The 135,624-nt window shown below is 42.4% G+C and overlaps 1 protein-coding gene and 1 long non-coding RNA gene across 2 annotated transcripts; one reads left to right on the top strand and one right to left on the bottom strand.

Moving 5' to 3' along the window:
* Positions 1–19,221: 19,221 nt before the first annotated feature.
* LOC132883514 (uncharacterized) lies at positions 19,222–93,892 on the bottom strand. The gene is made up of 4 exons (XM_060917227.1): positions 93,503–93,892; positions 19,900–20,016; positions 19,745–19,815; positions 19,222–19,595 (listed from the first exon to the last, which is right to left on the bottom strand). The coding sequence occupies exons 1-4, from the start codon at positions 93,873–93,875 to the stop codon at positions 19,518–19,520; spliced, it is 639 nt and encodes a 212-aa protein (XP_060773210.1). The 5' UTR covers positions 93,876–93,892; the 3' UTR covers positions 19,222–19,517.
* An 8,943-nt stretch (positions 93,893–102,835) lies between these two features.
* Positions 102,836–108,070, top strand: LOC132883518 (uncharacterized). The gene is made up of 2 exons (XR_009654350.1): positions 102,836–106,487; positions 107,907–108,070. It is a non-coding gene; the product is annotated as an uncharacterized LOC132883518 (long non-coding RNA).
* Positions 108,071–135,624: the final 27,554 nt, after the last annotated feature.

Here is a 135,624-nt window from a genome sequence, read left to right on the forward strand (position 1 = left end):
ATATAGTAATTTTTATGATTAAAGTGATTCATATAGGTAGTGGTGTGAGTGAATGACCTTGACGTCCATGATGTCACAGCAGGAAGTCTATCGGTCTCATCGCTATTTCCGCTATACTAAAACACAGGGCTGCCTGCAACTCCGATCCTCCATTTTGAGCTAATTTATCACCATGCCACGTAGATGTGTTGCTGGCCAGTGCAGCAACGCGACAGAAGGTGGATTTACATTGCATTCATGGCCCAAGAATGTTCAAACTGCAAAGATTTGGACACGTTTTGCGAGAGGTTCACAGGCACATTGGGCAGCTATGAAGTGGTCTCTCCTCTGCTCTGCACATTTTACTGAAGACTCGTACAAGACCTCTGATCTGTTGAGGAGCATTGGCTATAAGCCCGTATTGAAAGAGGGTGCAGTATCAACAATTAAAGGAAAAGAAAACTACATGAAAAAGAGTTTGTTTATTTATTTATTTATTTTTAAAGCAAAGTTCAGTTGCACCAGTCCTCCCAGAGTGAGCCGAGGGTTGTTGCTAAAACCCGGGATGGAACAGGATGTGACATATTGCTCGGGCAGTGACCTCCCCCCGCGGTTGTTGCTAAAACTGGTGACGTCCCGTTCCGTCCCAGGTTTTAGTAATTGCCTGAGCCGAGCAGTAATGGCGGAGTACTCCGTATGGAGAAAATAGAGAATGAGTGAAGCAGCCATCTCATTTCTCTACTGGATATCGCTGCCATCTCGCCCTTACGTGGAAGAAGCGAATGAACAGAGAACTGAACAAACAACTGAAAGTCAGATTGTTTCAAAACAATCGGCCACAAGATCGGCCTTCAAGAAGCGAGAACACAGACGGGTAAGCGCCGAGACTCATTTGGACAAAAAAACAACAAAAACAACACGTTGTTTAGATTAATACATGTAACTTGTATTGTGTGTTTAAGTTACCGGTATAAGATTATTTAATTTGCTTCACATTGTGATTGTCTCAGTTCATCTGATTATTTCATTAGCCTTTTACGTTTTATCAGTGAAAATGCATGAATGTACATGTTGCATCAGTTATAACACCTATCCTGTTTTAATGAGGGTCAACCCACAATCAATGAAGTCAAATCAGTCTTAGTTGAGCAAGTTGGTAACAGTGTTTCTTACTGTGGCAGCGGGGGCGTGGTCAAGCATTGGTCTGTGACTGGAGGGCAGAGTCAGGGAAGGTAAGTGGCAGAATCACTGCACCTGATGTCAGTTAGCCTGTGTTTGTGTGTCTTCCCCAGTGACTGCGCCCTATATAACGAGAGAGAGCGCAGAGGAAGGGAGCTCTCTCCCCAACCAGACGACTGATGTGTGCGCGCGTGCGCGTGTCTGTGTGACTGGGAAGAGTGAAAAAGCTGATAAGCTGAAAATAGTTTTTTTGAAACTCAGTTCTGGCCTGCCGTACTTCTGTGCTCCACCCACCCACTCAAAGTCCTACAGTGGTGCCGAAACCTAGGAGGAGCACAGAGGAGAACAGCCCCATGGAGTCCTCCCCCTTCGCGGACCTGATCCACGCCCTTGCCACGGCCCAACAGAGCCAGCACCAGGCGCTGGTCGCCCTCTGAAAGGAGCAAGCGCAAAGGTTCGAGACCCTGGTGCTGGCGCAACAGGAAGCTCGTCAGGCGTTCCGGCACCTCCTCGCGTCGGCGGGGTCCACCACCTCCACCACCGCGGGCCCTCACCACCTCACCCTAACGAAGATGGGCCCACATAACGACCCTGAGGCCTTCCGAGCGCTCTTTGAGCAAGCAGCAGAGGCCTGGGGCTGGCCGGTGGAACAGCGCACAGCACGCCTCCTCCCCCTGCTAATGGGCGAGGCGCAGCTGGCTGCGCTACAGCTCCCCGACGACAGCCGGCTGGTCTACGCAGACCTGTGCCAGGCTGTCCTCCAGCGTGTGGGGCGCACCCCTGAACAACAACGCCAGCGCTTCCGCGCTCTACGCCTAGAGGAGGTCGGCCGGCCATTCGCATTTGGCCAGCAACTCCTGGACGCCTGACGGTGGTGGCTGAGGGCTGACGATCGCAGATCTCCTCCTCCTCCTCCTCCTCTCTCTCTCTCTCTCTCTCTCCCCCCTTCTGTGTCTCGTCCTCGCCCCGTTCCCCCACCGCAGAGGCGGGGGCTGGCTCCACCCCAGCCGGCCCGCCGCACCCGCAGTGCCCTCCCGTTTCCTGCTTCTGTGTCTGTCCCCCCCACCCCCCACCCCCCACCAGGTGAGTGAGCCCCAGAGCACCGGTGCAGAGAGAAAGCCCGGGCCGGTTTGCTGGCGCTGCAGGGAGCCAGGGCATCTCCAGCATCAGTGCTCGGCAATGGAGGTGGGCGCGGTGGTCCAGATCCCCGACGCGCCAGGGACCACCCTCGATCGGGCCGGAGCGTATCGCAAACCAGTGAGTGTCCAAGGGGATACGTATCAGGCTTTGGTGGACTCCGGCTGTAATCAGACCTCAATCCACCAAAGCCTGGTGCAAGACAAGGCATTGGGGGGAGCACAATTAGTGAAGGTGTTGTATGTGCACGGGGATGTTCACAACTACCCTTTAGTGTTGGTCCACATTGTATTTCGAGGGGAGAAATTTAGTGTAAAGGTGGCAGTTAATCCTCGCCTTACCCACTCGATAATTTGGGGGACTGATTGGCCAGGATTTCGGGAGTTAATGACTCATTTAGTGAAGAGTGGGTCCTGCCGTAGTTCAGCAGGGGGAGGTCCCGGTGTGGCATTGGCGGGAGCAGCTGTCACAGAGCCGTCTATGTCTTCTCCGCGTCAGAGTGAGGAGCAGCAGGCTCCTCCTCCCTCTCTCAGGGAATCCCTCGTGGATTTCCCATTAGAGTGGTCGCGAGACGAGACTCTGTGGCATGCGTTTGACCAAGTGAGAGTAATCTGGCCAAACGCTACCCTGTCCTTCCCCTATTTCTCCATTATGAAGGATAGATTATACCGAGTGATGCAGGACACTCAGACTAAGGAGCCGATCACACAACTTTTGATCCCAAAGAGCCGCCGGGAATTGATATTCCAGGCAGCTCACTTTAATCCCATGGCTGGACACTTGGGGCAGGATAAGATAATGGTCCAGTTCTATTGGCCAGGGATTCGCGGCGATGTCCGTAGGTGGTGTATGGCATGCCGCAAATGCCAGTTAGTAAATCCAGCGGCCATTCCAAAAGCGCCTTTGCGAGACCCCATTCGAAAGAATTGGGATGGATCTCGTCCAGCCATTAGATCAGTCAACATGAGGGTATCGCTTTATTTTAGTTCTGGTGGACTATGCAACGCGATACCCGGAAGCAGTGCCTCTTCGCAGTATCTCAGCACGTAGTATTGCGGAAGCACTCTTCCACGTCATCTCCCGAGTCGGAATCCCCAAAGAGATTCTGACTGATCAAGGCACTTCGTTTATGTCACACACACTGCGTGAACTGTATGGGTTACTGGGAATTAAGCCGATCCGCACCAGCATTTATCACCCACAAATGGACGGTTTAGTCGAATGGTTCAATCGCACCCTCAAGAACATAATTAAAAAGTTTGTACGCAAGGACGCACACAATTGGGATAAATGGCTCAAACCCCTGTTATTCGCAGTGCGGGAGGTCCCACAAGCCTCCATGGGGTTCTCCCCGTTCGAATTATTATATGGGCATAAGCCGCGCGGCATCCTAGATGTACTGCGGGAAAATTGGGAGGAGGGACCTTCACCGAGCGAAAATGAAATTCAATACGTTATCGATCTGCGCGCAAAACTCCACACACTCACACACCTAACCCAGGAGAATTTGCGGCAGGCCCAAGAACGGCAAATCCACCTGTATGACAGGGGTATGCACCTTAGGGAGTTCGCACCGGGAGATAAAGTACTCATACTGTTGCCCACGTCGAGCTCCAAATTGATTGCCAAGTGGCAAGGACCCTTTGAGGTCACATGGTGAGTCGGGGACATTGACTATGAGGTGAGGCGAACGGACAGGGCTGGGGTGCTACAGATTTACCACCTCAATCTGCTCAAGCTCTGGAACGAGGAGGTCCCCGTGGTGTTGGTGTCGTTGGTTCTGGAGAAGGCGGAGCTGGGGCCAGAGGTTCAAAAGGGAACAATGACATCGCTTACCTCTCCGGTCCCCTGTGGAGACCACCTCTCCCCGACCCAACTCACAGAGGTTGCCCAGTTGCAGACCGACATTTCGGATGTGCCCGGCCACACCCGCCTCATAGAACACCACATTGAGACGCCCCCAGGGGTGGTAGTGCGCAGCCACCCTTACAGGCTACCCGAACACAAGAAAAAGGTGGCTCGGGAAGAACTCGAGGCCATGCTCAACATGGGCATCATCGAGGAGTCCCACAGTGACTGGAGCAGCCCCACAGTGACTGGAGCAGCCCGGTGGTCTTGGTTCCCAAGGCTGACGGGTCAGTCCGGTTCTGTGTGGACTATAGAAAAGTCAGTGCGGTGTCTAAATTCGATGCATACCCAATGCCTCATATTGATGAGTTGCTGGATCGACTAGGCACAGCTCGCTTTTATTCGACACTGGATTTGACAAAGGGTTATTGGCAGATCCCCTTGACTCCACTCTCACAAGAAAAAACGGCCTATTCCACACCATTTGGCTTACACCAACTTGTCACACTTCCTTCTGGGCTGTTTGGGGCGCCCGCTACATTCCAGTGGCTTATGGATAGGGTCCTCTGCCCCCATGCCACCTATGCAGCCGCATACTTAGACAACATTATAATCTATAGTAATGACTGGCCGCAGCATCTGCAAAACCTGAGGGCCGTCCTCAAGTTGCTGAGGCAAGCGGGTCTCACGGCCAACCTGAAGAAGTGTGCGATTGGGTGGGTGGAAGTACGGTATCTGGGCTTCCACTTGGGCAATGGGCAGGTGCATCCCCAAATTAATAAGACAGCAGCGATTGCGGCCTGCCCGAGGCCCAAGACCAAAAAGGGGGTGAGACAGTTCCTGGGGCTGGCTGGCTACTATCGTAGGTTTATACCTAATTATTTGGACGTCACCAGCCCGCTGACTGATCTCACTAAAAAGGGGGCACCAGATCCGGTCCAGTGGATGGAGCAATGCCAGTGGGCTTTCTCTGAGGTGAAGGCTGCACTGTGTGGGGGGCCACTGTTACACTCCCCTGACTTTTCTCTCCCCTTTATGTTGCAGACGGACGCGTCGGACAGTGGGCTGGGGGGCTGTTCTGTCCCAGGAGGTGGAGGGGGAGGATCGCCCCGTGCTGTACATCAGCAGAAAGCTGTCGGTACGTGAGGGGCGCTACAGCACGATAGAGTGCCTAGCCATCAAGTGGGTCATCCTCGCCCTCCGCTACTACCTGCTGGGACGCCCTTTCACCGTCTGTTCAGACCATGCGCCCCTCCAGTGGCTCCACCGCATGAAGGATGCCAACACCCTGACAGACTACAGTATGTTCAGAACTCAGCTGCCAGAGTCCTAACCCGCACTAAGTTGTGGCAACACATCACCCCTGCACTCAAACAGCTTCACTGGCTCCCAGTCAAATCACGTATCTCATACAAAATTCTGCTCCTCACCTACAAATCCCTCCATGTACTTGCCCCACAGTACCTCTCTGACCTTCGCCACCCCCAGTCTAGGTCCCTGCGGTCCTCTGCCAAGGACCAGCTCTCCATCCCCCATACCAGGCTGCGGACCATAGGGGATAGAGCCTTCTGTGTCGCTGCCCCCACTCTCTGGAACAGTCTATCACTCCACATACGCCATGCCCCCACACTGATGTCTTTCAAAAAGCATCTTAAAACACACATGTTCACTGAGGCCTTTGGTCTCTAACTGACACCCCCCCCCCCCCCCCCATTTCCTCCTGTAAAGCAACCTTGGGTATCTTGAAAGGCGCTATACAAAACTTTGTTGTTGTTATTATTATTATTAACGTGTGGATCACCCGTTGGTATCTTGCACTCCAGCCCTTTGACTTCAAGGTGATCCACAGGCCGGGGGCACAGATGGTCGTGGCGGACTTCCTCTCCCGTCAGGGGGGGAGTCGGCTGTAGGCCGGACGGCTCCCTGGCCTGAGTCGGGCGGTGGGGGTATGTGGCAGCGGGGGTGTGGTCAAGCGTCGGTCTGTGACCGGAGGGCGGGGTCAGGGAAGGTAAGTGGCAGAATCACTGCACCTGATGTCAGTTAACCTGTGTTTGTGTGTCTTCCTCAGTGACCGTGCCCTATATAACGAGAGAGAGAGAGAGCAGAGGAAGGGAGCTCTCTCCCCAACCAGATGACTGATGTGTGCGCGCGTGTCTGTGTGACTGGGAAGAGTGAAAAGGCTGAAAATAAAGAGTTTTTTTGAAACTCAGCTCTGGCCTGCCGTACTTCTGTGCTCCGCCCACCCGCTCAAAGTCCTACACTTACTTTCACCATAAATTTTTATTTATATGACTGGTCTATAGCTGTCAAAGACACGCACTCAGGGCTGGCTGGCTCAGCAGGACAGCTCGAATGGCAACTTTGCGGTCGATTTTTAACTTTCAAAAATATATATTTTTAAATTCCCATTTATGCAGCATACAAGAGTCGAGGATGGAGATACTATCCACTCAGAAATTTATTTAAAAATAAAGGTTCTGCGTATCTTCTTTAAAGAAATCACTTCAAATGTATTACTTTTAAAAAATAATATAAAAAGAAATTTTGTGTATCAGAAAGGTTTTCCTCCAAAATGGAAGACACATTAAGTTTTGCACAACAGCTAGAATAACATTGCCATTTTATTCAAATTCACATGTTTTTGGTTGTCACTTTAAGGTGTAATTAATGGATATTTTCAGATGCTGAGAATAAGTCCAGATAAACTTATACTGGAATGAAGGGATTCTGTAAATGTGGATTTAAGAAGATAAGTGTTCAGGGCTTTCTGTGACTGATAGCTAGACATCAAGCTGTGCATCAAACTCCAATTTGCATCTTTCAACAAAATCTTGTTGTGAGAAATCATTTGCATTTAAAATACACTGGTTATGAGGTTAGGCATGGTGGTGTGGTGGTTAGCGCTGTTGCTTCACAGCAAGAAGGTCCTGGGTTCGAGCCCAGCAGCCGACGAGGGCCTTTCTGTTTGGAGTTTGCATGTTCTCCCCGTGTCTGCGTGGGTTTCCCTCACAGTCCAAAGGCATGCAGGTCAGGCTAATTGGTGGCTCTAAATTGACTGTAGGTGTGAATGTGAGTGTGAATGGTTGTTTGTCTCTGTGTCAGCCCTGCAATGACCTGGTGACTTGTCCAGGGTGTACCCCGCCTCTCGCCCATAGTCAGCTGGGATAGGCTCCAGCTTGCCTGCGACCCTGTACAGGATAAGCGGCTACAGATAATGGATATACACATCTCCATTATGAATGGATGGTTATGAGTTTCCTGTGTTTGAATGGAAAACTGGGAAGAGTTCTGATTATTCCAGGACTTTATGCTGTGTGTGTGTTAGATCAAACACTGATGAGAAAAATAATAAGACCACCAGTGAAGTGTCACCTAAATGTCTGTTTTTATCCTGCCGACTGTATTTCCTGGACTAAACTGTTGTCATGAAGACCTTGAAATAAAAAGAATCCAGAAGAGCTCTGACCCAGATAAAACATACCACAGAGATGAAAAGATTAAAATAAGCATGTTTGAGGTTTTCCTGTATAGTTCATTTAAACAATGTGAGAATCCTTTATCAAATCAATCAGCAATAACTGAGATTGTTTGAACTTGTTCATAATGCACTGAGCAAACAGAAGGTTTTTTGGTTTTATTTTTGTTTTTAATTTAATTTGTCACATAGATCACATAGTTTGTGACAGGGCAAGGCCCCAGTTGATTTTCAACCCCTTTGCTTTGGAATAGATTTTTTACACTGGATGCCCTTCCAGATGCAGCTCGCCCCAATCTTTCTGGGCTTGGGACCGGCACAAAGTATGCACTAGCTTGTGCAAGCCTAGTGGCTGGGTATTTTTACCTAATCTGCATGTCTTTGAACTGTGGGGAAACCGGAGCACACCCACACAGATACATGGAGAACATGCAAACTCCACACAGAAAGGCCCCTGTCGGCCATGAGGTTCAAACCCGGAACCTTCTTGCTGTGAAGCAATCGTGGTAACGACGACACCACCCACCATGCTGCTGTTTTTATGTGAAACAGCATGTGACGATGTGTATTATATACTTTTTAAATTTGTATTTTTAATAAACGTATGGTATTTTTTTCTGATTTGACTGTCAGTAATTATTGTATCAATCCTGTTGTAGGAAGTTCAACACTGGACTGGACTCCTGTCTCGATCCTGATGTTTGTCCATCCTCAGCTAAACGTTACATTACATGTGGGTAACACGCCAATTTCACTTCACTCTGTATTTATAACCAGAAATATCATGCTTGCAAATACTGAATAAAAAACTTTATGGACTGAATGATGTCATTTTTATATGTGATGTTTTAAAACGAGTGTAATGAGGTTCTAGACAAAAAAATACTCAATGACTCGACTGGTTCTCAATAAACACATTAACACTTGAGCACAATAATCACTTCAGAGGTACTTCCAGAACTTCACAGGGAAAAACAAATGTAAAGTCGATGATTTTTGCTGTCTGGTCGTCCATTACCACTTCCCTTTTACTGTGTGCGTGAGACAGAGAGAAGAACACTGAGAACCAACCACAAACTTCTGCAACAACCATGACAAATGTCACTGTTCTGTTATTTCCTTTCTTTTAGTTGAGTGATTTTGGAGGTTGTGTGTTATAAAGATGGGGCCACTGAAGAGTTGTCAGTATTAATGTTAAACATTGTAGTACCTGATGCTTGTTAAAGGTAAAATCACACCTCAGTTCTGTAGATTTGTGTCTCATCAGCTAAGAATCAGGTGAATTAATTCAACAGTGTCCAGGTCAAATGATGCGTACATTATGACATCAGTATTAAAGCTGGTATTTGATAGAATTTTTATAGAAATGGATAATTATTGGTATTTGGATGTTGTACAGATGAGAAGATTATAAATAGTTTGATGCTTTGGTCAGTAAGAACAGAGAAACAGTGAAAACAACATCAGATGCAGAGAGTAGTTGAGACTTCGCAGGCAATTTTCATTTCCTCTGTGAGTCCTGTATTGTGCTGGAGAACCTAATGCACCATCCCTCCATTTCCCATTATCCACAAATCAATATAATGACCATATCAAATGCTTTTAAGATCTAAAAAGCCTGTGTGACTGGAAGCAATAAAACCCCACTGTGCACCAGAATAGCCGGAGGAACACAAAACTATAGCTGGTGAATATTACCAAGAAAACTAGTTAGCAAAACTAGAGGGCAGATTTAGCTGGGGAAGCCATGGCATAAAGGTTAGAGATAGAACCATGGGCCCAAAGGGTCGCTGGTTCAGTTCCCTGGATCGGCAAGAAAAATCCATGGCTGAATGCGCTTGAGCAAGGCACCTAACCCCCAACTGCTCCCCAGGTTGTGTGTGCGCACATGCGCTCATTGTATGTTACTCTGGATAAGAGCGTCTGCTAAATGCCTGTAATGTAATGTAATGGAGAGAGAATTGTATGGAAGGTGTAGGACTGAAGGGAGTCTTTTAGTGACTCAGGCCCTGAATCTGTATCCTGATGATTTCTGTGAAGATTCTCAATCATCCAGGTCATAGTAAACTGTGGGTGGTAGAAATGGGCAACTGGACTTGCTTGAAGATTCTTGAAAACGTTTCACCTCTCGTCCAAAAGGCTTCCTCAGTTCTGTCTAACTAATAGGGAGTATCAGATATTTATCCTCTCCTGGATCAGAATCAGAATTCTGATTACCAGCTCATCTAAGGTGTCATTGAGGCATCATGTTGGTGTGGGTCACTGGAGGCTGGGTGTGAACGGCGAGTCATTAGGGTGATCAAAGGATTGTCCGTTAGGGTGATCAATAAAAGCGGAGCCACTGCTTAACCATCTTGCGCCAACGTGCGCAGCTGGTATCCAAAGTGTTTTAGTAGACAGAATGTCCAAAATTAAAAGTTAGTTTTCAACTGTTCAGCTAAAAAAAAAGTTATTAAAACGATTGTGTTGTTGAAATTATGTGTTATAATTAAAAACTGATACAGGTGGATGAAAGAGAGATAGTGTGATAAAGTACTATACTAGTACTACTGAGTGATAAGAAGTCCTAGTGAATGCTTGATAAGTAGACAATAATAAATAATTAGGTGTATTTTTCGGCATGTGCTGCGCGCGCACTATGACTCAAAATAATAGTACCGGCAAGAAATAAAAGTTACTTTCACCCCTGCAAGATGACTTGATTGTGAGTCTTTCTTGAGCGTAAGTAAAAATGATTTCTACAATTTGCATAAACTGCTGCTTCAACAACCTATGCCCCCCTCCTGGAACCTATGCCCCTCCTTTGCCACCCTATAAGGAAAAATCTCTGGAGCCGCCACTGCCATTCACACTCACATTCACACCTACGGTCAATTTAGAGTCGCCAGTTAACCTAACCTGCATGTCTTTGGACTGTGGGGGAAAACGGAGCACCCGGAGGAAACCCACGGGGACACGGGGAGAACATGCAAACTCCACACAGCAAGGCCCTTGCCAGCCACGGGGCTCAAACCCGGACCTTCTTGCTGTGAAGCGACAGTGCTAACCACTACACCACCGTGCCGACGGCTTATCTTTTCATTTTTAATGAATTTCAAAAAAGAACCTTTTTTTTTTAAATCCAGCCACATCACCACATGGTTTAGGTTCTAGACAGAAGATCTCAGAGAGAGAGAGAGAGAGCGCATGTCTGAGCAAGCATTTAACTTCAATTAAAAACACTACACTGTTAGTGATGACACAATCCTGCATGACCACGCCCTGTAACATTCTCTCTCTTCATGCAGCAGTATGAGACCCTGAAAATGTATTTAATACCACCGAGAAAGCAATCACAGGTTTACCTCTACCTCAGGTTATCATGTCTGAAAATGATCCAGAAACAGAAATCCCCAGCAGATGTTTGGGGATAATGATGAATGAGTCAGTTACAAATAATAACTGACGCTTTTCACCTGCTTCCTGTTTTCCCAAACAGCCAGCTGGAACATGTTGAGAGATTGTTTCCCACCATCAGTTCCATACTTTCGTTTTTTGTGTCTGGGCTTGTTGCTTTCATATTAGAAGTTAAGAAATGAGTTACATGACCAAACAACTTACCTAAAGATTATAATGAGCCTGGCGGCACGGTGGTGTAGTGGTTAGCACTGTCACCTCACAGCAAGAAGGTCCGGGTTCGAGCCCCGGGGCCGGCGAGGGCCTTTCTGTGTGGAGTTTGCATGTTCTCCCCGTGTCTGTGTGGGTTTCCTCCGGGTGCTCTGGTTTCCCCCACAGCCCAAAGGCATGCAGATTAGGCTAATTGATGGCTCTAAATTGACTGTAGGTGCGAATGTGAGTGTGAATGGTTGTCTGTGTCTATGTGTCAGCCCTGTGATGACCTGTCAACCTGGTGACTTGTCCAGGGTGTACCCCACCTCTCGCCCATAGTCAGCTGGGATAGGCTCCAGCTTGCCTGTGACCCTCTACGGGATAAGCGGCTACAGATAATGGATGGATGGATATAATGAGCCTTGTATAAAACGGGAATAATCGCTTCAAACAAACTCCGACACAAAATCTTTTCGTGCCGAGTGATACCACCCTCTAATGATTCAGCAAACACATCTGACCAGTTTTTGCAGTTGAATGAGGGTAGTGATGTGGTTTTCTCGTCTGTCACTGCTTCCCCAAATGGCCAACAGTTGAACACGATTCTAATCCTCATTTGTATTTGCAAACAAGAAATATTTAAATAGTCTGCTCATTCTCAAAAGCACCATTAAAAACTATAACAATGGTCTGTTTCACATTCTCTCATATAATTATACAGTAACAGGAAGCACGATCAGGAGCTGAAAACCCTCTTCATGATAAAGACTGGATTTTACAGAATTTTCATGTCGTTATTTAAAAAAAAAAAGGCGGGAGAAAGAGAACACTCGCTAAACTAGTTTTCCATGTGGGTGTGAGGAGCTGTTTACAGACATAACATTTTAGCTGCAGGGAATAACCGTGTAACAGAAATGAGAAAGGACCACAGCAGACGTCTTCAGAAACGATAAAACAAGTTCTAAAAAGATGACAAAGTTTCTTGTTTATAAAAAATACACTGAAATTTTATAGAATCTGAAGTTACCCAATTCCCTCCTGAACTTCCTGTACACATCATGCTGAGCCTCTTGTGATGAGAGCTTCTTACATACAAAGTTGCTTTGTTATTGATTTATGGTGCAAAATCACATGGACAAGCTTCAGACTCCATAATGGATCTGTGAAGGTTCTGTTTCAGAGCCAGAATATCAGTTTATCTCATCTCCTGCACTGTAATGTGGATGGCATTCAGACTTAACATCATAAACCACAGAGTGTCAGGAAGAACAAGCTGAAAGCAGAAGATTGCTTTAACAAGATTAATGTAAAACAGAACCTTCAGCTTTATATCGGCCTACACAGAGAACTCCAGGTATACTGACTCCTGTCCTAATGTACAACAGTCTGTTTGATTAGGTGGGGGACGGGAGGGAACAGAGTTCCCTGGAGCCAGTATAAACCGTTTCCGACTGGGTGAACCCTAACACTGATGATGTCCCAGACGTCCTTGAGAAACGACAGCAAACATGGCTGTGCTCTGAGTGGGAGGGGCTTAAGCTCTCTCACCCGTCTATTACAGAGACAGTGGAAAATCATGGCTGTCTGTGAGCTCATGTTTGTGGAAGAAAGCAGATGGCACTTTCCTCTAAATATGTTATGCAGCACCGTGATGCAGCAGAAGTAGCAATTTGAAAGGATGTGCTTGGTTAGCTTCATGTGTCTTGAAGCATGCGTTAGCCTTCACCCTCCTGGTTTGTAGCTGTTGTATGACGAGAGAGCTGACTGGTGGGTGGGAATTGGCATGTGATCAAACTGGGAAGAAAACATTTTCAAAACCCAACACACAATATCTTTGGGGGTAGTAGCTAACCAAGGAATTGAAGTTAAGGCAATCGATTGCATGCTTTCAGTTTGCACAACTTCTCCAGGAACATGACCTAATTACAGAGACGATATACCGGATAACCAGTCGAAAACAACACTTCCATACCATAAGTTATTGCATGAATGGGAAAAAAAACAGTTAAAATATGTTGAAACAACTTTTTTAAAGTGTCACTGCCTCAAGTTGATTATTTTCCTCCAAGCTACTGAAAAACCACAAGGACATAAATGTCTCCTTCCGGAAAAGTTCACCATATTAAAATCTTTCTGATGTCACCAAATGCTTTTAAGTCTGAGTTGTAAAAAAGTAAAATGTTGTTCCTGTGAGTTTAATGTAACATCCATTATATACGATCAGCTCGAGATAAAATTCAGTTCCTAAAAATTACATGTACGTTTTTAAAACAGTGTTTTGCACCTCATCTTTCACATGAAGCTGCAGCTGACAAACACGACTTAGCCATGGTTTAACGCAGCCTTTGGGGATGTTTCAGTGGCACATGTGCAGAACTTCAGAGTAAACAGGAAGTTTCGATGGTCAGCTCGTGTATACATGCTACATATATATATGTGTGTGTGTGTGTGTGTGAGAGAGAGAGAAGTCTAAAGGAAGTGACCGATTGCAGTGATATAACTGAAAATTCACAGATATATATACTTTTATTTCAACAACTATGCACAAGGGCTAATGTCTCTTATTTCCTCAAGCCTTGTACATATTTTATACAGAATTATGATTCTGTTTCAGAATTAAGATTCATATTTATATCTCTGAGTGTTTCGTATTTCCATTTTTTCTTGAAGAATGTTTTCATCTTTTATAATCAGAATCTCACGTAAAAATGTGACTTCGTGCATGACTTGTTTGATATTTTGGGTTGTGGTTTTTCCATTTCCTGTCTCTCTGACTGTAAGACCCTCTTTGTAAACTCTTCGTCTCGTTTCCTGTTGAACAATCACGTGAGTAAGACCCTGAATGTGTGCAGTGTGTTTTGCTTTATGATGTATTATTATTACACTGGAATTAATTTTTTCGACTTCTCAATTTGACAACTTCAAAAATTTGTTATAAGAGCTGTCCAGTTAAATAAAGGATCATGTTGCAGTTTATTTTTTATTGTTGTCTGCTGATCTGTGACCTTAAATAAATAAATAAATGATTGTAATTTATCTGTCTGTACGTCACACATCCTTCCCAGATCACTGCTCTATCTAACCTTTTTAAACTCAGACTCCTTTGAGCTTCTAGAACATGTTTAATGCAGGATGAAGCCCAGATGCCCCACAAACCAGATGTCTGAACTGAACAGCAGTCTGTAGCAGTCTGAACAGTCTGTAATTACTGATCACATAACTGCCTTTTGTTCGTGAACGACTCGGTGTGTTTGTTCTCAGGCCTTCCTTTGTTAATTGTGCCTGTATGTTCATCTGGAGATCAGAATGCATTAAATATTTAATCTAAAGCATTTTAACTGATGCATAGGGACGGCTGTTATGGCAACACGTTACTCAGCAACACGATCTCATCTCATTATCTCTAGCCGCTTTATCCTTCTACAGGGTCGCAGGCAAGCTGGAGCCTATCCCAGCTGACTACGGGCGAAAGGCGGGGTACACCCTGGACAAGTCGCCAGGTCATCACAGGGCTGACACATAGACACAGACAACCATTCACACTCACATTCACACCTACGGTCAATTTAGAGTCACCAGTTAACCTAACCTGCATGTCTTTGGACTGTGGGGGAAACCGGAGCACCCGGAGGAAACCCACGCGGACACGGGGAGAACATGCAAACTCCACACAGAAAGGCCCTCGCCGGCCCCGGGGCTCGAACCCAGGACCTTCTTGCTGTGAGGCGACAGTGCTAACCACTACACCACCGTGCCGCCCCAGCAACACGATAGGAAACATAATTTGAATTGTTTTCTGGAGGTTAGAAATGCTCTGTGTGGTGGTTATGCTTTTTTATGCTAACATACAGCAGACAATTTTATTTCTGTGTGTCTTCACCTCAGTGGTGTGTTAAAGTGATAGTTTGATGCGTGTGGGAAGAAGCAGTCCACACACCATACACACTTTCACCTGAAAAGCGCAAACCGCATTCACACACCAGTAGACTGCCCTACATACAGCTAGCCACAGGTTCTATTATGAGTTGCAGTGAGACAGAGATGCATGAGACCCTGTGCACACAGAGGTTTTCTTTTGAGAACATGCATGCAAAAGTAATGGCACGTTCATTTGTGTCAAACCTTATTTATTACAAATGATTCCAAAACTTTTCCTGTTTGACTTTAGTCTCTGTAGCACTACATCACACTGAGGTGAAGCTCCATCTACACCTCACGCACAGCATTCTACATCATAATCTCCAACAAATGAAAACAAGTGAATGTGAACCTTGTCAGCATCTTTTTACACCTTTTTATTTCTTTCACACATTTGGCCACTTGCTGCTCACCACTTCCTTTAGAGCTGTGACAGAAATACTACTTGAAAAGAGGTTTGTGATCTGGTGTGATTTACCTGAAAGCCGCTTCCACACTGGAAAACCAGATAAACCGCAAGCTCAAGAAGTAAAAATATCTTAGCTACAAAGATTAATGATAGAATAAAAGGTGATGGAAAGTTCATTAATAGGAGTAAACTTTGGTAGGGTCACCGAGGCGAACTGGAACAATGATTCCGACTGGGAATTTGACTCCATCCCAGGCCACACTGCTCACACAAACCTCTAATTTTGTAGGCTAACCATGGGCATCGTTTTGGTTTAAAAAGTGCTGGGATACAGATGGGACTTTACATGATCCTACCCGTCACTGGCCTATTGCAATGTCTGCCTCTCTTGTTATCGTGAACGTAACCTGAATACAAATGCACCCAATTTCACAGGTTACTGGGACTGTGTAGGGCTTTAAAACTAAAACATGATTAAATAAATAAATGGTATATATCTCTGTCAATTCATGGCCAGCAGATGCAGAACTCTGCAGAGAGAAAATATCAAGGTTTTCAAGGTGTGCAATAGCTATTTCTGAGAAACAACATTTTACATGTTATGATCATGCTAATTTGCCAGATTTTAATATTGTGCAAAATGTTTTCTTAAAACTTCAGCCATTCCTTCTTTAGTCTTTATTCTTCTTTGGATCTCCTTAGCTTCCACAAAGTGGTCACTAGTTTTCAGGTCCATACAAAAATAACAACATTTATAAAAAAAAAAAAAAACATGTAAAAATCACACAGTATCAATACAACAAGGAAATGCAATATAAGCCAAATATAAAGATCAGGAAAGAGGTGAAATGACTTCATCTTCATATTATAAATAGGTAGTGTAACAGTAGGCTACATTAATACATTATTGTTTTAACTTATTTTATAGTGTACAGACAGATGGTGCTAATTAGCTTTGTCATTGCTTGTCACACAGGCTACTGCACTACATTCATGGATGGATTATACTTATGCTATTGTCGTCTGTTTTGCTGTTCAGTGTGTGAACTTTCTCGACCTTTTGTGGCATGACAGAGTTCTGGCAAATCCATCATCTAAGTTTACTTTTTTTTTTTTGACTCATTGAAACATATTGCCTTTGATGCCATATGATCTCTAGCCACACTCTTTGCTATGCCTTCTTGGAGACGTAAGATGTGCAAACTGTGTAGCCTATGGGCTGCTGTCACACTGTTATTAGCTACTTAGGTTGCCATGCAAGGTATGTTGTGTGGCCTGGTCCCTTACTGGTGGAAATTTAGCTTATTTTTTTAGCATTTAGCTGTGTCTGTAGCAAGAGCCTCTCTCTTCTTTATTCTCTCAATTTCTGCTTTGCCCTTCCTTTTCTTCCAACTGTCCATCTCACCAGGTGACTTGTGCAAAATATTATCAGTTACAGAAACAGGTAGACGGTCACTTTGTGCATCGCTGAGAGGTGATGACAAAAGGCCACCAGCGTTTCCGTGTTGGGTCCTGGCTCTGTGTTGGACCTGAAAAGAGAAGTCCTGGGGAGACAAGAACTAGTGAGTAACACAAGCATTTGTGTCTTTAGCAGCTGCCATCCACTGGAGTGGGGTATGGACGGTGACCAGGGTGAAAGGACAACCAGACAAATAGTTCCTTAGCTTGGGCACGGCCCTTTTGAGGGCCAAGGCTGCTCTTTCCACAGCTGCACAGTTCTTCTCAGTGGGGAGTAGCTTATGGCTGATGTACAGCACAACATGTTCTTTGCCCTCTATGATGTGTGAGAGCATGGCAACCAGGCACGTCTCCGAGGCATCCATATGGATGATGAAGAGGAGGTCAAAGTCTAGGTTTTGGAGAAGGGGGGCAGTGGTGAGGGCCTTCTTCAGGGCCCACAATGCCTGCTCTGTTTGTTTAGTCCATCTTATCCTGTCTGATTCCCCTTTCTTGGTCAGGTCTGAGGAGAGGCTAGAGAGGAGAAGTGAGGCATGAATCTCTGAAAATAACCAGCTAACCCTAAGAAGGAATGTAGCTGGTCCTTGGAGGTGGGCTGGGGGTACTTCTGCATGACCTCTATCTTTGGTCAGTCCCAGATGGCACATTCAGGGGGTTGCAGTGAGCCCAGCCTCTTGTAGCTCCCTGTGGCAGCAGGGGCGTGGCCAAGCAGCAGTCTGTGAATGGAGGGTGGGATCGGGGAAGGTAAGTGGCTAAGTCATTCCACCTGCTGTCAATTATTGTGTGTGTGTTACAGGGATGGAGCATAAAAGGAGAGAGAGCAGAGAAAGAAAGAAAGCTCAATAAAGTGTGGGTGTGTAAACATCAACTCTTGCCTGCCGTAATTTTGTGCTCCACCCACATCAGGAACTGTTACACTCCCCCAGGATGGATAAATGACTGTAGATTATACACTAATATCCTCAAATGGTCAAAACTTCATGCTATCTTAAAAAGTGATAACTTGAAGAGACTCGCAACACACAGTGTTAAAAAAAACACTTCACCAAAAACAAATCTTCTGACTGAAGAGAAACTTCATACTGTAGAACTGATGATTCTCACGATACACAGACCACAAATAATCACAAAACTGCCCAAAGGCATGATGGTGAAAAGCATGCTGGGAACTACAGAATCGTGCTGAGCACGAACACAACAGAGAACTCAGTCCCAGAGCTACAGGAGGATATTTGAAATAATATGTATAACTGAGGGGCGGCACGGTGGTGTAGTGGTTAGCGCTGTCGCCTCACAGCAAGAAGGTCCTGGGTTCGAGCCCCGGGGCCGGCGAGGGCCTTTCTGTGTGGAGTTTGCATGTTCTCCCCATGTCCGCGTGGGTTTCCTCCGGGTGCTCCGGTTTCCCCCACAGTCCAAAGACATGCAGGTTAGGTTAACTGGTGACTCTAAATTGACCGTAGGTGTGAGTGTGAATGGTTGTCTGTGTCTATGTGTCAGCCCTCTGATGACCTGGCGACTTGTCCAGGGTGTACCCCACCTTTTGCCCGTAGTCAGCTGGGATAGGCTCCAGCTTGCCTGCGACCCTGTAGAAGGATAAAGCGGCTAGAGATAATGAGATGTATAACTGAAGAAAAAGTCAAATGCTGCTTATTAATTCCAGAAACAAATGTATTTAGCTCTGAGGTAAAGCTGTGGAAACTCCCAATGATTCACACAATGAAAAGCTGACAGTCTATCAGTAATAAACACTGACATCTAGTGGTCCTTAAATTACTCTACATTTAGTTTCTTTTATTTTTTGTCGAAATCACGTACAGTATCATGTGCTTTGTCGGCAATGTGTTACTGATCTCATGTACACAGTGCTGATGTATGACCTTTTTGTGTTTAATACTGAACCTAGTTTGTATCTGTATCCATTAATGCTGTCACAAATATTATCATGGGATCGCCATCTAAGTCTTGTTCTTTGGACCCACTACCGTCTACACTCCTAAAGAAATGTATTAGCAAGTTGTCATCTCCCATTACTAAAACTATTAATACGTCACTACAACAAGGAGAATTTCTATCAAGCCTTAAGCATGGACTAATTACTCCACTGTTCAAGAATGATCATCAGGTTTCTAACCGGATGTTTAATTTAATTATTCAATCCCAAACTGGGCAGAAGCAAAACCTTTTAAAAGGCCATTAAAAAAAATAGAAAAAAAAATCACAAAAGCAGGAATTTACATGTTTCCATTTTTATTGCAGGAGAAACTGCAAACACTGCATTCTCTCTGACTGATAATACAAACTCTCTGCAGCTTCGGTCTCTTCCGGTTATAAATACCCTGAAACATTTTCTGATGAGCTTGCCTTTCTGACACTTGGTTTTTAGCTGGTCATGATTATATAATGACAGCATGCAAATATTACACTAATAGACTATTAAACACTGATGCCTGAAGACATGCCCCAACCCTACAGGATTTCTCAGCACAACTCAGTAAAATAATTAAAAGGATATTGTGATGTGATGAATTATATGGATCGCTTCACATGTGAATACACCACTGAGTCAGGCTCTGCTTCAACAGGCGTTATTCTCGAGTTTTCTTCCTGCAGAGACACAACAGTATATTTCAGTATCGGAATCAGGGTGAGACGTCATCACTCCTGTGGAACTAATGTGATTTTTATTTTTAAACCAAATCCTCTAAAGTATTCCACATCATGATCAATTTCAGAAGTTTTATTTAGATATTTACCTCTTTAACTCTCTCTGCACTGTGAGCTGAAATTTTCACATCAGTGTAAGTCAGTTCCTCAGTTTCAGACACTAAAGACACAAATGTGATTTAAATTGTATGAAACACAGCTAATGTAAAAACTGAACACATGAACAGAAAGATGCGTTACTTACCTTTTTGCTTTTTATTTTTCAGCCAAATCCACACAAATGCTAATATTATGATTAATAACCCCAGAAGTCCAGCAGATATCAGGGCAGGAAGCAGTGAACGGGAACGATCAGTTTGTTCTGTGAAGCTAATGATATATTCAATTATATAAATTATTTTCTCGATATGATACAGACATAAGACGATATGGCTGGGCGATATGACAAAAACATCACATCATGTATTCAGTTATCGCAGAGACTCCAACTCTCCCGCCATGGGCGGGAGATCTCCCGCTTTAGGGAACATTTAGAAAATCCTCCTGACCGCCCACTGACAAAATAAAAATCTCCCGCCCGCCCTTACTACACATTAGTAAGGGCGGTTTTGATTAGTTTTAAAAATATATAATTTGATCATGCCGTAGCCAGCTACGAGGCCCCCGAGGCCCGGACCTCGGTCATTTTTAAGAGCTGAAAATAAATTTGTATGCTAAATATTCAACTGCATAAAAAATAAAGAATAACATTAAAACGTCTCCGTAAAACGTGTATTGTTAATTATGTTAAACGTTGATTCTGTCTTCTGTGTCTGTTTCATGTGTGCAGCTCAGGTGGATAAGGCATCATACCATAAGTCCGGGGTCCTGGGTTCGATTCCGACCCGAGGTCGTTTCCCAGTCCCTCCCCCCCTCTCTTTCCCACTCATTTCCTGTCTCTACACTGTCCTATCCAATAAAGGTGAAAAAAGCCCCCAAAAAATCTTTAAAAAACAATAGTGAGATTGGATCATATCACTCAGCCCCACATAAGACTTGAACTAATCCCATGATATTTTGATTCCTGCCTCAAATCCATGAGAAACCTGTAACATGATGCTGCACTTGATTAATATTCCATTGCGTGTATTTTCTATGGTATTGTTATTAACTCCACTGAATGTGTTCATGGAGCAAAGCTCACTGAGACTTTCACACTGAAACATTTAAACTAGTGAATTTCTTTCACCAACCAGACTCACAGACCATCACTAATGAATTTATTTTACATCTTAATCTTCAGGGTCAGTCTATGAAAACGTGCCATTTTGTGTCCCTCACACAAAATCTACCCATATAAGCTGTATTAACAACAAAATATTTAAAAACGTAGTTGGTATGATATGGTAAACAAATAATCTTCATTTTAAATATTCATTAAATATCTCTCATCTCATCTCATTATCTCTAGCTTTATCCTGTTCTACAGGGTCGCAGGCAAACCAGAGCCTATCCCAGCTGACTATGGGCGAAAGGCGGGGTACACCCTGGACAAGTCACCAGGTCATCACAGGGCTGACACATAGACACAGACAACCATTCACACTCACATTCACACCTACGGTCAATTTAGAGTCGCCAGTTAACCTAACCTGCATGTCTTTGAACTGTGGGGGAAACCAGAGCACCCGGAGGAAACCCACGCGGACAACATGCAAACTCCACACAGAAAGGCCCTCGCCGGCCACGGGGCTCAAACCCAGACCTTCTTGCTGTGAGGCGACAGCGCTAACCACTACACCACCATGCCACCCTCATTAAATATTCATACATTTTTTTATTTTAAAGATTTTGTATTGTATATCTGTTAAATATGGTAAAAATGGCTATCCCTTGGTAACATTTCTTATATTGCAACAGGCTTTTAGAGAGGATAAAATCAAATTATCTGAAAAAAACTTTCATGTATGAAAAGCCTCAATTGTTAGTTAACATATGACCCTTTTTTTATTCTTGACCTTTTTGGAATATTGAAGAAAATAACATTTTAGTACTGTCCCTATGTGTTGCGTCAAATGCGTTACTTTGGATAAACGCCCCCAGGGACAATGCACTATTCCAGAAGTGACATAATTTTCAGGATGTGACATCATCTGCCTTTTATCAGGAAGCTGCCAAACAGAGAAGTAAGTGTTCCTCACTTTTAATGAATTTTTATTGAGTTGTGTTTAGTTTGACTGAAGGGGACGGTCATAGTGTGTCAAAATGCGTTACCATAATATCATGTTTTAAAAAGTTAAACATTTTAAATTAAAATGTACATATAAACAATCATTTTAGCATATCTAGAATGTACACCATGTGGTGTCATGGTGTGAACCACATAGCTAGTAATGGCTGCCAAAAGCATATTTCGTCAAACCTATTACTGTCAAACCTGTTACTATTAACCCTTTCCCTGCCATGTCCCCATGTTTATTGTGTGTCCAAACCAGAATTATTTATACAATAAATTATTGATCTTATTTATATTAAGAATAGCATGTTTTGTCCCTAAATGTTTGTAAGCTTATTATAATATGTATATCGCAAATTAATACCGATGTGTATAGACCTAATATAGTACCGTCTTCTTCAAATCATTCAAATATACGTCAAAATATGAAATAACCTAATGTAAACAAGAAAGGTGATTTAATATGCATTTGTATTTTACATGCTTTTGTTAGGATGCCTCTTTCTGCAGCAGAGAAACAGCGCCGATACAGGCAGCGTAGGGATGCTGATCCTGAGAAAAGAAAAAAGCATTTAGAAAAAGAGAGGGAAAGATTGAGGAAGGACAAGGATGCCTCCATGGAGGGTTTTCAAGGTACAATGTGTAATGTTTTCAGTTGTCTGATAACAAAATCAATATTTTCATTCATAAAATCCATGTTTGGCACGGGCGATTGCTCTAAGACAACGAGGGAGGCTCAGCCTCCTCTAAAAATGACGAACATCGTAGTGGATGAATTACGCTAGGCTTATGTTATAGCCGACCTTATAACATTGCTATTTCAGATCCAGAATCATAGAAATATATGTGCTCAACCCAACTACAGTGCGAAATCATCCCGTTATAACTTTCCCCAGTTCGCCTAATGTGTGCGTGAGTTTTTCCCCCTCGTGACAGCGCGATGCAGCCCAGCCTCAGTGGACTTCAATGGCCTTTGGGAGCTATGTGCTTTTCAAAATCAAAATGCAAGACAGTTATTGGACAAATAACTCCCACGGACTCCCAGCCTCACATGGGAGGGACATGGCAAAGCTTTCCGCGAGGAGACTGGTGATTGGTGAAAGCGGCCAGAGATTTTCTTTGATTGACAGCTCGTTTCAAATATAGACAGGCAGCGGTGAATCTCAGTTCAGTCCCATGCGGATTCGCAAGTGCTGTGGTGTATTGTAAGAGATCAGCTTACATTTCGATTTCATTCATTACATACGGTTTCTACCAGCTTTTTTAGTTTGTATATATTTTCATTGTAAATAAAGTGTAAATATAGTGTTGTCAAGTTTGCTATCTTAGTTCCAGAAATTTCGTTTATTTGAGTGACTGAACTTGAGGGGGCTAGTCAGCTAGCAAGAAAGCTGCGCACGGATGCCAAGCATTGCTGATTTAATTTTGATGAAGCCATTTGCCAGTCTTCCTTTCGAGGAAAAAAATTTAAATTAAAGAGCAGGGTAGACCAACGCCTCAAATTGACTTGGTGAAAAAGGTAAGGAATAATACTCGTTCCTTTCAGCTCTCCTGGTACGAGAAAGTGAATTGGCTAACAGCAAGTGACCCACATCAACAACAGTAAATAGGCTACTTTAGTAATATGTCATGGATGGACCAAAAATATAGAATCTATTTAAAATGTTTATGCTGAGTATATTATATTGGAATACATATTTTTCTGGATATGAATTAAACACAGCTACAATTTGGAAAACAATTTTGTTTTTTAAACAAAAACACAGCCGAGAACATTTCACACTACAGACCTGGATTAAAAGTGAAGGGTTATCAAAATTGTCAATAAAACATTTCTCAGTCAAAATAAGTAAAATATAGGGAAAGTGTCATTGAATGAAATGTGTGGCACCCAGCTCTATGGCTCCCCAAGGTCAGTGCTTGTGCCTATTCCAGAACACTCTGCTGTTACTGCTGAGGTTCCTGACAAAGAGCTGCTTTCAATAATGATCAATTTTTAAACAACATGCCACAATTTTAAAATATAAAATGTTAAAATAGGGCGGCACGGTGGTGTAGTGGTTAGCGCTGTTGCCTCACAGCAATAAGGTCCTGGGTTCGAGCCCCGGAGCCGGCGAGGGCCTTTCTGTGCGGAGTTTGCATGTTCTCCCCGTGTCCGCGTGGGTTTCCTCCGGGTGCTCCGGTTTCCCCCACAGTCCAAAGACATGCAGGTTAGGTTAACTGGTGACTCTAAATTGACTGTAGGTGTGAATGTGAGTGTGAATGGTTGTCTGTGTCTATGTGTCAGCCCTGTGATGACCTGGCGACTTGTCCAGGGTGTACCCCGCCTTTCGCCCGTAGTCAGCTGGGATAGGCTCAAGCTTGCCTGCGACCCTGTAGAAGGATAAAGCGGCTAGAGATAATGTGATGTGTGTGTGATGTTAAAATATACCCCCCCTCAACACCACCATCATGTATATTGGACAGTAGGCTAATGGGCCAAAAGAACCTGTTATTTCACAGTTTGTGACCCTGCCAACAATCAGCCAGATCAGAGGCAAGAGTATGGGCAAAATTGATGTGTTTTTTCTTTTTTCTTTTAAAATCTGGAAATATTGTAACCAACCAGCCTCCCTTGTTTGAAAGACTACCAGCCGCCACTGATGTTTGGGTATGTCATTTGTCATTGTAATTACTTTGGAGATCCACTAATGTTAATAAAATAACTGTTTTACATGTATTAAGTGTCAGTGTTCATTTCCATAATTTTCTATGCCAAATCCACTTACATACAGTTTAAAAATGAACACGTCTCCTGAGCACGTATTCTATTGTCAATTGCATTACTTTTAGAATACTCTCTCTATATATATAATAAATAGAAAAAAGGCAAATGTAAATAACCTATTTTAATGTTAAGTAAAATATAACAATACCCCCTTGAGTATATAGGATATGATTTTAATCATATTACTTTTTTCATGATTTTTTTCCTAAAAACTAACATACAGTGGCTTGGCCGATATGCATTTGAGCATATCCATCCAGATAAAACAAATGTATTGCTTGTTATTTTCATTTCTAAACACTCTCAATGTAAACAGGGATGATATATCTTTCATAATATACCAGATTTATTCTGAAGTGTCACTTCAAATACTTATTTAATACAAGTTGGTGTTGCAGGCCCGTAGCCAGCATTGGGGGGGGGGGGGGGGGGGGGGGGGGGGGATCTTTTTTCCCCCAAAAGTGGACTTCATCTGGCCCCCTACTCCCGTACCCCCCAAATACACGAGCACACTTCAAATCTTCTAATTTAGACAATTTTTTATTCGTTATAAGTTCTCTGTTGTCTAACTTATTATTGTTATCTTCCTACCACTGTGCTGTGACTTCATTGTCTGTCTCTGTTGCTCACCTCAGTTGTCTGTTGTTGCTCTCTTTCATTGTCTGTCTCTGTTGTTGCTCTCCTTCATTGTCTGTCTCTGTTGTTGCTCTCCTTCATTGTCTGTCTGTTGTTGCTCTCCCCTCCACTGTCTGTTGTTGCTCTCCTTCATTGTCTGTCTCTGTTGTTGCTCTCCTTCATTGTCTGTCTCTGTTGTTGCTCTCCTTCATTGTCTGTCTCTGTTGTTGCTCTCCTTCATTGTCTGTCTGTTGTTGCTCTCCTTCATTGTCTGTCTGTGTTGTTGCTCTCCTTCATTGTCTGTCTGTGTTGTTGCTCTCCTTCATTGTCTGTCTGTGTTGTTGCTCTCCTTCATTGTCTGTCTGTGTTGTTGCTCTCCTTCATTGTCTGTCTGTTGTTGCTCTCCTTCATTGTCTGTCTGTTGTTGCTCTCCTTCATTGTCTGTCTGTTGTTGCTCTCCTTCATTGTCTGTCTGTTGTTGCTCTCCTTCATTGTCTGTCTGTTGTTGTCTGTCTCTGTTGCTCACTTCAGTTGTTGTTTATGGCATCAGAACACTCCTGATCTGCCCATGCTTTAGCATAAAAAACAACAATAATTTCTAATTGAGATAAATGTTTCAAGTAATCCTGAGATTGAAATAATATCGCACAGCCCTATAGACCCTTTGCAGTCACGTGACCTTCGTAAACGCGACCGCCATTTTGGACATGTAGTGGACTTCGGCTCGAATCAGTTTGAATGCGAGGAAGGCGACAAACGAAAAACATAAAAGAAAAAGGAGCGAGATGCAGAAAACACCTTCACTATCCAGCGACGTAGGGCATTTACAGGGCAAGCAGAGGGAGAGGTATTTGCAAAAATTGAGGTTAGCAGGCTTAGAGAACGACATTTACCTGCTTCCACCAGGATTGTTCACTGACGTACGGAAGTACACCAAGCCCTCGTCTTTACCTGACTTCGGCCCACGTGATCTGTATACCTATGTCATTAAAAACCCATCGCCATACACATACACGCCAACGTCCGAGGTTCCGGAGCGCGCTCCCGCTTGCTCCAGGAGTGCTCCGGCCGAGGTTCCGGAGTGCGCTCCCGCTTGCTCCAGGAGTGCTCCGGCCGAGGTTACGGAGCGCGCTCCCGCTTGCTCCAGGAGTGCTCCGGCCGAGGTTACGGAGCGTGCTCCGGCTTGCTCCGGAGCAAGCCGCTTAATTTGAGGGCAACCTCGGCCGGAGTGTGCTCCGGGAGCAAGCCGGCGCGCGCTGCTTAATTTGAGGGAGAGCAAGCCGGAGCGCGCTCCGGAACCTCGGACGTCGGCTCCGGCAGCTATTTATACTGGATCCGGTGTAAATAGCTGCCGGATCATAATTACAGTAAACTAGTAAATACAGTAAAGGAAAAACTTGAGACTGAAAGGTTTTAAACAGTCATCCAAATGACTGAACGTAAACATTGCTACAGTAACATACCAGCTACTTGTTGACATTAGCTAGTCAACAATAGCTACTACAGAAGAACAAAGAGGTTACAATGGGTTATTTTAGCCTATTTGGTTACACACTCGCCGCCACAGAATGTTAACAGCAATGTAATGCCTTTTCTGGCTAATTTTATTCGTCTTACCTCCAACAAAGTGGTCACTACACAAGCGCTGGTATGCCGAGGGCTGCCAATCTTTCCTGTTTATGGCTGCTATCCATCTTCTCCGTCGGGATCCGATAAAATGATAAACCTTGCCTTGTTTGTTGATGGTTACTACATCCAGGTGCACAACAATATAGTGGCATGATGGAAGTCTTGCTGAAAGTAAAAACTTTCTTTGCTGCCGTTCCTCAATGTTGGCTGTGGTAAACTACTGGTAGTACACGTCCAAAATGGCGGCCACATTTGTCGTGACGTCACGTGAAAAGGGTCCATAAGGACAATTGATTTAAAAATGCCCAAATGCAGCAACAGTGGGTGTTTTCACACACACTGGTCTGAACATTTTCATTTTTCAGCTAGTGCACACGTTTCTTTTCACTCTGATCCAAATGCCAAACCACTGACAGGGCGTCATGTTACCATGACGACTGAAAAACACGTGCTCTTAAAGTCTCGCATTTTACTGTCTTCACACCACACCACAGCTCCGATTTCCCAAGCTGAAGAAAAAATAAAAGCAGCCCCAGGTCCGACGCTACTAGTACCTAGCCATCGAGCCACCTAACTCATCTCTGTGTGTGCGTGCGTGCTGTTTACTGTTGTAAACAAAAGAAAAACAAAGTCCTGCACTCAGCACCTTACCCATTTTGGCCCTTTTTTGGAACATGGCGCCAATATTTTGGGACAAAGTAGCAGCAGATTTCTTGCGTTTTCTGTCTTTATCTTCTTTTATAGAGGGCTACTGCGTGACGTCACCGTACCGCGAGATTGTGCTAGGGCACCATATTGGAAGACCAAGTACATGCATACATACATACAATATAAAACAAAGTACGAGCGAGAGTAAAGTGACACGATGGCTGATAATTCGGGTTATGTGAGTACATTACCAGCTGCAGAAAGGGCACAGTATGTGGAGAAACTGGCTGTGATTGATGGGTTTGACCCATATGATAAGACTCGGGGCAAGGGAGAGTGGATTTTTTTATTTCATAATTTATTTTTAATTTACTACTTATCTGTTTTTATTTATATATATTTGAATTATTTGGACATGGGGAAAAACTATATTTAAAATCCAAAGAGGGATGGAGGGAGGAAAATTAAAACAAAAGAAAGAAATGAAATATAGAGTAGAGAATATCTGATAAAATTAAGGATGTTTTTATTCAGTAAACATTTAAAAAAATGTTCTACAACACTCTAGCCTAGTGACTTACCAGTAACAAAATAGACTTGAAGTATTCAGATCCGCTCTGCATAAAGCAGCTAAATACTCTCTCTGTCTCCTGGCAGAAAGCCCCTTGAACACCCTAACACAGCACAAAAGTTTACCATTGTAGGTTTTTGATGAACCAAGTGCCTCGTGGGTTCACATACCGCACGCTGCCGTTATTTCCCCCTAATCACGAGTTTATGGTCTTCCAATATGGCGCAGGGTTTGTTTACTTCCGGTTTCGGGTGACGTCAGTGAAAGGGGTCTAATGGGGGCATTACCGCCACCCACTGGATTGGGGTGTAAAGCAGTCTGAACAAAACGTGTAAACATAAACATAGGAGAAATGAACCCGTTTTTCTAACTCGTCCTCACTTAGTCTACTTTTCTTTTTTGATTAGTCTGGATTTGATATTGTAAATTTAAATGTGAATCAATTTATATTCATCGGACATGAACAAATGAATAAATCTTGAGTAATCTTGAGGGGGGGTGCGGTGTCGCGGGGGGGGATCGAACGAACCCTCCGATCCCCCCTGGCTACGGGCCAGTGGTAACGCGATTGACAAAACACATGTGCATGTTGATTATTTTAGGGAAATAAATTAATAAATAAGATAGCCTGAGATGGCACCAGTGTTGTTTTTGTCAACGATGACGAAATTATTTTGTTAACGCACCTTTTTTTCATGACTAAAACGAGACAGTGACAAGCTAAACATAACTCTTTGATCATGAAAATATGACGAGACGTATCTGTTTTCATAGACGAGACGAGACGAAAATGTTAGTGGGTTGGCTATAGGGCTATCAAAATGCATGGCGTTTCCTCCAATGGCGCGTGCAACCTGTCTGCCAAATGCTGAAAATATCAGCAATGCATTGCATCCTGTCCTTGTTTGGCCATGCCCACCAGGCACAGTGCACACAGTTCATGGACCATGGCGGCGTCAACGCCAGCACAAGGGCTTGGTGGGCGGAAAAGACGCGATGATTTATGGACATACTTTACATACAGTGGGGCAAAAAAGTATTTAGTCAGCCACCAATTGTGCAAGTTCTCCCACTTAAAAAGATGAGAGAGGCCTGTAATTTTCATCATAGGTACACTTCAACTATGAGAGACAGAATGGGGGAAAGAATCCAGGAAATCACATTGTAGGATTTTTAATGAATTAATTGGTAAATTCCTCAGTAAAATAAATATTTGGTCACCTACAAACAAGCAAGATTTCTGGCTCTCACAGACCTGTAACTTCTTCTTTAAGAGGCTCCTCTGTCCTCCACTCGTTACCTGTATTAATGGCACCTGTTTGAACTCGTTATCAGTGTAAAAGACACCTGTCCACAACCTCAAACAGTCACACTCCAAACTCCACTATGGCCAAGACCAAAGAGCTGTCAAAGGACACCAGAAACAAAATTGTAGACCTGCACCAGGCTGGGAAGACTGAATCTACAATAGGTAAGCAGCTTGGTGTGAAGAAATCAACTGTGGGAGAAATTATTAGAAAATGGAAGACATACAAAACCACTGATAATCTCCCTCAATCTGGGGCTCCACGCAAGATCTCACCCTGTGGGGTCAAAATGATCACAAGAACGGTGAGCAAAAATCCCAGAACCACACGGGGAGACCTAGTGAATGACCTGCAGAGAGCTGGGACCAAAGTAACAAAGGCTACCATCAGTAACACACTACGTCACCAGGGACTCAAATCCTGCAGTGCCAGATGTGTCCCCCTGCTTAAGCCAGTACATGTCCAGGCCCATCTGAAGTTTGCTAGAGAGCATTTGGATGATCCAGAAGAGGATTGGGAGAATGTCATATGGTCAGATGAAACCAAAATAGAACTTTTTGGTAAAAACTCAACTTGTCGTGTTTGGAGGAGAAAGAATGCTGAGTTGCATCCAAAGAATACCATGCCTACTGTGAAGTATGGGGTGGAAACATCATGCTTTGGAGCTGTTTTTCTGCAAAGGGACCAGGACGACTGATCTGTGTAAAGGAAAGAATGAATGGGGCCATGTATCATGAGATTTTGAGTGAAAACCTTCTTCCATCAGCAAGGGCATTGAAGATGAAATGTCGCTGGGTCTTTCAGCATGACAATGATCCCAAACACACCGCCCGGACAATGAAGGAGTGGTTTCGTAAGAAACATTTCAAGGTTCTGGAGTGGCCTAGCCAGTCTCCAGACCTCAACCCCATAGAAAATCTTTGGAGGGAGTTGAAAGTCCATGTTGCCCAGCGACAGCCCCAAAACATCACTGCTCTAGAGGAGATCTGCATGGAGGAATGGGCCAAAATACCAGCAACAGTGTGTGAAAACCTTGTGAAGACTTTAAAGAAAACGTTTGACCTCTGTCATTGCCAACAAAGGGTATATAACAAAGTATTGAGATGAACTTTTGTTATTGACCAAATACTTATTTTCCACCATAATTTGCAAATATATTCTTTAAAAATCAGACAATGTGATTTTCTGGATTTTTTTTTCTCATTTTGTCTTTCATAGTTGAGGTATACCTATGATGAAAATTACAGGCCTCTCTCATCTTTTTAAGTGGGAGAACTTGCACAATTGGTGACTGACTAAATACTTTTTTGCCCCACTGTATAATCCAGCAGAAAATAAAACGGAATGCCTTGTAGTGGGAGACAGAGGTACACGCTGTGGCTATAAAGTATGTGGCAAGAATATGACTGACCTCAAGAGTCATCTAAAGCTCACCATGCTGCTATTTGCTGCACCCAAAGAAGTGTGCGATTGGGCGGTTGGAAGTACGGTATCTGGGTTTCCACTTGGGCAATGGGCAGGTGCGTCCCCAAATTAATAAGACAGCAGTGACTGCGGCCTGCCCAAGGCCCAAGACCAAAAAGGGGGTGAGACAGTTCCTGGGGCTGGCTGGCTACTATCGTAGGTTTATACCTAATTATTCGGACTTCACCAGCCCACTGACTGATCTCACTAAAAAGGACAGAGTGGACGGAGCAATGCTAGTGGGCTTTCTCAGAGGTAAAGGCTGCACTGTGTGGGGGACCACTGTTACACTCCCTTGACTTTTCTCTCCCCTTTATTTTGCAGACGGACGCATTGGACAGAGGGCTGGGGGCAGTTCTGTCTCAGGAGGTGGAGGGGAGGAACGTCCAGTGCTGTACATCAGCCGGAAGCTGTCGGTGCGCGAGGGCAGGTACAGCACGATAGAAAAGGAATGCCTCGCCATCAAGTGGGCGGTCCTCACCCTCCGCTACTACCTGCTGGGGCACCCTTTCACCCTCTGTTCAGACCATGCACCCCTGCAGTGGCTCCACCACATGAAGGATGCCAACGCGCAGATCACCTGTTGGTATCTGGCACTCCAGCCGTTTAAGTTCGAGGTGGTCCACAGGCTGGGGGCGCAGATGGTCGTGGCGGATTTCCTCTCCTGCCAAGGGGGGGAGTCAGCTGCAGGCCGGATGGCTCCCCGGCCTGAGTCGGGCGGTGGGGGTATGTGGCAGTGGGGGTATGTGGCAGTGGGGGTGTGGTTAAGCGTCGGTCTGTGAATGGAGGGCGGAGTCAGGGAAGGTAAGTGGTAGAATCACTGCAGCTGATGGGAATTAACCTGTGTTTGTGTGTCTTCCCCAGTGAACGTGCCCTATAAGAGGAGAGGGAGAGCAGACAAAGGGAGCTCTCTGCCAACCCGAACACTGGTGTGCGTGCGTGTGTGGCTGGGAGAGTGAATGTGGAATGCTGAAAAGAGAGAAAATAAAGAGTTTTATAAGAATTCAGTTCTGGCCTGCCGTGCTTCTGTGCTCCACCCACCTGCTCAGATTTTACATCCCGTTATCCACAAATCAATACAATGACCATATCAGATGCTTTTAGGATCTAAAAACCCTGTGTGACTGGAAGCAATAAAAACCCACCATGCACCAGAATAGCCGGGGGAACACAAAACTCACATCTCATCTCATTATCTCTAGCCGCTTTATCCTGTTCTACAGGGTCGCAGGCAAACTGGAGCCTATCCCAGCTGACTATGGGCGAAAGGCGGGGTTCACCCTGGACAAGTCGCCAGGTCATCACAGGGCTGACACATAGACACAGACAGCCATTCACACTCACACCTATGGTCAATTTAGAGTCACCAGTTAACCTAACCTGCATGTCTTTGGACTGTGGGGGAAACCGGAGCACCCGGAGAAAACCCACGCGGACAACATGCAAACTCCGCACAGAAAGGCCCTCGCCGGCCACGGGGCTCGAATTTGGACCTTCTTGCTGTGAGGCAACAGCGCTAACCACTACACCACCGTGCCGCGGAACACAAAACTATAGTTGGTAAATATTACCAAGAAAACTAGTTAGCAAAACTAGAGGGCAAATTTAGCTGGGGAAGTCATGGGATAAAGGTTAGAGATGGAGCCGTGGGCCCAAACGGTCCCACAAAAGAACAAAAGAAAAATCCATAGCTGAATGCCTTTGAGGAAGGCACCTAACCTCCAACTGCTCCCCAGGCAGAGTGTGTGTGTGTGCTCATTGTATGTTACTCTGGATAAGAGCGTCTGCTAAATGCTTGTAATGTAATGGAGAGAGAATTGTATGGAGGGTGTAGGATTGAAGGAAGTCTTTTAGTGACTCAGGCCCTGAATCTGTATCCTGATGATTCAGTGCTTTAATGATATTTGTTCTACATTTATCCATCTTCCCTTCAAAGACCAAAACTTGCATTGTTTTTTTTCCTAGTTTCTTTTTCCAGCACAAATTTCACTTCTCTGTTTTTTGTGGTTTGTCTTTCATTTTTAATGAATTTCAAAAAGGAACCAATTTTTTTTTTAAATCCAGCCACATCACCACATGGTTTAGGTTCTAGACAGAAGATAAGATCTCAGAGAGAGAGAGAGAGAGAGATCGAGCGCACATGTTTCAGCAAGCGTTTAACTTCAACTGAAAACAGTCCACTGTTAGTGATAACACACTCCTGCATGACCACGCCCTGTAACATTCTCTCTTTTCATGCAGCAGTATGAGACCCTGAAAATTTATTTAATACACCGAAAAAGCAATCACAGGTTTATCTCTACCTCTGTCAGGTTATCATGTCTGAAAATGATCGAGAAACAGAAATCCCCAGCAGGTGTTTGTGGATAATGATGAATGAGTCAGTTACAAATAATAACTGACGCTTTTAACCTGCTTCCTGTTTTCCCAAACAGCCAGCTGGAATGTGTTGAGAGACTGTTTCCCACCATCAGTTCCATATTTTCTGTTTTTGTGTCTGGGCATGTTGCTTTCATATTAGAAGTTAAGAAATGAGTTACATGACCAAAGAACTTACCCAAAGATTATAATGAGCCTGGCAGTATGGTGGTGTAGTGGTTAGCACTGTCACCTCACAACAAGAAGGTCCTGGGTTTGAGCCTGGTGGCTGATGAGGGCCTTTCTGTGTGGAGTTTGCATGTTCTCCCCGTGTCTGCGTGGGTTTCCTCCGGGTGCTCCGGTTTCCCCCACAGTCCAAAGGCATGCATATTAGGCTAATTGGTGGCTCTAAATTGACCGTAGGTGTGAATGTGAGTGTGAATGGTTGTCTGTGTCTATGTGTCGGCCCTGTGATGACCTGGTGACTTGTCCAGGGTGTACCCTACCCCATAGTCAGCTGGGATAGGCTCCAGCTTGCCTGCGACCGTGTACAGGATAAGCAGCTACAGATGATGGATGGATATAATGAGCCTTGTATAAAACGGGACTAATCACTTCAAACAAACTCCGACACAAAATCTTTTCGTGCTAAGTGGGCCCACCCACTAATGATTCAGCAAGCACATCTGAACAGTTTTTGCAGTTGAATGAGGGTAGTGATGTGGTTTTCTTGTCTGTCACTGCTTCCCCAAATAGCCAACAGTTGAACACGATTCTAATCCTCATTTGTATGTGCAAACAAGAAATATTTAAATAGTCTGCTCATTCTCAAAAGCAGACTATTTAAATATTTAAATAGTCTTATCTTGGCAGCACGGTGGTGTAGTGGTTAGTGCTGTCGCCTCACAGCAAGAAGGTCCGGGTTCAAGCCCTGTGGCCGGCGAGGGCCTTTCTGTGCGGAGTTTGCATGTTCTCTCCATGTCCGTGTGGGTTTCCTCCGGGTGCTCCAGTTTCCCCCACAGTCCAAAGACATGCAGGTTAGGTTAACTGGTGACTCTAAATTGACCGTAGGTGTGAATGTGAGTGTGAATGGTTGTCTGTGTCTATGTGTCAGCCCTGTGATGACCTGGCGACTTGTCAGCTGGGATAGGCTCCAGCTTGCCTGCGACCCTGCAGAACAGGATAAAGCAGCTAGAGATAATGAGATGAGATGAGTCTTATCTTATCTTATGTGGGTGTGAAGAGCTGTTTACAGACAACATTTTAGCTGCAGGGAATAACCGTGTAACAGAAATGAGGAAGGACCACAGCAGACATTTTCAGAAACGATAAAACAAGTTCTAAAAAGATGACAAAGTTTCTTGTTTATAAAAAAATACACTGGAATTTTATATAATCTGAAGTTACCCAACTTCCTCCTGAACTTCCTGTACACATCATGCTGAGCCTCTTCTGATGAGCTCTTCTTACATTCAAAGTTGCTTTGTTATTGATTTATGCTGCAAAATCACATGGACAAGCTTCAGACTCCATAATGGATCTGTGAAGGTTCTGTTTCAGAGCCAGAATATCAGTTTATCTCATCTCCTGCGCTGTAAGTAGGGTTGCCACATCTGAGTTGTAAAAAACCGGGACACATCGGTCGGCGGCCGCGCCTGCGCGCACGTACGAGCGCGGGGGTTGAGGGCTGCGGACACGCACATCTACGATGCCTTATGCCTTATGTGAATGTTCACGTTTAAAAATAAAACAGTTCAACTGGTGCAGTTAGGTGTTTAGTTAAAATTAATTTTGTCTTCTTAACCCTTAAATGGGCACTACCACAAATATTATTACAAAAAATAAGTTCATATAGGAATGATCTTATTTGGACGCCAATTTTTTTTTTTTTAGCAAATATTTAATAGTAGGCTAACAGCCCCCTGAAGAGTCTCTCCTCCCATTCCGTTTCCAAATCAAAATAATACAAATATAATCAATATAATTTCTCTCAGTCTGCTTCGTTGTTGTTTTAGCCTTTTCTCTGGAGAACTGAACTTTAAAAGTTAGACTACCGTATCATACCAAATAGCCCTAATCCTTTGTTTTAATCACAAGAGAGAGGTGCTATGTTATTGGGACAACTGATTTATTCATTTCTCACGCCAGTGTTCAGGCATTCTTTTTTGATATATTTAATGATTTATTTAATGATTCATTTATTGATGAAATTGGCCCAGGCTTTAGAACCAGCCTTTATCAGAATCAGAACATAGGAAGTAGACAGCCAGCCTACTCGCGCACCGACCAAGGGAACTCTCACCTACAGGGCCGTAACCAGGATTTTTCAAATACCGAGGTCAAACATTGCGATACATCTTATTTGCCAAAAAAAATGTCTTAATATGGTGACTTTTCATACATTTTGGAAACGAGTCAAAATCACAAGCCCAACAAGATGAACATGTAGGTGAACATGTTTATTTTAACAATTTCAAAACTGCACGATCACAAAAGTCTTTTGTGTGTGTGTGTGCGTGAGTGAGTGAGTGTGTGAGAGTTTGAGTGAGTGATGGAGTGAGAGTGAGTGAGAGAGTGTGTGTGAGTGAGTTAGTGTGAGTGAGAATGAGTGAGTGAGTGAGTGAGAATGAGTGAGTTAGTGTGAGTGAGAGTGACAACGCAATCTAGCCGAGCCTGAATGGACTTCAATTGCTTTTTAAAAAAATATATATATGCCCTTTTCAATAGCAAAATACTAGACGGTTATTGGACAAAACCGACTAAAACGCCACATTGGGAGCCTGAGCCTCACTGGAGATGGGAGTCAATAAGAGGGGCGGGACAAGACTTCCCGAGAGGAGGCTCATCTCCAGCTGCTGATCGGAGGAGGAGCTGTGAACGCGGCTGGGCTCTTCATGATTGACAGAAAGCAGTCAGAGGTGGTACATCATGTTGTAAATAAAATGTGAATATAAGTTTGCTACCCGTTTTCATTTCCGTTCGAAAATACAACCAATGATCAAAACAATAGTGTCTTGTGTTCACGTTAGCCTATAGTCTGGTAAGTTAGCAAAATAGCTCAAGTCTCGTCAGCACCCAATAACTTCATAAACAACAGGTCACGACTGTCCAGCCTTTTCTGATCTGAAACGCACCAAATCAAATCGAGACGAGAGAATAAAAGAGTTTGTGCCGCCTGGAAAACGAAAATCCTATCTAGCTAAGTGGCTTCGACTGTTGTTGCTTGAAATGCTAATTAAAATTGCACTGTTAATGATCATAAGCATTCCGGCACATAACTGTCAGTCACTGGTAAAATTAACTCCCCTTCTTCCCTCTTTCTTTTTCTCGCACTTGTTGACTTTCCAGAGCTGAGTTTGGTTTGTTTTAGTGTACCGTAAAATACCAAATAATAGCCCGGGCTATTATTTGTCTCAATCACGTAAGAGACCCGGCGCGTATTAGAGACTAGGCGGCTATTTGGAACAGGCGATTAATTCCTTCTTCACAAACACCTTCCCCAAAATCTACCTCAAAACGGGGAAAAAATCATTCTCAGATAGGCCTACTTTTAACCAGTATAACTTACAGTTTGTTTAGAGTTAGATTACAGATAGCACGGTGCCGACTTCGGGGAATTTTGAAGACGCAGAATGCATCGTCGCATGACACAGTCGGGGTGGATAAAGGATAAATCACACACCTTTTCCTGTTAATGACTAGTTAAGCGCATGCTTTACAAAATAATCAAGAAACCACACCATTGTCTGTGCGCAGCACTGTGATTTAATTACTCTGCAAAGTTATGGTCACTTGCTATCACCCTCACCCATGCAGCCTCCACCCTTTGCGCTTCGCGATGTCTGTCAATCTGAAATTGCATGGAGGGCGCGACGTTGAAGCAACATAATTAGGGTGCGAAGTGTCAAACCAAAGGGTTTTTTCTTATGCTGAAAAATAAGTGACCTGCAGTGGCTACATACTGTCATCTTGCATCACGTTTCTCTCCAAGACGTCTCCCTATTTGGCCGATATGAGCCTATTCCCCGAGTGAGTTGGTACGGTGGCTCGACCCCGTAGAAAACTTAAAGTTCGGATGAAAGTTAGTTGAATAGGTTACTGACTTGTAGGCCTACATGTTGCCTGCCTGACGCGTGCTTCTGCCCAACTTGCACGACAGATTACTTGTTGAAAAGGCCCCTTGGATTAGATTGGCCGCGAGCAGACTGAAATGCATGTTAGAACGCTCTCACCTTTTTTGTAAAGCGTCTTCCAGATCCGAATGGGTAAGGGCAAGTGAAATGGTATAAGGTCTTTAATAAAACTCAGTGTGTGCTTTGACGCATGCATTCGGCAATTTAGGTCGTAATTGGCTAAGACATCTTTCAAAAGTTACGGAGTTGCATTCCTCAAGAAATATTACGGTAGACCAAGATTATAACATTGAAATGGCATGTTTATTATCACGTAACAAAATGTTGTAAACAGTATTATAGAAATAATTTCATTCATTCATTCATTCATTCATATTGTTTCGGTAGAAAACTATGCAATGCAAAATCATTTAAACACCAGAAAACCAGAAAAGTGCTGGGCCTCAAGATTCTAGATAGAACGTTCGGACGCTTTTTTTTTTTTTTTTTTTAGACCCCGGCGAGTATTCGGAACCGGCCTTTATTTGTCACAACACACGCGTACACCCGGCCGTTAAAGGGAACTCGGCGGTTAATTGGAACTCGGCTATTATTTGGTATTTTACGGTAGTAGACTTCTTCATCTTATGTCAATTTTCAGATTCCACGACTAATTGACAAACTGCCTGGCTGCGGAGTCGGACCTTGATGAGAACACTTCTCAGCTCTTGTATATCCCGTGGTGCTTAGCTGACTATCGCGAGGCTGCCGAATATGAAATGTTTCCAATGCCGGATATTTCAGCTTCGTTTAAAAATGATTATGTGGACTTTATTATTAGACAAACAAATGAGAACAGGGGGATGCAAGCTGAATTTAGAATTTTCCACCGATCAAAGTCAGAACGATTTTCATCATATATTAATTTCACATTTCTGAGTGAAAAAAAAAAATACCGTGGGAAAAAAATGCCGAGGACATGACCTCGGTGTCCTCAATGGTAGTTACGGCCCTGCTCACCTATTGTTTGGTATTACGGCATTCCAGTATTTTTGATTTCGCGCGGCCGCCGTTGTATTGACCACGATCACCTAGCAACGGCGACTGGCTGCGTGCGCAAACATTCGGTGAGGCCACACAAGTAGCTGCCTACAATATGCCCGCTTACGTGAAAACTATTAATATGTTAAGTGGCTGCGAGAAACATTAATGATTTGTGTTTATTTCAATGGGGGATAATGTGAGGAAGTAAAAAACCGGGACAAAACGTGTCCCGGGAAGGTTATTCCATTTTCCTGGACATTTTCCATTTTCCACAAAAAAACCGGGACAATCCCGGAAAAACCTGGACGTGTGGCAACACTAGCTGTAAGGTGGATGGCATTCAGACTTAACATCATAAACCACAGTTTCAGGAAGAACAAGTCGGAACAAGCTGAAAGCAGAAGATTGCTTTAACAAAAGAGTATTAATGTAAAACAGAACCTTCAGCTTTATATCTGCCTACACAGAGAACTCCAGGTATACTGACTCCTGTCCTAATGTACATCAGTCTGTTTGATTAGGTGGGGGAGGGGAGGGAACAGAGTTCCCTGGAGCCAGTATAAATCCTGATGATGTCCCAGACGTCCTTGAGACACGACAGCAAACATGGCTGTGCTCTGAGTGGGAGGGGCTTAAGCTCTCTCACCCGTCTATTACAGAGACAATGGAAAATCATGGCTGTCTGTGAGCTCATGTTTGTGGAAGAGAGCAGATGGCACTTTCCTCCGAGTGTGTTATGCAGCACTATGATGCAGCAGGAGCAGCAGTTTTAAAGGATGTGCTTGAGGAAGCAAGCGTTAGCCTTCACCCTCCTGGTTTGTAGCTGTTGTATGACGAGAGAGCTGACTGGTGGGTGGGAACTGGCACGTGATCAAACTGGGAAGAAAACATTTTCAAAACCCATCACACAATATCTTTGGGGGTATTAGCTAACCAAGGACTTGAAGTTAAGGCAATCGATTGCATGCTTTCAGTTTGCACAACTTCTCCAGGAGCATGACCTAATTGCAAAGAAGATAGACAGGATAACCAGTCGAAAACAACACTTCCATACCACAAGTTATTGCACGAATGATAAAAGAGTGTTAAAATATGTTGAAACAACTTGTTTAGTGTCACTGCCTCAAGTTGATTATTTTCCTCCAATCACCAGAAAAACCGGGCGGCACGGTGGTGTAGTGGTTAGCGCTGTCGCCTCACAGCAAGAAGGTCCGGGTTCAAGCCCCGTGGCCGGCGAGGGCCTTTCCGTGTGGTGTTTGCACGTTCTCCCTGTGTCCGTGTGGGTTTCCTCTGGGTGCTCCGGTTTCCCCCAAAGACATGCAGGTTAGGTTAACTGGTGACTCTAAATTGACCGTAGGTGTGAATGTGAGTGTGAATGGTTGTCTGTGTCTATGTGTCAGCCCTGTGATGACCTGGTGACTTGTCCAGGGTGTACCCCGCCTTTCACCCGTAGTCAGCTGGGATAGGCTCCGGCTTGCCTGCGACCCTGTAGAACAGGATAAAGCGGCTAGAGATAATGAGATGAGATCAGAAAAACCACAAGGACATAAATGTCTCCTTCCAGAAAAGTTCACCATAGTAAAATCTTTCTGATGTCACCAAATATGTTTGAGTTGTGAAAAGTAAAATGCTGTTCCTGTGAGTTTAATGTAACATCCATTATAAACTGTTTAATCACTTATGTGATTTTTAAATGGTTCATTTTTGGATTATGCTTCATTTTTGTGGCTACTGCCTCATAGAGTAAATATATATACATGCTATATTTACTGTATGGACATGGTATAAGAAAACAATTTTATTTATAAGCAGTAGCCACATGTACCCATAAGGTACCTATTTTTATTAATATGTCACAGTGTGTGTGCTACGACAACATTCATCTAAAAGCCACCAGTCGGAGAGCAGCACATGATAACAACAAGCTCACAGGACAAACACAGTGAAACATGCTACTGAACAGAAAACTTGCCTTATTACCTCAAGTTAACCTTGTGTAGTAACCTGAGATGAAGAACACACACTGTTCTTCGTCTCAGAAGTGTTTTAAACTCTGTATTGAAAAACATCCTCATGATTGTACCGATAGACCAGATTATAAAAATAATAGAGTACAGAAAGCATAATAAAGTTAAATGTCTGTGCTTAGATTTCTTTTTAACCTTGCGAATGTGTTTCCTGAACCGCTTTTGTGTCATGAATACCTCGACGTGTAGAAAGACATCTCACACATCCTGACCCCAATAAAACAAACAGCACAGATTAAAAGATTAAAGTAACTAAGGTTTTTCTTTTTAGTTCACATATCACAAGTGAGAAGTAAACATCAACTCAATTTTTAGATTTTAAAGTTGTTATTTTGCACACACCACTGATTTTATCAAATCAAATCAAATCAAGTTTATTTGTATAGCGCTTTTAACAATAAACATTGTCGCAAAGCAGCTTTACAGAATTTGAACGACTTAAAACATGAGCTAATTTTATCCCTAATCTATCCCCAATGAGCAAGCCTGTGGTGATGGTGGCAAGAAAAAACTCCCTCAGACGACATGAGGAAGAAACCTCGAGAGGAACCAGACTCAAAAGGGAACCCATCCTCATTTGGGCAACAACAGACAGCCTGACTGTAATATTAACAGTTTTAACAGGTATAACCCTCAACTGTCCTCATAGGGCCGTCCTTCACAGGAGCGGTGTGATAAAACTCCGACCAGACACAGGGCACCAGGATGGATAAAGCAGGTCCGAGGGGCAGAAGAGGCCAGCATCTCAATCCCAGGATCAACATGTAACTCAGAGGGACAGATTGGGGGGGGGGGGGGGAGAGAGAAAGAAAACACAGGTTGTTAGGTATGCCCTAAAAATGACAAGTATTAAATTTGTGTGGTAGACTCGCAGAGACGAGAGTCTTTACATCAGGCATAACACACAACAATGGCATGTTAATATGGTAAAAAATATCATGACCTGCTCTGGCTGGATGCTTGATTGGGTGATGAGAGCACACTCCTCAGCAATGATGAGATGCAGATGGGACCCTTAGGGCTGGCCAAGACAATTCAGTTACATTTCACCGGGTCTGGGACATGCGACAGAATGTCTGACGGCCGATTCCCTGCAGGCTACGATAGCCAGTCGAGGTCTCCACCCTCTCCACCAAAAGATTTCCTGTTGACTCCATGTAACTCAGAGGGACAGATTTGGGGTGGGGGGGGAGGGAAAGAAAACACAGGTTGTTAGGTATGCCCAATGTCACCTGAATAAGTAGGAGCAGTATACATATTGCACCGAGTACAAGCAGGGACTCCGGCAACTAACTATGACAGCATAACTAAAAGGAGAGAGCCAGAAGGTAACACAGGCATGAGGGAGCCCCGGGACATAAAGCAGCCAGCCACTACACCGTCAACAAACTCGAGTGAGCAAGCGAGTGGGGACTGACAGCATCCGTACATCCCAGTTTACCAAAACACTCTATGTCTGAGGACCCTCCAGATCTACTCCTTTACCTCATAAACACCATTAACAAAAGGCTTGACTAAACAGATGTTTTCAGCCTAGACTTAAATGCTGAGACTGTGTCTGATTCCCGAACACTACTTGGAAGGCTGTTCCATAACTGTGGGGCTTTGTAAGAAAAGGCTCTGACCCCTGATGTAGCCTTCACTATACGAGGTACCAGCAGATAGCCTGCACCTTTTGATCTAAGTAGGCGTGGCGGGTCATAGAGGAGCAGAAGTTCACTCAGGTACTGTGGTGCAAGACCATTTAGTGCTTTAAAGGTCAATAGTAGTATTTTATAATCAATACGAAATTTGATTGGGAGCCAATGCAGTGTGGATAAGACAGGCGTGATGTGGTCATATTTTCTAGTTCTAGTAAAGACTCTTGCTGCTGCATTTTGAACTAACTGGAGCTTGTTTATGCACTTATTGGAACATCCAGACAGTAAGGCATTACAATAATCCAACCTGGAGGTAACGAAAGCATGGACTAGTTTTTCTGCATCATGTAATGACATTAAATTTCTTATCTTTGCAATATTTCTGAGATGAAAGAAAGCTATCCGGGTGATGTTATCAATGTGAGTTTCGAATGAAAGACTGGGGTCAATAATCACTCCGAGGTCTTTTACTGCTGCACGTGAAGAAACAGAAAGGCCATCCAGAGTCACTGTGTAATCAGAAAACTTACCTCTAGCTGTATGTGGTCCTAGCACAAGTACTTCAGTCTTGTCAGAGTTAAGCAGAAGGAAATTAATAAGCATCCAGTGTCTAATGTCCTTAACACATTCCTCAATTCTATTAAGCTGGTGTCTCTCATCAGGTTTTGCAGAGATATACAACTGTGTGTCATCAGCATAACAGTGGAAACTAATACAATGTTTACGAATAATATCACCCAGAGGTAACATGTATAGAGAAAAAAGCAGTGGACCCAAGACAGAACCTTGTAGAACACCAAACTTTACCTCGGTATGTCTAGAAATATCAACATTTATATCAACATACTGATAACGATCAGTTAGATAAGACCTGAGCCAGGAGAGGGCCATTCCCTTAACTCCCACAACATTTTCTAGTCTATCCAGAAGAATGGAATGATCAATGGTATCAAATGCTGCACTAAGGTCAAGCAACACAAGTAGTGAGACACAGCCCTGATCAGACGCCAACAGTAGGTCGTTTACTACTTTAATCAGTGCTGTCTCTGTGCTATGATGAGGTCTAAATCCTGACTGATACATTTCATAGATGTTATTCCTATGTAAATATGAGCATAACTGCTGTGCCACAGCTTTTTCAAGGATCTTGGAGATAAAGGGGAGGTTTGATATTGGCCGATAATTGGACAGCTGACAGGGATCAAGGTCAGGTTTTTTAATCAGGGGTTTGATAACTGCTAGTTTAAAGGATTTGGGTACATAGCCAATCATAAGAGAAGAATTTATTATTTTTAGAAGCGGTTCAATTACTCCAGGCATTATCTGTTTGAATAGATGTGTCGGTAAGGGATCTAGTACGCAAGTTGAGGCTTTTGATGTAGAGATTAATGAAAGTAATTCAGTTTCTTTTAGGGGAGTAAAACATTCTAACTGATGATCTGATACAGTTATATTGTTAACTACAAGGTCACTTTCATTGTCTAACCTCAAACTAGTAGTTTGAATTTTTTGTCGGATATTCTCAATTTTGTCATTAAAAAAATTCATGAAGTCGTTGCTACTACATACTGCAGGTGTGCATGTGTTGATAGTGGACTTATTCCTGGTTAATTTTGCTACAGTATTAAATAGGAATCTAGGATTATTTTTGTTATCTTCTATTAGGGAGGAGAAATATGTTGATCTCGCAGCACTAAGAGCTTTTCTATACTTCAGGAAGCTCTCCTTCCAAGCTAATTTGAACACTACCAATTTTGTTTGACGCCATTTACGTTCCAATTTTCGAGTGGTCTGTTTTAATGTGCGAGTGTCATCATTATACCAGGGTGCTAATTTTTTGTCTCTGACCATTTTCCTTTTTAGAGGAGCTACATTATCTAAAGTATGGCGGAATGTTGACTCTAAGCATTCAGTTGCCTGATCAAGTTCTGCAGGGGCCGACAGTGACCCAATCAAAGTTGACAGCTCTGGGAGATCATTTATAAAGCTCTGTGCAGTAGTTGACGTGAAAGTACGTTTAATACAGTAGCATGGTGAGGTGCATATATTATTACTCAGACATATTTTGAATGAGATGAGACAATGATCTGAGATAACTTCAGACTGTGGAAGTATGACTATATTGTCTACGTTTAATCTGAATGTTAGTATTAGATCAAGGGTGTGACCACCATTATGGGTCGGTCCTATGACATTCTGCTTAATCCCAACTGAATCTAAGATGGACACAAACGCTGTTTTTAAAGGGTCTTCTGGGTTATCGAAGTGAATATTAAAATCTCCGACAACTAAAGCTTTGTCTAAGGAAATAACCAGATCTGAGAGAAAATCTGCAAATTCAGAAAGAAACTCAGAATATGGCCCCGGGGGCCTGTAAATAATAAACAATGGAATTAACTGGGTAGACTTATTTTTCGAGGCTACATACATTATATGAGTATGAAGAACTTCAAATGTATTAAATTTATAACCAGGTTTTTGTGTTAGACCTAGATAATCGTTATAAATAACCGCGACGCCTCCTCCTCTGCCAGTTAGACGAGGCTGGTGTATATAACTGTATCTTAGAGGACTCGCTTCATTTAATGCTATATATTCATTTGGCTTAATCCATGTTTCTGTTAAACACAGTACATTAAACTCCTGATCAATAATGAGTTCATTAACCATTAGCGCTTTAGATGTAAGAGATCTAATATTTAATAGCCCCACCTTTAGATCAAAGGTGCTGGCAGCAGCTGTACAGTCAGTATGATCTAATTTTATATTGATTAGGTTACTGGAACAAACTCTCTGAAAATTTCTACCTTTTTGTTGAGCTCGGGGAACAGACACAGTCTCGATGTAGTGGACCCTGAGTGACGACTCTGTGCAGCTAGCAGACAGTCGGTTTAGCCTGTTCGTCTGCTCCCTGGCCTTGGCTCTGGATTGTCAGAAATTAACTAGGCCTGTTCTGAGACTATGACCTATGCTGCTGGAAATGAGAGCAGCACCTTCCCGAATGGGATGGATACCGTCCCGCCCTAACAGGCCAGCAGTGCCCTCAAAATTAGCCCAATTATCTATAAAGCCCACACTGTTTTCAGAGCACCACCTGGACAGCCAGCAGTTCAGCGACCATAACCTGCTGTAAGCTACATCGCCACGCCACATTGGGATGGGGCCAGAGCATACTACAGCATCGGACATCGCCTTCGCTAATTTAAACACCTCTACAAAGTTACTCTTAGTAACCTCAGACTGACGAAGGCGTATATCATTAGCTCCTGCATGGATAACTATCTTTGAGAACCTGTGCTTGCCTAGGACCCTAAGATTACCTGCTATGTCCGGCGCCCTGGCTCCCAGTATACACCTGACTAAAGCTGCTGGTGCCCCTAATAGGCCGTAAGGTGAACCCCGTTTTCGTTTCATCTCGCTCCGACGTCTCCGAACTACGAAATATTTATTTTAAAACTAAGAATGAGTACTAGAAAGTGTGGCGAAAAAAGTTCTCACCTTATAATCCTGTCAATTCCTCGCACCGAGCGATCGCGTGGCGAAGTATTTTCCTCTAAAAATGACATGTCGGGACATCACGTGACCGGTCTGGACCAATCACGTTGCCGATTTTTGACCACAGATCAGCTGACAGCTTGCGTAATTACAGTCACATTAGTAGAAAAAGTCTCAAACACCCTCCAAAGTGGGTGAAATGTCTTCTAAGTCCTAAATAGTGCTTTAAATACATCACTAAGACAATATTGTATATAGGTGGTATATTGAAGTGTTTATATTATTATTAGAATAAAAATTATTTTTATTATCACCATTATTATAGCACAAAATATGGTGTAATGGTCTATGACTAGGACCATTCATGTATTCATTCTCTTAGGTTATTAACTATAAAGTACTGATCAACCATAAAACAATTTGCTTGAAAAACAGACCTACAATGTTACACAGGCAGTAATGGAATAGAGTATTGACTCGTCATTGTGGGCTATACACACCATGGATTAGCCATAAAATGGCATATATAATATATAGGCAATGCGTGTGATTTCAGATCAAGATTTAAGAAATTGTGCAGGAAGGAGAAGAGTCCATAGGAATAATAATACACAATAATAATACAACCTATATATAATATTGCAGTTCTATTGCTCAGTTCAGAGGCACAATGGCAGGGATTCAAGTATTCACTACCTATGCAGCGGCACAGTAGAGGTAGGTAAACGCACTAGGCAGCACTATGCACCTGCAGCAGCGGCAACAAAGATGATGCAAGACTGAGTCATCATACATCACACAACAGAACTATGTGGCAAATTGCAAACTTTAATAGAAAATGTAAACAACAAAACAGTGATATATACACATTACAAATGCAAATTTATATATACACACACAAAAATTATATATATATATATATATATATATATATATATATATATATATATATATATATATATATATATATATAAGTCCTGTGGCACGGTGCAAAAAGGCAGGGGTCAGCATCCAGGCAATGACCTAGGTGTCAGTGACAGAGAAAGGGGGGGGGGGGGGGGGGGGAAGACACACACACACACACACACACACACACACACACACACACACACACACACACACACACACACACACACAGTGCTGTGACTAATTGTCTTCACATTGAACAGTAGCAAGTAGCATTCTATGGTCATGTATGAGAAGTTAGTACATGGCTTACTTGTCCTTCTCTTGTCTAGCAGGCTCATTCAGAAATCTGGTGTACTGCTGGTAGCAGCTCTTGTGGTACTGCACCTCCAGAGCCACACAGTCTTTGTCCTTAATGTGTACCAGAATACTGTGGTCATCTTTAGTCTCAGCAGCAGTCTGCAACTTGCCTTGCCAAACAGAAAGACATGCTTATTACCACATAGGAATTTAAGTTTGCCAGTAGCATATTCACATAAAGGCACACATATGTTACATGCATACAAACATTGAAACATAACATCCATGCATGCAAACACACTTGCAGAGGGAGATAGCACTGTAGATAGTCATCAGTGATAGTGACCCTTTGTGTGTGGGGGGGCAGGGGGGTTGATCAGTGATTGTGACCCTTTGTGTGTGTGTGTGTGTGTGTGTGTGTGTTTGCTTACCTGCTGTTAAGGTCTCAGCTTTTGAAAGAGCTTCCCTTTGTTGTTTGCCTCCCTTTAAGACGAATTTGAGTTTTTTTTTTTTTTTTACATATAATGCACAGGGCAAGAAGGACGGGACCTGAGCTGGACATAGGCAGTGCTGACCTGGATCTAAGACTCTTAGTGCTGCCCGATGTTGAGGGGCCAGCTTCGGGTGGGGGCCAGCTTCGGGGGGGGGGGGTCTTGCGGCGTCTTGAGTTTCATCTCCCCCTTCTTTCTCACGCACCATACGCTTTCCCGCTCGTTCAATAGCAAGTTTGTCCGTAAACCTGCGGTAACATGCAGGGTGGAAGGCAGCATCCTCGGGTATCTTGTCAAACTCTAAATCTAAACAGTGTTTGTAGTTTTTGGCTAGTCTCCTGTTCTCACCGCTCAACTGCAGCCACTGTCGGATACTGTCCCGGTATGTATTCCACCGTTTGAAGGTAAATTCCTGGGTCACTCCGTGCTTCACAGAAACTATATGCATATAACACTGCTTACGTGCAAGAAGTTTTCTCCTTTTTGCCATTATTTCCAAACTTTCCTCTCCTCCACTGCTGCTAGACGAGGCTGTGGCGGCTGCCATGTTGGTCTCTTGTTTACGAAATGGGGCTACGTCAGCAACCGTGGAACCTGTTCTGTAGCGAAATCTTATTCCGCGGTGCCAAAATATCATTCCGCGCCAATGACATTAGTTCGCTTTTTCAAGCCTTCGTGCGAAAAATTGACAGCATTACAAGGTGAGAACTTTTTGATGACATCATTTCATAATACGTCCATTTTTAAGAATTGGATATTATGTAGTTCGGAGACGTCGGAGCGGAATCTTGTTTCTGAAAGACTTTTCGGGGTTCACCTTACGGCCTATAAAGGCTGAGCTAATTTCACGTGCCGTATGATAGAGTCCCCTATTGAGGTATTTCACCTGACGTCACAGGGTCACGTGACGCCCCGGTGTCCACCATTTTGGACGGCAAGCTAGCTAATGTCAACAACAGTAGCTAGTATGTTACTGTAGCAATATTTACGTTCAGTCATTTGGATGACTGTTAAAACCTTTCAGTCTCAAGTTTTTCCTTTACTGGATTTACTAGTTTACTGAGCTAGCGCGCGATGGCTCCCGGCTTGGCCGGCGAGCGCGCGATGGCTCCTGGCTTGGCCGGCGAGCGCGCGATGGCTCCCGGCTTTCAGGTTTCTCAGTGGGTGCATCGCTAAGGAGAGCAAACCTGTTCGACACGTGACGCGGAGAGGAGTGGTGCTCCCGTGGGCGAGCCTCAGCGGTAGCTTTGGCTCTACGCTTATGCTGCAGAGCCGTCACCCATTCGCCCCGCTGTAAGGGCTCTAATGTCGGTGTAATTTTAGTGTACTATCAGTCATTATTATATTAATCCTCTAGGAAATAAAACACTGGACTGGACTCCCGTCTAGATTTTAGCATAAGTTTGTACACCCTCAGGGAGATGTTACATTCCGTGCCTGTGACATATGATTATGCTTCGTCCTTACATGAAACATTTTACATGTACTTTTATTCTGTAAAAATTAACCTTTAGTTTAGATTGAACACAGTAATCACTTCTGTGGTCCTTTCAAGACCTTGCAGGCCCTGTGTAAAAAAAAATAAAGAATTGATGCTCTCAACACTTCCCCTTTACCATATTTGTGAGACAGCAGGCTGCAAGCTTGACCCAACAACAAACCTCTATAACTACAAGTAATGTCATTTTAGTAGTGTGCATTGCAAACAACAAAGAGTTGTCAGTATTTATGAGGCAGTTTGGTGCTTGTGCACTTGTTATAGGTAAAAGACTCAGTTTTGTAGGTTTGTGTCCCAAATGTGTGTTTATGTCCAATTAGTTCAGCATTGTATAGACTCAATGACAAATCTACATTATCAGGTCAGTATTAAAGCTGCTATATAATGCAGTAGCAAATAGCAATCGATCACAATATTAACAGATTAATACTTTGGTTGGTAAGATGGCCAACAATTTTAACACCTTTAAAGTTCAGCTTTCGCCATCATTGTTTTTCCATGATGTACAGTACAGTGGTGAGAAGAATGTTCTTCTTGTTGAAGAAGACTCTTGTAAATCCTGCCAGATGGTAAGGAGTAAAGGGTCTGTGAGAGGACTGTGTGTGGAGCCATCCACATTGCTGTTGGCCTTCTGAGAGGCACAGTTGATGGTAAGTGGCCCTGTTTGAGGGGAGAAAGACTCTGATAAAGTTCTCACCTATTTTATGGATTTGGGGTTCTCATCTATTGTAGGTTATTATGTTCCAGGATGTTGTGGAACCGTTACCAGAGTGCTCTCACAGTGGGTTCTCCTTTAGAATGTAATGATGGATGAATGAAAGTGTGCTAAGCATCTTCAGAAAACGAAGGTGAGGTGCTGGTCGTCTTTTTGATTGGCAGTGGGATTAAGAATAGAGATGCTTCTGTGATTGAACAGTGATTGCATTTCAGTGTTGCATGATTGCACTGCACTAATGAAAATGAAATGAAATGCACTGGGGAAGAACATTCAGTTCTGATGTGAAATCAGTGTTTCCGTGTGTTTCTTAAAAATTCCACGTGTTTGTTTAATACTGGCAGTGAAGTGATTATAGTTAAAGGCCCAGTTATGGTTCTGTGTGATGTGAACACTGAGGGCTTGGAGTTCTCAACTTTCTCCACAATGGTAATGCTGGACGTGCAGCAGAGTGTAATGATCACAGATCCTCCTTAAGTCAAGTCATCTCTTACATTTTATCCACCTTAAGAGACAACTTGTTGCTCCTACACTAGTTTGTGCTCATGAAGCCCAGCACTGTGATCAGTGAACTTGATCTGGTTTTGAGATCTCAGTCAGGAAGTCCAGGATCCAGTTACAGAGGGACGTGTTCAGACCCAGCAATTTATAGCCACTTATGAACACACAAAATAATCGACAGGAAGTCCTACCTCCTCATAGAGAGGTTCTCATATTAATAATACATATTCAAATTTAAGATCTTAAAATATTTTACATCAATTTTAAGCATGTTAAGATTGTTAGATAACAAGGATCAACCTTGAAATCAACCTCCCTACCATATTCACTTGCTTAACGTAGGCGTGAAGAGTCAAGTCATGTCAAGTTTATTTGTATAGCCCTTTTAACAATAAACATTGTCGCAAAGCAGCTTTACACAATTTGAACGACTTAAAACATGAGCTAATTTTATCCCTAATCTATCCCCAATGAACAAGCCTGTGGCGACGGTGGCAAGGAAAAACTCCCTCAGACGACATGAGGAAGAAACCTCGAGAGGAACCAGACTCAAAAGGGAACCCATCCTCATTTGGGCAACAACAGACAGCATGACTATAATATTAACAGTTTTAACAAGAAGTCAGTTTTGTTGACATTATAAACTCTTCATTGATGGAAACTTGAGTGCAAAACTGTTCATGACAACTGCAGTCCTAAACAGGCCCGGTGCCAGAATTGAAATATTCAGGGGGCGATCAGTTTATCAGAGGGGGCGGTGTTAAAAAAAAAAAAAAAAAAACGTTCCGGATGGGACGTGCCTTTGAGCGTGCATAATGGGTGTGCTCGTATTATTTCATATGCTTGTGTATTTTCAATAGGCTACACCTCTGTAAGAGAGTAAGAGTATACAGAGCAAGTAATAAGAGTATTTTTTTTATTTGAACGTATAGGCCCATGAGCTCCTGTGGACCCAACATTCACTATTCACGTACCGGATAATGATGCAGATGTTCTCGCGCCCTGTTGGATCCTTCGTTCCATCCACCTTGAGTGTAAACCATGCATCCCCAACATCCTGCACAATTTCCTCTGTCACAATCCTAGCCATGAGTTCAATGACTTCATTCTGAATGTCATGCGACACGTATGTAGCGTTTTGGGGGATTGTGCTGTGAATTTTGGCCAGTTCTTTATTCTGTGTTAATGTGTAGTCAAACAAAGCCAGGAACAGTCCACATCCCTTTTTATCTCAGTCATCAGCAGCATCAAGTGTGCCTCGTAAAGGAAGCTCGTTTAAAACTAAGACGACGATAGTGTCCATAATACCACAAATGTACAGTCTATTTCGGGAGAGCTGATCAGTGTTAACAAGAGTCGATATCTCTTTGCCTGACGAAGATCGCAACTCCTTTTCTTTCCACGCAGTAACACAAGCTGTGTTCTTTACTGTTAGCATGCCTGCTAAATCCCTTGGCCTTATCAATGGCATGTCTCCAATTATTGGAGCCCGCTGTAGTGAAAGTACAGTCACTGCTTCCAAATTTTCGACATGCAAAACAGAAAGTAGCATCAGCTTCGACCGAATATTCCAACCAATCTCGTCCTGTGTACCAACTACATAAGAACGACCTGTTGCAGTCATTTTTGTGCAGTTTTTTCTTGGGATATGAAGTGAGCTTTGGTTGGGCTGGGTAATCGTAGCCAAGGTCCCCTGGCTGATACAACTTAATACCACAAGTCGTGCTGCTAGTAGACTGAAGAGACGGTTCAGATGGCTCTGCTGAAGAAGTCTGCAAGGCTGTGTCTGGTGGTGCTGCTGGTGAACAATGTCTCGGATCCCCTGGAGGAGGCTTACTAGATTTAATCCACTTTCATATATCCATCTTTAAACCAAGCACTTGACTAGCTGTCTTGAATGGCATTGACACCATGCAATCGACTCGATATACAATATAATGTAGCCTAGCAACCACATATCCCGCGCAACCCTCAACCTATAAAATTGCTTTGAACAATTGCCATTTCAATTTGTTTTAAAAGTAATTTAGTTTATTTGTTAAATACTTGATATTATTGAATAGTTTAGGCTACTATTTTGCAGTATTTCATTGTTATTATAATTTTTTTTCCAACTCTCGCAACTGAGGGGGCGGGGTGGTTGACTTGAGGGGGCGTCGCCCCCAAACGCCCCCTCGTAGCGCCGGGCTTGGTCCTAAAGTTAGCAAGTCAACTGTAGTCCTCAGCCATAAAAGCATTACTGTAAGAGTCCAGAGCGTCCCCCAAGTGTGACTTTCAACTGTCCTCATGGGGCCGTCCTCCACAGGAGCGATGCAATGAGACTCCAACCAGACACAGGGCACCAGGATGGATCAGGCAGGTCCGAGGAGCAGAAGAGGTCAGCATCTCGATCCCAGGACCAACATGCAACTCAGAAGGACAGATTTGGGGGGGGAGAAAACACAGGTTGTTAGGTATGCCCAATGTCACCTGAATAAGTAGGGACAGTATACATATTGCACTGAATACAAGCAGGGACTCCGGCAACTAACTTTGACAGCATAAAAGGGGAGAGCCAGAAGGTAACACAGGCATGAGGGAGCCCCAGGACATAAAGCAGCCAGCCACTACACCATCAACAAACTCGAGTGAGCAAGCGAGTGGGGACTGACAGCATCCGTACATCCCAGTTTACCAAAACACTGTCTGAGGACCCTCCAGATCTACACCTTTACCTCATAAACACCATTAACAAAAGGCTTGACTAAACAGATGTTTTCAGCCTAGACGTAAACGCTGAGACGGTGTCTGATTCCCGAACACTACTTGGAAGGCTGTTCCACAACTGTGGGGCTTTGTAAGAAAAGGCTCTGCCCCCTGATGTAGCCTTCACTATACGAGGTACCAGCAGATAACCTGCACCTTTTGATCTAAGTAGGCATGGTGGGTTATAGAGGAGCAGAAGTTCACTCCGGTACTGTGGTGCGAGACCATTTAGTGCTTTAAAGGTCAATAGTAGTATTTTATAATCAATACGAAATTTGATTGGGAGCCAATGCAGTGTGGATAAGACAGGCGTGATGTGGTCATATTTTCTAGTTCTAGTAAGGACTCTTGCTGCTGCATTTTGAACTAACTGAAGCTTGTTTATGCACTTATTGGAACATCCAGACAGTAAGGCATTACAATAATCCAACCTGGAGGTAACGAAAGCATGAACTAGATTTTCTGCGTCACATAGTGCCATTAAATTTCTTATCTTAGCAATATTTCTGAGATGAAAGAAAGCTATCCGGGTGATGTTATCAATGCGAGTTTCGAATGAAAGACTGGGGTCAATAATCACTCCAAGGTCTTTTACTGCTGCACGTGAAGAAACAGAAAGGCCATCCAGAGTTACTGTGTAATCAGAAAACTTATAAGTTTAAGTATACTTCTAGCTGCATGTGGTCCTAGTACTTCAGTCTTGTCAGAGTTGAGCAGAAGGAAATTAATAAGCATCCAGTGTCTAATGTCCTTTACATGTTCCTCAAGTCTATTAAGCCGGTGTCTCTCATCAGGTTTTGCAGAAACATACAACTGTGTCAGCAGCATAACAGTGGAAACTAATACAATGTTTACGAATAATATCACCCAGAGGTAACATATATAAAGAAAAAAGCAGTGGACCCAAGACAGAACCTTGTGGAACATCAAACTTTACCTCAGTACGTCTAGAAATATCACCATTTATATCATCATACTGATGACGATCAGTTAAATAAGAGCTGAGCCAGGAGAGGGCCGTTCCCATAACTCCCACAACATTTTCTAGTCTATCCAGAAGAATGGAATGATCAATGGTATCAAATGCTGCACTGAGGTCAAGCAACACAAGTAGTGAGACACGGCCCTGATCAGACGCCAACAGTAGGTCGTTTACTACTTTAACCAGAGCTGTCTCTGTGCTATGATTAGGTCTAAATCCTGACTGATACATTTCATGGATGTTATTCCTATGTAAATATGAGCATAACTGCTGTGCCACAGCTTTTTCAAGGATCTTGGAGATAAAGGGGAGGTTTGATATTGGCTGATAATTGGACAGCTGACAGGGATCAAGGTCAGGTTTTTTAATCAGGGGTTTGATAACTGCTAGTTTAAAGAATTTGGGTACATAGCCAATCGAAAGAGAAGAATTTATTATTTTTAGAAGCGGTTCAATTACTTCAGGTATTTTCTGTTTGAATAGACATGTAGGTAAGGGATCTAGTACACAAGTTGAGGCTTTTGATGCCGAGATTAATGAAAGTAATTCAGTTTCTTTTAGGGGAGTAAAACATTCTAATTGATGATCTGATACAGTTATATTAACTACAGGGTCACTTACATTGTCTGACCTTAAATTAGTAGTTTGAATTTGTCGGATATTCTCAATTTTGTCCTTAAAAGAATTCATGAAATCGTTGCTACTACATACTACAGGTGTGCATGTGTCTATAGTGGACTTATTCCTGGTTAATTTTGCTACAGTATTAAATAGGAATCTAGGATTATTTTTGTCATCTATTAGGGAGGAGAGATATGTTGATCTCGCAGCACTAAGAGCTTTTCTATACTTCAGGAAGCTCTCCTTCCACGCTAATTTGAACATTACCAATTTTGTTTGACGCCATTTACGTTCCAATTTTCGAGTGGTCTGTTTTAATGTGCGAGTGTCATCATTATACCAGGGTGCTAATTTTTTGTCTCTGACCATTTTCCTTTTTAGAGGAGCTACATTATCTAAGGTATGGCGGAATGTTGACTCTAAGCATTCAGTTGCCTGATCAAGTTCTGCAGGGGCTGACAGTGACCCAATCAAAGTTGATAACTCTGGGAGATCATTTATAAAGCTCTGTGCAGTAGTTGACATGAATGTACGTTTAATACAGTAGCGTGGTGAAGTGCATATATTATTACTCATAGTTTGAATGAGATGAGATAATGATCTGAGAACTTCAGACTGTGGAAGTATGACTATTATTGTCTACGTTTAACCCGAATGTTAGTATTAGATCAAGGGTGTGACCACCATTATGGGTCGGTCCTTTGACATTCTGATTAATCCCTACTGAATCTAAAATGGACACAAACACTGTTTTTAAAGGGTCTTCTGGGTTATTGAAGTGAATATTAAAATCTCAGACAACTAAAGCTTTCTCTAAGGAAATAACCAGATCTGAGAGAAAATCTGCAAATTCAGAAAGAAACTCAGAATATGGCCCCAGGGGCCTGTAAATAATAAGTAATGGAATTAACTGGGCAGACTTATTTTTCAAGGCTACATACATTATATGAGTATGAAGAACTTCAAATGTATTAAATTTATAACCAGGTTTTTGTGCTACACGTAGATAATCATTATAAATAACCGCAACGCCTCCTCCCCTGCCAGTTAGACAAGGCTGGTGTATATAACTGTATCCAGGAGGACTTGCTTCATTTAATGCTATATATTCATTTGGCTTAATCCATGTTTCAGTTAAACAAAGTACATTAAACTCCTGATCAGTAATAAGTTCATTAACCATTAGTGCTTTAGATGTAAAAGATCTAATATTTAATAGCCCCACCTTTAGATCAAAGGTGCTGGCAGCAGCTGTACAGTCAGTATGATCTAATTTTATATTGCTTAGGTTACTGGAACAAACTCTGAATATTTCTACCTTTTTGTTTAGCTCGGGGAACAGACACAGTCTCGATGTAGTGGACCCTGATTGGCAACTCTGTGCAGCTAGCAGACAGTCAGTTTAGCCTGTTTGTCTGCTCCCTGGCCTTGGCTCTGGATTGTCAGAAATTAACTAGGCCTGTTCTGAGACTATGACCTATGCTGCAGGAAAAGAGAGCAGCACCTTCCCGAGTGGGATGGATACCGTCTCACCCTAACAGGCCAGCAGTGCCCTCAAAATTAGCCCAATTATCTATAAAGCCCACACTGTTTTCAGAGCACCACCTGGACAGCCAGCAGTTCAGTGACCATAACCTGCTGTAAGCTATATCGCCACGCCACATTGGGATGGGGCCAGAGCATACTACAGCATCGGACATCGCCTTCGCTAATTTAAACACCTCTACAAAGTTACTCTTAGTAACCTCAGACTGATGAAGGCATACATCATTAGCTCCTGCATGGATAACTATCTTTGAGAACCTGTGCTTGACTAGGAGCCTAATGGCCCTTTTCCACTACCCTTTTTCAGCTCACTTCAGCTCACTTCATCCCGACATGGCTCGCGTTTCGACTACCAAAAACCAGCACGACTCAGCTCGTTTCAGCCCTGCTTAGCCCCTAAAACTCGCACCGTTTTGGAGTGGGGCTGAAGCGAGCCAAGCCGTGCCGAGTGAGGCTGGGGGCGTGAGCAGACACTCCCTTGTGCACTGATTGGTGAGGAGGAGTGTCCTCACATGCCCACACACGCCCCGCGAGCGCGCTGGGATCTGTAAACACCGCAAACCCGGAAGGAGAAGAATTACGAATTACGAGAATTTCTGAAGCCTTATGCGCCTCGCCTCATCTATACGCTCTTGCCAGTATCTGTCCGCGTCGTCGGTGACAACAAGCCACAGCACCAAGACCAGCAACACTAACGACTCCATGTCCTCCATGTTTATTGTTTACTATTTGGGTCGTGAGACTACCGCTTAAAAGCTCACTGATGTCACTGTTTGCGCTGCTTAACGACATCACCTGACGTCCACCCACTTTCGCTAACTCCACCCAATGTGTCCACCCACTTCCAGCCAGCACGGTTCAGCGCGGTTGTAGTCGAAATGCAACTCCAACAGCCCCGCTCAGCCCGACTCAGCACGGCACGGCTCAGCCCGACTCAGCCGCGTTTGTAGTGGAAAAGCGGCATAAGATTACCTGCTATGTCTGGCACCCTGGCTCCTGAGTAAAGCTGCTGGAAGACCCTTAGGATTTACAGTATCCTTGACTTGCAAGTGACATCAAAGCAAAATAGAAACCTGGATGTCGGCCCATGTTGGTGGATATACAAATGCAGGGTCCAGCAACATTCCATACAAAACATAGTCATGCGTGTGCAACTCTGTTTTTCCACCACTTTAAGCGTTCTTTTAGCTATGCCACATCTTTGTGCTGTCTGTGGTTGTGGTCACAACAGGACTCGTGACCATGACATGTTCTGATTTTTTAGAATTCCGTCCGTGATTCGGAAAGAGGAAACTCTGAGGCTTGGTACGGAGAGGAAACGAGCACAGCTGAACAACATTGGCAGGGCTGATCTAACAGAGTCTAAAACCAAAACAGCTCATGTTTGCAGTAATTATTTTATCTTAGGTGAGATTTAAAAGCTCTCAATAATATCCTGGAAGAATTTTATATCATGTTGCTAGAATTTTGCTACAAAAGGAGCGTTCTCTTGTCATGGTTCACTCGGTCATTGTTATAATTTTAACACGTGTATTACCATTTCGCTTCTAGGAGCGCCAGCAAAATTATATGATAGAAACAATCCAGACTGGGCACCCACCCGGGAAATGGGCAATGTTTCGTCCAAGGTCAGACTTGATTCTTCGGCAGCCAAACCAGATAGAACGCAATATCTAGCTACTCAATTGTAGGTAGAAGTTTCAAGCTTCAGATTTATTATCCTTTAAAAAAGGAAATTTGTTGTGCAGCAGGTATTCGGAGAACATGAGTTAAGAAAACAGACATGGACCACACAGACACATTCATAAATATATTTACACAAACACATTACTCAAATAGATATACCCTCCAGCCCACCCCCCCACCCAACCCATAACTGTCACTGTTCGTTATTGCCACTAAACAATGACAATAACAGTAACTACAGAAAAAAATAGGAGGGAAAAAATAAATAAAAATTAGGTGTCCCTTAATGAATTAAGGGTCCTAATAGCCACTAAAATAAAAGAATCTCTGGCACGCCGTGTCCTTACAGCAGGAATTCTAAAACGGCGGCCTGAGGGGAGCAAACTAAATTCCCCAAAAAGTAGGTGGTCAGGGTATTTTAGAATTTGTTGTGCCTTACTCATGACCTGTTTTACATACACATCTTGCAGCTGGGTAAGATGAACCCCAGCCACCTTTTGTTGTGTCTACTGCTACAGCCACACCACTAGGTGTCTCCGTGACCTACCTGTTTTAATTGGTATGTGTATACGGTAGAGGAAGTGTAACCATGCAGTTATGAAGAAGACGCTGTACTGTTAAGATGCCATGCATTGAGTTAGATAAAGATATAAAACGTACACCGGTTTCCTGCTGATTTATTACATTGCAGCATAAATTGGCGATGAGCAGGGCTTAATTTGAGCCGGAACATGACGGAACAAGATCCGGAACCTCCCTCGTTGGATCCGGCAGCTATTTTCATTTCATTCGGTGTTCCGGCAGCTATTAAAATGGATCAGATCACCTCCATGACCATCACAAAGAGAAAAAAAAAAACAATAAATTAAATAAGTAAATAAAAATTTGTTTAGTGTTCGGTTTTGATATCTGTTGTTGATTTCTCTCCTATGACATCCACAAAATCTATGCGAAAGGGGGGGGGGGACATGGGGTGTATACTTCCACTCAATAGAACACCGGGTTTTTTGTAGCCGTTAGCTTGCGCTGTGGAAAAAATGGCAAAAAAAACAAGAAAGCTTACTAAATTTTTTCAAAGTCCCAGGACAGCCGGATCCTAAAAGACCTAAAATGGACGACGTTGGACACAGTGACACTGCACCAGCACCTGCTGCAAGTGTACCAGACACACACACACACAGACAGCATCCTGAACCTGCTGACCACCTGCGAAGAATCCCAGTTACATAAATCCTTGACTATGTGAAGGGTGTAGGCGGATCGCTGCCCTGAAAAAAATAATAATAATAATAATAATTACATGCCAACTTGTTATTACTTAAGAAAAGAATTAACCGTGTTACTTGAAAAAGAAAAAATGGTTCACGTCACTTTTTAAAAACCCGTTATTACTTACCCATTACTTGAATCGATTGCACTTATGGCTGCTACTTGAATCCTTGGAATACAGTAAAACTTGAATCCTTAAAATGAATTCTCCAACTTGTTTTGTAAACCCTTTATTTCTTAACTATTACTTGAATTCACAGGCAATTGCTCTAAGACAACGAGGGAGGCTCAGCCTCCTCTAAAAATGACGAACATCGTGTAGGATGAATTGCGCTAGGCTTATGTTATAGCCGACCTTATAACATTGCTATTTCAGATCCAGAATCATAAAAATTGTGCTCAACTCAACTACAGTGCGAAATCATTCCATTATAACTTTCCTCAGTTCGCCTAATGTGTGCGTGAGTTTTTCCCCCTCGTGACAACGCGATGCAGTCCAGCCTCAGTGGACTTCAATGGCATTTGGGAGCTATGCACTTCTCAGTCTCAAAATGCAAGACGATTATTGGACAAATACTGCAAAAATGCCCGCCCACCGGACTCCCAGCCTCAGTGGGCTTCAATGGCATTTGGGAGCTAGGCGCTTTTCAATATCAAAATGCAAGACGGTTATTGGACAAATACTGCAAAAATGCCTGCCCACCGGACTCCCAGCCTCACAGTGGGAGGGACATGGCAAAGCTTTCCGCGAGGAGACTGGTGATCGGTGAAACTGGTGATTGACAGCTCGTTTCAAATAGACAGGCAGCGGTGAATTTCAGTTCAGTCCCATGTGGATTCGCAAGTGCTGTGGTGTATTGTAAGAGATCAGCTTACATTTCGATTTCATTCATTACATACGGTTTCTACCAGCTTTTTTAGTTTGTATATATTTTCATTGTAAATAAAGTGTAAATATAGTGTTGTCAAGTTTGCTATCTTAGTTCCAGAAATTTCATTTATTTGAGTGACTGAACTTGAACTTGAGGGGGCTAGTCAGCTAGCAAGAAAGCTGCGCACAGATGCCAAGCATTGCTGATTTAATTTTGGCAAAGCCATTTGCCAGTCTTCCTTTCGAGGAAAAAAATTAAAGAGCAGGGTAGACCAACGCCTCAAATTGACTTGGTGAAAAAGGTAGGGAATACTAATTCCTTTCAGCTCTCCTGGTACGAGAAAATGAATTGGCTAACAGCAAGTGACGCACATCAACAACAGTAAATAGGCTACTTTAGTAATATGTCATGGATGGACCAAAAATATAGAATCTATTTAAAATGTTTATGCTGAGTATATTATATTGGAATATACATTTTTCTGGATATGAATTAAACACAGCTACAATTTGGAAAACATTTTTTAAACAAAAACACAGCCGAGAACATTTCACACTACAGACCTGGATTAAAGGAACAGTCCACCGTACTTCCATAATGAAATATGTTGTTCTCTGAACTGAGACGACCTGATCCGTACCTCTCCGAGCTTTGTGCGACCTCCCAGTCAGTCAGACGCGCTGTTACTCCTGTTAGCAATGTAGGTAGGCTCAGCATGGCCAATGGTATTTTTTGGGGCTGTAGTTAGATGCGACCAAACTCTTCCATGTTTTTCCTGTTTACATAGGTTTATATGACCAGTGACATGAAACAAAGTTCAGTTACACAAATTGAAACGTGGTGATTTTCTATGCTATGGAAAGTCCACACTATAATGACAGGCGTACTAACACCTTCTGCGCGCTTCGACAGCGCATTGATACCTTCACTCCTGAGTGAAGGGTTATCAAAATTGCCAATAAAACATCTCAGTCAAAATAAGTAAAATATAGGGAAAGTGTCATTGAATGAAATGTGTGGCACCCAGCTCTATGTTTGGCTCCCCAAGGTCAGTGCTTGTGCCTATTCCAGAACACTCTGCTGTTACTGCTGAGGTTCCTGACAAAGAGCTGCTTTCAATAATGATCAATTTTTAAACATGCCACAATTTTAAAATATAAAATGTTAAAATATACCCCCCTCCCCCCAACACCACCATCATGTATATTGGACAGTAGGCTAATGGGCCAAAAGAACCTGTTATTTCACAGTTTGTGACCCTGCCAACAATCAGCCAGATCAGAGGCAAGAGTATGGGCAAAATTGGTGTTTTTTCTTTTAAAATCTGGAAATATCATAACCGACCAGCCTCCCCTGTTTGAAAGGCTACCAGCCGCCACTGCTTGAATTGATTGCACTTATGTTTGCTGGCACTGCTTTTAAACTTGAAATATGCTTGAAATCCTAGGCTATGCTTTTAAATACCCTACTTAAATCCTTAAAACGAGTCATTTAACTCATGTCTTGTGTGATCTGATCTCCAATGGTGAAATAAACCGGTTGTGATACGAGTACAGTCTTATTTTAGAAGATAAATTTAATATACAATTTAATATATAGCCTAATAAAAATATTTTGTAGCATAATATCACGACATTACTGTCTGTAACTGTTCGTCACTAAAGCGTTTTCTAAGATCATAATGTCTGATTTTTTTTTTTTTTTTGCCAAGCGGGGCCACTGCCGGGTCGGTCGACACGTGGTAGGTCTATTGTTCAAATGCGTTCTACAGTCTATGGGGCTGTGTTGTGGGTGCAAGTGCCAGGACCGTTTTATTTATTTACTTTCTTTATAATCTCAGTCAGATACACAAGCAAGATTAAGTCTTTACTCTGCTGTGTTTTATTATGGCCATCAATATATTGTAACCTGTGTTTGATTTGTTAATTTTTGATCCAGTTGTTGCCTTAATGCAGGGGTCTGCAATGGCTCAGGAGCCAGATGTTGCTCTTTTGGTGACTGCATCTGGCTCGCAGATTAATCAGCTCACACTGAGATCAAGAAGTACACCTCCATTTAATGAAAAAGTCAGTTAGCTGTCCGCAAAGCAAAGCCTTTTGACAAAGAACATGGCGAAAAGGGAAAAAGGTGACTGGTAGGCTACCGTGTGTAACAGTGGCACGCAAGTTTAGAAATTTGGTATTTGACCAACTACGCCACCTAGGGTGGGGAAAGGCCCCTAGGAACCTCAATATTACACCAATGTATTATAAAAACAGGACAGTTTCGAAAGACACTCTTAGGCCAGAGATATGTTCACAATCATATTTATTAAAATCACAAGTTATGCAATAATAAAAACACTATCCACACTGGGCTCACGCTAGCCGCTCGCACATCCGCAAATTGCGAAGTTTTATTCCAATTTGCGAAAAGAAAAATCATCTGTATTCACATTTTATGCGAAAGTCATTTAAAGTTTAAGCAAAATCCATCAAACAATTGCGATTTCTCAAGATGAACAGTACCTTTCGTGTCCATCTTCGATGTTTTGATTTATAACCAACGCCCCCGAGTTTCAAAGATTCTTATTGGTTGACTGCAAATTACGTCTTCCAATAGCAGTGCATAGACATATAAACATAGACGCCACCTTCCGCGTAGAATCATACGTCATCCTCGCCGCCATATTGGATGTGGCAAAGTGGAGATTCTTCAGCCGTCTCTGGTATAGCGTCTAGACAGTAGCCGAGAATAAAAGATGCCTCATTCATGTGCTGCGTTTAACTGTACCAACAGGTTTACCGTCCAAACGAGATCACATGGGATTACCTTTCACAGGTGAGACTGGAAAAATACTTTTCAATACTGTTCCTTCAGTCTTCAGTTTCCCAGCTCATCTCCACCGGGTAGGTGTAGAGTTATAAGCAGTGAGAATTAGATAATACAGTGCCACACTATGATGAACGGTTTTGAATGTATGATGAATGTTTTTAACCCTTCTGAATGTGAAGGAATCAGTGATGTATTTTGTTTTGGTATGACGTTAGAACCTGGCCGAACTCAGTTTGGCGGTCATTCAGAATATTGACGGGTATTTCGCACACTATAACCATCACATTAAAAGTTATATATGTTGTTTTGATGCCCGTTTGTTTCCCAAATATATACGTGTGTCTTAATGGGTGAATAAGAGGCATCGAGTTAAATATTATTGTAGAAAGGGGCTTTATGAAGTTCAGTCCATTTACTTGCATTGGTTTACGGGGAAGATTTGCCACATCCAATATGGTGGACACTCTGACGTATCCCAGCAACGGGCCGCCAGCTCAATGCGGCGTCTATGTTTATACGTCTATGTAGCAGCGGACCTTACATATAAAATGATCAATTTCCGAGTTGCGCTGATAATGTCGGCAATTCTCGCTCATTAGTGAACAAGATTATAGCGAGGTTTGTTTAAAATAAATTATCAGACTTTACGTATGACAAACTTATCTAAAAAGTGAGATAACATTAGAATGTTCTGTTAGCTTTCTCAGTTAGGGATAAAAACACGATATAACCATTCTAAAGACATATTTTCTACATAATATCAACCCTGACAGAACTTTGGAAGACCAGGATATATCGACCAAGTGTACCTTGTTTTCAGAGCATTTTGACGCACATGGTTCAAAGTTTTGACTGCAAGTGTTTCATTTGAGAAATTAATGGTGAATATCATTATATTTGGGTTATGAGATTATAAGAAACAACCATTGATTTTAACTCCCTGAGCTCCCTTCATCCTTCCCATAAAGACACCCCCCTCCCCCTAAACACACACACGGATCCCAATTACACACACACACATCTCAATAATGAAAACACGCACACACGAGGCAATACCAGTGGTTGAGATGTTAAAATAGAATTTTGAAAAAAATAAAATAAAAAATAAAGTTAATTTAGCAAGGACAGCCACTGATATTGGTCAAGTCAGACACTGATGTTGGCCAGGCCAACTTGGCCAGTTCAAATTTAAACATGACCCATAGGTGTGATAAATCCCTGATAGAGTTGGAAGCCACTCACCATGCAGTTATGTTACACAGCCAGTCAGTATACTACAGAGGGTGACTAAGGGCTAAAAGGTGCATAGATAGCAAACAATGCAAAGCACATCACACCAGATGTTAGTTATCTCATCTCATTATCTCTAGCCGCTTCATCCTGTTCTACAGGGTCACAGGCAAGCTGGAGCCTATCCCAGCTGACTACGGGCGAAAGGCGGGATACACCCTGGACAAGTCGCCAGGTCATCACAGGGCTGACACATAGACACAGACAACCATTCACACTCTCATTCACACCTATGGTCAATTTAGAGTCACCAGTTAACCTAACCTGCATGTCTTTGGACTGTGGGGGAAACCGGAGCACCCGGAGGAAACGGGGAGAACATGCAAACTCCACACAGAAAGGCCCTCGCCGGCCCCGGGGCTCGAACCCGGACCTTCTTGCTGTGAGGCGACAGCGCTAACCACTACACCACCGTGCCACCACGCTAGATATAATTATAATGAAAAATATGGACTCCGTAAACCAGATTAAGCGGGTTAAATTAAACACAATTTCATTACATATATACAGTTGATGAAATGATCAAAATAAGAGGATTCAAGAATAAATAAGCATGGTATGAACATAAATCAAGAACATGGAAAGACAGGCAGGAAACAAGCTTGCAAACACTATTGAAACACCAACAAACTACAATAACAATTCATTTTTCAATATTATGTCAGTGCAAGAAATATTTAGAAGTATAACATATCTTGGTAAAAAAATTACTTTGCTAAAAAGAAAATTGTTCTTTTAGCATTTCTTGCTAAGCGAAATTGCAAATTGCTAAAGAAAAATTTGAGTCTTTAGCACTTTTTGCCAAAACAATTTGGGTCCTAGAGTGAGCACAGTCACAGTTCACAAAATTGACAACAGGCACAATGTGCAAAATATGCAGATAATAATAATAATAATAGTTTGGTTTTATATAGCGCCTTTCAAAATACCCAAGGTCGCTTAACAAAGTGTCAGTGTAGAAGTGTGTGTGTGTGGGTGCATATAAGTGTGTGCGTGTGTGCTTGTGGAAACTAGGAGCCAAAGGCCTCCATGAAGAGATGGGTTTTAAGGTGTTTTTTAAACGCTGCCAGTGAAGGAGCATTCTGGATGGTGTTGGGTAGCCTGTTCCATAGAGAAGGAGCAGCTGCATGGAATGCTCTATCGCTGGTGGCCTTAAGTCTGGTGCGGGGGATGACCAGCTGGCCCTTGGATGAGGACCGCAGGGATCTTGATGGGGAATAGGGATGGAGGAGATCTTTGAGGTAATGGGGTCCCAGACCATGGAGAGACTTGTAAGTGAGGAGGAGGACTTTGTAGGAAATGCGAGATTTAATGGGCAGCCAGTGGAGCTGTTTGAGAATGGGGGTGATGTGCTGCCAGGGCCTGGTGCCTGTGAGAATCCTGGCAGCTGAATTCTGAACATATTGCAGTCGGTCTGTGATCTTATTCGGCAGACCAAGCAGGATGGCATTGCAATAGTCTAGGCGGGATGATATGAAAGCATGAATAAGAGTCTCTGTAACAGTGTTAGAGAGTGAAGGCCTGATTCTGGAAATGTTGCGGAGGTGGAAGAAAGCAGATTTGGTGACATTTTTGATGTGGGACTGGAAAGACAGTGATGAATCCAAGATAACACCAAGGTTACGGACTTCATGAGATGGGATGAAGGAGCAGCCATCGATGTTCAGATGGAGATCCCCAACCTTCCTGAGCAGTGGCGCCGGTGCCACCACCATGAGCTCGGTTTTACTGCTGTTCAGTTTGAGGAGATTGTCGGTCATCCATGTTTTGATATCACGCAGACAGTGAGTGAGCGGTGTTGGGGGGAGCTGAGCAGAGGGTTTGGTGCAGATATATAGTTGTGTGTCATCAGCGTAGCAGTGGAAGTTGAGACCATGGAAACGGATGATTTGTCCAAGGGGGAGCATGTAGATGGTGAAAAGAAGGGGGCCAAGCACCGAACCTTGCGGAACGCCGTGGCTGATGGTTGCTGTAGTGGAGCGGGAGTCATTGAGTGTGATGAATTGTTTCCGGTTGGATAAGTATGAGTGGAACCAGAGGAGTACTGTGCCAGATAGTCCAGTGAACTCTGAGAGCCGCTTCAGGAGGATGGAGTGAGAGACTGTGTCAAAAGCTGCTGAGAGGTCCAGGAGAATGAGGATGGTGATGAGTCCATTGTCTGCAGCAGTGAGGAGGTCGTTGGTAATTTTGACAAGAGCAGTCTCTGTGCTGTGGTGGGCTCTGAAGCCGGATTGTAGTGGTTCAAAGAGCTCATGGTGGGACATATGCTGCTGAAGTTGGGCTGCCACTGCTCTTTCCAGGATTTTACAAAGGAAAGGAAGGTTGGAGATGGGACGATAGTTGTTGGGATCGTCAGGGTCCAGACCAGGCTTTTTCAAGGTGGGGATGACAGCAGCGGTTTTGAAGGTGGTGGGCACAACTCCAGACTGTAGGGATGTGTTAATGATGGTGGTCATGATGTTGCAGAGGGTGGGAAGACATGATTTGACCAGGGTGGAGGGCATGGGGTCCAGGAGGCAGGATGATGACTTGGCTGTGGAGACTAAATCGGTGACCTGGGCATTGTCCAGTGGTACAAAGCAGGAGAGGTAGTGCTGCGGTGGACAGGCAGCAGGGGTGGAGATGTCCTGCCATGGCTGGTGGATGCCAGGAGGCTTGTCATCATGGGCTTGGTTTGTGGCCGGGGATGTAGATACTAGCTGCTGGTGGATGGTGTTGACTTTTGCGATGAAGAAGTCTTGAAATCTGGAGCACAGTTCAGCAGGATCAGATGGTTGGGGTGAGTGAGGAGGACGGAGAAGGCGATTGATAGTTGAGAAAAGTTTTCTTGGGTGGTGTTGCTGGTTGTTGATGAGGGTGGAGTAGTAGCGTGTCTTGGCTGTGGTGAGGGCCTGCTTGTAGCTCTCCACATGGTCCCTGTAGGCCTCCAGGTGGACAGTAAGGCCAGATTTTTTATAGAGTCGCTCGAGGCGCCGCCCAGATTTTTTCATGAGGCGCAGCTCAGAGGTAAACCAGGGAGCTGGACGGGAGAAAGAGACAGATCGCGTGATGGTAGGAGCCAGAGTATTCAAGCTGGTTGAGAGTGCTGTGTTGTAGTGTTCGACCAGGGTGTCCACTGGGAGGGCAGTATCCGGGGGTGTGAGATGGTTCGTTAAAGTTTGAGAAAGAAGAGGCAGAGGAACATTCTTAATGTTGCGGAAAGTGATGGACCGCAAACGGCGTTGTCTGCGGTGGGGTACCGGGATGGAAAACAGAATTGCCTGATGGTCTGATATGGCCAGGTCAATGCATTGAAGATGTAGTGGAGATGAGCCGGTGCTGCAGACTAGATCGAGGGTGTGTCCTTTGCTGTGGGTAGGGCCATGCACATGCTGAGTGATGTTGAAGCAGTCCAGAAGGGCCATGAAGTCAGCTGCAAAAGAGCAGCTGCTGTTGTCCACATGAATGTTGAAGTCACCCAGCAGGATGGTAGATGGGGACAGGGGACACACTGCAGCAAGTAGTTCAGTGAGCTCAGGGAGGAAGCAGGAGGAGGCTTTAGGTGGTCGATAAATGAGGACCAGTTGCAGCTGAGCAGCGCCAATCACTGAGAGATGGAGGCATTCAAATGATGATGCACTGACGGGGTGTTCTTTAACCAAAAAATCAGAGTGGTGTATGATGGCGAGTCCACCACCGCGGCCGTGGCCACGCGGCTTATGGATGTATGTGTAACCGGGAGGGGTGGCTTGGTTGAGGCTAACAAAGTCCTGCTGACTCTGCCATGTTTCGGTTAAACAAAGGAAGTCCAGTTTTTTCTCTGTTATCATGTCGTGAATAATGATGGCTTTGTTGTTTATTGATCTGATATTCTGTAACATGAAGGAGGCAAACTTGCTGGTGGATGCAGTGCTGTCAGTGCAGACTAGGTTCCGGAGAATGACAGGTGGTGGACGTGGCTTACGTTCAGCACGTCTGTGCTGGGATGCGGAACAGATGACAGGAATAGCCGCAATCTTGGAGTTGTAAACAAACTTCTGGCGAACAGCTCTGTGTACATATGGTGGACGGCGCAGGAGGTGAAGAGATTTGATAACCTCAAGACAGCATGGAGGAGACAGAAAGACAGAGTTGAGTTCAAGGAGTTTGCCTACAGTGTAGTTTATCCGCGCCATGGCGACTGGGGAGCACCGAACAAACACAGGCACCTTGCCGGCTAGCTTGGCTTGCTAACCAATGCTACACCCAAATGGAGGTAGCAGCAGTGCAGGATGCAGACTAGCGAGTTGACAGTCCTGTGATAGAGTGGTAAAGGGCGGCGGAGATGTCAGAAGTATACCCAGTACGCCGAAAGCAAGGAGGTAGGCAATCCAAAAGTTTTTTAACTGCGGGGCACAGAGTAGTCCAAGCACGCGTCGCGTCAGTTGTATCCGACAGCAGAGTTGTAGTCGAGATGGAACAAACACAGCTCAAAATAGACGCGGCTTGAGATAGAGGAAAGGCGCGATCAAATATAAGAGAAACAAAAAGCGAGAAGCGAGATGCGAGAAGCGGCAACAATCATGCCAGCGTCCTCTCGACGTTAGGCGTGTGTGCGTAATGTTCCAGCCTGGGCTGGAACGAAGAACCAGGCTGTCAGGTCAGCTTGGACAGACCCTGAGCCACCATGGGAATCCAATTTAACAACCAATACGATACAATAAACACATCACAAGGACATCAAACAAATATTTATGAGGCTGTGCCATACAGGGGCATCACCATAACACTCCAGGGCGCATATGGCCCATTCAACAAAGGGGAGGGAATGGAAACAGAGGGCCAGGTGACATACGCACGTGGCACACTGGAGACAAGGCTGCTCTCTGCTGTTATATTGCTATTAGAAAGGGGTAAGAAGAATAACGAGCTAGGGTCAGAGTTGGGGCTTACCACAGGCAGCACAGAGGAAAGAAACAGCAGAAACCCTGAAAACACCACACGTGAAAGAATAAACACAAATTAAGCAAATAAGCACTGCAAAAGAACATAAAAAAAAATCACCAACTGTGCACACAGCAAAGGAAACGTGAAAAACTTCCACCACCTGGAGACCGGCTGCTCTGGACAGAGCTCCCAGTACCTGCCCAAAGAAAGAAGAGAGATTGAGCACAGGGTAATAGTCAACGTTGGCTACCAAATCTCCAAACCGAGGGAAAACGAGATACTTATCCTAGGCAGCAGAGAGCTAGCAAAGAGTTAACATGGACATACAGGACCAGCAGAGGAAGGAGTGCAGCCACCCTGGTTGCCACACCTACATACAACCACTCACTACTAATATACTAACCCGCACACTCACACACACACCTCACAGACACTCAAGAACAATTAGCTGGTGCATGCAACACCAGAGGCACTACACAACCCCAGCCACTAATCACCAGACAACAAAAAGTAAATCAAAACACAAGACGTAAGTAAATTAAATCAGAAATACATAATCGCAAACATAGCCCGCGTTAATTGTGAAAACAATAAACATCAACTCAAACAGGGGACTAGACAAAATAGCCAACGCAGAGATAGAATGGCTGCCCCAAACAGATGTGGACTAACACAAGATGGCAACGGAACAGCAACTTGCCGTCGGTGTGGGAAGCCGCGGCGAGTGTACGATTCCACCTATAACACAATTCGCACAGCGATTACTAAATGGTAGTGGCCAACCTTATCTGAATGGCGGGCAAAAATTAAACATACCAACCGCAAATACCGAACAATGCTAAATGAAAACAGGCTCACTGATTGACGAGACCGACACGATTAAACCGCTCGCTAGAAAGAGCAGAGGGTAAACGGGTTCACTAAACACGTAAACAATTGGTACGAAGGCGCAAATATAAACAGCCTACCTTCAGCTGGTTCCGGTGTTGTTCAAGCCACCGCTAAGGCTTGCCCAGACCTCGATCATAAACCTCGACTGGACCAAAAAGAACACTGCAGAACGAGCCCGCATTAAAGTTACAACGCGGCAGCTAAGAATTAAAGCCAACAGCTGAACAAGTTACAAACTACATGATCATGTTAATTTCCTACCTGAAGGCAAAGAGCCCCTGGCAACACTACTCCCAGCTGAAATGGGAGACTTCACGCCAGCCACCACACAGGTGCACTGGCTACAACGCCACAGTGGAATGAAAGGATCCTACGGTACTCAATACTGACTTTTTATCAGAATAAAAGTCGCGCCAGTACTCCCCTTGCTTGTGGCTCCGCCAACCACAACCCTGAAATAATCATGACTCAGATTGAGGGGTGTAGCCCAATCGGTCACACGTACATTTCAACAGGAATGGACAGAGGAATTCGCCTTTGTGGGGTGAGAGGGTTCTGCTTTGTGTCCAATAGGCCTATACAATGACAAGATTGCATCGATGAAACAATGAAATAAAGCGGCACTTCGAAACACGCCAAGCTACATTTGCGTCAAAATATTCAGCGGGGGACAGGAGGAAGACGGCATGTCAAGAGCCTCTTCATTATGAAAAAGAATATATTACACTCAAATTGTTGGTCATACGTAAAAATGCATTTTAGTTGTATTCAGCGTCACTTTTTATATATGGCTCTCACGAAAATGTATTTGAAAATATGTGGCTTTCATGGCTCTCTCAGCCAAAAAGGTTCCTGACCCCTGCCTTAAAGGTTCCCGACCCCTGCCCCTCCCCTGTGTGGAGAGCGAGAGTGAACTTGAGTGCCTGTTTGGAGAACATTCTGAGCGTTGTCCATTGTTGTCCAGGATTTGATAACTGGTGCTGTTGCAATACATGTCATGCAATAGGCGTGTGTGCGTAAAATTATATGGTAGTAAACCGCCCCCCGCCTTTTTTTTTTTGAGTCGCCGGACCCACCCACCTCCTGCATTCCAGGACCTCCCACTTCACAAATTAAGCACTGGCGATGAGGAACTTACTCCTGCGTTTTGGTTACTTTTTTTTTTCAGTCAACCTGCTGACTATTTTTGCATAATTACGATGGCTACTACAACGCTGTTTCTAAGTTTTTTTTCTTCCCGCGCCGGGGGAGCCCGCCATACCATTCAAGTCGTGGGAAAAGATGTTCAACAACTACTGCCTGGTCATCGATGTGGAAGGACAAAAATGGACTGAGGCAAGACGACGTGTTCTTCTACTTCACTGCCTTGGCACAGAAGGCCAATGGATTTTCTACACTTTGCCTGATACTGGAGATACACTGGCATCTGCGCTGACTGCCCTGCATGGCTACTTCACACCAAAGGGTAAATGTCGTAGTGGATCGACACGCATTCAGAAAGCGAGTTCAGTTAGCAGACGAGACAATTATTCAATACGTTGCTGCTTTGTGCCAGTTAGCTGCTACATGTGAGTTTCCTAACACTGAGGACATGATACGAGACCAGCTAGTGGAACATGTCGCAAATCCACGTATCAGAGAAAGACTGCTGCTAAAAACAAAATTGACACTGGAGGATGCTATTACTCTTGCTACTCAAATGGAGACTGCTGGAGAACAAGCCAAGGCTATGACTAGTCGTTGCTTACCTGTTCAAGCGGTCCAAGTTCAAAACAAAGGGAAAAGTAGGCAGCCGCGTAAGAATGCCCGATATGTTCTGCCGACGAGCCACTCCACCTCCATTCCTTCTTCCAATGCCACTTCCCGTGCATGTTTTCACTGCGGGTCTGATAAGCATCTCGCAAATGCACCCGATTGCCCAGCGATTAAAGCAGTTTGCAAAGAGTGCAAGAAAAAGGGACATTTTGTGCGCGTGTGTAGGTCTGCACAAATGTATAAAGTACAGCAAGTGGAAGTTCCAGAATACACTCTGCTCTTACTGCAACAGTCTGAATCGCCTGCAAAGCTCCATTGCATTGTGGACATTCGCGCTGGAACTGCGCAAAAGACTGTGAAACTTACTGTTGACACTGGGGCTTCAGTGTCTGTGCTGCCAAAGTGCCTGTGTAGGTACATTCCACTAAGAAACTACATTTCCCATCACCAACTTCCGCGTTGACCTACGTCACGCCGGGGCGGGAGCACCAACGAAGGCACAAAAGACCCGGAAATGCTCCGCCCTTCCTCTTTCCGTCTCTGGACCGGTGGTCTTCAGACACAAAGAGACTGCTCGTTTTGCGGGCAAACCCGAAAACACTTCTTTCTTGCAAGAATCAGAGTTTCGCGCTTTTCTTTCTTACCCTTGGCCAAGGTAAACTCCAGAGTCGCGCGATCTTTAAACTCAACCTGAGTTACAACCGGTTTATTCGTATTAGAAGTGACGTCACGACTGTCGCTCAAACGCAGTTTTAATTAAAAGTTAAGAAGCGATTGAATCCTTTTTAACTCAAAAGCGCTGTGCATATTATTCTGATCAGAGACTTCTCCTCACGAACACTGAAGTTCGGACCAAGAATCCTCTGCTTTCCACGGGAGCCACCCAAGTGTTCCGCTGGACCAGAAAGTTCTCTACGCCTCCATCACGAGCGGCTCACGTGCTCCAACAGCGAGGCCCGAAACTACAACTGCGAATATTTCTTCATATCTTGCTAAAGGCAGGATTAAGTAAGATTTGGGCATTTGGGCATAAATTAAGATAGTCTTAGGAATTTGCTTTTATTGAAATAGTGTGAATTTAAACCCAGGTTTATTGTTACACTGTGAAAACACGCAGCGTGTTGATTTATTTTGTTAATCTCTCAATTGTTTTTAATAGATAGGCTGTGCATGCTTTTCTTTACTACTAACATATTTAGTTCTCTTATTATACATCTTGACCGCATTAAGGCCCTGGTCACACCGCCCGAACTTTGCTGGAGCGTTCCTTGAACGGTAGGGAGGGGGGGCCGAATTTCGACAACGCTCGTCACCGCGCACAAAATGGGGAAAAAAATCGAAAACATGGGCATTGGCTTAGCAGTGCACCGCTGAAGCCGGTGTTGCTTTAGCGTTGGTTTAGCGGTAGCGAGCGGTAGCGAGCGTTGGTTTAACGGTGACGCAAGCGTTGGTATAGCGGCGTTCTGCGCATGCGGGCTTTGGCTCGGCGGGGGTATAAAGTTGGTTTAGCGGCATACCGCTTGTGACTACGGAGCTGAACGGATTGTTTTGATACAAGTTCTGATAGATTTTTGATAGAAGCTCCACCATCAGCTTGTCATACAGTCCATGTTCAGGCCTTCTCAGTATCCACTGTCTGACCCACACAACTCTGTCTCTCCTTCTTCTCTCTCTTCTCCTTCTGTCAACAGCTTGTTGCAATCTGAGGAGGTTCTGATTCTGCTGCTGGACTAGTGCACCAATCATAGCAAGTCTCTCAGCATCCATGGTGATACAGTTTTACTGTAACTTTGAGCAAATTCGATATAGATGAGGTCTGAACTCAACGGCAGCTCGATTCCAAATGAGCTCCTGGTCCATTTCTCCCCGTATTTATAGCCAAATTCTGGTCCCGCTCCGACACCTCTATTGAGGTATTTCACCTGACGTCACAGGGTCACGTGACGCCCCGGTGTAAGCCATTTTGGACGGCAAGCTAGCTAATGTCAACAACAGTAGCTAGTATGTTACTGTAGCAATGTTTACGTTCAGTCATTTGGATGACTGTTAAAACATTTCAGTCTCAAGTTTTTCCTTTACTGGATTTACTAGTTTACTGAGCCACTAGCTAGCCGGCCAGCCAGCCCCGGAGCGCTAGCTAGCCGGCCAGCCAGCCCCGGAGCGCTAGCTAGCCGGCCAGCCAGCCCCGGAGCGCTAGCTAGCCGGCCAGCCAGCCCCGGAGCGCTCGCTAGCCGGCCAGCCAGCCCCGGAGCGCTCGCTAGCCGGCCAGCCAGCCCCGGAGCGCTAGCTAGCCGGCCAGCGAGCCCCGGAGCGCTAGCTAGCCGGCCAGCGAGCCCCGGAGCGCTAGCTAGCTAGCGCCAGCCAGCCCCGGAGCACTAGCTAGCCGGCCAGCCAGCCCCGGAGCGCTAGCTAGCCGGCCAGCCAGCCCCGGAGCGCTAGCTAGCCGGCCAGCCAGCCCCGGAGCGCTAGCTAGCTAGCGCCAGCCAGCCCCGGAGCGCTAGCTAGCTAGCACCAGCCAGCCCCGGAGCGCGCTCAGTAAACTAGTAAATACAGTAAAGGAAAAACTTATAATGGGCCATGTCTCAACAGACTAAGAAGTTATTTCAATGACATTTAATAACATTTTGTTTATCCTGAGGACCGAAAGTAAATGAAAATGTAAACAAATCTTAGCTGTCAGTGAACAATCCTGGTGGAAGCAGGTAAACGTCGTTCTCTAAGCCTGCTAACCTCAATTTTTGCAAATGCCTCTCCCTCTGCTCGCCCTGTAAATGCCCTACGTCGCTGGATAGTGAAGGTGTTTTCTGCATCTCGCTCCTTTTTCTTTTATGTTTTTCATTTGTCGCCTTCCTCGCATTCAAACTGATTCGAGCCGTGCCGTCCAAAATGGCAGCATCACATGACTTGGTCACGTGAGTGAAATACCTCAATACCAACGCCAAACCAAAGTTCATCGCCGCCATGGATAGCTGCTTCAACGCCCGACACCGTTCCAGCAACCCCGTGTCCGCTTGTAAAATGCTTACAACCGCTCCACCAAAGTTTGTGCAACGTTTAATCGCCGCCCGGGCAACGCTGGCGAAGCAGCAGTGGTCCAGCGTTCAAGATTTCTGCGTTGGCCTAGCGGACCCAAGCGTCCACGAACTTGCGTCTAGCGGTGCCAAACTTTGACTGGGCATTGGTGGAGCAGGGGTGAACTTTGCCGGGGCGGAAAATTGCCCCCTCCTCACCGCTCGCAATATTTTGTGCAGCTCAAAACCTTCGGAGCGGTAGGAGGGCCCCTCGAGAAACATCAGCGGTGGCCGAGCGTATACGGCGTTGTTTTAACGGGGACCAACTTTTGTTAAACGGTGGTGAACGGTTACGAGCGGTGATGAATTTTTTTCACCGCTCCAGGAACGCTCCAGCAAAGTTCGGGCGGTGTGACCGGGGCCTAAGATTTCAGGGGATTCAGTACTGTTATAAGCTAGTGAAATTGGCCTATGGTTGATTTCTTTTAGCACACATTAGCATCCAAAGCTAATTCCTTTGTCTTTAGCAACACGTGCTCAGTAGGCCTCACCAGGCCTAACAAACACACTTTAGCTAGGCCATAGGGCCATTCACAAACACACCCCTTTTTAGCTAGCCACACGGCTAATTCCTTTGTCGTTAGCAAGCTAGGCTAACCTTTGCTTAAGCCTAAAGGCCTACACCATGTGCTCACTCACAAGCCCACGTTAGCCAGCTTCCCTTTGTCTGCTTAGCAACACAAAGCTAACCTAGGCCTACCACGTGCTCAGCAGGCCATCAGGCCTGATAAACCACACCTCAGCTAGAAATCCACATCCTAGCTTTTTGTTCACACACAAGGCCTCTCACACACACCCTCATACACACACACACACACACACACACACACACACACACACCATATCACTGTTTGTATATATTGATTATCCAATTTTATCTTTGTTATAATAAATTCATTTATTATCAAAGCTGTGTGTATTCATCTTGTTGGTGTTCCAATATATCTGAAGTCCCCAATCTCTCAAAGAATTCAAAAAGGTGCAGATGATTTATGTAATATGGTAAGTGATCAATAATAATTTGGAATATACCATAATTTAGCTGTTTGGTAATTTATCCAGGATTAATGAAACGATTCACTAAATGATTCACTGAATGATTCATTTGAATGATTCACCTGAATGATTCAGTTCAAACGATTCAATGAGACTGATTCTATGGTATGATTCAATTCAAATGAGTCAAATTAAATGATTCAATGGGATTGATTCAATATAATTAACCTTCAAATTTAATGAGACTGATTTAATGAGATTGATCACTTAATATTAATAGTAACTGTGATTGTACCTACACCTGGTTGAGGACAGCTTCAAGGGAATACCACTACAACCACCTGCTGCTCGCCTGGTTACATACTCCCAAATTCCAATTATGGTGCTCGGTTGCATGCCTGCTACAGTGCTGAGAAATAATGAAACCTGCAAAGCAAACTTTTATGTGACTGAGAGTGGAACTCCATTGATGGGCATGGATTTAATTACTGCTTTGAAACTGCGTATTGAAGGGGGCACAGTGCTTCCTGCTTCACCTGCTTGCAACTCACCTGCTTCCAACCCAGTCCTACAGCTCTCCATGGACAATACTGACTCTCTGGCTGTGGGCTGTGTTAAAGGGTTCATGCACAAGGTCAAAATCTGTGAGTCCGTCTCACCTGTCCGTCAGAAGCTGCGCTGTTTGCCCTTCTCTGTTAGATCAGCTGTGTCTGATGAACTGAACAGATTGCTCTCTGCAGGGGTGATTGAACGAATTGACGCATCACCCTGGGTGTCGCCTATCGTAGTGACACAAAAGAAGACAGGTGGCATCAGGATGTGCGTGGATCTAAGGGAGCCGAACAAAGCCATAGTGGTAGACAGCCATCCTTTGCCTCATATAGAGGAATTACTTGCTAGACTTGCTGGTTCGACTCTGTTCTCTATGATTGACCCTGAAAGTGCCTATCACCAACTTCCTCTTCACCCAGACAGCAGGGATCTTACCGCCTTCATAACCCATGAGGATCTCTTCAGATTTTGCCATGTGCCCTATGGGTTAGCTTCCACCCCTGCTGCCTTTCAAAAGATGATGTCTACTGTGTTGGTGGGAGTGTCCAACGTCCAGAACTATCTTGATGACATAATATGTCATGGGCGTACACAAGCTGAGCATGATGCTGCACTGGATACAGTGTTGCAGCACCTGAGAAAGGCAGGCCTGTGCTTGAATGAGAGAAAGTGCCAGTTCAGACAGCCCAGTCTGCGCTTCTTAGGACACTTAGTGACTGCAAAGGGCATTGAGCCGGACAAAGAACATGTCCAAGCTATCAAACAAGCACCACCACCAAAGGATGCAGCTACCTTGCGTTCCTTCCTTGGCATGCTTTCCTGGTACAACAAGTTTATACCCAATTACGCTACTGTAGTGGAGCCATTACGTGCTTGCCTTCGCACTGACACAGAGTTCAGCTGGACTGCTGAGATTGACAAGTGTTTCATTGAGGTGAAACAACTGCTGGTGCACAGCCCTGCACTAGCTCTGTACGACCCTACTTTGCCCTGCATCATCTCTACAGATGCCTCTGACTACGGCATAGGCGCCGTCTTCACTCAGATACACCCCAATAACAGCGAGCGTACTGTTGCTTTTGCGTCAAGGACACTTACACAGGCTGAAAGGAAGTATGCAACTGTGGAGAAAGAAGCCTTAGCGTGTGTGTGGGCAGTGGAGAAATGGAGGACCTACCTCTGGGGACATAGGTTCACCCTGCGCACCGACCATCAGGTCTTAACTACACTTCTCTGCACTAAAGGGGCTGATAGGGCTGGAATGCGCATCGCCAGGTGGTCAGCACGACTGCTGTGCTTCAATTACGATGTAGTCTACCGTGCTGGCACACAGAACCAAACTGCAGACTGTCTGTCTCGCTTACCCTTGCCTAATTCTGATACTGACGAGCGGGAGACAGAGCCTGAGTTGGTTGCACTGCTTTCCACAGCACAAGCAGCCATTACACCTGCTGAGTTTAAGTCTGCGTCCAGGTCATGCACAGAGCTCTCAGCCTTACGTCTGTAGATTCAAAAAGGCTGGCCTATTTCCCAAAAAGCATTGAGCTCTGATATTCAGCCATACTTCAAAATGCGGAATGAATTGAGTGTACATGGGAATCTAGTGCGCCGTGGGTCTCACTTCGTGGTGCCTCTGTCCCTGCGCAAAACACTAGTAGTACTGGCACACTAGAACCACCAGGGCATAGTGTGAACTAAGCAACGTTTGCGTGAGTTGTATTGGTTCCCTGGAATGGATGCACTGGCCCAGTCATACATCTCTGCTTGCACACTCTGCCAAAGCCTGGATCGTACAGCAAAGACCTTCGCCGCACCACTACAGCCTGTCCCTCTACCTGCTGCTCCGTGGACCAAGCTAGGCCTTGACATTGTGGGACCATTTGAAACAGCCAACTGGAATTGCAGGTATGCCATTACCTTAACTGACTATTACTCCAAATGGCCAGAAGTGGCATTCACACCCTCTATCACTACAGAGACTGTAATTGGCTTTCTCAGTGCAACCTTTAGTCGCTATAGCAATCCTGAGTGTATAGTGACAGACAATGGCCCACAACTAGTTTCCACTGCTCTTTCCACATTTCTTGCTGAACGCAATATTGAACACACCAGAGTATCTGTGTACCACCCTGCATCTAATGGTGCTGTGGAAAGATTCAACCGAGTGCTTAAAAGTGTGGTGCAAGCTGCCATTGTCCAAAATGCACCATGGAAAGAGACAGTGACAGACTTCCTGCATACTTACCATGCAACACCACATGCCATGACAGGTGTTTCGCCTTTTGAACTTATGTTTGGTCGTAAGATGCGGACCAAGCTTGCTGTTATGCCATTGCCAACCTGTTCTGACCGGGACGAGGAAGTGCGCCACCGGGTCGCCAACCGCCAATCACAGGTGAAGGCATACTGTGACAAAAAGAGGGGGGCGCACACTCCTGCTTTTAAAGTGGGAGACAGAGTACAAGTGAGGAAACAGACTCATGTTCCCAAAGGCCATCCCAAGTTCACTCACCCAGTTGAAATACAGAAACAAGTGGGTCCCTGCACGTTCGAACTGGCTGATGGAAAAATTGGCATTCTTCTCAGCTTACACGAGTGCCTGATGCAGCTGAGAAGCCACCAGATCAGCACGCCGATGCCAAGGACACCGTGGTGACATCTTCAGAACAACCTACTGCGCCTGCTGAAGGATGTGCACCTGAGAGAGACAAACCTGACCGAGTGCATCCGGCTAGAGAACGTAGACCTCCTGAATGGCTTAAAGATTATGAGGCCTGAGAAATAAAAAAGGACTGATTCATATCCTTTCAAGTTATGCTAAAAGTGAATTCATTGTTCATTCATATTCTTTAAAAAAAATGGCTACATGTCAATTCATTGTTGATGCTTACTTATGCTTAAAGTGAGTTCATTGCTCATTCATATTTAAAAAAAAAATGTTACCAGTTAATTCATTGTTGACGGTTATTTACTTTAAAAAACAGGATATGCTTGTGCTTTCTGTGAACATTCCTGTGCTTATGCATTAAGTTCATTAATGATTTCTACACTCTAATATTAGGCCTTACTCTTTAGCCTATATTAAATGCCTTACGTTACAGGGATACTCAGAAGGTATTGTTATTACCTCACTACAGGAAGAATTGTTTTACGTTGTGGGGGGATGTTGTGTCTACTGCTACAGCCACACCACTAGGTGTCTCCGTGACCTACCTGTTTTAATTGATATGTGTATATGGTAGAGGAAGTGCAACCATGCAGTTATGAAGAAGACGCTGTACTGTTAAGATGCCATGCACTGAGTTAGATAAAGATATAAAACGTACACCGGTTCCCTGCTGATTTATTACATTGCAATATAACACCTTTGCTGCCACATTAACTAGCTTTGATAACCTGCCCTTACTGGTCAGTGGCAGACCACCATACCACACAACAATACAAAAGGACAAAACAGATTCAATAAAACTTTGATAAAATAAAGTCATCAAGGTCCTACACACATTAAAAGACTTCATCTTCCTTAAAAAGAAAAGCCGCTGTTGGGCCTTTTTACACATAGCATCAGTGTTACTCTCAAATGACAATTTGTTGTCAATAATGGTTCCCAAATAGCTGTATTCTGTGACAACATCAACATTTTCGTTTTGAATAACAGTATGTGTAAAAGATTTCTGAGACCTGCGGAAATCAATTATCATATCTTTGGTCTTGGCTACATTAACAGATAAATAAAACTCTTTACACCAAGCAATAAAATCAACAACAGAACTATGTCCCTTCTCATCATTGTTTAAAAGGCTAACTATGACTGTGTCATCAGCAAACTTCAAAAAATGTCTATTCACATAATTACTTTTGCAATCATTTGTATATAGTAGCAAGAGAAGGGGGGAGAGCACACAGCCCTGAGGTGAGCCGGTACGTGAAACTTGTATGGAGGAGAGGGCACCATTAACTTTTACACACTGTGTGCGCTCTGCCAAAAAATCAACTATCCAACCTATGAGGTTAGACTCAAGGTTAAAGTGGGTTTGGAGTTTTTCAGCCAGCAAATAAGGCTGAATGGTGTTGAATGCTGATGAAAAGTAAATAAAAAGAAGCCTGACATGGGTCTTAGGCACCTCCAGGTGGTGGTAGAGGAAGTTTAACAATGTTAGCATAGCATCCTCCACACCTCTGCCAGCCCTATAAGCAAACTGGAGAGGATCTAGCTGTTGCTCCACCCGTTTCATTAATTCCCACTTAACCAGTTTCTCAAATGACTTCATCACCAGTGAGGTGAGAGCCACTGGTCTAAAGTCATTGAGAACCTTGGGGTGACTACACTTAGCTAAAGGGATAACAGTGGCATGTTTCCAAATTTTTGGAATAGCTTGCATCTGAAGGGATAGGGTGAAAATAAATTGAAAAATTTCACTTAACTGTCCTGCATAAGACCTAAGCACACGGCCACTAATGTTATCCGGGCCAGGGCTTTTCCTTATTTTAGTATGCTTGAACAGCTTCTCGACTGCAGCAACATCAATACTAAAAGCAGATGTGTCTCTGACCTTTTCCCGCATGTCTATGATTTTATCATTAAAATCAACATTTGAAAATCTCAAATAAAAATTATTTAATTCATCTGCCAGCTGCACATCAGAAGCAAAACCTTTTAAAAACACAGTATTACTATTGCAGCTGCTGTTTAGGCCTGTCATAAGTTTCATGCCATTCCACACAGATCTGAGGTCAGACTCATTAAACTTTGACTCAATCTTAGTTTTATATTTACGTTTAGCTTTGGCTATTTCGGCCCGCACAACCTTCCTTATTTCAAAATATGCGATTTTATCACCACTTTTGAAAACAGACCTTTTTTCCCTTAACAGCTTTTTTAATTCTTTGGAAATCCAAGGTTTGTTATTGGGGTAGGAAACAATGGCTTTAGTTGGTATTACGCTTTCCACACAAAAAGAGATAACTGCATAGTGTCTGTCAGTTCATCAATACTATTGGATGAATCCTGAAAGATAGACCAGTCAGTACAGTCAAAACAGCCCTGCAGGGCCAAAGTGCTATCTTCACTCCACACCTGAACCTCATGCGCCCTCACTTTGTCTCTATGCAGCATAGCCCTGTATGTGGGTAGAAGATGCACCACATTATGGTTGGAGCAGCCAAGGTCGGGACCTGCAACAGACTTAAGCTCCCTTGATGGAGCCGTAGCAGAGATCCAGCATCTTATTACCTGCTTATTATTATTATTATTATTATTATTATTATTATTATTATTATTATTATTATTAATGCAAGTCTTTTGATGGCAAACTGATCTACTGAGTGACACCAGTGTTTTACAGAATTTTGTTTTCTGTTTTTGCAGTTCAGTAAAATCATCCTGAATTTGGAGCTTTTGCTCCTCCTTATTGATTTAAAACCTTTATTTGTTTATTTTTTTCTAGCTTTACGAGACCAGTATATCATGAAAAGTAATAAGTGATAGTGGAAAAATATATTGTATAATTTACATTTTTATGAATGTTCCATCTGTTTCTCAAATTTCAGTGCGAATTCCACAAAGTGACAGATGTGGTAGAAAAGGATCATGTGAAAAGGTCGAGTATTTTTAAAAGTGTCTTGCTGAAATTATGATGTTTTGCTGTAATTGTTGTGTTTACATGCTGCTGCTTTAAAGGGCTTATAAGCAGTGAGCTTTCCTCAGGCACACTTCTTTAACGCATACAGTTTCATCAGTACTCATAACTTTCTTTCTTGATTTACACCTCATGTCAATGGATTATTGGATTTATTGTTAACCTCATATAGTATAGACATTACTGTGTTCCAGATGGTCTTTTTTGTTTTAGGATATTTGCAGATTTGTCGGTCAGTGTTCAATACATCCATTCTGTATAGTGATCACTCAGTGTATTCATTAAAGGTTTTACTAACAATCGTTTAAAGCATTTGACAATTAATTTTCTGAGGAAATTTAATAATATCACCTTGCTGTGTTTAAAAAAAAAAGCACCATTTTCATGCGTTGTGTGCAATACAGATTTTGACCACAAGGTGGGAGCAGAGCACAAAACAAATCAGGAACTGGTTCTGGATCAATGTGAGCAGGTTGTTATTGTGGAATACTGATTATGGCCCAAATGACCTTCTGACAGCAAACTTTCATTAATTAAAATAATTTCATTTTCACCCCATACAATTTAATTTAACAGCAAGTGTTCAACTGTTCAAGTGTTCAACTGTTAATGTTAAGTGTACTTCTCATAAGGATAAAAATAAAGGCTACATTGTGACCATGCCTGATCAAAACCTGTACATTTCTGTGATATAAAAATAAAAACAAATGGAATTCAGCTGCTTCTATTTTTGTTTGTACAGTAAGCCATATTAGCTCACAATCAACATCACACTGGTTTGACTTGTGTATGTGAGCATGGTTGTAAATCTCCACCTCAGTAGAAAAGAATGGAAAAAATGCTCAGAGGTCAGTGTTAGAAACCTGAGACCTGATTTTCTGCTTCAGAACAATCAGTGCAGACGTCATTTATTGGTTCTGGCTGGATGATACGTCTTTGTTTCATTTCATAGCCGTCTGGACCTCAGTGGATATACAGTAGGTTCAACTTTTAAAGTTAAATTTCTACTTTAACTAAATTAATCCTCAGTTCAATCTTTTTAAATTGTGTAATTCTGTATTTGAATCTATTTAATTTTTAATTAAATAATGTATATATGCAGTAGCTGTTTACTGGCTCACTGTAGTTTTATGAATATGACATTTATTAAAATTTTTAAAATGTAATCAGTGGATAAGTATAATTTTAGCAAAAAAAAAAAATTATTCCACTGATGGTGCACACACCTTTTTTTCTTTTATACACACTGTTTCTGGAACATGAATCTCACACTGAAGTGAACACTACAGATCACAAAACAGCATTAACTCGCTCTTTCATATGAAGTGGAGATTTCAGCATTAAGTTAAATTCAATTCTGGACTATGCAGAAATATATACAGCTCCTTTTAAAAGTGAATATAACCCAAAATATAGAGTGGGCACAGGACAAGAATATGAATATCAAATTTCTGAATGAAAACTAACTAAATTAAAAATCAACAGCTAACCAACTGCAATTTAATTAAGTAATAAATAATAATAACAACTAAGTGTTATTTTTGCAGTAAAATGCTGAGTGGCATGATGGTGTGATAAAGTGGCGTTCCTGTAACTGCCCAGGAGTTCATTAGTTTTCTAACAGCACATCCCTAAATGTTTTATTCCTCTTATACCACAGCAAAACAATGATTACAAATCTTTATTTATTCAAGAACATCATACATTTTATCCATTTATAGTCACATTTAATCTTCTTGAAGCAAGTTGTCACTGATGTTATTACAGCTATAAACAGTCGTTCCCCCACCAATCTCTCTTTACTCTCTTCTGAGGAGTTCATAGTCCAATATTAAATAGCACTGTGTTATTAATGAGCTTAAATAATTCTCAGAAAAGAAAAGAGAAGAAAGAAGTATTCACTGCTTTTTGGAAGCAGTTTTTGGAAGACAGTAAACTGATAAAAACATCTTTTTGGGATATAAGGCAATAAAAGAGCAATGTTTTGAAAGAATGTTTAAAGATTTAAACAACTTAAACAGGATTAAAACAATGTTTTAAACAACTTAGAACATGGTACCTTTGATTTGAACCTGCCCATTCTCAAGGTAATCAAAAATATTGGAACATGTGCGTGACAGTTGGGTTGTGGGGTTTTTTGTTGTTTCTTTTTTGTTTGTTTGTTTGTTTGTTTTTTGTTGCCCAGGTGTGTCCTGTTAGACTGATTGTTTATGCAATCAATACTGCAGCTCTGAATTTATACTTTTGGTTTAAGCCCTGGGTTTCACCTGTGAAGACTGCATTTGTTGTTAAAAAGGATAAATCAACATGAAGACCAGAGAGCTGTCTATGGGAGGAAAGCAAGCTGTACTGAGACTGAGAAAAGAGTGAAACTCAATCGGAGCCATTACACAAGCTTTGGACATCACCAATACAACAATCTGGAATGTCCTGAAAAAGAAAGAAACCACTGGTGTAATAACAACTAGATATCGAACAGGTCAGGCCAAAGAAAACAACAACAGTTGACGACAGAAACATTCTCAATCTTCTTCTACTTCTTATTTTGGATGCTCCCATTCAGGGTCGCCACAGTGGATCATCATGATTTGCATATTTGATTTGGCATAGGTTTTTACACCGGATGCCCTTCCTGATGCAACCCTCCCCAATCTATCTGGGCTTGGGACCAGCACTAAGAACGCACTGACTTGTGCAACCACAGTGGCTGGGTTCAAGATGAACCTCTACCAAAGTGATGTAAAGCCTAAACTGTGGAGAAAGAAAGGATCTGCTCATGATCCAAAACATGGAGCTCATGGGTGAAGCATGGTGGAGGTAGAGTCATGGCTTGGGTTTGCATGGCAGCTTCTAGAATGAACTCACAAATCATTATTGATGATGGAACTCATCAATGACCCAAAACACACTGCAAGACAACACAGGGCTTCATCAGGGGAAATAAGTGGAAAGTTTTAGACTGGACAAGTCCATCACCAGGCTTTCACCCAACTGACCAGCATTTCATCTCCTGAAAAAGAGACTGAAGGGAGAAACCCCTCAAAATAAACAACCACCAAACATGGCACCTTTTGGTATTAAACACGTTTCTAAGTTGTTGAACACATCTAGATGTAAAAATCAGTAAATGAAAACTGAAATTCTGATCTTTCGGCTCATCTTCATATTCTGACATCAAATCCAAATTACTTCAGTGAAAGCAAAAACAAAAGAATTGGCCTCGCTGTTCAGTACTTTCTGAGGGGACTGTGTAAATCATATAAAACTCCCTTCATGATGAGGATATGAAATGTGAGGAAGGAGAAGTGAATCGTCCATTGTTTTATACTGAATCACGTGATCCACTAAGCAAATTTAAGGAAATAACAGCAGGACAGCGACCTTTTCCTCATGTGTTCTGAGATCACGGCTCTCCATCACACTGCATGTAGTTTGTTTGTTTTAAATAAAATAAACAGCTGTGGAACTTTTTAATGTGAAATTCCAGCTTTAGATTCAGAATATTAGGAACTGAAACAAGTCCATTAAATTGATTTGTATTGTTTTTTTTGTCCAGATTTTTTCTTGTCTGATGTGATGAAACATTTTCCTGGTTTTAAACTCAGGCCTCAGAAAGAGAACTAATTCTCCTGCTGGAAGTTTCTAGACAGGTCAGACTCTGATTCTCCATTGTTAATGTCGAAAGGATCTGGACTCCAACATGTAAATGAGCTAGAAAGCGTCAGCGTCACGTCTTCGTCACGGTATTCACACCGCCCTGTGTAGAGGTGGGAACTGAAAGCCCTTCGCTTCTTTCGTGTCCGCCATTTTAAAGAACGCAGGCGGTGGCTCGTGAAGGTTACAGCGTTCTCTCAGTATAGCAAAAGAATTAAAGTCATGCTGATAAACCACTTTAAACATTCCTGGAACCTGATTTTCTGCTACAGAACAATGTTAATTGTTGACCATTTAAACATCAGTGTCCTCACATGGAGATTTTTAAAAGGACCGTCGTCTGACCTGGAGGAGTTACTGAGATCTTTACGGTAGGAGAAACTGTTTATCAACTTTCTCTTCTCAGAGCAAATCACATTATTCACCTTCTGTAAAATGTTTAATGCTTTATTTAAGTGCACAGGGATGAAATGGAAAATACTGATAGTAATATAAATGTGTAATACCGGATTATAATCAATATTATAAAGCTAAAGTGGAGGTTGAGTTTTAACATGATGTTACATTACAGTTTTATCAATATAGATAAGGGAAAATAATTTTGGCTTTAATAATAATAATAGTAATAATAATAATAATACTGTTTAGTGTAAAATTCCTCCATGATTTGTAAAGACACTGTGGATGATGATAGTTAGTGTGTGACAGAGAGACAGGACAGAGAGCCTGAGTTTTATGGAGCCAAAGTCTGCTTTTACTGGCTGAATTGTTTATTATTTACTGAGATTATTTTGTGTTTCAAACAATGTCAATTTCCAGATAATTATACACTGGGGGAAACACATGACTGTGATGGGAACAACCACCGAGTAAATTATAAAAAATTTAATAAATACTGAAAATACTACAATACTGAAATACTACAATAATAGTTTGTACAAGGCGGCACGGTGGTGTAGTGGTTAGCGCTGTCGCCTCACAGCAAGAAGGTCCTGGGTTCGAGCCCCGGGGTCGGCGAGGGCCTTTCTGTGTGGAGTTTGCATGTTCTCCCCGTGTCCGCGTGGGTTTCCTCCGGGTGCTCCGGTTTCCCCCACAGTCCAAAGACATGCAGGTTAGGTTAACTGGTGACTCTAAATTGACCGTAGGTGTGAATGTGAGTGTGAATGGTTGTCTGTGTCTATGTGTCAGCCCTGTGATGACCTGGCGACTTGTCCAGGGTGTACCCCGCCTTTCGCCCGTAGTCAGCTGGGATAGGCTCCAGCTTGCCTGCGACCCTGTAGAAGGATAAAGCGGCTAGAGATAATGAGATGAGATAGTTTGTACAGTTCTGTGCAAAAATCCTCAAAATTAATGAAAAGGTTTGACATATGGACCAATAAATTAACTCATTTACACTAAACACAACTAAACTAAATCACTTTGTTGTAACTGACTTTAAGCCTCAGGTTCACTGTTGTACAGTTTTATACAAAAATCAGCTGTAAGGGTTTTTGTTTGTTTGTTTGGTTCCCCCCCTGCCCCCCATCTTGGAGAACTTCATATGGTTCTTCTGGACACGGTGGTTCTCACTCTGCTGCTGTTTCCAAAACCAGAACAGCCTCCATTATGGGTTTATCTGCAATGTGCTCCATTACTGGCCACTTATACATTTAATTTTTTTTCTCTAACATTTAATGTTTTTTTTTTAAGTGAAACTTTGGAAATGTGGTGTTTTCTCTTTTTACTCACATTTAATACCAAAAACATCAAACAAACAGCAAAGAATATTGGTGTCTATAAATAAGGAAATGTTTACATCTTTTGCACAGGACTTGAAATGAACAGCAGGGGGCAGTGTTACGTTCTTATTCACATTGTTTACATGTGTAATGACGTCATTTATAATTTAACTCAAGATCAACGCCCATTAAAAACAGAGAAGGAAAGATCTCTGTGGGCTACAATGAGCAAGCCTCGGGCCTGATCACGCCTGCTGTGTGTGAAAGAAGCAATAATGGACTTATTGTCATTTACTGAGAAGAACTTTACAGCCTGACTGCTTTAGCATCATCAGGTTTCTAACTGTATGGTTAATTTAATTATTCAATCCCAAACTGGGCAGAAGCAAAACCTTTTAAAAGGCCATAAAGGGGAAAAAAATCACAAAAGCAGGAATTTACATGTTTCCATTTTTACTGCAGGAGAAACTGCAAACACTGCATTCTCTCTGACTGATAATACAAACTCTCTGCAGCTTCGGTCTCTTTTGGTTATAAAAGTTGTTTGCTTGAGCTACAAACATAAAGCCAGAACAATCAGTGATCCAGGAAGAAGATCAGACCATCAGGTTTTTCAGGAACTAACAGTACGTGTGTTAAACTGATGAGCAAATAAACAAAACACACACACACCCTAACACAGAGCTCTGTATCTGATCTGATCTGGACAATACGGCTGTAACCCGAGAAGCTTAAACACTGAAAGGCAGCTGGGAAACTGAAGCTGATGATTCATTTAAAAACCCTGATGTGTTCCAGTAAATACCCTGAAACATTTTCTGATGAGCTTGCCTTTCTGACACTTGGTTTTCAGCTGGTCATGATTATATAATGACAGCATGCAAATATTACACTAATATTAAACACTGATGCCTGAAGACATGCCCCAACCCTGCAGGATTTCTCAGCACAACTCAGTAAAATAATTAAAAGGATATTGTGATGTGATGAATTATATGGATCGCTTCACATGTGAATACACCACTGAGTCAGGCTCTGCTTCAACAGGCGTTATTCTCGAGTTTTCTTCCTGCAGAGACACAACAGTATATTTCAGTATCGGAATCAGGGTGAGACGTCATCACTCCTGTGGAACTAATGTGACTTTTTTTTTTTTTAAACCAAATCCTCTAAAGTATTCCACATCATGATTATTTTCAGAAGTTTTATTTAGATATTTACCTCTTTAACCCTCTCTGCACTGTGAGCTGAAATTTTCACATCAGTGTAAGTCAGTTCCTCAGTTTCAGACACTAAAGACACAAATGTGATTTAAATTGTATGAAACACATCAAATGTAAAAACTGAACACATGAACAGAAAGATGCGTTACTTACCTTTTTGCTTTTTATTTTTCAGCCAAATCCACACAAATGCTAATATTATGATTAATAACCCCAGAAGTCCAACAGATATCAGGGCAGGAAGCAGTGAACGGGAACGATCAGTTTGTTCTGTGAAGATAATGATATATTCAATTATATAAATTATTTTCACAACATGACACAGACACAAGACGATATGGCTGGGCGAGATGACAAAAACATCACATCATGTATTCAGGTATCGCAGAGGCTCCAACTCTCCCACCATGGGCGGGAGATCTCCCGCTTTAAAGAACATTTAGAAAATCCTCCCAACTTCCCGCTGACAACATAAAAATCTCCCGCCCGCCCTTACTACACATGATTAGTTCTCATCTCATTACCTCTAGCCGCTTTATCCTGTTCTACAGGGTCGCAGGCAAGCTGGAGCCTATCCCAGCTGACTACGGGCGAAAGGCGGGGTACACCCTGGACAAGTCGCCAGGTCATCACAGGGCTGACACATAGACACCAGGGTTTTTTCTAGAAAAATTTAGTATGAGGGCGCTCACCATGGCGAGGGGAGCAAAGCGGGGGGGGGATGGTGCTGGTTGTCCCCCCCCTCCCGCCGTGCAAAGCCTTTGAAAAATGCTCCAATGGGACATTCTGAGACTATCTGAGAGGGAAATTGTAACAAATTGTCTGTCAACATTGAAAAAGAAAGAAGTAATCTTCTTCTGCCCCAGACAGTCTTTGGCTTTCTTCCGCTTCGTGCCGCGGGATGACATCTTTAAATGCCCAAGTGTCAACAAAAACAACTCGCGAACTACTTCTGTCAAAAGCTCCCGCGCTGGTGGGTGAAAGGTCATTCAGTCTCGAGAAATCTCGTGCTACAAGTCAGCTGACCTTGTCAGTAACCCATGTCAAATCTCGCGAGAGCAGCCGCGACAAGTAAACAACATGGCGCTTCAGTCTGGAAAACGCCTATTCGGATTGTTTTTGCACCGTCTGGCGGTGTATCTACTATGATTGGAATATTTTTGGAGCAATTATAATGTATTTGATGATCAGACACATTGTCACGTAGTGTTGCTGGGATGTTTTCACGGAGTCGGTAAGGGGGCGCACGCCGAGAGTAAGAGGGCGCAGCGCCCCTGTTCCCCCGTTTAGACGAAAGCCTGGACACAGACAACCATTCACACTCACATTCACACCTACAATTTAGAGTCAGCAGTTAACCTAACCTGCATGTCTTTGGACTGTGGGGGAAACCGGAGCACCCGGAGGAAACCCACGCGGACACGGGGAGAACATGCAAACTCCACACAGAAAGGCCCTCGCCAGCCACGGGGCTCGAACCCGGACCTTCTTGCTGTGAGGCGACAGCGCTAACCACTACACCACCATGCCGCCATATCATTAGTTAAAAAAATATAGAATTTGATTATGGCCGTAGCCAGCTATGAGGCCCCCGAGGTACAGACCTTGGTCATTTTTAAGAGCTGAAAATAAATTTGTATGCTAAATATTCAACTGGATAAAAAAATAAAGAATAACATTAAAACGTCTCCGTAAAAAGTGCATTGTTAATCATGTTAAACGTTGATTCTGTCTGTGTCCGTTTCGTGCGTGCGGCTCTGAGACCAAGAACACAAAAACGAATGAGCGCGCGACTCAGGAGAGGAACGCAGTGCAGGACACGTTTTTTCATGGTAACAATCAGTGCACTTTCATGAAGCTGTTACCCCTACTCTTTATTCAAACATGGTGGTGTATCCTGATTTTTTTTTCCCCAGAATCTTTTTTTTTTTTGTGTAGGTGTAACGGATGCTAGATTGTGAATGTATCTTAGTTCCATAGGCAGCATGGTTAGGGTATCTTTTGTCCTCATTGCTTGGGCCAGATCAAACCATAAAAGAAGCTTAAATTATTCTTACTCTTGCCACATACATGATTTTTTTTCAAAACTGATGATATTCAGTTCAAACACCATTAAAAGTAATTACAGGAATAGATCTCTTGTGTGACGTATAATTCACCCCCTCATTTAAATATGCCGAACATTTTTCAGCACACGCTTTGCGCATCACGGACCTCGGTGATTTTAAAATGCTGGCTATGGCCCTGAACTTGATACGTTTATGTTGACGAAAATTTATAGTTGACTTTCCGCTTTTCGTGTGTCTGATATTGTATGGATGGACTCAAGTGCGTACCCCGTGGCATATGCCGATTCCCCGGTCGGTACACCGATCGGCGTAACGGGGGGATTGGAGTGAATGCCGGAGGCATGCGTGCGCAGATCAAGCGTGCATATGAATTGAGCGGAATTCGGGACGCCGCGCGGTACACACTTGAGCCACCCAACGTCTTAGCAGTTACCGATAAAGCATACAGATGGCGCTATTAATGATACGCACGAGAGAACGAGAAAACCCGCGGCACTCAACCATTTTGTTTGGGGTTTTTTGCATCTGCATTTATCGCCTGCTCATCTTTAACTCTTTGTTCTTTTGAATGAGAGAATGAAACGAAGTTCCGTTGGTGGAAATGGCGAAAGCCAAACTACGAAGAAAAAAATATCAGAAAATCACCAAGATAAAGTTGGGCTCGCCTGTCGCGATGGTCGCCAGGGACGAATGACGGACTATTTTGGATGGCAGCAAGACGACCCTGTATCTGACAAGATTAGATCACCAGACCAGACGTTAGATTCTAACGAACTTGTCTGACTTTTGCCAACTTAGACTTAGAAACAGAATATTATTAGAAGAACATTATTATCAGAGGGTCTACCATTGGCAATTTATAATAGTCATTATTGACATTAACATTGAATTTAGGCATATTAAAGTTTGGTCTATAGTCACTGGATTTATCTAGATCCGTTACTATTAATAAGAATTAATTGATACGAAATGTGGTGCATCATTTTTATATATATATATATATGTGTGTGTGTGTGTGTGTGTGTGTGTGTGTGTATATACACAAACCCGATTCCAAAAAATTTGGGACAAAGTACAAGTTGTAAATAAAAATGGAATGCAATAATTTACAAATCTCAAAAAATGATATTGTATTCACAATAGAACATAGACAACATATCAAATTTCGAAAGTGAGACATTTTGAAATTTCATGACAGCAACACATCTCAAAAAAGTTGGGACAGGGGCAATAAGAGGCTGGAAAAGTTAAAGGTACAAAAAAGGAACAGCTGGAGGACCAAATTGCAACTCATTAGGTCAATTGGCAATAGGTCATTAACATGACTGGGTATAAAAAGAGCATCTTGGAGTGGCAGCGGCTCTCAGAAGTAAAGATGGGAAGAGGATCACCAATCCCCCTAATTCTGCGCCGACAAATAGTGGAGCAATATCAGAAAGGAGTTTGACAGTGTGTAAAATTGCAAAGAGTTTGAACATATCATCATCTACAGTGCATAATATCATCAAAAGATTCAGAGAATCTGGAAGAATCTCTGTGCGTGAGGGTCAAGGCCGGAAAACCATACCAGGTGCCCGTGATCTTCGGGCCCTTAGACGGCACTGCATCACATACAGGCATGCTTCTGTATTGGAAATCACAAAATGGGCTCAGGAATATTTCCAGAGAACATTATCTGTGAACACAATTCACTGTGCCATCCGCCGTTGCCAACTAAAACTCTATAGTTCAAAGAAGAAGCCGTATCTAAACATGATCCAGAAGCACAGACGTCTTCTCTGGGCCAAGGCTCATTTAAAATGGACTGTGGCAAAGTGGAAAACTGTTCTGTGGTCAGATGAATCAAAATTTGAAGTTCTTTATGGAAATCAGGGACGCCGTGTCATTCAGACTAAAGAGGAGAAGGACGACCCAAGTTGTTCTCAGCGCTCAGTTCAGAAACCTGCATCTCTAATGGTATGGGGTTGCATTAGTGTGTGTGTGGCATGGGCAGCTTACACATCTGGAAAGACACCATCAATGCTGAAAGGTATATCCAGGTTCTAGAGCAACATATGCTCCCATCCAGACGACGTCTCTTTCAGGGAAAACCTTGCATTTTCCAACATGACAATGCCAAACCACATACTGCATCAATTACAGCATCATGGCTGTGTAGAAGAAGGGTCCGGGTACTGAACTGGCCAGCCTGCAGTCCAGATCTTTCACCCATAGAAAACATTTGGCGCATCATAAAACGGAAGATACGACAAAAAAGACCTAAGACAGTTGAGCAACTAGAATCCTACATTAGACAAGAATGGGTTAACATTCCTATCCCTAAACTTGAGCAACTTGTCTCCTCAGTCCCCAGACGTTTACAGACTGTTGTAAAGAGAAAAGGGGATGTCTCACAGTGGTAAACATGGCCTTGTCCCAACTTTTTTGAGATGTGTTGTCATGAAATTTAAAATCACCTAATTTTTCTCTTTAAATGATACATTTTCTCAGTTCAAACATTTGATATGTCATCTATGTTCTATTCTGAATAAAATATGGAATTTTGAAACTTCCACATCATTGCATTCCGTTTTTATTTTCAATTTGTACTAACTTTTTTGGAATATATATATATATATATATATATATATATATATATATATATATATATAAATAAATAAATATATAAATAAAAAATGAAACTCGCCTTCGCACCTACGGCGCTCAAACTTGTCTCCCTCCGAGCTACTCGCAGAGAGGGAGAATCTCCCTCTTTGCAATTTCTCAAGTTGGAGCCTCTGGTATCGTGATATGCATCACAATATTTCAGTACCATAATATCTTTAGTTTGAGGATCATAAAACTCACAATGTCTCAGAAAAATGTACTGTGGGATAACTGATCACAATAATGAGATTAGATCAGATCACTCAGCGCTACATAAGACTCGAACTAATCCCATAATATTTTGATTTTTGCCTCAAATCCATGAGAAACCTGTAACATGATGCTGCAATTGATTAATATTCCATTGCGTGTATTTTTTACGGTATTATTAACTCCACTGAATGTGTTCATGGAGCAAAGCTCACTGAGACTTTCACACTGAAACATTTAAACTAGTGAATTTCTTTCACCAACCAGACTCACAGACCATCAATAATGAATTTATTTTACATCTTAATCTTCAGTCACCTCTGTCTCAGTCCTACATGAATATTCATGATTCTGTTCTGTTCAGAGTGATGGTTTTGAGACTCTGACGTACCTGAGTTATAATAACAGAGCTGTGCGATGTTGAGAGAAGTTGTTTTATTGATGGCAGGGTTTGCAGACACACAGATATAAGAGTTCCTGTTATTCTCTGGGTGTTGTATCTGAAGTGTGAGATTGAGGGGAACACTGAGATCTGTGTTATTGGTGATGGAGATTCTCTCATTCTCTCTGTACCAGGATAACTTCACATCTTCTCCATTCTCCACAGAGCACAGGAGGAAACACGGCTCTGTAGAAGACACGCTTCGCTTTCCTCTTTGATTTCTGATTACTGGAGCTGATACTGGAGCTGAGAAACAGAAACACAGATTTACAGTAAAACACTGAGTGACAGGGTGGTGTGAGTTACTGTTAATGTCGAACATCCATGAAACAGCTGTAGACAGTCATTCGGTCATAAACTCCTCCTTCAGTCCGTCACACAGCGCTGCATGTGCTGCTTTATCTTCTTACGTTTTCCATGTCGTTTGTTTTGGTCTCCGGCTCTGACATCTCATTGGTTTGTTCCTCTAATGTGTTCACCTGTTCTGTGTCTTACTTTAATTAGTTATAAGTTATTTATACCCTGTTGTTTCTCTTCCTCCTCATGTAATTCTGAGCCTTGTTCTAGCTTTATCCCACTTCCCCTTATTCCAGTTTTCTGACCCTGGCATGTGTTATTGTTTTGGAATATGGATTTCCCTGTGATTAGTTTGCCTGCATGTTTATGAACCCGTTCTTTCACTTCTGACTGAAAATACTGGAATGCCCTTCATAAGGGCACGCTATCTCCTTTCACATACAAAATCCATTACTGTATGGGTGAAAACAACACGGAATAGATGATAAATTTTCATTCCCACTCAGTCTTCCGTAATGGATATCAGGGATTCCCACCTGACTGTATTTAACAGAATGCTATGGAAGGACTTTGGCACAAACCATTCGAGACCAGATGTGATGAATCACTGACAAAGCGGCGAGTCCATTGTTGTGAAAAGCCAAAACTGAAACACTGGCTAATTAACAACACGGCACAAGTCGAGCTGCATCATGTCTCTGAGTCTCTTCCTGTTTCTGAACATTTGTTTTGTTCAAGCAAAGTCGATTTATAATATTTTTGCTGATACACTGGGGCTGCTGTATCTGCTGACTCACTCAATCATACAAGCCTGAGCCCTCGAACTCCAGTTCCCGCATAACCAGGAACACCTGCTTTCACTTTCACTCATTACTCCCTTTATTTAAACGCCGCCTTCTGTTAGTCTGTCTTGTTTGTTTTTATTTTCTATCCCGATGCTCATTGTGTTCCTCACTTCTACTGTTGTGTTTTATGCCCGGTGTTTGTTGTTACTTTGACTATCCTGTGTAAATAAAAGTTTTTTGCTCTTATACATTTTTTATATATATATATATATATGGGCGGCACGGTGGTGTAGTGGTTAGCGCTGTCGCCTCACAGCAAGAAGGTCCTGGGTTCGAGCCCCGGGGCCGGCGAGGGCCTTTCTGTGCGGAGTTTGCATGTTCTCCCCGTGTCCGCGTGGGTTTCCTCCGGGTGCTCCGGTTTCCCCCACAGTCCAAAGACATGCAGGTTAGGTTAACTGGTGACTCTAAATTGACCGTAGGTGTGAATGTGAGTGTGAATGGTTGTCTGTGTCTATGTGTCAGCCCTGTGATGACCTGGCGACTTGTCCAGGGTGTACCCCGCCTTTCGCCCGTAGTCAGCTGGGATAGGCTCCAGCTTGCCTGCGACCCTGTAGAAGGATAAAGCGGCTAGAGATAATGTGATGTGATATATATATATATATATATATAAAAAGCAGAAATGTCAGAATCAAGAGAGAGAGAAAAAAAATCACAACCTTTATTACAATATATTTTCATAATTTTTGTTATTAGTTACTGTAGTTGATGTTATATTGAGTGCAGTTTATAAAAAAATAAAACTTTATTATAGGTATGTACACACAACAATGATTCTCTCCTATCCACAGTTTTCGTTTCCTGTTTTAGATCTTGGAACGTATCCCCCGTGGATACGCCACTCCCACTGTATCTGCTGATGTTTGCTGGTTGTTTTGAGTCGCTGCTGGTTGGTTTACAGTGAGGCAGTCTGAGTGCCGTCACAATATCACGACATCATTTACATCTCCAACAGCAACGTCACCACCGTCACATGTAAATCTGATGGTTCCGATTCCCGCTACAGCTGTAACAAAAGATTTCTCTAAATTTTACGAGGTCCCCAGAGGGTAGATTAACGTTTCGACTTTGCCGTTTTGCTCCCATTCACACACGACACCATTCCAGCATAATAACGGGAAAGTTGCGGTTGTGTGTGAGAGTGGAAATGGGGTAACTGAGTTTAAGCGCTTACATTCTGGGTCTGACGATACATTACACGTTCCCTCAACAACCTCTTTTTCTCTCTTGAAATTAAAACAAAGCCATGCAGTTTGTCACTGTGAGCAGTGAGTGGTTATGTTTAAAACCATGACCGAAGATAATTTAGTTAGAATCAGTGGATAGTTTCAGACTGTTTTATCTCTGCTCTCTTTTCTCAGGTGTTTTTCATTATTTGACCACTAGTCTATACATTTCCAGATTTGGCACAAATGATGACTATTCAACGTTTGCCCATGATGAATGTTTGTCCTCACAAACTGCATCTGTGTGTTTTAAAAAAAAAATAAATTAATGGCAGATCCATGTGTAAATGATGTTCCTGATGCAGTGTGACGAGACTTAGTTGTGATTTGCCTTTATCGTGTTGATGAAGTGAGGAGTCTGAACATGGACAGGAAGGAGACATGAAACTCTTTTACTCACCATAAACACGGACACTGAAAGTCCTGGATGAGAGACGTGGAGTAAGAACGTGTAATAAATAAACTCCAGAAAGGTTTCTGCTGATGTTCCTGATGGTTAAAGCTCCACTGATTCTGTCCAGCTGCAGTCGCTCTTTAAATCTCTCACTGATTTCTGTCACAGTTTTTCCATTAGACGGCTGACTGTTCAATATCTTTTCCTCTGCTTTCTCAGGTCCATAAAACCACAGAATCTGAGCATCACTCTGAATTCCAGTTATCCCAGTATGGAGAGTTATAGTGGTTCCTTCCACTTCCTGCAGTGTGACCGTCTCATCTCCAGCTGCACACAGTAAACCTGCATCACAGATTCAGAGTCAGCGTTACACTCCCAGATATGATCACATACAGTCCATTAAAACTTTACTGTGGTTCAGATTTGTCATTTCAGATGATGCTGTTTTTAACTCAGAAATGTGACAATATTACACTGCTGGAAATCTGATCTATTCTGCAAATATATCATATACTGCAGTAGTGCATCTATTACTAGATATGTTACAATACAGCTACACTACATACAGTACTTTGCAAAAGTATTCAAACCCCTGAAATGTCATGGGATTTGTCTGGATTATAAACAACACACACACACACACACACACACACACTGCTCCAGCCAGTATTTTTATTACAAACAGTACATGCTTCAAGTACATTTTAAAGTAAAAATTCATTATTTGTCAATAGATCTTTAATAAAATTAAAAAGTGAAAAATGCTGCTTGCAGAAGTATTCACCCCCTTCAGACTAGTATGTGGTCGAACACCCCTTTGCTGCAGTAACAGCTGTAAAGCTGGGCATACACTGTGCGATTTTTTCAATCGCGGTATTCAGCTGCTGCTCACACTGTAGAAGTGAATCGCAGGGGTAAACAGCACGCAGCTTACGATTCCTGTTCTCACACTATACGATTCCTGTTCTCACACTATACACTATACTAAGGAGGCAGAATTGACCTCCATATATATATATATATATATAATGTGTGTGTTTTGCATGCTTCAGTAACTATTGGAGGCAGAATTTCCCAGATATTCGTGAGGCATATTCAAAACTTAACACACACACTCTCGTGCACGCACAGAACGTTATGGCCCTTTTCCACTACCCTTTTTCAGCTCACTTCAGCCCGACACGGCTTGCGTTTCGACTACCTCAGAGCAGCACGACTCAGCTCGCTTCAGCCCTACCCAGCACCCAAAACTCGCACGGTTTTGGAGTGGGGCTGAAGCGAGCCAAACCGAGCTGAGTGAGGCTGGGGGCGTGAGCAGACACTCCCCTGTGCACTGATTGGTGAGGAGGAGTGTCCTCACATGCCCACACACGCCCCGCGAGCACGCTGGGATCTGTAAACACCGTAAACCCGGAAGAATTACGAATTACGAGAATTTCTGAAGCCTTATGCGCCTCGCCTCATCTATACGCTCTTGCCAGTATCTGTTGGCGTTGTCGGTGACAACAAGCCACAGCACCAAGACCAGCAACACTAACGACTCCATGTCCTCCATGTTTATTGTTTACTATCCGGGTCGTGAGACTACCGCTTAAAAGATCACTGATGTCACTGTTTGCGCCGCCTAACGACATCATGTGACGTCCACCCACTTTTGCTAACTCCACCCAATGTGTCCACCCACTTCCAGCCAGCACGGTTCAGCGCGGTTGTAGTCGAAATGCAACTCCAACAGCCCCACTCAGCTCGACTCAGCCTAACTCAGCCGCGTTGGTAGTGGAAAAGCGGCATTAGAGGTTCAGAAATTTCTCATTTGTGACACTAAATGAGAGAATCACTCACCTAATGGAGTTAAATTTGATGAAAATGTGGTGATAGTGTGACACTACGATATCCATAACATATCGAAATATATTCATCATGTTTTGTGGATATTTCTTTACAAGTACATTGAGTTAAATATTAATGTACAAGAAGAATAATTTAACATCAGCAGATTCAACACCAGTCTCCCCTGTTGATGGAGATTCCCTCGGAGGCGCCTGCGAATTCTGTGTATTTGGCTGTGAGCGCGTCGCTCTTTATTTTGAAAGAGTGGTCCGGGTCTCTCGTAAATTCAGAGGAAACTAAAGGACTACTTGGGATACGATGTTCAGGAAAACCACGTTAGCTTTGAGATGGATCTCAGGAGGTAATTAAAGACACTCTTGGCCTTAAGAGGCTTTCGGGAAACCCACCCCAGAGATTCTCACTGATTCAGATCTGGACGTTGACTTTGCCACTGGAGAAAATTCATCTTTTTGTTTTGAACCACTCCTGCGTTGCTTTGGTCTTGTGTTTGGGACGGTTATCCTGCTGAAAGAAGTTTAACCCAAGCTTTAGGTGGGTTTTTTGTTGTTGTTTTATTTTGTTTGTTTTTAAGCAGACTGTTCTCTTTTAATAGCCATTCTTTCTTTAATTTTGAAAAGAAGCTCAGGTTCAGTAGATCAAAAGTGTCCCTTGAGCATGATGCTGCCACCACCAGATTTCGCTGTAGGGATTGTGTCGCGCTATGAAATACAGTATCTAGATCTTGGTCTCATCACACCAAAAAAAAAAACAAGAACCACACTTTCACTGGGTTGATCTTGTGCAGTGATTTTTTTGTAGCCACGCGTCCCATACAATCCTCAGTTACACAGAGCTCCTGAAATGGTTGTGTGGTGCACCTTCACTCCACTCTTAGCCACTGGACTCTGTAACTCCTTCAGAGTGACTGTTGGCCTCATTGTGGCTTCTCTCACTCGTCTCTGTGTTGTTTCTGAGTTTTGAGGGAAAGCCTTGTCTAGTTCGTGCTTGTGTGGTGTGATGCAGCTTCCACTTCCTCAACACTGATCTGACTGGGATGCCCAACCTTTTAAGATATAATTTTACACCTTTATTCCTCAGTTATGAAATTCTCTTGCCTGATCTTTAGCTTCCTCAGAACGCTACTTAGTCTGCATTTTCACTCCTTTCCTTCAGACTGAACTGAATTAATTTTGACTGAAAATTCACTGGAAGCAAACGAGCACTGGAGTTTGCAATAAAAATACTGAGAGGAAGAACATACTGAATTATTATGTTATTTATTATTAACTTAATAATAATAATATTCAGCAAACTGAATCACCGATCGTGACATCTGACTCTTCCTCAAAACAAAGTTCACTTGTATCTATCAAAAATTTTATTTTCCTGGACTGGAAAAAATGTATTTTCCCGTATAAAATTAATCCTACCGAGCATCAGAGACATTGACTGACTGTATGCTCACTCTGCGCCAAGAGAGCAGGGAACCAGTCTAAAGTAGCTCGTCTCGTTTCACGGGAAATGCATCAACACGACAATATATAAAAGTACAAAAAATATTTTGAGGAAGCCATTCAAATTTCCTTGGTTTTGGTTGTAATTTGTTGAAGTATGCACGTTCGAGTGTACTGGAAAAGAGGCTCAGAGGGGTCCACATAATGACATAATTATTGGCTAAGGGCGACGAGGGTCAAGGACATCGTGTGCCAGCAGCGCGGTTGAAACAGGCAGGTCTCAATTTTGGAACTTTTATATCACGTTAATAAACGATATCACTGAATAACGTTCCTTACCTCTAACCAGTATATACGAGGCCAAGTCAAAAAGTTCGAAGACAGATGTTATAATTTCAAAAGGTGTGAAAGACATCGCCCAGAATTCTACAAAGAAGGAATTCTCCGATGGAAACACCGCTTGCAGAAGTGTTTAGACTTAAATGGAGGATATGTAGAGAAATAGGTTTGTTATTTTTAGAAATAAAGATTTTTTTCCAATTTGTCTTAACTTTTTGACTTACCCTCGTGTGTGTGTGTGTGTGTGTGTGTGCGTGTTATACAGTACCAGTCAAAGGTTTGGAAACACCTTCAAATTCTATGTTTTTTCTTTATTTTAATTAACTAAAAGACACTTCGTGTCTTAAAGTAATGACTGACTGTTATTTCTCTTTACTTAGTTGAGTGATTCTTGACATAATATGGATTACTACAGTTGTTGAACAGGGCTATTTACTGTATTTTTATTATTTACTCTTTACTGGTTGATGGTGTCAAATGCATTAAGGCGGCAAGAAATTCCATTTTTGACAGACACACCTGTTAATTGAGAAGCATTCCAGGCGACGACCTCATGAAGCTGGTTCAGATAATGCCAAGAGTGTGCAAAGCTGTTCTCAAGGTAAATAGTGACGACTTTGAAGAATCTAAAAGATGAAATGTGTTTTTGGTTTTTTTTAAAACACTTTTTGTTTACCATATAATTCCATATGTTATTTCATAGTATTGATGAGTTCAGTATTGTTCTACAATGTAGGAAAAAATAAAAACATCAAATTTGAAGGTGTTTCCAAACTTTTGACTGGTACTGTATGTGTATGTGTGTATGTATGTGTGTGTGTATATATATATATATATATATATATATATATATATATATATATATATATATAAATAATATAAAATATGATTTTTTTATTGCTTTTGATGGTTTCATATACTTCATAATGATATTTTTATTTTCTAAATATTGATCAACATACAGCCATTGTGGCACGGGAGTCTGTGATTGGTGAACAGATGACAAAGGGTGTCTCCTATTGGTTATAAATCGTGACATAAAAATCGTAAACACATACGGGACGTGCTGATTGGCAGTTCACATACTGAAGCCAAGCGGAGATGTCCGGCGTCTGTTGCTGTTGTCCGAAGAAAACTACAGCTAAAAAGGCTCTACTGCCGGATTACTTGGACAATCTTAGTCAGAAAAAAGCACTGGATAGATATACACGGAAATTAGAGTTTATTAGCGGTTATGAGCCGTACAAAATTCCTCAAAACAACTGGAGTGACGGTGCAGATTTGTGGCCTAGCATGAGCATTAGCTACATGTTGGAATATACCTTCTTTTTCCCGAAAAGTCCCGACACGGAAGAACAGTTTAAAAAAAAAAAAAAAAGCTACAATAGCAAGAAAACCTTCTTTGTGTAAAGACTTTTTCCCAACATCAGCTTTTGGGAACAGATTGTTGCAAAAGCCAAAGCATTTACTCTCGAAGGGCTCTGACCTAAACTGTGGGCTCGATGGTATCCCCACCCCTCCATGTCTCATCAACCCCAACGGCATGTAGTTACACAGCTATCTGCACTCTGTCATTTACACAGTGATGCTTATTATTGTTAAAACAATATCTGAAGTGTTATTTGTAAAATAACAATGTCTTGCATTAGACTTTCAAACAATATTGTAGGATTTTATTTTAATTTTATCTAATAGTGGATGGTACAATAATTACAAACACTAACAGAATCAGCACATTCCAGGTGTGGCTGTAGTCATATAGTAACTATAATCACCCTTGTAATAATAATTTCAATAAACAGTTAATGTTCAGTTCCCATTTCATTAATTCTCGATTGAAAGGCACAGCTGAGTCACACAGGTTGATCAGTGTGTAACAGACAATAACAATTTTATCCAAAATAGTTTTTCCTGCCTGAGTCGATTTATTTCCATTTCACATGTGTGCAGCTGTTGTAAAGTTGTGTGTTTGTGTAGAACTCTCTCGAACTGTAGGTTCATTTCTACACACTAGCTCCATGGTGACATTTTGCACAGGACTGGATTCCTTTGATAACAGAAACAAAAGCTCCAGTATTATTATTATTATTATTATTATTATACTCATTCAAAACTCTCCACAGCTTAATATACCCTAAATTATTTATTCCTCTGCTACAAGAACAACAACTTTCTTTCTGAATGTGTGCGCATATATTGGTGTTATGGTTTTGTGGATTCATAATTGTGCTGCTTCACCTACAGTACCAGTCAAAAGTTCGGAAACACCTTCAAATTCGATGTTTTTAATTTTTTTTCCTACATTGTAGAACAATAATGAACTCATCAAAACTATGAAATAACATATGGAATTTTATGGTAAACAAAGTGTTAAAAAAACGTTTCATCTTTTAGATTCTTCAAAGTCGTCACTATTTACCTTGAGAACAGCTTTGCACACTCTTGGCATTATCTGAACCAGCTTCATGAGGTCGTCGCCTGGAATGCTTCTCAATTAACAGGTGTGTCTGTCAAAAATGGAGTTTCTTGCCTTCTTAATGCATTTGACACCATCAACCAGTAAAGAGTAAATAATAAAAATACAGTAAATAGCCCTGTTCGACAACTGTAGTAATCCATATGTCAAGAACCACTCAACTAAGTAAAGAGAAATAAGTCAGTCATTACTTTAAGACACGAAGTGTCTTTTAGTTAATTAAAATAAAGAAAAAACATCAAATTTGAAGGCGTTTCCAAACTTTTGACTGGTACTGTATAAAAAAATCTCATCTCATTATCTCTAGCTGCTTTATCCTGTTCTAAAGGGTCACAGGCAAGCTGGAGCCTATCCCAGCTGACTACGGGCGAAAGGCGGGGTACACCCTGGACAAGTCGCCAGGTCATCACAGGGCTGACACATAGACACAGACAACCATTCACACTCACATTCACACCTACGGTCAATTTAGAGTCACCAGTTAACCTAACCTGCATGTCTTTGGACTGTGGGAGAAACCGGAGCACCCGGAGGAAACCCACGTGGACACGGGGAGAACATGCAAACTCCGCACAGAAAGGCCCTCGCCGGCCCCGGGGCTCGAACCCGGACCTTCTTGCTGTGAGGCGAGATAAAAAATGTAAATTGCTTTGCATTGTTTATGATTCAGAAATTTTAAAAAGGAAATAAAAAATATCTCGCCTGTATAAAAAATAAATAAATATTACAAAAAATTTAAAAATCAACTGCATTCGGTCCTCTCCAAAATAAAATAAAGCTCTGGGCAAGTGGAATTGTGTTTTGGGCAGGTATGTTTTGGGTGCTGCTTGCCAACTGGGCAAGTAAGGCTGGGAGATTTTTTTTTTTCCCCCAAGGACTGGATAGCATGGGGTTATATTATATATCAATGGCTTATTCAGCCAATTCTCTTAGAGTTTCTAAATTAATTTAAAGATATTGTGAAACTGCAATACATTCTATTTACCACATTAATCCTCTGTAGCAATTTTTGACTTTTGTTTTATACGCACGAAAATGTAAATTGCTTTGCATTGTTTATGATTCAGAAATTTTAAAAAGGAGTTTATTCAGTCATAATTTTTCTTCATTCAAATTTTATTGTAAATATTCTGAGAATCTAATGTAGGGTGAGGCTATTGTACCTTTATTATGTAACTTTAAATGATTAGTTGAGGTACAGCAGTATTCCTGAAGGTAATTGTGTTCCTAAAATCATTTTTAAAGGTAAACTGCATTCAGGTTACCATGGAAATAAATACAAGCTAAATGTGCAATAGACTGTAAGAGATTAATTTAGGGTATATTAAGCTGTGGAGAGTTTTGGAGAGAATCAGCCCAGTGACAAGGGAGAAAAAATCATTTTGTCCTCTTTCCTAACAGAAAAAAGCACACTGCAGTCCTGTAAAATAGCATGAAAGCTGTTTTTCAGTGGAATGATTCCACACCATCACTGGAGTATCACAGTTCACATGCAGTTCCAGTACATTAGACCTTTAGCAGATGTTCCTATCCAGAGAGACTTACAGCTTACCCTGAGGAGCAGTGAGGAGTTTGGTGCCTTACTCAAGTTCAAGAAAATATATTCAACACACCAAGGATATGAATCTTAGAATCAAGCTTGTGTTACAGAGCTAAGGGGTGCTAGGTTTATTAAATATCCATTTTCACCTTCTTCATGACTAACTTACTTCCTCAGACTGTTTATTTACAGAGAGTTCCTACTGTTGTGAAGAAAAGACTGAGACTTACAGCAAAACAGGAAAAGAAGAGTCCAGAGAATAGTTTTTCCTGGGAAAATATTCACCACAGTTTCATTTTCAGCCATAATTTGGGTTTTTCAGTCCACCATTTTTCCTGCTGTCTGTCCTTCACTTCAGTTTGTGAAGAATTCAGTGCTGGAAGAGAGTCGGCATGTGTTGGGGGAGGGGGAGCTGATGGGTGTGTTATGGAAGGCCAAAAAGGTCAAAATGGTCTTAAACATTGAAGAAATAATTCATCAATTTAAAGCATATATGCAGAACCATGGCTCCCAGTCAAATCACGTATCTCATACAAAATTCTGCTCCTCACCTACAAATCCCTCCATGCACTTGCCCCACAGTACCTCTCTGACCTTCTCCACCCCCACTCCCAGTCTAGGTCCCTGCGGTCCTCTGCCAAGGACCAGCTCTCCATCCCCCGTACCAGGCTGCGGACCATAGGGGACAGAGCCTTCTGTGTAGCTGCCCCCACTCTCTGGAACAGTCTACCACTCCACATACGCCATGCCCCCACACTGATGTCTTTCAAAAACACATGTTTACTGAGGCCTTTGGTCTCTAACTGACCCCCCCCCCCTCCCCATTTCCTCCTGTAAAGCGACCTTGGGTACCTTGAAAGGCGCTATACAAAACTAAGTTATTATTATTATTTATTATTATTATTATTATTATTAATGTGCGGCTCACCCGTTGGTATCTGGCACTCCAGCCCTTTAACTTCAAGGTGAGCCACAGGCCGGGGCTGCAGATGGTCGTGGCGGACTTCCTCTCCCGTCAGGGGGGGAGTCGGCTGCAGGCCGGACGGCTCCACAGCCTGAGTCGGGCGGTGGGGGTATGTGGCAGCAGGGGCGTGGTCAAGCGTTGGTCTGTGACCAGAGGGCGGAGTCAGGGAAGGTAAGTGGCAGAATCACTGCACATGATGTCAGTTAACCTGTGTTTGTGTGTGAAGAGTGAAAAAGCTGAAAATAAAGAGTTTTTTTGAAACTCAGTTCTGGCCTGCCGTACTTCTGTGCTCCGCCAACCCGCTCAAAGTCCTACACTTACTTTCACCATAAATTTTTATTTATATGACTGGTCTAGGGCGGCACGGTGGTGTAGTGGTTAGCGCTGTCGCCTCACAACAAGAAGGTCCTGGGTTCGAGCCCCGGGGCTGGCGAGGGCCTTTCTGTGTGGAGTTTGCATGTTCTCCCCGTGTCCGCATGGGTTTCCTCCGGGTGCTCCGGTTTCCCCCAAAGACATGCAGGTTAGGTTAACTGGTGACTCTAAATTGACCGTAGATGTGAGTGTGAATGGTTGTCTGTGTCTATGTGTCAGCCCTGTGATGACCTGGTGACTTGTCCAGGGTGTACCCCGCCTTTCGCCCGTAGTCAGCTGGGATAGGCTCCAGCTTGCCTGCGACCCTGTAGAAGGATAAAGCGGCTAGAGATAATGAGATGAGATGAGATGACTGGTCTATAGCTGTCAAAGGCCTTGGCCTTAAAACCGGTTACCACTGTGACGTCACGCACTCAGGGCTGACTGGCTCAGCGGGGCAGCTCGAATGGCAACTTTGCGGTCGATTTTTAACTTTCAAAAATATATTTTTTTAAATTCCCATTTATGCAGCATACAAGAGTCAAGGATGGAGATACTATCCACTCAAATTTATTTAAAAATAAAGGTTCTGCGTATCTTCTTTAAAGAAATCACTTCAAATGTATTACTTTTAAAAAATATAAAAATTAATTTTGTGTATCAGAAAGGTTTTCCTCCAAAACGGAAGCCATATTAAGTTTTGCACAACAGCTGGAATAACATTGCCATTTTATTCAAATTCACATGTTTTTGGTTGGGCAGCACGGTGGTGTAGTGGTTAGCACTGTCGCCTCACAGCAAGAAGGTCCTGGGTTCGAGCCCCGGGGCTGGCGAGGGCCTTTCTGTGTGGAGTTTGCATGTTCTCCCTGTGGGTTTCCTCCGGGTGCTCCGGTTTCCCCAAAGACATGCAGGTTAGGTTAACTGGTGACTCTAAATTGACCGTAGGTGTGAATGGTTGTCTGTGTCTATGTGTCAGCCCTGTGATGACCTGGCGACTTGTCCAGGGTGTACCCCGCCTTTCGCCCGTAGTCAGCTGGGATAGGCTCCAGCTTGCCTGCGACCCTGTAGAACAGGATAAAGCGGCTAGAGATAATGAGATGAGATGAGATGTTTTTGGTTGTCACTTTGAGGTGTAATTAATGGATATTTTCAGATGCTGAGAATAAGTCCAGATAAACTTATACTGGAATGAAGGGATTCTGTAAATGTGGATTTAAGAAGGTAAGTGTTCAGGGCTTTCTGTGACTGATAGCTAGACATCAGGCTGTGCATCAAACTCCAATTTGCATCTTTAAACAAAATCTTGTGAGAAATCATTTGCATTTAAAATACACTGGTTATGAGTTAGGCATGGTGGTGTAGTGGTTAGCACTGTTGCTTCACAGCAAGAAGGTCCTGGGTTCGAGCCCAGCAGCCGACGAGGGCCTTTTTGTGTGGTTTGCATGTTCTCCCTGTGTCTGCTCTGGTTTCCCCCACAGTCCAAAGGCATGCAGGTTAGGCTAATTGGTGGCTCTAAATTGACCGTAGGTGTGAATGTGAGTGTGAATGGTTGTTTGTCTCTGTGTCAGCCCTGCGATGACCTGGTGACTTGTCCAGGGTGTACCCTGCCTCTCGCCCGTAGTCAGCTGGGATAGGCTCCAGCTTGCCTGTGACCCTGTACAGGATAAGCGGCTACAGATAATGGATATACACATCTCCATTATGAATGGACAGTTATGAGTTTCCTGTGTTTGAATGGAAAACTGGGAAGAATTCTGATTATTCCAGGACTTTATGGTGTGTGTGTGTGTGTGTGTGTGTGTTAGATCAAACACTGATGAGAAAAATAAGACCACCAGTGAAGTGTCACCTAAATGTCTGTTTTTATCCTGCCGACTGTATTTCCTGGACTAAACTGTTGTCATGAAGACCTCGAAATAAAAAGAATCCATAAGAGCTCTGACCCAGATAAAACATACCACAGAGATGAAAAGATTAAAATAAGCATGTCTGAGGTTTTCCTGTATAGTTCATTTAAACAATGTGAGAATCCTTTATCAAATCAATCGTTAATAACTGAGATCGTTAATAACTGAGATCGTTTGAACTTGTTCATAAAGCACTGAGCAAACAGAAGGTTTTTTGGTTTTATTTTTGTTTTTAATTTAATTTGTCACATAGATCACACAGTTTGTGACAGGGCAAGGCCCCAGTTGATTTTCAACCCCTTTGCTTTGGCGTAGATTTTTTTTACACTGGATGCCGTTCCAGATGCAACTCCCCCCAGTCTTTCTGGGCTTGGGACCGGCACTAAGTATGCACTAGCTTGTGCAAGCCCAGTGGCTGGGTATTTTTACCTAATCTGCATGTCTTTAAACCATGGGGAAACCGGCACACACCCACACAGATACATGGAGAACATGCAAACTCCACACAGAAAGGCACCTGTCGGCCATGAGGTTCAAACCCAGAACCTTCCTGCTGTGAAGCAATAGTGGTAATGACAATACCACCCACCATGCTGCTGTTTTTATGTGAAACAGCATGTGACGATGTGTATTATCTACTTTTAAATTTGTATTTTTAATAAACATATGGTATTTTTTCTGATTTGACTGTCATTAATTATTGTCAGTAATTATTGTATCAATCCTGTTGTAGGAAGTTCAACACTGGACTGGACTCCTGTCTCGATCCTGACGTTCGTCCATCCTCAGCTAAACGTTACATTACATGTGGGTAACACGCCAATTTCACTTCACTCTGTATTTATAACCAGAAATATCATGCTTGTAAATATTGAATAAAAAACTTTATGGACTGAATGATGTGTCATTTTTATATGTGATGTTTTAAAACAAGTGTAATGAGATTCTAGACAAAAAAAAATACTCAATGATTCGACTGGTTCTCAATAAACACATTAACACTTGGTGTAGAATGAGCACAATAATCACTTCAGAGGTACTTCCAGAACTTCACAGGGAAAAACAAATGTAAAGTTGATGATTTTTGCTGTCTGGTCGTCCATCACCACTTCCCTTTTACTGTGTGCGTGAGACAGAGAGAAGAACACTGAGAACCAACCACAAACTTCTGCAACAACCATGACAAATGTCACTGTTTTGTTATTTCCTTTCTTTTATTTGAATGATTTTGGAGGTTGTGTGTTATAAAGATGGGGCCACTGAGTTGTCAGTATTAATGTTAAACACTGTAGTACCTGATGCTTGTTAAAGGTAAAATCACACCTCAGTTCTGTAGATTTGTGTCTCATCAGCTAAGAATCAGGTGAATTAATTCAACAGTGTCCAGGTCAAATGATGCGTGCATTATGACAGCAGTATTAAAGCTGGTATTTGATAGAATTTTTATAGAAATGGATAATTATTGGTATTTGGATGTTGTACAGATGAGAAGATTATAAATAGTTTGATGCTTTGGTCAGTAAGAACAGAGAAACAGTGAAAACAACATCAGATGCAGAGTGTATTTGAGACTTCGCAGGCAGTTTTAATTTCCTCTGCGATTTGTCTATTGTGGGGTCTAAAACTGTATTGAAGTCACCCGCAAGTATGATAGGACAGTCGGAGAGATTGGAGAGTGAAGAAAAAAACTTCTGAAAGAAAGCAGAATCATCTGTGTTGGGTCCGTAAACATTGGCTATTGTAATAGGGGCACTGTTAATTGAGATGTTTATAATGATAAAACGTCCTTCTGTGTCTGTGATAGTGGTATTATGAGTAAATGAGATTTTTTATTAATCAAAATACAAACTCCCCTCTGTTTTGAGTTATAATGTGCTGAATATAGGTGACTGAATTGTGCCGATTTGATGCGGGTGTAATCTAAATCTGAGAGGTGAGTTTCTTGTAGGAGGCATATGTCAGCTTGTAGTTTTTCCAAATGGTTTAGGACTTTGACCCTCTTTGCCTGAGACCCAATCCCACGAATATTCCAAGTCAAGATTGTAAGTGGTGCTATGTTATGGTCTTGAAGATAAAAATGTGAGATGAGAGGTGGAGCTGTGAGTGTGTGAGGGTGTATGTGCAGGCCTTGATATGAGCTAAGGAGGAGAGGTGGAGGGAGAGGGGTAGGTGTGTATTACCGAAAGTATATGGGTTGTAAGGGGGAGGAGGAGGGAGAAAGGTAGAAAATATGAATGAAATGGAAGTCATTTTCTGTTTAGCATTATAGACATAAGAATCACAGTATTGGCTGAGCCTAAATGTATAATAGACATAAATAGACAAGACATACATGTAGCTAACACATATAAACAAATAACATTAAGCAAAGTGGTCAAAAAAGAGATGGAGAGAAAAAAGATGGAGTGAGCTTGAGGAAGAGAGAGAAAGAGACAGAAGGCAATTATAGGCAATATTATTAACGTTAGCATCGGTAAGCAGCAGTATGTAAGCAGGAGGGGTGAGTGAATTGAATCAAAATGGATAATAGCCAGGTAGTGATATTACGGTCGCGGTAGATTGTTCCATTAACATACAGTTTATCGACAGACAGTGTGGCGCGTTTGCCCTCTTGCCTGAGTTGTTTCATTATGGGCAAGAGGGCTCTTCTTCGTTCCTGGATTTCTTTGGGGAATTGATCGTTTAGTCCGAATGATGTGCCTTTCAATTCCTTTCCTTTGCTTTTAACCAGTTCTTTGTGTTTATAATGTTCAAATTTGGCTATTATTGGAGGTGGTTTCTTACTGTCTTTGGAGTTCAGACGGTGGACACGGTGGAAAGTGATCCTGTTAACTGTCTCCGGTGGAATTTTTAGGGATGATTGCATAAAGTCTTGGATTGCTTTCTCTGGGTTGTCGGGAGTGGCTGTTGGTAGTGGTATTCCTGAAAAAATAAGGTTGTCACGCATGCTACGGCACTGTAGGTCTAATATTTGTTCTTTCATGATTTTGTTTTCGTTGGTTAGATGGGTTATTTGGGTGGATAGATTGGTGACGTTTCTTTTGAGTTCGCTGTTTTCTAGTACAAGTGTGTCGATCTGTGACTGAGAGAATTCTAGACTTGCTTTTAGGTCTTTAATATCTGCGTGGAGGAGTTCAAGAATTTTAAGTTTGTTGTTGATGGATTCCAGTAGACTGACCTCGATGGATGTGTAGATAGCTGTAGTATTGCTGTTGGTGGTAGCGTGTTGCTCCGTGTCTGAGTCTGTCTCGGTAGACCAGTCGCGTGTTGGACGTTTCTTGGTCGGTTCAGATGTCATGTTGCCCGGAATGAAGAAGTGGCCGTCGGAGAAGGTAGGTAGACAGTTCGGTTCTTGTTGAGATGTTATATCCAGTTTATGCGGAAGGAATTGGATTGAAAGTATTTCTGTAATCCTGTGTTTACAAACAGTATTCAGTGCGCCGCCATGTTGGATCTCACCCAGAGATCCCAAAACAAACTGTTCACTCCCAAAACAAACGTATCTGGCAATCCACAAAAACAATAAAACAGTTCATGAGCGATTTTGGTCTTGTCGATAGTTGGCGGCTTCAGCACCCAGACTCCACTGACTACTCTTTTTTCTCACCAGTCCACCATTCTTACTCCCACATTGATTTCTTCCTAACTAGCAACTCCATTATGTCAAATATCGTTGAATCCACAATACACCCCATAGTCATCAGTGATCATGCCCCTGTAACAATAAAATGGAATAGAACCTCTCCACAGTCATCTAGCAACAGATGGCGCCTGAACACATCCCTTTTACAAGACCCTAAATTTAACAGTTTTATTAGGAGAGAGTGGGCATGCTTTCTAGAAATGAACGATTCCCCTGGATCATCTCCTTCCCTTTTGTGGGAGACAGGAAAGGCAGTGCTTAGAGGCAGAATAATCTCATTTTCAGTACACAAAAAAAGGACAGAAAAAGAACAGGAAGCTGAAGTAAACCATAAAATTAAGCAACTGGAAGAAATTAACGCGACACACCCATCTAAAGAAACACAAAATTAATTAAGAAAGTGCAAATCCAAACTAGATGAAATACTTAGTAAACACATCCAATTTATGATCCATCGATTAAGGCAAGAATCTTTTCATCACAGCAATAAATCAGGTAAATATTTAGCAAATCAAATCAGACGCAACAAAGAAAAAGCAACAATTTCAGCCATAAAGAACTCAGCAGGGAAGCTAACCAGCTCACCTGAAGAAATTAACCAAGTTTTCTACAATTTCTACAGCAAACTATATTCTTCTGAAATAACCCCCAACCAGGAATCCATTGACTCATTCCTCAATAATATCAATTTACCACAACTAACCGAAACCCAAATAAATAAACTGGAATCACCTATTATTCAAGAGGAACTGTTTTCAGCTCTGAAACACATGCCTAACAATAAAGCACCAGGACCGGATGGATTCCCTGCTGAGTTCTACAAACAATTCTGGTCCATTTTGGCTCCACTATTCATCAGGATGATCAATGAATCAAAATAAAATTCAAAACTACCAGCTAGCACTACCTCAGCAACAATTTCACTCCTCCTCAAGCCCAATAAGGACCCAACAATTCCATCTAGCTATTGACCAATTTCTCTTCTCAACGTTGACAATAAAATAATCGCCAAAGCTTTAGCACGCAGGTTAGAAGAGGTCACCCCATCCATTATCCATCCGGACCAAACTGGTTTTATCAAGGGTAGAATCTCAACCTCCAATGCTCGCAGATTATTTAATATTATACACTACTCCTCAACCATACAAGAAAATACCATCATAGCAACTCTAGACGCAGAAAAAGCATTTGACAGGGTCAACTGGAATTTCCTGTTCTCCACATTGGGGAGGTTTGGTTTTGGGGAATCCTTCATTAATTGGATCAAAATTCTATACACATCACCTTCAGCCACAGTAATCACCAATGGACTAACATCACGTAGTTTCACTTTGCACCGGGGGACTAGACAAGGATGCCCACTCTCTCCTTCACTATTTACCATCTTCATTGAACCTTTAGCCGCCACCATCCGACAGAACTCCCTCATCAAGGGAGTTCAAACTCCAAATTTACATCACAAAATTAGTCTCTATGCTGATGATATCTTACTTTTCTTACAAAATCCCCCAACATCTGTACACGAAACTATTGAACTGATCAACACATTCTCCAACATTTCTGAATATTCTATCAACTGGAACAAATCTGCAATCCTCCCATTACATTCCAACAGCTGGGATGTGTCGGCCCACTTATCACCTATTCCCCTATGCACCAATCATATCACATACCTGGGGATAGGGGTTTCCCCCAAGCTGTCAGACTTGTTTGGTCTAAATTTCACCCCCCTACTCAATTCAATAACTGATGACCTCCAGCGCTGGATGAACCTTCCACTATCCATCATGGGCAGGATATCAGTTATCAAAATGACAGTTTTACCCAAAGTTAACTATTTACTTTCAATGATTCCTATTCAGCCTACCCAATCCTGGTTTAAATCACTAGACTCTACAATCATCAAATTATATTGGAAAAACAAGACACCAAGAATCAAACTGACCACACTTCAAAAACCTAAAATACTAGGTGGTCTAGAGGCGCCACACTTCTATCATTATGCACTGGCCAACCAGCTTCAATACATTTACAAATGGATACATCCCACTTCACTTGAATTCACCTGGTTAGACCTAGAACAAACCATTTGCAAGGATATTCAGATCTCAGACTTACCTTTCTGCAGCCAGTCAGTCAAAAAGCATCCATCTTTCAAAGCTCCAACCATAGCATCAAGTCTGACAGCTTGGTGGAAGTTTTACGACCTTACTAATTCGCCTCTGACACTATCAAATCACACCCCTATCTGGAATAATCCTGATTTCACCATCAATAAAAAAACCACTCAACTTTCTCACATGGATAGGCAAGGGTATCACTCATCTTCATCATATCATCCAAGACAATAGACTGGTCTCTTTTCCTTATTTGGTCCAGAAGCATGGCATTGAGGGTAAACACTTCTTACAGTATCTTCAAATTAAATCAACTATTCAAGCAAAATGGAATATTCAGATACCTAATTTAGACATCCCCCCACAAATCTTGGAACTGATTAACATACCCTCCCCTCAAAAAATCCTTTCCAAAATATACAAACTTATATCACAATCCGAAAAAACTTTAAGCCTTCCATACCACAATTGGGAATCAGACCTGTCCATTACTCCTGATGCCGGCTTCTGGACCCAAATCTGCAAAAATATCTATCTAATGACTAAAAATGCCAATCTTCAACTAATACAGTACAAGGTACTCCACAGATTTCACTACACTGCACAGAAACTGGCAAGAATGGGTTTTGGCTCCGACACGTGTTCCCACTGCATGCTAAACACCCCAGACACATACATCCACGCTGTCTGGCATTGCACCCCAATCCATAGGTTCTGGATAAAAGTCACAAACTCACTCACCTCTATCCTTGGCCATCACATCCCAGCAACTCCTTCCCTCTGCATACTAGGAGATACATCTTCAACCAACCTTAACACCACAGACAATAAATTTCTTCTGGTAGCACTAACTGTCGCCAAGAAAACAATCCTCATGAACTGGAACTCAAAGAACTCAATCCACATTACCCATTGGAAAAACCTGCTAGCAGATTATATATCATTGGACAATCATACCTCTCCCAACTTACTCCATACTCGGAATACACACTCCCCTTGGTCATCTTACCTCACCTTTTTACAGACTTGACCTGGCCCTCTGTGCCTGAGATTCAGTCCCAACGCCACACTCAAATATCCTTCCATAATCGTTAATACTTAGCCATGCATATTAGGGAAGGGAGGATGGAAGCTGGAATCTCTTATCTCTGTTTGTTTATGTACTTCATTTATTAATTTTTCCCACCACTCCCTCCCTCCCTCTGCTACCGTCTTCCCTCCCCCACTTCATCTACTCTTGTTATACCTGGGCTTCTGGAATGGCGTGGTCGGCCCCATCCTGTCTGGCTGTCAGGTGGGACTGGCGTTGGTTGGTGCCATTGGGAGGGTTGATGGGTCAGGGTTCCCCTCCGGGTCAGGGTCCCGAGGTTTTCTCGGCGCCCCGCCCACCCCACGCATGCACTCTGATACCTGCCTACTCTTGGTATTGCACAGCGCGCCTTATCCTCTTTTAAATGCTCTACACATTAGGAAGCACACACCATTTGTACACCTGCAATAAGAACAACATGATAGACTAGGGTAGGGGAGGAGTGCATGTGGGAAACCTCTGCAGGTGCTTCGCTGCACTCCTTGCCTCTTTTAATGCAAATACATCTCTTCTTTTAATGCAGTACATTTTAGAGAAGGCACACATTCTTGTCATATACAGTCATATATAGGATAGGTAGGGCGTGTTGTGCGGAGGCTATGGGGGGCTGGTGTCGGTGTATGGGGCATCAGGGCCCGGAGCCCTGCCTCATGCAGTACCTCCCCCTCCCCTCTGTCGTCCCATCATGAATCAGCTTGGGCAGGGGGGGCTGGCACCATAGCCATAACAGGTGCTCAGGTAGTCATCATAATTAACTATTAAATAACTATTATTTTTAGAATTTCTATCTATAAAAAATTTACTAACACAAATGATTAGCAAATAAAATAATACTCCCCCTCCCCCTCTCTCCTTCATTATGATCCAGTTTCCATCTCCCTGGCCCGACACAGACCAGCACTGCTTATATACACACACACACACACACACACACACACACGTGCTTACTTTCACATATCCCGCTCCCCCCCAACATATACACACTGTCCCTCCACCCATAATTCAAGGCCCAAAACCCCTCCAAATCCCCCCCACCTACCCTCCTCTATCTCATATGCACATTCATTACCCCTAATCAACCCCACCCAGCCTCCTCTATACAGCAATATAGCTCTTGTTTATCTTTGTCGAATTTGTCTCCATGTGTTCTGTTACATCTCTTTGTTAACGTATTAGTAGTATTGTCCAGCCTTTGAAATTGTTGTTAGTTACATCAGTGCTTCTGTTGTATGTCATGTGTATGTATTGATTTTTTTCATTCTGTCCTTTTTACTTTGTATTTGTTTGTATTTGTTAGCAAATAAATAAAAAAATAAAATAAAATTTCCTCTGCGAGTCCTGTATTGTGCTGGAGAACCTAATGCACCATCCCTCCATTTCCCATTATCCACAAATCAATACAATGACCATATCAAATGCTTTTAAGATCTAAAAAGCCTGTGTGACTGGAAGCAATAAAAACCCACTGTGCACCAGAATAGCCGGGGGAACACAATACTATAGTTGGTGAATAATACAGAGAAAACTAGTTAGCAAAACTAGAGGGCAGATTTAGCTGGGTAAGCCATGGCATAAAGGTTAGAGATGGCAACATGGGCCCAAAGGGTCGCTGGTTCAATTCCCTGGATCGGCAAAAAAAATCCATGGCTGAATGCCCTTGAGCAAGGCACCTAACCCCCAACTGCTCCCCAGGTTGTGTGCGCGCGCGTGCGCTCATTGTACGTTACTCTGGATAAGAGCGTCTGCTAAATGCCTCTAATGTAATGGAGAGAGAATTGTATGGACGGTGTAGGACTAAAGGGAGTCTTTTAGTGACTCAGGCCCTGAATCTGTATCCTGATGATTCAGTGCTTTAATGATATTTGTTCTACATTTATCCGTCTTCCCTTCAAAGACCAAAACTTGCATTGTTTTTTTTCCGAGTTTCTTTTTCCAGCACAAATTTCACTTCTCTGTTTTTTGTGGTTTATCTTTCATCTCATCTCATTATCTCTAGCCGCTTTATCCTGTTCTACAGGGTCGCAGGCAAGCTGGAGCCTATCCCAGCTGACAAGTCGCCAGGTCATCACAGGGCTGACACATAGACACAGACAACCATTCACACTCACATTCACACCTACGGTCAATTTAGAGTCACCAGTTAACCTAACCTGCATGTCTTTGGACTGTGGAGGAAACCGGAGCACCTGGAGGAAACCCACGGGGACACGGGGAGAACATGCAAACTCCACACAGAAAGGCCCTCGCCAGTCACGGGGCTCGAACCCGGACCTTCTTGCTGTGAGGCGACAGTGTTAACCACTACACCACTGTGCCGCTGGCTTATCTTTCATTTTTAATGAATTTCAAAAAAGAACCTTTTTTTTTTAAATCCAGCAACATCACCACATGGTTTAGGTTCTAGACAGAAGATCTCAGAGAGAGAGAGAGAGAGAGCGCGCATGTCTGAGCAAGCATTTAACTTCAATTAAAAACACTACACCGTTTGTGATAACACACTCCTGCATGACCATGCCCTGTAACATTCTCTCTCTTCATGCAGGAGTGTGAGACCCTGAAAATTTATTTAATACCACCGAGAAAGCAATCACAGCTTTATCTCTACCTCTGTCAGGTTATCATGTCTGAAAATGATCCAGAAACAGAAATCCCCAGCAGATGTTTGGGGATAATGATGAATGAGTCAGTTACAAATAATAACTGACTAAGGAGGTGAGTCAGGAAGATATACTTAAGGTTATTAATAGACTAAATGTGTCAAAAGCAAAGGACGCATTTGGGCTTGATACTGCCTTTATTAAAGCTCACTGTTCTGTCCTGGCAAAACCCTTAACACATTTGATAAACCTATCCATCAGAGTAGGCAAATTTCCACAGAGCTGGAAACAAGCCATCATAACACCAATTTTTAAATCTGGTGCTAAAGATCAGGCATGTAACTACAGACCAATCTCTATATTGCCTGCTCTTTCTAAAATTCTAGAGAAAATTGTTACAGAGCAGCTAATAGACCATCTTGAGAGTAATGGACTTATTAATAACAAACAGTTTGGTTTTAGATCAGGATACTCAACAGAAATGGCTAACTGTTATCTTACAGAGAATATTAAGAGGAGTTTGGACAGGGGTAATGTTGTGGGGGCTGTATTTATAGACCTCAAAAAAGCTTTTGATGCGGTCAACCACAACATACTCCTGAACAAACTCATCAATTTTAATCTCTCTAAACATGCTATAGACTGGTTTGCATCATATCTGGAGCACAGAGAACAAAGGGTCAAGGTAAATACTGAACTTTCACTGCCGTTAACATCAACTATGGGCATTCCGCAGGGCTCAGTTTTGGGGCCTCTGCTTTTCAGTTTATATATAAATGACCTACCTACCTGTTGTCAGTCAGCTAATTGCCAAATGTATGCTGACGACACAGTTATTTATGTGTCAGCCAGAACACCAAGTATATCAGCTGAAATTTTAACTAAGGAGATGGAAGATGTATCCTGCTGGCTTAAAGACAATCATCTCACTCTCAACATTAAAAAGACTGTATCTATGTGCTTTTCTATAAGAGGGAAAGCCACCTGTTCTATCAGAATAGACCAGGACACTATAGATGAAGTTAAAGAATTTAAATTTTTAGGTATCATTTTAGATTCTCAGCTTAAATTTAATAAACATATTAAGAAACTCACTTCGACACTCCGAACAAACCTGAACTGTTTTAGAATGATAAGGCATCACATACCCACTAAAGCAGCCTTATTGTTCTTTCATGCCATGATACTTTCTCATCTGTCTTACTGCATTACTGTATGGAGCCAAGCCTCCCAGACAACAATGAAACCTATTCTATCATTATACAAACAGGCACTAAAAATATTGGATCACAAACCAATAATGTGGCATCATTGCTTAATAGTGAAGAAATATAACTTCTTAAGTTTTGAGAATTTTATGAAGTTTTCTTTTCTTAAACTAATTTTTAAATGTGTAAATAACCTTGCTCCTGCTGTACTATGCCCTTTTGTAATAAAAATAAGTACAAGAAGGGTAGCCACCAGGGGAGCAGTGAATGGCAACTGTATAGCAGAGGGGCGTAAAACCAGTTTTGGCCAATCAAGTTTTTCAATACTTGGGACAAATTTCTGGAACAACTTACCATCGGAAATAAAAACACAGACTGAGCCTAAAATATTTAACAAAAAAGTAAAACAATTTCTTAAGGCAAACCAAAAATGCAGCCATCAGGACAGGTAATAGATAATATACACACACATACACACACACACACCATATACTGTCTGTATACACAAGTGGTGTTGTTTATCTTTTTTGTTTATCTGTGTTGTTTATTTTTTGGTATAAGGTTTTTATGCTATAGCAAGCATGTTTTAAAATAGCATATATCTGTATAATTTTTGTTTAATGTGATATTTTATTATAATAGGTAGCCTGATCAGGGACAGGGGTTGCAAACTAGCCATTTGGCTACAAACCTCCTATGTATTCACATCTACAAGTTTTGTCATGGCTTTGCCACGTCATGTTTGTAATAATGTGCACTGCATTGTCCCTGCCAAATAAACTATAAAAGAAAAAAGAAAGACGCCTTTCACCTGCTTCCTGTTTTCCCAAACAGCCAGCTGGAACATGTTGAGAGATTGTTTCCCATCATCAGTTCCATACTTTCGGTTTTTGTGTCTGGGCTTGTTGCTTTCATATTAGAAGTTAAGAAATGAGTTACATGACCAAACAACTTACCCAAAGATTATAATGAGCCTGGCAGCACGGTGGTGTAGTGGTTAGCACTGTCACCTCACAGCAAGAAGATCCTGGGTTTGAGCCCGGTGGCCAATGAGGGCCTTTCTGTGTAGAGTTTGCACGTTCTCCCCATGTCTGCAAGAGTTTCCTCTGGGTGCTCTGGTTTCCCCCACAGCCCAAAGGCTATTATATAAAACTATTATATAAAACTATAATAAGGTTAGGCTAATTGATGGCTCTAAATTGACCATAGGTGTGAATGTGAGTGTGAATGGTTGTTTGTCTCTGTGTGTCAGCCCTGTGATGACCTGGTGACTTGTCAAGGGTGTACCTCACCTCTCACCCATAGTCAGCTGGGATAGGCTCCAGCTTGCCTGCAACCCAGGATAAGCGGCTACAGATAACGGATGGATGGATGGACATAATGAGCCTTGTTTAAAACGGGAATAATCGCTTCAAACAAACTCCACCGCAAAATCTTTTCGTGCCGAGTGATACCACCCTCTAATGATTCAGCAAACACATCTGACCAGTTTTTGCAGTTGAATGAGGGTAGTGATGTGGTTTTCTCGTCTGTCACTGCTTCCCCAAATGGCCAACAGTTGAACATGATTCTAATCCTCATTTGTATTTGCAAACAAGAAATATTTAAATAGTCTGCTCATTCTCAAAAGCACCATTAAAAACTATAACAATGGTCTGTTTCACATTCTCTCATATAATTATACAGTAGCAGGAAGCATGATCAGGAGCTGAAAACCCTCTTCATGATAAAGACTGGATTTTACAGAATTTTCATGTCGTTATTTAAAAAAAAAGGCGGGAGAAAGAGAACACTCGCTAAACTAGTTTTCCATGTGGGTGTGAGGAGCTGTTTACAGACATAACATTTTAGCTGCAGGGAATAACCTTGTGACAGAAATGAGGAAGGACCACAGCAAACATCTTCAGAAATGATAAAACAAGTTCTAAAAAGATGACAAAGTTTCTTGTTTATAAAAAATACTGAAATTTTATAGAATCTGAAGTTACCCAATTCCCTCCTGAACTTCCTGTACACATCATGCTGAGCCTCTTGTGATGAAAGCTTCTTACATACAAAGTTGCTTTGTTATTGATTTATGGTACAAAATCACATGGATAAGCTTCAGACTCCATAATGGATCTGTGAAGGTTCTGTTTCAGAGCCAGAATATCAGTTTATCTCATCTCCTGTGCTGTAAGGTGGATGGCATTCAGACTTAGCATCATAAACCACAGAGTGTCAGGAAGAACAAGTCAGAACAAGCTGAAAGCAGAAGATTGCTTTAACAAGAGTATTATTGTAAAACAGAACCTTCAGCTTTATATCTGCCTACACAGAGAACTCCAGGTATACTGACTCCTGTCCTAATGTACATCAGTCTGTTTGATTAGGTGGGGGACGGGAGGGAACAGAGTTCCCTGGAGCCAGTATAAACCGTTTCCGACTGGGTGAACCCTAACACTGATGATGTCCCAGACGTCCTTGAGAAACGACAGCAAACATGGCTGTGCTCTGAGTGGGAGGGGCTTAAGCTCTCTCACCCGTCTATTACAGAGACAATGGAAAATCATGGCTGTCTGTGAGCTCATGTTTGTGGAAGAAAGCAGATGGCACTTTCCTCCAAATATGTCATGCAGCACCGTGATGCAGCAGAAGTAGCAATTTGAAAGGATGTGCTTGGTTAGCTTCATGTGTCGTGAAGCATGCGTTAGCCTTCACCCTTCTGGTTTGTAGCTGTTGTATGACGAGAGAGCTGACTGGTGGGTGGGAATTGGCATGTGATCAAACTGGGAAGAAAACATTTTCAAAACCCAACACACAATATCTTCAGGGGTATTAGCTAACCAAGGAATTGAAGTTAAGGCAATCGATTGCATGCTTTCAGTTTGCACAACTTCTCCAGGAACATGACCTAATTACAGAGAAGATATACCGGATAACCAGTCGAAAACAACACTTCCATACCATAAGTTATTGCATGAATGGAAAAAAAAACAGTTAAAATATGTTGAAACAACTTTTTTAAAGTGTCACTGCCTCAAGTTGATTCTTTTCCTCCAAGCTACTGAAAAACCACAAGGACATAAATGTCTCCTTCCGGAAAAGTTCACCATATTAAAATCTTTCTGATGTCACCAAATGCTTTTAAGTCTGAGTTGTAAAAAAGTAAAATGCTGTTCCTGTGAGTTTAATGTAACATCCATTATAAATGATCAGCTCGAGATAAAATTCAGTTCCTAAAAATTACATGTACGTTTTTAAAACAGTGTTTTGCACCTCATCTTTCACATGAAGCTGCAGCTGACAAACACGACTTAGCCATGGTTTAACGCAGCCTTTGGGGATGTTTCAGTGGCACATGTGCAGAACTTCAGAGTAAACAGGAAGTTTCGATGGTCAGCTCGTGTACACATGCTATATGTGTGTGTGTGTGTGTGAGAGAGAAGTCTAAAGGAAGTGACCGATTGCAGTGATATAACTGAAAATTCACAGATATATATACTTTTATTTCAACAACTATGCACAAGGGCTAATGTCTCTTATTTCCTCAAGCCTTGTACATATTTTATACAGAATTATGATTCTGTTACAGAATTAAGATTCATATTTATATCTCTGAGTGTTTCGTATTTCCATTTTTTCTTGAAGAAAGTTTTCATCTTTTATAATCAGAATCTCACGTAAAAATGTGACTTCGTGCATGACTTGTTTGATATTTTGGGTTGTGGTTTTTTCCATTTCCTGTCTCTCTGACTGTAAGACCCTCTTTGTAAACTCTTCGTCTCGTTTCCTGTTGAACAATCACGTGAGTAAGACCCTGAATGTGTGCAGTGTGTTTTGCTTTATGATGTATTATTATTACACTGGAATTAATTTTTTCGACTTCTCAATTTGACAACTTCGAAAATTTGTTATAAGAGCTGTCCAGTTAAATAAAGGATCATGTTGCAGTTTATTTTTTATTGTGATCTGCTGATCTGTGACCTTAAATAAATAAATAAATAAATGATTGCAATTTATCTGCCTGTACGTCACACATCCTTTCCAGATCACTGCTCTATCTAACCTTCTTAAACTCAGACTCCTTTGAGCTTCTAGAACATGTTTAATGCAGGATGAAGCCCAGATGCCCCACAAACCAGATGTCTGAACTGAACAGCAGCTGGTCTGTAATTACTGATCACATAACTGCCTTTTGTTCGTGAACGACTCGGTGTGTTTGTTCTCAGGCCTTCCTTTGTTAGTTGTGCCTGTATGTTCATCTGGAGATCAGAATGCATTAAATATTTAATCTAAAGCATTTTAACTGATGCATGGGGACGGCTGTTATGGCAACACGTTACTCAGCAACACGATAGGAAACATAATTTGAATTGTTTTCTGGAGGTTAGAAATGCTCTGTGTGGTGGTCATGCTTTTTTATGCTAACATACAGCAGACAGTTTTATTTCTGTGTGTCTTCACCTCAGTGGTGTGTTCTACTTGTAAAGTGATAGTTTGATGCGTGTGGGAAGAAGCAGTCCACACACCATACACACTTTCACACACAAACCTTGTTCGTGTGTTCAGCCGAACAGCACAAACCGCATTCACACACCAGTAGACTGCCCTACATACAGCTAGCCACAGGTTCTATTATGAGTTGCAGTGAGACAGAGATGCATGAGACCCTGTGCACACAGGTTTTCTTTTGAGAACATGCATGCAAAAGTAATGGCACGTTCATTTGTGTCAAACCTTATTTATTACAAATGATTCCAAAACTTTTCCTGTTTGACTTTAGTCTGTAGCACTACATCACACTGAGGTGAAGCTCCATCTACACCTCACATACAGCATTCTACATCACAATCTCCAACAAATGAAAACATGTGAATGTGAACCTTGTCAGCATCTTTTTACACCTTTTTATTTCTTTCACACATTTGGCCACTTGCTGCTCACCACTTCCTTTAGAGCTGTGACAGAAATACTACTTGAAAAGAGGTTTGTGATCTGGTGTGATTTACCTGAAAGCCGCTTCCACACTGGAAAACCAGATAAACCGCAAGCTCAAGAAGTAAAAATATCTTAGCTGCAAAGATTAATGATAGAATAAAAGGGGATGGAAAGTTCATTAATAGGAGTAAACTTTGGTAGGGTCACCGAGGCGAACTGGAACAATGATTCCGACTGGGAATTTGACTCCATCCCAGGCCACACTGCTCACACAAACCTCTAATTTTGTAGGCTAACCATGGGCATCGTTTTGGTTTAAAAAGTGCTGGGATACAGATGGGACTTTACATGATCCTACCCGTCACTGGCCTATTGCAATGTCTGCCTCACTTGTTATCGTGAACGTAACCTGAATACAAATGCACCCAATTTCACAGGTTACTGGGACTGTGTAGGGCTTTAAAACTAAAACATGATTAAATAAATAAATGGTATATATTTCTGTCAATTCATGGCCAGCAGATGCAGAACTCTGCAGAGAGAAAATATCAAGGTTTTCAAGGTGTGCAATAGCTATTTCTGAGAAACAACATTTTACATGTTATGATCATGCTAATTTGCCAGATTTTAATATTGTGCAAAATGTTTTCTTAAAACTTCAGCCATTCCTTCTTTAGTCTTTATTCTTCTTTGGATCTCCTTAGCTTCCATAAAGTGGTCACTAGTTTTCAGGTCCATACAAAAATAACAATTTAAAAAAAAAAAACGTAAAAATCACACAGTATCAATACAACAAGGAAATGCAATATAAGCCAAATATAAAGATCAGGAAAGAGGTGAAATGACTCCATCTTCATACTATAAATAGGTAGTGTAACAGTAGGCTACATTAATACATTATTGTTTTAACTTATTTTATAGTTTACAGACAGATGGTGCTAATTAGATTTGTCATTGCTTGTCACACAGGCTACTGCACTACATTCATGGATGGATTATACTTATGCTATTGTCGTCTGTTTTGCTGTTCAGTGTGTGAACTTTCTTGAGCTTTTGTGGCATGACAGAGTTCTGGCAAATCCATCATCTAAGTTTACTTTTTTTTTTAAACTCATTGAAACATATTGCCTTTGATGTCATATGATCTCTAGCCACACTCTTTGCTATGCCTTCTTGGAGACGTAAGATGTGCAAACTGTGTAGCCTATGGGCTGCTGTCACACTGTTATTAGCTACTTAGGTTGCCATGCAAGGTATGTTGTGTGGCCTGGTCCCTTACTGGTGGAAATTTAGCTTATTTTTTTAGCATTTAGCTGTGTCTGTAGCAAGAGCCTCTCTCTTCTTTATTCTCTCAATTTCTGCTTTGCCCTTCCTTTTCTTCCAACTGTCCATCTCACCAGGTGACTTGTGCAAAATATTATCAGTTACAGAAACAGGTAGACGGTCACTTTGTGCATCGCTGAGAGGTGATGACGAAAGGCCACCAGCGTTTCCGTGTTGGGTCCTGGCTCTGTGTTGGACCTGAAAAGAGAAGTCCTGGGGAGACAAGAACTAGTGAGTAACACAAGCATTTGTGTATTTAGCAGCTGCCATCCACTGGAGTGGGGTATGGACGGTGACCAGGGTGAAAGGACAACCAGACAAATAGTTCCTTAGCTTGGGCACGGCCCTTTTGAGGGCCAAGGCTGCTCTTTCCACAGCTGCACAGTTCTTCTCAGTGGGGAGTAGCTTATGGCTGATGAACAGCACAACATGCTCTTTGCCCTCTATGATGTGTGAGAGCATGGCAACCAGGCACGTCTCCGAGGCATCCATATGGATGATGAAGAGGAGGTCAAAGTCTAGGTTTTGGAGAAGGGGGGCAGTGGTGAGGGCCTTCTTCAGGGCCCACAATGCCTGCTTTGTTTGTTTAGTCCATCTTATCCTGTCCGATTCCCCTTTCTTGGTCAGGTCTGAGGAGAGGCTAGAGAGAAGTGAGGCATGAATCTCTGAAAAAAACCAGCTAACCCTAAGAAGGAATGTAGCTGGTCCTTGGAGGTGGGCTGGGGGTACTTCTGCATGACCTCTATCTTTGGTCAGTCCCAGATGGCACATTCAGGGGGTTGCAGTGAGCCCAGCCTCTTGTAGCTCCCTGTTGCAGCAGGGGCGTGGCCAAGCAGCAGTCTGTGAATGGAGGGTGGGGTCGGGGAAGGTAAGTGGCTAAGTCATTCCACCTGCTGTCAATTATTGTGTGTGTGTGTGTGTGTGTGTGTTAGTTACAGGGATGGAGCATAAAAGGAGAGAGAGCAGAGAAAGAAAGAAAGCTCAATAAAGTGTGGGTGTGTAAACATCAACTCTTGCCTGCCGTAATTTTGTGCTCCACCCACATCAGGAACTGTTACACTCCCCCAGGATGGATTTGAGATGGTGCAGGTGGTAAGTCCAGGTGGAACAATGGATGATGACGACATCATCCAGATAGGCAGTGGTGAAGTCATATTGTGGGCACAGGACAATGTTCATGAGAAGCTGGAATGTTGCAGGCGCCCCATGGCAGCCGAAGGGGAGGACCCGATACTGCCAGTCACCTAATGTGGTGATGAAAGTAGTCTTTGGATGGGCCCGGGGTATCTGGGCCACCTGCCAGTAGCCCTTGGTGAGGTCAAGGGTTGAAATGAAGTGGGCCATCCTTAGCCTGTCAACCAGGTCATCCACCCTGTGCAGGAGGTAGCTGTCAGAGTCCAACACTGCGTTGAGCTTGCCATCACACTATATTAATTTATCACTGGTCAATTTGACTGTTCACAGCAGACCAGCATGACCCTAAGGCCACCAGGTGAGGTATGTGTAAGCATCACATACCTTGAGACTTTCCATCAGAACTCAGCAGTAATTATCAATGACATCATACAAGTGTGAACTTGAATCATAAAACTACAACTCAGCATAGATTTTTCAGTTAAAAAGCATGAAGCTGTTTCCATGATCATTTGTATGTCCCATTTCCTTGTTACACATTGTGCTATAACAATAACACAGTGAGTTGTTTTTTTCAGTGGTGAGAAGTGCGTCATTAAAATAGCATAATTACTATAATCACCATGCAACACAGGATTACTGTTGGTCACTAACAATTACATTTAAACCTAATTATAAAGCACAACATGTTGAGTTATAATTTGTCAACTTTTCAAAACAGGTTCAGATAAATGACTGTAGATTATACACTAATATCCTCAAATGGTCAAAACTTCATGCTATCTTAAAAAGTGATAACTTGAAGAGACTCGCAACACACAATGTTAAAAAAAACACTTCACCAAAAACAAATCTTCTGACTGAAGAGAAACTTCATACTGTAGAACTGATGATTCTCACGATACACAGACCACAAATAATCACAAAACTGCCCAAAGGCATGATGGTGAAAAGCATGCTGGGAACTACAGAATCGTGCTGAGCGCGAACACAACAGAGAACTCAGTCCCAGAGCTACAGGAGGATATTTGAAATAATATGCATAACTGAAGAAAAAGTCAAATGCTGCTTATTAATTCCAGATGTATTTAGCTCTGAGGTAAAGCTGTGGAAACTCCCAATGATTCACACAATGAAAAGCTGAGAGTCTATCAGTAATAAACACTGACATCTAGTGGTCCTTAAATTACTCTACATTTATTTTTTGTCAAATTCATGTGCTTTGTCGGCAATGTGTTACTGATCTCATGTACACAGTGCTGATGTATGACCTTTTTGTGTTTAATACTGAACCTAGTTTGTATCTGTAGATATCCATTAATGCTGTCACAATATTATCATGGGATCTCCATCTAAGTCTTGTTCTTTGGACCCACTACCGTCTACACTCCTGAAGAAATTTATTAGCAAGTTGTCATCTCCCATTACTAAAACTATTAATACGTCACTACAACAAGGAGAATTTCTATCAAGCCTTAAGCATGGACTAATTACTCCACTGTTCAAGAATGATCATCAGGTTTCTAACCGGATGTTTAATTTAATTATTCAATCCCAAACTGGGCAGAAGCAAAACCTTTTAAAAGGCCATTAAAAAAATAGAAAAAAAAATCACAAAAGCAGGAATTTACATGTTTCCATTTTTATTGCAGGAGAAACTGCAAACACTGCATTCTCTCTGACTGATAATACAAGCTCTCTGCAGCTTCGGTCTCTGGTATTTCACCTGACGTCACAGGGTCACGTGACGCCCCGGTGTCCGCCATTTTGAACGTCAAGTTACATACTAACGCTGCAGACAGAGAGGGAGAACCAGCTTGGAAAAAAACGTGTTACAGACACCTAGAATAGATTAATTTGTCAGTAAGCACTCTATAAATAACCATGGTGTTTGCTTGTTGTGCTGTGCGCTGCCTCAACAGACAGGGACGGCGTGCGGGATGCTCCTTTTACCGGTTTCTAGTGATGGGAATTTCGGCTCTTTTTCGGGAGCCGGCTCTTTTGGCTCTTCTTACTATAAGGAGCCGGCTCTTTCGGCTCCCAAACGGCTCCTGAGATTTTATTTTTGATTTAATTGCTGCAATTAACTAGTTAATTAATTACATTATTTATATTTTATTAATAGGATGTTTTCCATTTTATTTTTTAGTTTTTGTAGCTATTGTAAAGCATAGCAGTGTAACAATGTTCTAACTATAGAAATAAAACTTACTTACCAATTAATAAATTATTTTCTCACAAACATAATGCAAAACTGTGTTATATTACCAATATAAAATACACAGCTGATTTTCCCCTCCTCAGGTGCCTTACAGACTCCTCTCCCCTGCGCTCCACAGCTTTAAGCATTACACCAATTTTCGTATTTTCGCAGCTGTGAATGACATCAACCAAAAAAAGTAGGCGTACACCATGCTACTTTTTTTCCTTTGAATGGTAATAGACAACACAAAGACGCAATCGGACAGCAACTTTTTTTGTGAAAGTCTCTCTCTCTGAGGCACCTCAGGACAAAAAACTAATTCGGCTCCCCAACTCGGCTCCCACGGAAGAGCCGGCTCTTTGAACCGGATCGTTCGCGACCGACACATCACTACCGGTTTCCTACTGACCCAGACAAGAGGGCCAAATGGATTGCAGCTGTGAAGAGACAGGATTGGGAGCCAACAGAGTACTCCAGACTTTGCAGTGATCATTTCATTTCAGGTTAGTTTATCAGTCAACGCAATTTTGATAAAATATATAGCAAAAAGTAAATGGGTCAGTGTTTGTTAAGCCATCTGAGCAGTGAAACAAGGCAGTGTTAATTTGTCTAGGGTTGCATGTAGCAGACATCAGACATAAAACGCAATAACAGAGGCTAGAAAGAAACGGGACACAGAAATAAATAAACAGGGCTCCATACCAAGGCTGGGTACAGTATTTGTGATAAAAGACAGATCCAATTTAACACGAATCACAGCTTACTTTCTTGTTAAAATGTGCAAAGGTCTCCACCATCTCATACCGCCTTGCACTGAAGGACTTAAGCGTGCCGTCCAAAATGGCTGCGTCACGTGACTTGGTCACGTGGGTGAAATACCTCAATACCCTGAAACATTTTCTGATGAGCTTGCCTTTCTGACACTTGGTTTTTAGCTGGTCATGATTATATAATGACAGCAGGCAAATATTACACTAATAGACTATTAAACACTGATGCCTGAAGACATGCCCCAACCCTACAGGATTTCTCAGCACAACTCGTTAAAATAATTAAAAATATATTGTGATGTGATGAATTATATGGATCACTTCACATGTGAATACACCACTGAGTCAGGCTCTGCTTCAACAGGCGTTATTCTCGAGTTTTCTTCCTGTAGAGACACAACAGTATATTTCAGTATCGGAATCAGGGTGAGACGTCATCACTCCTGTGGAACTAATGTGACTATTTTTTTTTTTTAAACCAAATTCTCTAAAGTATTCCACATCATGATCAATTTCAGAAGTTTTATTTAGATATTTACCTCTTTAACTCTCTCTGCACTGTGAGCTGAAATTTTCACATCAGTGTAAGTCAGTTCCTCAGTTTCAGACACTAAAGACACAAATGTGATTTAAATTGTATGAAACACAGCTAATGTAAAAACTGAACACATGAACAGAAAGATGCGTTACTTACCTTTTTGCTTTTTATTTTTCAGCCAAATCCACACAAATGCTAATATTATGATTAATAACCCCAGAAGTCCAGCAGATATCAGGGCAGGAAGCAGTGAACGGGAACGATCAGTTTGTTCTGTGAAGCTAATGATATATTCAATTATATAAATTATTTTCTCGATATGATAGACATAAGACGATATGGCTGGGCGATATGACAAAAACATCACATCATGTATTCAGGTATCGCAGAGACTCCAACTCTCCCGCCATGGGCGGGAGATCTCCCGCTTTAGGGAACATTTAGAAAATCCTCCTGACCTCCCGCTGACAAAATAAAAATCTCCCGCCCGCCCTTACTACACATGATTAGTTTTAAAAATATATAATTTGATCATGGCCGTAACCAGCTATGAGGCCCCCGAGGTCCGGACCTCGGTCATTTTTAAGAGCTGAAAATAAACTTGTAGGCTAAATATTCAACTGCATAAAAAATAAAGAATAACATTAAAACGTCTCCGTAAAACGTGCATTGTTAATTATGTTAAACGTTGATTCTGTCTTCTGTGTCCGTTTCATGTGTGCAGCTCAGGTGGATAAGGCGCCATACCATAAATGCGGGGTCCTGGGTTCGATTCCGACCCGAGGTCGTTTCCTAGTCCCTCTCCCACTCATTTCCTGTCTCTACACTGTCCTATCCAATAAAGGTGAAAAAAGCCCCAAAAAAATCTTAAAAAAACAATAGTGAGATTGGATCATATCACTCAGCCCTACATAAGACTTGAACTAATCCCATGATATTTTGATTCCTGCCTCAAATCCATGAGAAACCTGTAACATGATGCTGCACTTGATTAATATTCCATTGCGTGTATTTTCTATGGTATTGTTATTAACTCCACTGAATGTGTTCATGGAGCAAAGCTCACTGAGACTTTCACACTGAAACCTTTAAACTAGTGAATTTCTTTCACCAACCAGACTCACAGACCATCACTAATGAATTTATTTTACATCTTAATCTTCAGGGTCAGTCTATGAAAACGTGCCATTTTGTGTCCCTCACACAAAATCTACCCATATAAGCTGTATTAACAACAAAATATTTAAAAACGTAGTTGGTATGATATGGTAAACAAATAATCTTCATTTTAAATATTCATTAAATATGTCTCATCTCATCTCATTATCTCTAGCCGCTTTATCCTGTTCTACAGGGTCGCAGGCAAACCAGAGCCTATCCCAGCTGACTACGGGCAAAAGGCAGGGTACACCCTGGACAAGTCACCAGGTCATCACAGGGCTGACACATAGACACAGACAACCATTCACACTCACACCTACGGTCAATTTAGAGTCACCAGTTAACCTAACCTGCATGTCTTTGAACTGTGGGGGAAACCAGAGCACCCGGAGGAAACCCACGCAGACAACATGCAAACTCCACACAGAAAGGCCCTCGCCGGCCACGGGGCTCAAACCCAGACCTTCTTGCTGTGAGGCGACAGCGCTAACCACTACACCACCGTGCCACCCTCATTAAATATTCATACATTTTTTTTTTTATTTTAAAGATTTTGTATTGTATATCTGTTAAATATGGTAAAAATGACTATCCCTCGGTAACATTTCTTATATTGCAACAGGCTTTTAGAGAGGATAAAATCAAATTATCTGAAAAAAACTTTCATGTATGAAAAGCCTCAATTGTTAGTTAACATATGACCCTTTTTTTATTCTTGACCTTTTTGGAATATTGAAGAAAATAACATTTTAGTACTGTCCCTATGTGTTACGTCAAATGCGTTACTTTGGATAAACGCCCCCAGGGACAATGCACTATCCCAGAAGTGACATAATTTTCAGGATGTGACATCATCTGCCTTTTATCAGGAAGCTGCCAAACAGAGAAGTAAGTGTTCCTCACTTTTAATGAATTTTTATTGAGTTGTGTTTAGTTTGACTGAAGGGGATGGTCATAGTGTGTCAAAATGCGTTACCATAATATCATGTTTTAAAAAGTTAAACATTTTAAATTAAAATGTACATATAAACAATCATTTTAGCATGTCTAGAATGTACACCATGTGGTGTCATGGTATGAACCACATAGCTAGTAATGGCTGCCAAAAGCATATTTCATCAAACCTGTTACTGTCAAACCTGTTACTATTAACCCTTTCCCTGCCATGTCCCCATGTTTATTGTGTGTCCAAACCAGAATTATTTATACAATAAATTATTAATCTTATTTATATTAAGAATAGCATGTTTTGTCCCTAAATGTTTGTAAACTTATTATAATATGTATATCGCAAATTAATACCGATGTGTATAGACCTGATATAGTACCGTCTTCTTCAAATCATTCAAATATACATCAAAATATGAAATAACCTAATGTAAACAAGAAAGGTGATTTAATATGCATTTGTATTTTACATGCTTTTGTTAGGATGCCTCTTTCTGCAGCAGAGAAACAGCGCCGATACAGGCAGCGTAGGGATGCTGATCCTGAGAAAAGAAAAAAGCATTTAGAAAAAGAGAGGGAAAGATTGAGGAAGGACAAGGATGCCTCCATGGAGGGTTTTCAAGGTACAATGTGTAATGTTTTCAGTTGTCTGATAACAAAATCAATATTTCCATTCATAAAATCCATGTTTGGCATGGGCGATTGCTCTAAGACAACGAGGGAGGCTCAGCCTCCTCTAAAAATGACGAACATCGTGTAGGATGAATTGCGCTAGGCTTATGTTATAGCCGACCTTATATTTCAGATCCAGAATCACAGAAATATATGTGCTCAACCCAACTACAGTGCGAAATCATCCCGTTATAACTTTCCCCAGTTCGCCTAATGTGTGGGTGAGTTTTTCCCCCTCGTGACAGCGTGATGCAGCCCAGCCTCAGTGGACTTCAATGGCATTTGGGAGCTATGCACTTTTTAATATCAAAATGCAAGACAGTTATTGGACAAATACTGCGAAAACGCCCGCCCCACGGACTCCCAGCCTCACAGTGGGAGGGACATGGCAAAGCTTTTCGCGAGGAGACTGGTGATTGGTGAAAGCGGCCGGATATTTTCTTTGATTGACAGCTCATTTCAAATATAGACAGGCAGCGGTGAATCTCAGTTCAGTCCCATGCGGATTCGCAAGTGCTGTGGTGTATTGTAAGAGATCAGCTTACATTTCGATTTCATTCATTACATACGGTTTCTACCAGCTTTTTTAGTTTGTATATATTTTCATTGTAAATAAAGTGTAAATATAGTGTTGTCAAGTTTGCTATCTTAGTTCCAGAAATTTCGTTTGAGTGACTGAACTTGAACTTGAGGGGGCTAGTCAGCTAGCAAGAAAGCTGCGCACGGATGCCAAGCATTGCTGATTTAATTTTGGCGAAGCCATTTGCCAGTCTTCCTTTCGAATAAAAAATTAAAATTAAAGAGCAGGGTAGACCAACGCCTCAAATTGACTTGGTGAAAAAGGTAGGGAATAATACTCGTTCCTTTCAGCTCTCCTGGTATGAGAAAGTGAATTGGCTAACAGCAAGTGACCCACATCAACAACAGTAAATAGGCTACTTTAGTAATATGTCATGGATGGACCAAAAATATAGAATCTATTTAAAATGTTTATGCTGAGTATATTATATTGGAATATATATTTTTCTGGATATGAATTAAACACAGCTACAATTTGGAAAACATTTTTAAACAAAACACAGCCGAGAACATTTCACACTACAGACCTGGATTAAAAGTGAAGGGTTATCAAAATTGTCAATAAAACATTTCTCAGTCAAAATAAGTAAAATATAGGGAAAGTGTCATTGAATGAAATGTGTGGCACCCAGCTCTATGTTTGGCTCCCCAAGGTCAGTGCTTGTGCCTATTCCAGAACACTCTGCTGTTACTGCTGAGGTTCCTGACAAAGAGCTGCTTTCAATAATGATCAATTTTTAAACATGCCACAATTTTAAAATATAAAATGTTAAAATATACCCCCCCCCAACACCACCATCATGTATATTGGACAGTAGGCTAATGGGCCAAAAGAACCTGCTATTTCACAGTTTGTGACCCTGCCAACAATCAGCCAGATCAGAGGCAAGAGTATGGGCAAAATTGATGTGTTTTTTCTTTTTTCTTTTAAAATCTGGAAATATCGTAACCGACCAGCCTCCCCTGTTTGAAAGACTACCAGCCGCCACTGATGTTTGGGTATGTCATTTGTCATTGTAATTACTTTGGAGATCCACTAATGTTAATAAAATAACTGTTTTACATGTATTAAGTGTCAGTGTTCATTTCCATAATTTTCTATGCCAAATCCACTTACATACAGTTGAAAAATGAACATGTCTCCTGAGCACATATTCTATTGTCAGTTGCATTACTTTTAGAATACTCTCTCGCTCTCTCTATAATAAATAGAAAAAGGCAAATGTAAATAACCTATTTTAATGTTAAGTAAAATATAACAATACCCCCTTGAGTATAAAGGATATGATTTTAATCATATTACTTTTTTCATGATTTTTTTCCTAAAAACTAACATACAGTGGCTTGACCGATATGCATTTGAGCATATCCATCCAGATAAAACAAATGTATTCCTTGTTATTTTCATTTCTAAACACTCTCAATGTAAACAGGGATAATATATCTTTCATAATATACCAGATTTATTCTGAAGTGTCACTTCAAATACTTATTTAATACAAGTTGGTGTTGGTAACGCGATTGACAAAACACATGTGCATGTTGATTATTTTAGGGAAATAAATTAATAAATAAGATAGCCTGAGATGGCACCAGTGTTGTTTTCGTCAACGATGACGAAATTATTTTGTTAACGCACCTTTTTTTCATGACTAAAACGAGACAGTGACGAGCTAAACATAACTCTTTGATCATGAAAATATGACGAGACGTATCTGTTTTCATAGACAAGACGAGACGAAAATGTTAGTGGGTTGGCTATAGGGCTATCAAAATGCATGGCGTTTCCTCCAACGGCGCGTGCAACCTGTCTGCCAAATGCTGAAAATATCAGCAATGCACTGCATCCTGTCCTTGTTTGGCCACGCCCACCAAGCACAGTGCACACAGTTCATGGACCATGGTGGTGGCAACGCCAGCACAAGGGCTTGGTGGGCGGAAAAGACGCGATGATTTATGGACATACTTTACATACAGTGGGGCAAAAAAGTATTTAGTCAGCCACCAATTGTGCAAGTTCTCCCACTTAAAAAGATGAGAGAGGCCTGTAATTTTCATCATAGGTACACTTCAACTATGAGAGACAGAATGGGGGGAAAGAATCCAGGAAATCACATTGTAGGATTTTTAATGAATTAATTGGCAAATTCCTCGGTAAAATAAGTATTTGGTCACCTACAAACAAGCAAGATTTCTGGCTCTCACAGACCTGTAACTTCTTCTTTAAGAGGCTCCTCTGTCCTCCACTCATTACCTGTATTAATGGCACCTGTTTGAACTCGTTATCAGTGTAAAAGACACCTGTCCACAACCTCAAACAGTCACACTCCAAACTCCACTATGGCCAAGACCAAAGAGCTGTCAAAGGACACCAGAAACAAAATTGTAGACCTGCACCAGGCTGGGAAGACTGAATCTGCAATAGGTAAGCAGCTTGGTGTGAAGAAATCAACTGTGGGAGAAATTATTAGAAAATGGAAGACATACAAGACCACTGATAATCTCCCTCAATCTGGGGCTCCACGCAAGATCTCACCCCGTGGGGTCAAAATGATCACAAGAACGGTGAGCAAAAATCCCAGCACCACACAGGGGGACCGAGTGAATGACCTGCAGAGAGCTGGGACCAAAGTAACAAAGGCTACCATCAGTAACACACTACGCTGCCAGGGACTCAAATCCTGCAGTGCCAGACGTGTCCCCCTGCTTAAGCCAGTACATGTCCAGGCCCGTCTGAAGTTTGCTAGAGAGCATTTGGATGATCCAGAAGAGGATTGGGAGAATGTCATATGGTCAGATGAAACCAAAATAGAACTTTTTGGTAAAAACTCAACTTCTTGTGTTTGGAGGAGAAAGAATGCCGAGTTGCATCCAAAGAACACCATACCTACTGTGAAGCATGGGGGTGGAAACATCATGCTTTGGGGCTGTTTTTCTGCAAAGGGACCAGGACGACTGATCCGTGTAAAGGAAAGAATGAATGGGGCCATGTATTGTGAGATTTTGAGTGAAAACCTCCTTCCATCAGCAAGGGCATTGAAGATGAAATGTGGCTGGGTCTTTCAGCATGACAATGATCCCAATCACACCGCCTGGGCAACAAAGGAGTGGCTTCGTAAGAAGCATTTCAAGGTTGTGGAGTGGCCTAGCCAGTCTCCAGATCTCAACCCCATAGAAAATCTTTGGAGGAAGTTGAAAGTCCGTGTTGCCCAGCGACAGCCCCAAAACATCACTGCTCTAGAGGAGATCTGCATGGAGGAATGGGCCAAAATACCAGCAACAGTGTGTGAAAAACTTATGAAGACTTTACAGAAAATGTTTGACTTCTGTCATTGCCAACAAAGGGTATATAACAAAGTAGTGAGATGAACTTTTGTTATTGATCAAATACTTATTTTCCACCATAATTTGCAAATAAATTCTTTAAAAATCAGACAATGTGATTTTCTGGATTTTTTCCTCATTTTGTCTCTCATAGTTGAGGTATACCTATGATGAAAATTACAGGCCTCTCTCATCTTTTTAAGTGGGAGAACTTGCACAATTGG

The sequence above is a fragment of the Neoarius graeffei genome, chromosome 3, assembly GCF_027579695.1.
Source record: "Neoarius graeffei isolate fNeoGra1 chromosome 3, fNeoGra1.pri, whole genome shotgun sequence".
Taxonomy (NCBI): domain Eukaryota; kingdom Metazoa; phylum Chordata; class Actinopteri; order Siluriformes; family Ariidae; genus Neoarius; species Neoarius graeffei.

Excerpts from the sequence above, each read along its gene's own strand:
- LOC132883514 (XM_060917227.1), bottom strand. The coding sequence starts at position 93,875 with ATGTTCGACATTAACAGTAACTCACACCACCCTGTCACTCAGTGTTTT. Across the intron at positions 20,017-93,502 it reads GCTCTGTTATTATAACTCAG|AACAAACTGATCGTTCCCGT; the intron begins GTACGTCAGAGT and ends TTAGCTTCACAG. Across the intron at positions 19,596-19,744 it reads GTGCAGAGAGAGTTAAAGAG|GAAGAAAACTCGAGAATAAC; the intron begins GTAAATATCTAA and ends GTGTCTCTGCAG.